The sequence below is a fragment of the Phoenix dactylifera genome, chromosome 1, assembly GCF_051530095.1.
Source record: "Phoenix dactylifera cultivar Ajwa chromosome 1, Ajwa_hap1_PhDact_Kaust_v1.1, whole genome shotgun sequence".
Classification (NCBI taxonomy): domain Eukaryota; kingdom Viridiplantae; phylum Streptophyta; class Magnoliopsida; order Arecales; family Arecaceae; genus Phoenix; species Phoenix dactylifera.
Window position 1 is genome coordinate 61819952 of NC_143190.1, and position 142727 is coordinate 61962678.

Genomic DNA, 142727 nt, shown 5'->3' on the forward strand with positions numbered 1-142727 from the left:
GTCGTTATTTGGTCCTTCCTGCCTCTACCTCCTTTCTTTCCGGCCACCATCGTCGGGGTGTTCGAGCTTCTCCTTGGGTATTTTGGGGAGCTTTCCGTCGACCTTTGCGTCGAGCGTTATTTTCGATCCCCGGCGATCATTCTTCTTTTTCTCGGTCATCTTCTTTGGTGAACTTTCGGGTAGGCGTTTTATCCCCCTCTCAGTCACTCGGAGAGTTTCTTGTCTTCTCCTTTTATAATTCTGTGACCAAGGCAATGAGTTCACCTACGAGGGCCCTGATGCTCTGTGCAGGTTCATCGCGAGCCTAGGCTTCTTCCGATTGGAGGAGGCTAAGCTTAAGGTGGGCCCAGGTCCATATGGGACCGGCTCACTCATGAGTGATGAAGATCTGGGCTCGGATCGAGCTCGGTTCTTCTTTCCTCCTAAGTTTGTCCTCGAGCTCCCAGACCTCGGAGGGCGAGTCACCAACCCGCCTAGAGGTTGGATCGGGGTGTACGTAGAGACGCTCCGAGCAGGGCTGAGGTTCCCTCTACACGGGTTCGTGGACGAGCTTCTGACGGCTTACCGTCTTGTGCCCGCACAGCTCGTCCCAAACTCGTAGAGAATGATAATCGGCTTCCTCGCCCTCTGCCTTACATATGGTATGTCCTCCTTGATGAGTGTCTTTTAGAGTTGCTTTATATTAAAAAACAACCCCGCAGATAAATATGGTGGTATTTCTCCCCATGGAGAGGTCGCAAGCTCTTCGAGGGCATTCCTTCCTCCATTCATAAGTGGAAGGATAAATTTTTCTTTATTTCCTCCGAGCGATCGTGAAGGTTTAATCCGACCTGAAGCTTTTCGCTGGCCTCGGTGAATAACAGGCTCCCACAGTTATCACAGTCCGAGCAGAGCATTATAGACAGTTTGCTCGAACTGGAAGGAACTTCACGGCTTTCCGTCCTGCTCAGCAAGGAGGCCTTAGTAAATGTTGGCCTGAGCCTGGCTTGCCCCGAGGGTGAGGGTAGCATAGTTGCTCCTTTTCTCTTTCCATGTCGAATTTTAATAAGATCTTTTGTCGCCAAAGGGATGATCTTCAGCGCTGAGACATTAATGGACAGGTATAGGAAGAGGGTGGCCGCCTCGGAGGGGGCTCAGTCTGAAAGGAGGCCAAAGAAAGCCAGAGCTACCTCTGGCTTCGGAATTGAGCGGGGTGAGCTTGCCCCAATTGAGGTTGCTGCCCCTGCTCGAGCTAGATCTGATTAGGTTCTTGTAGTGGAGGCCGAGGTGCCCCCATTGGCGGCAGAAGGAAGCCCTTATGACTAAGTGACAGTCGTGTCCGTCGGCCGAGTTCAAGAGGCTAGAGAAGCCGTCCAGTTACCCGAATCGAGTCTTGAGATGGGGAGAAGGCCCGAGCTCCCAACTCCCTCCGTGGCCCTGACTCCTGCTGGGGCTGTGGCTTTCCCTGAGGCTCCGACCTCAACCGGGGTTTTGGCTCCCCCTGAGGCTCTGACCTCAGCTGGGGTCGACTCCATTCCTTCCGATTTCGGGAGGAGGCGATTGCAGCATCAGTATCGCATGTCCGAGGACGACATGGCCCTTGAATCCAGCGAAGTTGCTCACGATCTCGTGCACAGTATTATGCTCCCACGCGATCGAGCTCTAATGGAAGAGGACTTTGACGACTTCGTTCATCATGTTTATTCAACCAGTGTCCATGTGAGTGATGCAGCCCTCCTGTTCCTCATTCATTTTCTTTTGCGAGTGCTCGACCTCCACTGACATTTTATCTTTTGTGCCAGTCCCTCCATATAGTTGACATGCTAGTGTCTGGCATGCTCACCTGCCGGGAGTATATGAGGGCGCTCGGGCCGAGGATGAAGCATGCTGAGCTTCGGAGGCAGAAGGCTGAGGCTCGCGCGATAACTGCCACGCAGTGACAGCAAAAGGCCGAGGAGCGGGCGGCGGTTGTTGAGCAACAGTGGCGCGAGGCCGAGGAGAAGTCCATAGTTGCCGCACAACGGCTTCAAAGGGCCAGGAAGTAGGTACGGACAGCCAAAGTCTTGATTAAAGATAGGCTCGCCCAGATTTAAGATATGCCGAGCACTTTTGGGCTTGCTCGTCCGCCGCAGGCCATATCTTCGAGCTCGAAGCTGCCCTGGTCGGCTTGCGGGGTGAGGCCGAGGCCCTGAGACTAAAGGTCAGGCAACTCGAAAGTTTCATGGAGGAGTCTGCCCGTGAGGCCGTTAGGAGATTCCGCCAGTCGGAGGAGTACCTTGATGAGCTGGCGGAGGGGGCTACCACTTCCATAATTCAGGGCCTCGAGAATTGTCATGGTCAAGCCCAATGATTCTGCCCTGGAGTCGACCTTAGTGGCCTTAAGCCGAATCTGGACAAACCTGTTGAAGTGATCGGGGGTGCCGTAGAGGCCATTACCGAAGCTAGGCCAGAGATCGTCTCCAAAGTCGCCACTGGGATGGAATCAAAAGTTGTTCTCAAGGCTGGTGTCAAAACTAAAGCTGCCCTCGAGGTTAGCATGGAAACCACTCTTGAGGCTGCTATCGAAACAAAAGCTACTCCTGATGTCGGTGTAGAGGTTGTCCAGGTCGACTAGCTTTTGTGTTTATTTCTATAAAGTCGGCCGCCTGGGCTTTTTGTATTCAGCCCAACCTTGAGGTCGGGCTCTCTTGTATTTGGCCCTTGGCTCTTTTTGATATCAATAAAGTATGCATTTCTTTCAGCATATTATACCTTAGACCAAGTATTTGAGCTCGTTTTACCCTGCTTTAGAAACCTGGCTGGGCATTTGAGCTCGTCCTGCTTTGTGTCCAGTTATCAAAATCCAAACTGCATAGCTTAGGTCTGGGCCTATCTTGCATAGCAGGAGCTGCGTTCGGTGTTTGCCGAAGTACTTATGCTCGGAATTTACTTTCAGCTTGGAGATAACCCTGTAGTCGAACAAGCTTGTAGTCTTCATTTCATATCGCAGGTCACTTTGAGCCCGGCTCGAAGGGCGATGCTGGTGAACAAGAGAAACCGATTTGAGACCAGTTCGAGAATAGAAGTCCGCTCGAGGGTTGGCACCAGCTCGTGAATAGAAGACCGCTCGAGGGTTGGCACCAGCTCGAGAATAGAAAGCCGCTCGAGGGTTGGCACCAGCTTGAGATTAGAAGCCCGCTCGAGGGTTGGCACCAGCTCGAGAATAGAAGTGAGTTAAGCTGCCACGTTGGTCGAGCAGAAGCGGCCGTAGGAATTTTTTCGAGAGTTATGTGGGTGCTCTTTTTCAAGGCGTCCCTGAGTGAAAGGCGAAGAGTCAGGCATCAGTGGCCCGTCCCCCGAAGTGGCTCTCATAATTACTCCGGTCTTCAATGTTATGACCTAGGTTCGCCAAGGGAGCCTCTAGGCATGCCACGCGGTGAGATCCAACTATTAGGCATTTAGTTAACCCAATCTGAGCCATTGAAGTAGGCTATATAAGACCTTGAGGGAGGAAGTCTCGGAGCCTTCACTCGATTCCTCTTACTTTTATCTCCTTTCCTGGCTACCATTCTTGCTGTGAGAAATTACAGGGATGGTCTTCAGCAATAAGACCCTGAGGGCCTGACATAATGAGGTGGTTGCATCGGATAGAGCTCGGTCTAAGGAGAGGTCGAAGAACCTCATCACCGGCGTGACGAAGGGCTTCCGCTACAGGATGCGCTTTGTTTATGCCCACGGGCGTCAAGGAGAATGACATCTGGAAGGAGCAGGCTCGCCGAGTCGGGCGAGCTCACGGAGAGGGTGATGGTCTGGGATGCTGCAGAAGCTATTGCTGCGGCCAGGTCGGGAGTTTGTTCAAGCCGATGATTCTTTTCGAGTTCCCTTTTCTCTTTTTGCTTTTTCTAAATAGGCTGAGGATGATAGTGTTATTTTGATGATTAACAAGCAATTATCTAGAGTATGTTATAAGTTAAATCGATACTACATTCTTAAGTCTGTTACTCTCAGTATATTTGTTTAAATTGATATAGATACATTTCATTGTTTATTTGAATGAATCTAACCTTGAGATGCAGCAAAGTGTGGATTGAGTCGACCCAAAGGATGATTGGGTCGACCCCGGCACATCAAGAAATCTTTTGGCACACTTCTGCAAAAATGGCACAGATGAACAGTGTGTTGGGTCGACCCAAGGAAAGCATGAGTCGACCCAAACATCAAGATCCTCAAAACAACTCAGAAAATGGTTCTCTGGATTTACTGAGAGGGTCAACCCAAGATGAAGTTGAGTCGACCCAAGCTTGAGTCGACCCAAACCCTGTGTGGGTCGACCCAAAGGCAAGACAGAACAGAAGACAGAAAAGGTTCTCTGGAAACCCTGTTAGGGTCGACCCAAGAAGAAGTTGAGTCGATCCAACTGAACCTTGAGTCGACCCAAGGAAAGCATGAGTCGACCCAAGTGAAGGAAAGCTGAATTCCAAGTTTCTGTGTTTCTGAAGGTTGGGTCGACCCAAGAAAAAATTTGAGCTGACCCAAGGTTTGGGTCGACCCAAGAAAAGTTTGGGTCGACCCAAGCACGGGCAGAAGCATAACGGCTAGTTGTGCAGAAGTGCTTTTTGGACTCCCAACGGCTATAAACGGCTAGTTTCTTCAATCCAACGGTCAGGAAGGACTATTTGGAGATTGGAGAAGTATTTAAGAGGGAGTATTCATCAGAGGAAGCAAGTTTTGGAAAATACATCAAGTGCATTCAAGAGAGAACCCTAGCAAGGCAAGCTTCATCCAAGTGCTTCATTCAAGAATCAAAAGAAAGTGGTTGAGCAGATTCAAAGAGTCATCAAGAGCTCCATCCACCCTTGAAGAGTGAAGCATCCTTGACAAAGAAGAGAGAAGTCACATCAAGCGATAAATATTCTCTAAACTCTTCTTTGTAGATTATATTGTTATATTTGCTCATCTAGGAGTTTAAATCTTCTTTCTTTGTTTATTAAACTACTTGTAAAGGTTGGTTGGTTAGCCCGCAAAACCAACGGAATAGGTTGATTGGTGAACCCGGAAAACCAATTGTAAAGGTTCGTTGGTGAGCCCGTAAAACCAACATAGGTTGTTGGTAAGCCCGTAAAACCAACGTAGGTTGTTGGTGAACCCGTAAAACCAATTGTATAGGTTCGTTGGTGAGCCCGTAAAACCAACATAGATTTTTGGTGAACCCGAAAAACCAAAGTGTAAAGGTTTTTGGATTGTGAGCCCGGAAAACAATCCAACTGTAATCCGCGGGCTTATAGTGAATTCCCAAGGGGTCGCTTGGGGAGTGGACGTAGGTGCTAAGGAGAGCACCGAACCACTATACTTCTTGTTGTTTGTATTGTGATTTGTTTAAGTTCACTAACTCATCATTTAACACAAGTAAGATAGTTAAAATTAAAAGAAACCAATTCACCCCCCCCCCCTCTTGGCTTGTCACCTTGGGCAACAAGTGGTATCAGAGCAAGGTGCTCCAATAGTAATTATTGATCTCACAATCAAGAGTTAAAGATCATGACAACCCAAGTGGGATGTTCTATGAGTGAGAGACAATTAATTGATAGACCTCTACTATTTAATGGCATAAACTACACACATTGGAAAGCACGCATGCGCATTTTCATTCAAGCACATAACTATGATCTATGGAGTATTATAGTCAATGGGCTATACACAAGCACTAATCATGATAAGGAAATGGCTCAACAAAATTCAAAAGCCATGAAGCTGTTATATTGTGCATTAGATGAGAATGAGTTTAATTGCATATCTTCTTGCATAACTGCTAAAGACATATAGAATATGCTAGAGGCTAAATATGAAAGTACTAACATTTTTAGTGAATCTGAAATTAGCTCTGAAGAAGATGAGAGGCAAGCTGATATTGAGAACCTAAGCCTTGTGGCACACAAGGACGAGGTATGTATTGAAACACAAAGTGTCTCCTCTTCTGAATATGAAGTATATGATAAAATTGAAAATGATTTTACACTTGATAAGTTATATGATGCATTTCTTGATCTAATGAAAGAACATAAGAAACTCATTTGTAAAAATAAGAACCTGACGAATGAAAAGAAAACCCTAGTAAATGAAAAACTGAAATTGTCTAATTATTATGAAACATTAATTAAGAAACATACTAATGAAACTAAAATCTTAATTGAGAAAAATAAAGAACTAAATCAGAAAAACCAACTTCTCACTGAAAGCTATGATAAACTTAAGAAAAATAATGAATTGCTTTCAGAAGATAATAGAAGATTAACTAAAGAAGTTGACAAATTGAAACCAGTTGTTGAAAGATTTACTTTCAGCTCTAAAAAATTAAACCTAATGATAAATAATCAAATAGCTGAATTTGATAAAGTTGGATTGAGATATCAACCTTGGTACACCCAAAAATCTTTCAAGAATATATTTGTTAAAACAGTTTCTAATTATTTTAAAACAGATTCTTATAATGTTGATAAACAGGAACAAAAGCTAAGCAAAATCTCTTCTGTTGTTTCTAAATCTATACATTACAAATTTGATGAACCTAAAAGGCAAAAACAGAAAATTGTAAGTTTATCTACTACTTATGTTAAATCTATGTTTGTTAAATTTAATAAGAGTATGCAGAAATACATTTCTTGTAATCCTAAAACCTGCAAACTAATAAACAAAATAGCTATTAAGAGAATATGGGTTCCAAAAGAAACAATTATAGCTAACCTACAAGGACCCAAAAGAGCTTGGGTTCCTAAGTTGAAAATCTGAATATTTTCTGCAGGTGTGTCTAGCACTCAAGGCTCCAACAAAAAAATGTTAATTTAGACATTGGGTGTTCTAGACATATATTAAAGAATGAGACTTAAAATATAATTAAGAAGAGTGACTAAAATGGAAGAAATAATGAAATTAGTAATCCTTGCATCCTCTCATATTGAAATTGTAGCTAGTATTAATCATTTCTGTGATATAAGTGATACTTTTGGTATGAAAAGAAAATATATCCAAATCACTCCATCTTTCTATATTATGCTTCAGTTATTGATGGATAATTTGCTTAATCAATACTCTTAGAATAACTCTTTGAATTCTCTATATGCTTGATTGAGAGTTCTTATCCATGGCATTATCTTCTATTGATTATAAACATAAGAATGTCTACTTGGTATATTTTTTTTTAAATATATGCATTAAGAATACCAAGATTAAAGAGTCTAGTTTTGGCATATAAAATCAACTCATACTAGTATGGACTTAATCTCAAAAGACCTTGTCATTGGTTCACTTAGATTAATTTTTGCAAGGTCAAAGTTTGCTATGTATGTCATCTAGAAAAATAAACTAGAATCATTTCTAAATCTGAAAATATTATTTTCACCTTTAGCCTTTGAAAATTCTCCATAAGAACTTATTTGGATCTCTAGGATTGTGAACCTAGGAGATAAGCTTTCTAATTTTGTAATTGTGGAAAATTTCTCAAAGCTAATATTGGTTTTGTTCTTGGCACTTAAATTAAAATATTTTCTGCATTGGCACAAACTCACAAAAAGGGTTCAAATGAAAAAGGTTTGCAAACTATGAAAATAAAATTGTATCATGGCATAGTTTTGAAAACCAATTTCTTATTGAGTTGTGCACAGAAAATAATATTGAATACAATTGTTTCTACACCAAGAACACCATAAATAAAATAGAGTTGATAGAATCCTTGAAGAAATGAAAAAGACAATGTTGTATGATAGTCATCTACTTAAATGATTTCTGTTAAAAGCTATCATCATTGCTTGTCATACATATGGTTTCTATTAGAAAACTCCTTTTGATCTTCTGAAAAATAGAAAATGATATATTGTATATTTTTTATATTTTTCAGTCATACATGTCATGCTTGATATGTTCTTATGAAAATAATGTCAAATCTGATAAAACAAATATTTCTTTGGATATTACTCTTCAAGCAATGCATATAGAATATTCAATGAAAAGATACTAGTTGTAGAAATATCAATTCATACTATTCTTATTAAAACTAGATCCTTTATTGAGAATATAGTTTATCATTTTGATTCTATGTAACAATCTGAATTTTGATAGAAATAACTGTTTAAGATAATTTGATTAAAACTTAGCTAACACGTCTTATTGATAGTTATCTTAAGCAAATAGAATCTAAGCTAAATTGATTCTGAAAACAAAAAATTGATTTGACCTTGATGAATCTTCCTATTGCCTCACATGCTTGTTCTTGAACCATCTTGGTTAATGAAACTATCTCTTTAGTTCAAGTGACATGTGCTTGCTTATATTTAGGCAATCTCTTGAGTAAAGTGACTCAACATTCAATTATTGTCATATCTTATGTTGAGTCATCTAGTTAAGAAATATATTGTATGAATGTTTTGTATCTTGAAGCAACTAATGACTTTCTTTCAAGAAAGAAAAGAAGTTTGTTAATAATGCAGGATCCTTGAGCAAGAAAATGAGAGATTTCAACTTGAAGGACACCTCCACATAAGATACAATAAACATTCACATGCAAACAAGAGAGAGGACCTTCTTCAGCCAAACGTTCACACATAAGAAATCTAGTTTGACTTGAAGAATATAGAATGAATCGGCAATTTTAGATACCTCTCTCATAAATTAGCTGAGCAAAGTCTATAACTTAAATCTTATTGTGGCATGGTTAAAATCTTTAATTATTAATTTCTTGATATCATGTCTGTATATGTATTAATTGACTTATGCTTTTAGAAATTGATTCATGGTTTGCTCAAACTAAAATGTTCCTTTGCCTATATCATAACCATCAAATACACAAGTATATGCTTAAAATGCTGATTTGAATTGACTTGTGAGAAGCTATGAATTCTTGAGCATAATGAAAATGTTGTTTGTATGATATACATCTATATGATACATAAGATTATTTTTTTATTCTGCTCTTTCATGTAAATTACTTGAGAATAACAAAAAGAGAGAGAGATAAAGAAAAGAAAATGGATCTTATTCAAGAGAAGTAAAATCTAAGTAAAGGCAAATACTTCAATCTTAAGGAAAAGAAAAACAAGCATAATACATTCGGCACATTTGTGAGACTTGTGAAAGGGATAAAATCCGTAATTAATTACACTTAAACAGGAAGAGTTTGAAGTGAACATTTTAACATTTCTATTTTGCTCATCATAGGGATGGTGCCAATGGGGAGGCTAGTGGTAGTACAGGCACTATTTGACCCAACTATTCGGTGTAGGGTATATTAGGGACGGCACAAGAGGAAGGCTAGTGGTAGTACCTCGTGCCCCTTCCAACTCCACCGGATAGGGAGCAAATAGAGTATAGAGCATAAGAAGGTAAAAATGAAAGACAAAGTAAATGAAAGTATATAAGAAGAATCAAGTCAAATTTTTTAATCACTTGAAAACACACTTTAAGGATGAAATCAGTACAAGATTATATTTAAATAGGAGGAGTTTATTTGAAAAGAATTGATTTTGATCCTTGACATGCTTGTTCTTAATATTTTAATGCATAATATATTTTACATGTCACATGATGTTTTGAATTATATGTTTTCAATATTCAAATAACAAAGATCTTTCCTAAATATAACTTGTAATGCTTCATGCCTATAAAATTTGATTGAAACATGTTATTACCAACAACAACATCATTTTATTTTAATGAATATATTTTGAAAAATAAAAGAAAAGAATAATTTGAATTTGCAAATTAGGCAAAATGAATTGATTCCGATTTATCTTTTATCTTGCCTAACATTAGTACATAATGTCCTCCAATTTGTACCAAAATTCAATATGAATTACAAAGATTCTGGATGTGCTCTAATGTTCTTGAAATATGTGTTTTCAATCTTAATAATTTAAGATAAGCTACAATGTAGAAGATGCATATCTCAAATTATAATCCTGAAAGCCTCCTTGAAAATTTTTATGAAATTCAGAATCTGATTTTGTATAAAAGCTTAAACTTAATTTAAAAATGCTTCTATCATTACATTTTTGTAACTTTCATTATATGCTTCAATGATTGCATCATTTTGGGGAATAACTCAATATGATTTCTAGATGAAAACTACGGTTTAAGAAAAATAGAATTACTTTGGATACCTTGGTTGTTTGCTCCGATACGCATATGAAACATATCATTTTTTATCTTATAAGTGTACTGAAATTAGTCTAAATGATGTGTTTTTCAATGATCTTGATTGCAAATAAATGGTTCTAAACATATGATATTATTTTGATATTAAAAAGATTTATGGTGCTTCATATATACATTGCTGAAAAACTATGACTAAGAAATTAATATTTTGAATATACACTCCTACATAATTAAATGCTTCTATCATTAAAAAGAAAAGCTATTTTTAAGAAGAGAGTTAATGATCCTAAAGCTTAGAATATTTCAACTCACTTCAATAATTCTTATAGGAAAGAAAATGTAATTACTTTTGAAAGAAATTTGAGCTTCAAAAGAATTATTTTCTGATTAATATCTCCATACATATTTAAAAAAAAATAAGAGAAAATATAATTTATTCTTGAAAGATTAAAAAGAGTGATTGCTATAAATTTTGAAAAATTCTAGATCACTCTACATTCTTGATATTATAGAAGAACAAAAAAAAAGGTTTGAAAGAAAATGCATCTTTTGAGGGGGAGCTTTAAATACTCAATCTCTTTATTGAAAATTATCTTCAAACTCTAAACTCTCAAATGGAATGATTAATTAAGGGGGAGAAAGAAAATTTCAGAGTGAAAGATCATATAGAACTTAATCGTATAAATTCGCATCTAAAGATGAGACAAAGAATACTAAATGTAAAGTGGTATTAAATTTTGTGCTTCATTGAATATCTTTTGAAAGTTGGATTTCCATCTGTATTCATCGGTAAATCATTTATTTCTGAAAATTTAATTGAAAAGGATTCCATCTGTCTTAGTTTCGAAAATTTATCTTGGAATCTACTTATGAGTTCTTATTGGCTTGCACTTTAGTGTTTCAATCCTGAGCCAATTCATTTTAATTGATTTTGATGCTAGGATCTTTAAAGGAGTAAAAGAAAGTCTTTAAGAGAGCTTTAAAAGAACTTCCAAAGCCCTGAATTTTATGTATCCTACATTGCATAAATTCATATTTTGGTATCTATGCTCCAATACTTTTATATCATGAAAGAACTTTGAAGTCATTAAGAATTAAAGATTCAACATAATCTTATATTTTTCGAGTATATAAATTTTGATCTTTATCTGCTCTTATACTATACTCTAAAAATTAATTAGATTGCTCTCATGTTGCTATATACTTAATATATTAAAAAAAAAAGGGTATTGGATTTTTATTCGTGCTTTCTTTGAATATTATTCTTGATACTCCTTGAAATAACTTGAAAAGGATTCCATCTACACTTGATTTCAAAACTATCTTTGGAATCTACATTTAGAGATCACTTCTGGCTTACATCCTAAATATCTCATTCCTAAAGCCAAACACATAGAAATAAGATATCATTTTATTAGGGATCATGTGCAAAATAGAAACATATGTATTGAGCATATATGTACTGAAAAACAATTAGCCGACATATTCACAAAATCCTTGAGTGAAGATAGATTCTGCACGCTAAGGAGGGAATTAGGCATATGTGATCCTTTTTATTGAAGAGATATAAAAGGGAGCAAGCAGTCTCATGATACATTCCTCCCATTTCTAAAAACCCATGAAACATGAGTCAAACTTGTAATCTATAGATTCCTTACTCATGTATCATTGTCCCAGAAAGAATTTGTAAGGATTGGAAGCAAAGAAAAATTTTTTTTAGAAGCGAAAAGGAAGAGAAAGAAAAAATTTCTGAACTTGGGTCGACCCAACCCAGAATAGGGTTGACCCAATGTTGAGTCGACCCAAGAAAATTTTTGAGTCGACCCAACGTCGGGACCCCACTGTTAAAAGGGGGACCCGTGAGCTATCTAGGGCACTGTTTACCCTTTGTCCTCTTCCGAAAACCCTATTCCCCACTCTCAAATCTTCTCCAATCATCTCCAAACAGTAGATTACTTCAAGATCTTGGAGAAATGGGACCCAAGAGAGCCGTAGCCAAGCGATCCGGGAGAGTCTCACGATCTTGTTTAGAGCCTAGGATATGTATCTAGTTCTCATATGTATTTTGTGTTGATCATGTATTTTGAACCTTGATTGAGGAACATTGTATTTGCTTTTATTTTTGGCATGATTGTACTAAAATGTTCCTATTTTGATCAATGAAGTTTGAATGTTTGTTATTTATTGTGTCCTTTCCCATGTACCTATTTGATGATAACAAAAAGGGGGAGAAGTAAAGAAAGAGTAATAGGGGAGAAGTAAAGATAGAGTAAATAGAGTAACAAAAAGGGGGAGAAGTAAAGAAAGAGTAATAGGGGAGAAGTAAAGATAGAGTAATAAGAGGAGAAATAAAGAAAGAAAGAGAAATAATTTGTAAAATAAATTGAAAATCATATAGGAAAGCATATACATCCAAGGGGGAGCAATTTGCAACAATGAAAATGATCAAGTCAAAAATTTATATCAAATTTCAGAATTTGGCACATATAATTTCAGAATTTGGCACGTACCTTTCACACCTCGATACATAATCTGAAACTCATATTTTATCTCAAATTTTTGGAGTTTCATCTTTAATGAATTATAAATGAAAGGGGGAGTAATTTAAAAAGTCAAATTGGCAACATTTGAATGATATAGGGGGAGACTTCACTCTTATATATGAAAAGCTGAAATTCAGCAAGTTAAGCCCTTTCAAAAATTGATTTTAAAGACAAGTATCAATAGGCTCATACTCTTTATTTTGTAATCATCAAAAAGAGGGAGATTGAGGATGATAGTATTATTTTGATGATTAACAAGCAATTATCTAGAGTATGTTATAAGTTAAATCGATACTACATTCTTAAGTCTGTTACTCTCAGTATATTTGTTTAAATTGATATAGATACATTTCATTGTTTATTTGAATGAATCTAACCTTGAGATGCAGCAAAGTGTGGATTGAGTCGACCCAAAGGATGATTGGGTCGACCCCGGCACATCAAGAAATCATTTGGCACACTTCTGCAAAAATGGCACAGATGAACAGTGTGTTGGGTCGACCCAAGGAAAGCATGAGTCGACCCAAACATCAAGATCCTCAAAACAACTCAGAAAATGGTTCTCTGGATTTACTGAGAGGGTCGACCCAAGATGAAGTTGAGTCGACCCAAGCTTGAGTCGACCCAAACCCTGTGTGGGTCGACCCAAAGGCAAGACAGAACAGAAGACAGAAAAGGTTCTCTGGAAATCCTGTTAGGGTCGACCCAAGAAGAAGTTGAGTCGACCCAACTGAACCTTGAGTCGACCCAAGGAAAGCATGAGTCGACCCAAGTGAAGGAAAGCTGAATTCCAAGTTTCTGTGTTTCTGAAGGTTGGGTCGACCCAAGAAAAAGTTTGAGCTGACCCAAGGTTTGGGTCGACCCAAGAAAAGTTTGGGTCGACTCAAGCACGGGCAGAAGCATAACGGCTAGTTGTGCAGAAGTACTTTTTGGACTCCTAACGGCTATAAACGGCTAGTTTCTTCAATCCAACGGTCATGAAGGACTATTTGGAGGTTGGAGAAGTATTTAAGAGGGAGTATTCATCAGAGGAAGCAAGCTTTGGAAAATACATCAAGTGCATTCAAGAGAGAACCCTAGCAAGGCAAGCTTCATCCAAGTGCTTCATTCAAGAATCAAAAGAAAGTGGTTGAGCAGATTCAAAGAGTCATCAAGAGCTCCATCCACCCTTGAAGAGTGAAGCATCCTTGACAAAGAAGAGAGAAGTCACATCAATCGATAAATATTCTCTAAACTCTTCTTTGTAGATTATATTGTTATATTTGCTCATCTAGGAGTTTAAATCTTCTTCCTTTGTTTATTAAACTACTTGTAAAGGTTGGTTGGTTAGCCCGCAAAACCAACGGAATAGGTTGATTGGTGAACCTGAAAAACCAATTGTAAAGGTTCGTTGGTGAGCCCGTAAAACCAACATAGGTTGTTGGTAAGCCCGTAAAACCAACGTAGGTTGTTGGTGAACCCGTAAAACCAATTGTATAGGTTCGTTGGTGAGCCCGTAAAACCAACATAGGTTTTTGGTGAACCCGGAAAACCAAAGTGTAAAGGTTTTTGGATTGTGAGCCCGGAAAACAATCCAACTGTAATCCGCGGGATTATAGTGAATTCCCAAGGGGTCGCTTGGGGAGTGGACGTAGGTGCTAAGGAGAGCACCGAACCACTATACTTCTTGTTGTTTGTATTGTGATTTGTTTAAGTTCACTAACTCATCATTTAACACAAGTAAGATAGTTAAAATTAAAAGAAACCAATTCACCCCCCCCCCCCCCCCTCTTGGCTTGTCACCTTGGGCAACATAGGCTATCTAGGCCTTTTTGTATTTAGCCTGGCCTTAGGGTTGGCCATTTTTGTAATCGGGCCCTAGCCTTTCAACGAGAATGAAGTGGATTTTCTTCACCACCTTGGAATCTAGCATAATGTCTTAAACTTGCTTCGCTCGAGGCTTTGTGCCTAACTAGTAAGACCTGCATTGCGTAGCTTAGGGATTAGCTCGATCTCCATGTTGCCATGCAACTCCCACAAAGTTGGCGAAGAGTTTGCCGAGCTTTTCGGGCCGGGCTCGGATGATACGTCCCTCAATGTGGCAACAGCCATGGGAGGTTCTGGGGCTCGCGACTGGTATAACGTTGAGCGCCTCGAACTCAGCTCAAGGGGCGTCGTTGTAGATACTTGCGGAAGCTTTTTGGTTTGCGATCGACACAATGCAGGGCGCCCCGAGCTCAGCTCAAGGGATGTCATTGTAGATACCTGCGGTCGCGGAAGCTTTTTAGCTTGCGATCAACACAATGCAGGGCGCCCCGAGCCCAGCTCAAGGGACGTCACAGTAGATACGCAAGGTGCACGCCACTCGAATCGGGGCATACTTAAATACTGCGGTCGGGGGAGCTCTTCGACGGCTTTCCATTGGCGTCGCACGACGCCCCCCCCCCCACTCAAATCGGAGGCATACTTGTAGAATATTGCGGTCGGGGGAGCTCTTCAACGGCTCCCTGTTAACGCCGCAGGATGCCCCCCACTCAGATTAGAGCGTACTTGTAGAATATTGCGGTCGGAGGAGCTTTTTAGCAGCTCCCCGTTGACACTATAGGGCACCCCCCACTCAGATCGAGGGCGTACTTGTAGAAGACTGTAGTTGGGGGAGCTCTTCAATGGCTCCCCGTTGACGCCGCAGGGCACCCCGAGTCAAGCTCGAGGGACGACTTTGTAGATAGATCCTGCAGTCGCGAGGCCCTTTGGCTCTCAGGTGAAATTGCAGGGCGTCCCGAGCCGAGCTTGAGGGACGATTTTGTAGACAAATCCTGCAGTTGTGAGGCCCTTTGGCTCTCGGGCGAAACTGTAGGACGTCCCGAGCCGAGCTCGAGGGACGACTTTGTATACAGATCCTGCAGCCATGAGGCCCTTTGGCTCTCGGGCAAAACTGCAGGGCATCCTGAGTGGAGCTCGAGAGATGACTTTGTAGACAGATCTTGCAGCCGCGAGGCCCTTTGGCTCTCGGGCGAAACTGCAGAGCATCCCGAGTCGAGCTCGAGAGACAACTTTATAGATAGATCTTGCAGTTGAGAGGCCCTTTAGCTCTCGGGCAAAACTACAGGGCGTCCTAAGCCGAGCTCGAGGGAAGCTTTGTAGATAGATCCTGCAGTCGCGAGGCCCTTGGGCTCTCGAGCGAAACTGCAGGGCGTCCCGAGCCGAGCTTGAGGAATGACTTTGTAGACAGATCCTGCAGTCGCGAGGCCCTTTGGCTCTCGGGCGAAACTGCAGGGCGTCCCGAGCCGAGCTCGAGGGAAGACTTTACAGATTTATCGATACATAACTCATGTTGTGGGAGCGACGGAGTGCGTCGAGCCCATTAGGGTGTTTCAGAGATGCTTTGGAGAAATTCCAATGGGTAACTTTATTAATTGACACATTCTGAAATTTAAAAATCCTGATCTGGAGGGGCTAAAGTCCCATCCGGAGGGTTGTAGCTTACATCTCGGGTTGTCAGACCCGGACTGATGGGGGTGCGGCCTCTTTCCTGCCCCTCGATGTCAAGAAGCTGCTAGCGTGTGGCATGCGCAAGTGCGGTGTTGATGGTGCCCACGCTGGGGTGATTGTCGTCGAGCCCGTTGCACGGCTTCGGGCTCTATCCCTCGAGCTCCATTCTGTCGATTTGACCATAGACAAACCGACTCAGCGGGCTTTGGTGGACAATTGTTTCAATTTTATCACGGAGCTGGTAATAGTCCTCCGTGTCATGACCGTGATCTCTATGGAAGCGGCATTATTTGTCCGAACGCTTCTGCGACCCCGACGGTCGCATCTTCAATGGAGGTCGGAGGTAGCCGCGACCCTCAATTTTCATGAGGATCTCTATCTGGGAGGACGTGAGGGGAGTGTACTTTCCAAAACTATGAAGAGAGGCATATTTACCTGACCTCCGGAGGGATCTGCTCCTTGATCGATGGCACTCCTCGTGGCATTCCGCAACTTGATCCCGGAGCATCTAGACTTGTCGCCCCACTTCCTTGACTTTCCTGTCGAGCTCGGCGATTGATGAGGCTCCTACAAGCTGAAGGCTTTGAACAGCCGCGGTAAGAGCTTGGACTTGCTGAGCGAGCAGGTAAAACTATTTTGGCTGAACTTGAGGAATCTGGTCCGCTGGTGCAGGTGCTGCAGAGGGTGGACTTTGAGGGAGTGGTCGGGTGCTGGTACTCGGCTGCTCGATGCGTTTGGAGCTCCATGACTCCTTACACTCATGATCATGACTCAGACCCTTCCTTTAGCGCTAAAATGTTATGGTTCAAAATTGACCCGAGGGTGACCACGCCGGAGGAGTCGAGGGAGCTGCCGGAGTGTGGAGGAAGATGATGAGAGCCACCTCTCGCGATCGAAGGTGTACCTGCACAAAACTTCACCGGTACTTCCGGTGAGAGCCCTCCGACAATCAAGTTTGTGTGGTGCTCAGTTGGTCCAGCCAAATAGTTCCTTTGGCGTTACCTAATGGGGTTATTTATAGTCCCAGTAAGGGCGCCCAGATGGCGGAGGTATGATCCATTCCCATCATGAGTAGGGATGGCGCGCAACCAGAGCTTGCTTGTGGCACTGGCGCGATCCGTCCTTGTAAGCGGTAAGGCATCGACAGTCATAGCAGGGTATGGCTGGAGTATCCTGGCACTATCCTTGACTATCGTAGGTCAGCAAACAAAGTATGGCGTGATGGTGTCGCAGTGTACGGCCACACAGGAGAGCGTAGACACGCAAGTGGATGCGGCTGTTGGCGAGGCTGGGCTCGGTGAGGTATCGCATCACATATTTGATGAGGTCGGCTTAGCTTCCTTAATAAAGCGCTTCGAGTTTGAGGCTTGAGGCGGGTCGGCGAATACAAGAGGCGCTCCGAGCTTGGTCGGGGCAGGTCGTCGAATACAGGAGGCACCCCGAGCTTGGTCGGGGCTGGTCGGCGAATACAGGAGGCACCCCGAGGTCGAAGAAGCTTCTAGGGTGTCCCGAGCTCAAGCTTGGGACGTCATCATGAGCATCAAAAGGTCGCTGCAGGTCGCGGCAACGGAGAGATTCGGCCAAGGTCAACTGTGCCTTTGGCAGAGTCCGGGCTCGAACTAGCTCTTGGCGGGGCCGATATCCGGCTCAGTCGGTGTTGGAGCCCATTTGGCCAAAATTGAGTGGTCCCATCATTGCGAGCAGGACGATCTATTTTGCCTCCCATCACCTCCCGAGTAATTATATCATAGAGAGGAACTCCAAATATGGATGACCATAAGGACGTAGCCGTTGGGCAGAATGGTTAAAGAACGAGCAGCCCTCGGTGAATCACCATTACAAAAAGATAAATAGCTTTTTTTTGGGCATATTATGATTGGCCTTCCCTAAATGGATGCCTTTTTTTTTTTTTTTTTTTTTTGGTAGAAACGGCATTTCATATAACTCTAACTTGAGTACATCCAGCCAAATCAAAGGAAAGCAAAGAGTAAAGGGTGGGAGGAATATCTCCTGCAGATGTCCATATGACCTCCCCTGAATGCCGGGCAACAAAAGAGGCAACCCAGTCTGCCACACTGTTCGCCTCCCGAAAAACATGTACGGCCTGGAGGTCACTCAGCTCCTGAGCCACTCGCCTAACCTCACGGATGAGGGGATGACCATCACCAAATCTGTCCACTCCTCGTATCCAATCGATCACCACAAAGGAATCTCCCTCAAGACATATATGCTCAGCACGAAGTACCCGCCTCGCATATGCTATGCCCTCCCAGGCTGCCCGCAGCTCTGCCCCAACTGCGGTGAATCCCGGCGTACGGCATCCGCCAGCAGCAATCAGCCTACCCCGATAGTCTCTGATAACAAAGCCAGCTCCTCCTGACACCCCGTCCACCGACATACTACCATCAAAATTCACTTTTAGATAACCAAGGGGTGGGGGTACCCAAGAAACTAGGGCAAACCTGGGCGCTGTGACAGCTGAAAGAGTACCCCAGATGTCCCTGGCTATCCCAGAAGTGAAACTAATGGCAGCTGTAGTAACCTCCCTGGCATAAAGCATGGCTCTGTCCACCACCCGCCGTGGGGGTAAACGCCTACCCTCAAAGATGCCAGCATTCCTGTCCAACCAAATAGAATAAGCCAAATATACCCAGCAAATGCCGGCCTCAACAGTGCTGGGCCTCCTCATGGAAACCCTCAAGCAATGAATCAGATCCTGTGTCGACTCGACTGAGTGGGGTAACACGGATGGTGATAGGCGCCAAATCTCCCTAGCTCTGGGACACTGCAGAAGAGCGTGATCAATCGTCTCCTCGATCTCTGTGCACACCTCACAACACTGAGTAATCCTCATACCTCGCCTAACAAGCAAGCTCCTGGTCGGTAGGCAGCCCCATGCCACCTTCCAGATGAAGAGCGCCACCCGCGGGTGAACCCGCATCCTCCAAATCCATCCTCCCTCTATCTGCCGTGCTGGCTCTCGGCACAGTAACGTGTGAATATCCCTGGCCCGCACCTGAGATCTCCCTGATGGCATCCAAACTAGTCTATCCAACCCCTCTCGGGCAGGGATATGTAGGGCCAGGATCATCTCTACCAACTGCTCCCCAAAGGTCTCTCTGATCAAGTCCATCCTCCAGCGATCACCCTCTGGCTCCATAAGATCTCTGACCCTGAGGCCGGCTAACCTCGACGTATCCACCATAACTGGTAATCTGCTAATCGGCTGCTCTGTCACCCAGCAATCCTCCAACACATCAATGGACCGCCCATCTCCAATGGCCCATCTAATCGCGGGAAGCACCAGCCCTGCCCTGGCACAAATCTCTCTCCACACCGGTGAATGGCGACGTCCAGCATGGGACCCAGGCACTAGGACACCATACTTGGCCCTCATCAGTGAAGACCACATGCCACCTGGCTCCAGCACAAATCTAGCAGCATGCCGTGCCGCTAGGACCTCTCGTCTCGCCACCAAGGACTGCACCCCCAACCCACCATATCTCGTTGGCTGACATACAACCTCCCATGCCATAAGAGGGATACCCCCCCCATCTCTGTTCCTCCCCCAAATAAAGTTCCTATAGATCTGCTCAATTTTCCTCACTGTCGCTACTGGAATAAGAGAGTTGGATAGTAGATAGACAGGGATAGAGGAAAGAACTGACCGTACCAGAGTAATCCTGCCCATCATGGATAGTGAGTGAATCTGCCAGCCCTCCAACCTGCGTCTGATACTGAGCTCGAGGGGAGTACAATCACTGCTACGTAGACGCTGACCGGAGCTCGAGGCAGTCATCGGCGAAGAGCAGATGCGAGATCGGTGTAGCCTCCACCACCGGCCTATAAACCTCCAGCTCCTGGGAGATCACTGCAGAAGAGCGTGATCAATCGTCTCCTCGATCTCTGTGCACACCTCACAACACTGAGTAATCCTCATACCTCGCCTAACAAGCAAGCTCCTGGTCGGTAGGCAGCCCCATGCCACCTTCCAGATGAAGAGCGCCACCCGCGGGTGAACCCGCATCCTCCAAATCCATCCTCCCTCTATCTGCCGTGCTGGCTCTCGGCACAGTAACGTGTGAATATCCCTGGCCCGCACCTGAGATCTCCCTGATGGCATCCAAACTAGTCTATCCAACCCCTCTCGGGCAGGGATATGTAGGGCCAGGATCATCTCTACCAACTGCTCCCCAAAGGTCTCTCTGATCAAGTCCATCCTCCAGCGATCACCCTCTAGCTCCATAAGATCTCTGACCCTGAGGCCGGCTAACCTCGACGTATCCACCATAACTGGTAATCTGCTAATCGGCTGCTCTGTCACCCAGCAATCCTCCAACACATCAATGGACCGCCCATCTCCAATGGCCCATCTAATCGCGGGAAGCACCAGCCCTGCCCTGGCACAAATCTCTCTCCACACCGGTGAATGGCGACGTCCAGCATGGGACCCAGGCACTAGGACACCATACTTGGCCCTCATCAGTGAAGACCACATGCCACCTGGCTCCAGCACAAATCTAGCAGCGTGCCGTGCCGCTAGGACCTCTCGTCTCGCCACCAAGGACTGCACCCCCAACCCACCATATCTCGTTGGCTGACATACAACCTCCCATGCCATAAGAGGGATACCCCCCCCCATCTCTGTTCCTCCCCCAAATAAAGTTCCTATAGATCTGCTCAATTTTCCTCACTGTCGCTACTGGAATAAGAGAGTTGGATAGTAGATAGACAGGGATAGAGGAAAGAACTGACCGTACCAGAGTAATCCTGCCCATCATGGATAGTGAGTGAATCTGCCAGCCCTCCAACCTGCGTCTGATACTGAGCTCGAGGGGAGTACAATCACTGCTACGTAGACGCTGACCGGAGATCGGTACTCCCAAATACCTCAGTGTGCCCTCCTGCTCACCCACTCCCAGAATCTCCAAAATGGAGGTCTTCACAGTCAGTTTGGTCTTCGGGCTGAAAATAATTGCTGACTTAGATAAGTTGACCCGTTGACCAGACATAGAGCAATAATCACGAAGAATCCTCCAAACACTCAGTGCAGCCTGCCTAGTCGCCCGGGCTAACAAGAGGCAGTCATCGGCGAAGAGCAGATGCGAGATCGGTGTAGCCTCCACCACCGGCCTATAAACCTCCAGCTCCTGGGAGATCACTGCATGCCGAAGGCCCCGTGAAAGTGCATCTGCGCATATAATAAACAACAATGGAGAGAGAGGGCATCCCTGACGCAATCCCCCAGAAGACTCAAAATACCGTGAAGGCGATCCGTTTACCAGGATGGCAAAAGAGGGGGCTCTGATACATCCCATAACCCATCTGATCCATGCCTCAGGAAAGCCAAATCCCTGCAAGGACTACTGCACAAAATCCCATCTCATCATATCATATGCTCTCTCCATGTCAAGCTTGATCCCCATCAAACTCCTCCTACTAGAGGCCCTACCAAGATCAAACATGAATTCCTGCGCAATAAGGACATTATCTGTAATGCTCCGCCCTCCCACAAAAGCCCCCTGCTCCGGGCTAATCAGTCTCGGTAGAATATCTCTCAGTCGCAAAGCTAGTAACTTCGCCGTCACCTTGTACAAAGTAGTACATAGACTGATCGGGCGAAAGTGACTCGGCTCAGAAGCATCCTGACGCTTCGGTATCAGGGTGACTAGGGTCCTCTGCCAATCTGAAGACATCACGGCTGTACTAAAATACTGCTGTATGGCCGCCGTCACCGTCTGTCCCACTATCATCCAGTACCTCCGAAAGAAATACTGCCTTTCTTCTTTCATTATCTAAATTTCTTCTTTCTGAGCCTCTACTCTTCTTCTAAAGCTGGATTTTTATGCATCAAACAAACTTCTGCTGCTGCTATGCGAATAGACCTACTCTACAAGGTATAAGTGTGATTTTATTTTTGGCTTAGCCACAGAATATAAACGTGGTCATAGTTAAAGGCTGTTGAATTGAATGTGATTTGTTTTGAATCGGATTTATGAATATATATATATATATACTATTGAAAGATATAGATTCTAATAAATTTGTGTTTTGAAACGAAATTGGTTATGTCTTTATAGTGATTCGTGGTAATTTATATTTTATTATTGTATCTTATGTTATTACATGAATTATTTAGTTAGGATATGCATTATTTACTGGGTTGCCAAGCTTATTATGCTTTCTTTTTTTTTTCAGATACCAGAAACTAAGATGGTACGGGGTTATAATCGAGAGAGTGATTAGTCAAATTGGACATCTTTAATTTAGATTAGAATTAAATATCGTTGGTTCTGCGAGACATTAAAATCTAATTCTAGTTATTTAAATTAAAATTTGAACATTGATTATTTAAATTTATTCTGCTGCTTGTTTATGATATTATATTGAGATGTCTTGCATGCTTGTGAGGAGGGTTTTTATTGAGTACATGGCGATTGCCGTGACTCTTAGCTTGTGATCTCGGATCAGGGCCTGATAGAATAAGCCTACGAGAAAATAGAATGTACATGGTCCAGCCCATGTAGTAATGTCAAGGAAAGGGGTGGGCGTTACCATCCCATAATCTTGGCTTTGGCCCAATGTCTAACATGAACAACGGACGGCATACGCATCAATCTACGGGAAGCGTAGACTGCGCCAAGCTTCAACTGCAATTGCCAGAGAAAATGCAAGATTTAGAGTCACAGACAGTACGCAGCCACGCAAGCCTCTCCATGTGTTCCGCACACTAGAGTCCAGCAAATGGGAAGTGTGGTCTAGATTTAATCTGGATTTTTTTAAGGCAAAAAATGTAGATTGTAATATACATGACTTTTTTTTTTTTTTTTGTGTCGACTCCGGAGAATGGCAAAGTAGCGACATTGCTCCACTATGATCTAGGTTTATGAATCTGAAACAAAACCAGTCTCTCTACATGCAGATAAAATTGTGTACATTTGATCTTTTCTAGATCCGGCATTAGCGGAGATTTTTGGAAGCTGTGTATATCTCAAAATAGAGTATCCAAGCCTTCTCTAAAATATATATAATGGAGATGGCAATTTCTTGATAGGTCATTATTTATCTATTATTTTATTATAATGGTTGCTATATAATAAAAATAGTATCCGTTGTCCACCACTTTGACTATTTACTTAATTTTTTTTGAATCCAAATTTTTATTAACTAAAATTTAATTTTGCTTGATATAAACAATGGCGTGATCGAATATCATAGAGTCTTGATTGTAGTAGCAAATAATGGCTCATATAATAGCTGTTCTTTTATTTTCATATAAACCTAGTTTATAACAAAATTGAATTACTAATGGACTTATTTCAATTGTAGCAGAAGAAAAAGTGGCTTTTCAAAGAAATGATGCCCTTGAATGGGTGAAAACTATACACCGGCCGATCTTATTTCTCATCAAGCAATGGAAGACAGCTGCAGATCATAATAGTTGGGATCCTAATGGCTGCTGGAGTGATAGATTTGTGTCCCCCGTGCAACGAATAGTTAACTGCAATCAAAATGAATTCTGACCTATATTGAACTTGAACCCTCGCTTGTGCTCATAATCAACTCTTAAACATTTCTTAGTTTGCTTACCACCACCGGAAGAGAATCATTCTGCATCGACACATTTGAGAAAGTGATAACATCCGACTATCATGATTGTGTATGCCATAAAAATGTAATGTAATATGTTTAGCTTCTTATATAGTTTGATTATCTCCACTATAATTTATTTTGACGCTATTAATACTTATAGAGAGGCTAACAGAATGGCTGATCGAGTGATTTTTTATATGCCTAATGCTTAGGCTCGGCTGTATGGAACTTAGCCCAATAGATTTCATTTCAATTACAAGATCCGATGCTGCGGAATGCATTTGATTTGGGGCGATCTAAATGTCACGTCTACAAAATAAAATTAAAAAAAAAAGTTACGGTTTGAGAAAGTGATAACCCCAGCTTGGTCGCTCTAGAAGCTCTCCTTTGTCTGTGTCTGTGGGCACAAATGCACAAATCGGCGAACCAAGAATTTGATTCAAAATTGTTTTCGTACTCCTCACTCCATCCTGATAACTGGTATCAGAACCAGCAACGTGGGGACCCCCATTACCCCCAATCCCCCCTCCCCGGCCCCACCAGATTGAGACCGGAAATATCACGCGACTTATCAGAGTCATCCACGTGTTACGAATGCCATCCACGGATCCACCCTCGGACCTCAATATATCTTCTCCCCACGTCACCCCACTTACCCCATGAACCCCATCCCACCGTCCTTTTCCCATCACAAAAAAATAGTCACCGTTGGATCCGAGAGAGCCACGAACTGGAGCTTGTGGTAGTCGTAAGCCGGCCTTGTATATGTAACCCGCCATCACCACCCAATTTCTTTATTAAGAAAATTTCTCAAATAAACAACGGTCTTCTCTTCTTCCAGTTCTTGCACAGCGAGAGAGAGAGAGAGGGAGAGTGAGCTCAATCTTCTAACGTTCAGCTGGTATCAAAATTCGTGCACGGTTTTTTGGCATGGGAGCTGTCACCGTCCCCAGTTCGGCCTCGCAGACTCCGTTCGGCGCTGGTGCCCGCCTCTCCGCCCGCCGATTGCCGGCTCCCCGGCGGCCCTTCCTCTGCCTCGCCTTCAGAGCGGATTGGACTGCCAAGTGCTCGGCCGCGGCCATACCATCTGAGGCCGTAAAGCCGCCTCAGAAGTCATCAAAGCGAGCTCAGGCTGCCTCCGTCGACGCCCCCCCCACCGCCACCCAGGACTTGGACTACAACGAGGTCGCCGCCGCGCTCGAGAACATCTATAAGCTCAGCCCGGCGGAGGTCTCCGATGTGGAGGAGGCTGATCGGCGCGGAAGGAGGCGCCGTGGCCGGTCGAGGAAAAGGGCGAAAGAGGGGGACGGGGAAGAGGGCAATGTGGTGAGGAATAGGAAGAGGAGGGTGAGGAGATTGAGTTTGGAGAAGAGGATAGCTTCGAGGAGGAGGAAGGATGAGGAGGTGGAGGCAGCGGCCGCGCGGGATGAAAGGAGGGATCTTGATGAGGATGGGGAGAAGCTGTTGAGGGAATACTCGGTATCGACAGATTTGGCGAGCTTGGATTGGAAAAAGATGAAGATTCCGCCCGTTCTTAGTTCTGCCGAGCATAATCGGCTGTTCGAGTTGATGCAGCCCATGAAAGTGAGCATTTTGATTCAATTTCCTTATTCTTTGGTTTGTTTTTGTTGATAACTCTTCAGTTAATTGTTCGCTATCATACTATGGGTGTCCTTGTTTACTCTGATCCCGAACTTTAGTATTGCCCTATCATTTTGCAATTGGCTTAAGAGATTTTGCCTTAGTGGAAGGAACCAGAAGGGCGGATCTTTAGTATTTACTTTAATTTGTGCTCGTACTTGCATCCATCATGGGATCATAAGGTAGATATGCTATAATATTCCTTTGCAAGTTCTTAGAGTCAATCATCTTATATGGCGCTGTACCACTCCTACAAATAGAAAACAATAGTGGATTTTTCCTCATATTACTAGAGGAAGAGAAATTTGCATTCATTCATTGTCATTTGCCAGTTGTTTATTTTTGGTATGCTGCTTGCTTAGTTTCCTTTGTTTTGTTAAATTTTAGGCAATCTTTGAGGTGAAAAAGAACTTGGACAAGGATCTAAATAGAGAGCCTACGGATGCTGAGCTGGCCGTTGCAGTCAATATGACTGTGCCTCGATTAAGAAGACATATCGAAGTTGGTCAAGCTGCAAGGAACATGCTAATCAAGGTATCTACAATATCTAGAATATCTGCACTGTAAAAGAACTAACCCATTGGTAATTTAGGTATCTACTCTATTGTATCTTAACCTGAATGCAGGTTGTGTATGCAGATAACTCTAGTATAATAATCTATGGGTTCTATGCCTTATAATTATTTTTCACTGTGGAACTAATGCTGCAGTGGGAAGATGCTTTGACCAAAATATGAAGAGATGAGTGGCTGATGAGATATTAATATAAAGTTGATCATTGATAGGCAGAAAGAAACTGACACCCATAAATAGTACTATAATATGTGAAGATATTATTTTAAGATATATAACATGTTTGCTCTAACATAGTTATACCACAGCTAATGTCATTGAATCTCTTATAGCCATGCCTGATGCTTTAACTCTCATATTATGTTCTCATTGTATTTATAGACCTCATTCTAGTTTCCTTTATTATGAACTTTTCTTAGTAGCATGAATTCAAAAAACTTTAATGACTTCAAACCTGTAGAACTCTTGCACTCTTATCTCTTAAGATGTGGAGATTGTAATGTACATTGTAGATTGTCAATATGGATGATGTAAGAATCCGTGTGGGTTTGTGTTTAGTCTCACATCGGTTATTTGCCCGAAAAATTTTGGGTACTTATACAGGACTAACAAACCTAAAAAATACCTTCCGGCTAGCCTTTTTGGATGAGGTCTGAGGTTGTTACAATGGTATCAGAGCGGACCAGGCCCATAGCCTATGTGGACTAGTAGATACTGCAGCACAAGCTCATTGAGGCTGGCCACGAGCCGATCGGGATGCTTGTGATTAGATTTGAATGGATTTGTTTAGACATTTGAGGACCTATGTAGATGTTTGTTTAGTCCCATATCGGTTATTCGCCGAAGAGATCTTGGGTATTTATATAGGACTAAGAAACCTAAAAAATATCTTCCGACTAGCTTTTTTGGATGAGGTCCTGGGTTATTACAGATGATCCATCATGCCTTGTGGCAAGAGGCATAACTACATCAACCATGCACTTGGAACACACTAGGAGGGAAAAAGAAAAGGACTGGCAGCACTCCCACCAATCTTTTTTGGTTGGTTTGCTTTTGTTTTTTTTTTGGGGGGGGGGGGGGAGGGGGGCGATGCAGAGTAAAAGCGGGGGCATCACCAATCATTTCTTTTCTTTCCTTTTTTAATAGAAATACAATACCACAAATCATTTAAAAAACATGTGAAAATCACCTACGTCGAGCAATTGGGAAACAACTCCCAAATTATGAACCCAGAACATCCTCTAAATGGAGCAGCAATGCAACCGCTGAGCTACAGCCCAGTTTGCAGCGATTATTGCAGTTTTTGGAGGAGTGAACTTCGAGAAGGGTGGAAAAACTTGAAATTTATTACTTTTACATATGGATGATGTTTCATGGATTTTATTGAGGAAGGTATCAGAACACGCTGATTATTGGAACCTTGCTATCTCTATTGAATGAAACAAGTATTCAAGTACCAGTGTGTGTTAGTACCATATCGTACTTGTGAAGTACCAGTGCCTGTATGTCCTACGGTATATATAGTACCATAGGGATGCATGGTACACACCTTGCTTTTATTGTGCCAAAACCAACACACATAGTTTGTATCTACATGATTTGATACCATACTTGTACCCATTTCATATGGTAAGGTACCCGTATTTTTTCAACCCTTGGCATGAAATTTGTCAGGTCTTGCAGAAAATTGTATGGTTGCATGGTACACTATTTGTTTCTTGATATGGTGGTGGTTACAATTTTTATCTCTACACAAAAATTTTGTAACTTGAAGAAGTTACCTCTTGATTAACCTTTTTAGGATTCTAAATGTGCCAAATTAACTGAAAATTTAGTTCATTAGAGAGTTCTTGAAGTTGGTGCTTCAATATCTCCACAAGAATTAAAGACACTTCAACTGACAAGATGCCTTAAAATTCACTGCAGCACAATCTTCGGCTAGTTTTATTTGTAATCAACAAGTATTATCCAGAGATTGCAAGTGGTCAGAAGTTCCAAGACCTCTGCCAAGCTGGAGTGAAGGGTCTCATTACTGCCATTGATCGATTTGAACCAAAGCGTGGTTTCCGTTTATCCACATATGGTCTATTTTGGATCCGGCATTCTATAACACGTTCGATGACTGTTTCAAGCTTTACACGAGTTCCCTTTGGGATTGAATCGGTATGATAAACTTTTGATTTGTTGCAGCATTTTTAAACTTGGTGTTCCTTGCTTTGTACATTTCAGCATCAAAATTTATGGTTACTGTATTTTCAAAAACAATTTTCTTCATGTTTTCAGAACCTTGATGAATCATATGCACTTTAACCATGTTAAAATATTATGAACTTTGGTTGGTAACAACTACTAACTAACAATGCAGGTCAGACAAGAGATCCAGAAAGCCAAATTAGAGTTGCAGTTCGAGCTTGGGAGATTGCCAAAAGATGAAGAGATCATTGACAGAGTAAAAATTTCACCGGAGAGATATCATGATGTCATGAAGGCTGCAAAACCAATCTTTTCCCTTCATGCAAGGCATGCTGTAACACAAGAAGAATTTATCGATGGGATCACTGATATGGATGGTGTGGGTGGTGATAAGCATAGACAACGTGCACTTCTACGACTTGCTCTAGATGATGTGGTAAATGCCTACTCTAGCAGCTTTTTCGAAACTACAGGATACAAATAAACTAACCATTTAAAAAAAATCCAAGGGTCAGAACCCATTGTGACTGCTTGATATAATTTTGAGCTTTTACAATCTGTTTATATTCCATTGTTACCGATAAGTAATATGTCTCTATAAAGAAAGGAAAAGTTTGAGTAATATGTTTCTATAATTTGGTCCTGAAGCTTTTTTCTTGGTATCAGATGTGGGCCCCAAAGCATTTTCCTTTCTATTCATATCCCAAGGAAGAGACTAACTTATGTTTGATTTTCTTACTCAGTATAGCAAACTACATTGCAATCCTTTTCTTAAAGCCATTTTTAAATAGTGATGTCATTAGAAACTTCTCTTGATTCGCATGATTCTTGTAGATTTTTAGTTTGGAAATTTTAAATGAAATAAGCTGAAATGATGTGCATGATGACATATTTTTAGCTTGTCCACTATTTAGTCACATATTCAGATGTTAGATGCATCTCGTAAGTTGTGAAGTTTATTAAGCAAACTTCCTATAGAAAGATACAGCATTTAAGAATGTAAAACTTGGAGAGATTGCATTTGCACTGCTTGAAATTGAAGTCATAAGACTTAAGCCTTTCAGAGTTATGTATGCATTCTCTTTTGTCATCGTATTACTCCGGAAAAAAAAAAAGAAATGCATAGCTTCTCTTCTTAACATTTCCTTTTCCTTTCCAAATTGCATGCATACAATCTTTTGTGATAAGAACTTTTAGATGGCCACATAAAAGAAGTTGTAGGTGTTTTCTTGTAAGATGGATAAATTATTCATCAAAATTTTTGATCTTAGAGGGTAAACGCTGGAGTTACTAAAGCCAGCTTCACTTTTCTATTGTGTATATTGTTATTCTTCAATTTTTTCTGCATTTTTCCCCAAAAAAATCTATCTGCGGTTTAAAAAAGACACGGCACCTACAGAATTATAAGTTGACCATGCGAACTGGAGTGTAATCAGAGATAGAATTTCATAATCTCCTGAATTAGAAACATCTTGAATGTTACATGTTCTGCTGCTGCTTAATTGCATGAATTCCAGTTAACTAAAATATTTTACATGACAGAGTTCTGGGGTGTAATTGTGTTTTTTTTTTTTTTTGGTGTTAAACCTCTGCCTGAATTGTAGATAGAACTTATGATAATTACTACATTCAGTTATTTTAATTAGAAATATGCCATCAGCACCACCATGTATATTGTACAGTATTCCAAGTTCAAGCGCTTTTCGAAATACCTCAAAAAGAATTTTGACTGTAGAAGTCCATCCTTTTCCCTGGTTATAGATGTTTACATCAGAATTGGCAAACACAAATCTTTTTGAAATTGTCAGTGCTCTTTATTATGCCCCATCAACCCACTCCAACAAGCATCGTGCTCATGGTTTCTTGCATACATTTAAATTGAACTTTTTTTTCTGATGATAGATTTAAACTTTGAAGCTAAAATTACTTGTTAAATCTAAGTGGTCCATTCTTCTTCTGCAGCTAGATTCACTGAAGCCAAAGGAGAGCTTGGTGATTAGACAGAGATATGGGCTTGATGGCAAGGGTGATAGGACACTGGGAGAGATTGCTGGAAACCTCAATATTTCAAGGGAGATGGTCCGAAAGCATGAATTGAAGGCATTTATGAAGCTCAAACATCCAGCCCGAGTTGACTATCTTTGCAGATATGTCTGACATGCCATCATGCTGCACCTAGTGTATCTAAAACAGTTTTAGAGCAGCTGTTGTACTGTGAACAACCTCCTCCTCAATATACTTTCTCCTTATACATGAATATTTGTATTATAGCCACACGAGCATATACAATGGATATTGATCGCATACTCATATGAGGCGGACTACGCTGGTGGTCCTCAAGTGTAACTTCATAAACTGTAAATGCAAAAAGAAACAGAGAAAAAGAATGTGACTGCAATGAAGGATCTGCATGTTTATTAATTTCATGACAATATTAAGTTTCTCCACATCTGTAATGCTTGTTCCATCCATTGTCTCTTGAGGCTATTCTTTTTTATTTATGTAATAAATTCCTCTCGCGTCCGAAGCATTTTAATTTCTATTATGCAAGTTAGTACAAAGAAATGCTATGGATTCGAAATGAAAAGAGTGAAATTATCTGTTAGGTTTGCTATACTGGAACATCAGTTTATTTCTTAGGTTTCTTTTCATTTGATATGAATGCAACTATACTACCTCCAAAAACCTAGTTTTATAGTTGGTGCGGGCAGGCTGGTCTTATGCTAGTTGGGTTAATTAAAACAAAAGGCCGGAACCCAAGGCCAACCTAATGATCAGCCTGGGGCCAAATGAACCACTGACCTATCTTGGTCTGTTAAAATGGTTTGGAAGGATTTTGGATTCGTGGACTTGTCCTGCTGCAGGCAAAGCCTTAATTCCATGAAACATGCAGAGAATCTTATGCCAGTCATGATTGCTTGCAAACAAAGGGTTCTTGAATTTGTCGAATGGAACATTATCACCAGCTATTACATAAATCACAGGGACTAGAAGATTATTTCTAAATGATCCAAGCTAGGTAAGCACTCAGCAGCATCTTTCTGCTACAGGGCGATGATATTTTCTTATGGTCAATATTTGTCGCACCCCAAATCTATCACCTAGGTTGAAATGTGACACGACCGTATGTTTCATAGAGTATAGCCCTAGAAAACATGCAATATCAACCGGATAAAAACAACTTTCACAATATAATTTATCAATCTTTAATACGACAAAAAACTCCAATTTATTAAATGACAAGACTGCTCAAATACAATTGATCATCCGGTGGTATCGGTAGGTTTTTTTATTGTGTCGCCTGTCAACCTGAATGATGAGTTTAGGGCATGACAATTTAGGCACCAAGCATGATCATAGCTCCTTTCTTTCTTAATTATTCTGGCTAATAATCTTTTATCAGCATGCTCTCTCTCTCTCTAAGGACCCTACTGGATGCTTCAAAATCCAAATTTCTCCCCAAGAGATAATTTAAATTGATTAGAACTGCATGTTCCATGCCCAGGACTACTACTTTGCCTGACAGCTTTAACTTGAGTAACAAGATACAACTAACTCGATCATTATCTAACTAGTTTGATGTCATGATTCTCAATTTTGTGACCATGTAGCTCGTGAGCTCAAGTGGCTTTTATCCTACACCTTCAACCACTTGAGCTCACGAGCTACATGGTCACAAAATTGAGAATCATGACATCAAACTAGTTAGATAATGATCGAGTTAGTTGTATCTTGTTACTAATGATGTGTTTATGTTCAGGTGGCAATCACCTATTCCTACTTTTCATAATAATTGGTTATCTGGCAAGTATCTTGCATACCCCCGGAGCTTATTTTTGCACATGTAATGGATGGTAACACCATACTTTTAGGAGTAAAATAATTAGAGTAGGCCATACAATTTTGTCTCTAGCAACATGCAAAAACAAGCATGCATATAGTAAATTGTCTTTTTGTGAATACAAGGATGACCTATAACCACTAAAATTTGAGCCTAGGCCACTCACCTAGGGAGGAAGGTATCGGCTGGTTGAACTAGCAGCTGTTGGTAAGAGTAAGTGGAACAAAAATTGTATGGGAGAGGCATCACAGAAAAGAAATATGGAGCAAGATTTCTATTTTACCATATTTCCTCTAGTGCTCATTTTGAAAAAGAAACCCAAAAGTCATAGATTCCTTCTACTAACGGAGTTATTAGTCTCGTGATTAAAAAAACAAAAAAAAAAGAAAATTATGATACATACTAGATGGTCAAGTAATACACATCAAGAAAATTAGTTATTTAGCAAGCCAATATACATATCTAGGTAAATCGGTAAACACTACATGGACAGGTGATACACACTAAGCAAATTAATCATCTCGCAAGCCAATACACATCTCAAAGTAAATTGATACATAGTTTTTAGAATATAGTGCTCATTGGTACCGATACACATTTTTCTAGCTTTGTGTAATATAAGAAATTATATACATATCATTTATGAAATTCCATGAACTCTTAGATGCTAAGATTCTAGAAAAGAGAGAGAAATTTGTAGGAGAAAGGGACTCGGAAGAAGAAGAAAGACCTTACGGATGGGATAGACGACTCAATAAGGATGAAAATGGATGGAGAGGCCGGACGAGGAAGGAAAAAGATACAAACTATCTTTCTCCATGGATGATCTCTCTTGGCACGTGGAATTTCATTTTTTTTAAGTTATTAGATTAACGGACTCCGTTAGTAGGAGGAGTCCTATTCCTATTTGACTTTTGGATTTTTTTTCTTTAAGATGAGTATCGGAGGAAACATAACAAAATAAGAATCCCGCTCCATATGATATTCTATATTGCCCGCCCTACATGATTTTTGTTCGAGCAAGTGGTGACTATTAGATATTGGTAAGCACTTTTACACAAAGAGGTCACCAATATTATGATGTATGGCACTTAATGATTCAATCTATAACAACCCAAGACCTCATCCAAAAGGCTAGTCGGAAGGTATTATTTGGGTGATCTTGTATAAGTACCCAAAATCTACCGAGCGAATAACTGATGTGGGACTAAACGCACGTCCGACGGATCCTTACATACTCCTTCCGTTTAAGTTTTGACGTCCTCGTCAAGCCAAGGATTCAAATCCATTCAAATCTAATTACAAGCACTACGATCAGTCCGTGGTCAGCTCCAATGGATCTGTGATGCAGTGTCCTCTAGTCCACATAGGTTATCGATCAGGTCCGCTCTAATACCATTTATAACAACCTAAGATCTCATTCAAAATAGCTAACCGAAAAGTATTATCTAGATTCTTGATCATGTAGAAGTACCCAAGATCTACCCAACGAATAGCCGATGTGGGACTAAACACACGCCCGCACGGGTCCTCACATACTCCTCCCATTGAAGCATTGATGTCCTCGACAGACTAAAGATTCAAATCAATTCAAATCTAATCACAAACACCACGATCGGTTCATGGTCGGCCCCAATAGATCTGTGCTGCAGTGTTCTCTACTCCACATAGGTTATAGGCCAGGTCTGCTCTGATATCATTTGTAACAACCCAGGACCTCATCCAAAAAGCTAGCCATAAGATATTATTTGGGTTTCTTGATCCTGTATAAGTACCCAAAATCTATCCAGCGAATAACCGATGTGGAACTAAACATACGCCCGCACGGATCCTCACACAATCAGCCCTTGTTAATTGTAGACATGCTTTTTATGCCGCATGGTATGTTAATTGCACCATCCCCAGACAAAGAGAGGAAGCATCCTGTAAACTAGCTCGGTTGTTTCCTCCATTTTTGCCTTCCTCTTTCTTGGCACGCCATCTTCCATCAGCTGAAGCTATGGATAAGTGTAGGTGCCAGAAACAGTCCAGAACTTCTGATTGCGCCACTGAAGGTATCAGGCTTTTCTCTCTTCTCTCTGCTTCTCTGCCTCCTGCTATATTAGCACTACTGACATGGGTCTCATGGGTATTCTTTCTTGTAAATGTTCCAATGAGTGATTCAGTGGTGGCAGAGGTTGGTAGCATCGAGTTGGGGTTCATCAACCTGTCAGAACAAGAAGAAGACCTCGTTTACAAAATGTATAGCCTCGTCGGTGACAGGTATAAAACCCCCCACCTGGTCTTTTTAATCTGCTGCTCTCGGCATGCATGGGTAACGAGTTCCGGATTCTAGAATAGCATAACATAGGGATGAGGGGTTGGTGCATGTTTTTAACCGATGCCTCTAAAATAAGATGGTCGATCTGAAAATGAGGAAGTAGAGAGATCTTTCCTTTCCAATCTCTATGATCAACTGTTCAAGAACGTCCAAGGTCCATTAATATGAAAAGCAAGGGCAAGTTCAGAACATCCAATTTGTAAACCCTCCTACAAGTAGATCATGCCATGTCGCTTTTCTCGTGCTGTTCACAACAAAACTCAGATGAGAAAATCACACAACAGACTTACTGCTCTACCAGGAGTTACACTGACAGCCTCCTTCAAGGTAAAATTATTAGACATGGCATGAAAAAGATGCAATTACCCGGTGCTGGTTTCTATCAAGGGATAGAAACCAAGGAGTTGCCAAGGTAAAATTATTAGACAGCCTCCTTCAAGGAGTTGCCAAGAGGTTCAAACCTTACCCGGTGCTGGTTTCTATCAAGGGATAGAACGTAGAGTATAGCATATAGAGGGTGATTCAAAACTAGACTTGATGACCCTACATGTTTGGCTTCAAATCTTGCATATTGGATTTGATTTCCTATTAGATATCTTAATGCACCAAAAGCTTAATGAATAGTTTAATGATGGGTTTTAAATATATTATGATGATAATTAATTTTTAAGAAATGCCATATAAGCATGTAGGTCAGCAACATTTTAAGAAGTGAAGCCGTATGAGATCTTAATATCAACGCTGTTGATTGGGTAAATCATCGACAACTAAGAAATGATTATGAAACTTCGAATTTATAGGATTCAGCTTCACCCAACACTGCATTCAAACGAGACGGTCACACAAAACATAATGAATTAGTCCATGATAGCAAACATCCCCACTCTACAAAAACACCTTTCATGCCAAGAGAAATGAGAAACACTTCAAAGTTCAAATGCATGAAAAAGGAAATCAAAACTTTTACAATTTCCAGCAAGTGGATTGTACGCAGTCACCAGTGCAATCAATAATTCTAGCTGTTACAGATCTCTTCAGAGCCTGAAATAGTTTTAGCTTTATCAGGTGGCTTTTTTTGGAAGGAGGAAAAAAGCAAGCATTCTTTTCCCAAACAGAAGTCATGAATGTGATATATGCTTTTACAGGTGGAATCTCATAGCAGGTCGGATCCCAGGCAGGAAACCGGAAGAAATAGAGAGGTTTTGGATGATGAGGCATGAGGAAGGGTTTGCTCAGAAGAGATTGAGGAGTGCAAGCTGAGAGTAGAATATTTCTGTCAGAAATGGATGATGCCAACCATGCGGGTTCATCGTTTGGAGGACCCACTTTATGGTCTATGCTCATGGACCATCTGTCCTTTATCATCTACATATTTGTTTTTTTTTTTATGGTGTACTTGTGCTATAAGATCCAACTAGTTCATTATGTTGAGGACCCACTTTGTGACCCGTGATATTTGTCCCTCCCAAACTCTCTCTCTCCCTACCATGATTTTGCCCTACTGAGAAACAAAGTTGGTTGTGCTCTCAACATACATTATATTGTCATTTATCCCCGGCCAGCCGTATGATGGTGAGGAGAGAAAGCTTCCTCATTTGATGCACATCAATCAGCATGGCTTTATCTAAGTCACCAAGTTCAACTCAGCATACAAAGCAAGTAGGCTAAGTGATAAGAATGAAGCTTTTTTTCAACTTTGGCTGCTAGAGCATCCAAAAGTAGACCTTCAGCTACCAATCAGGACATACCACACCAGCATGGAATATATGATCAGACCTTCGAATGGATGTCCGAGGGCCGTCCAGATCTAAGGGTGCGCCTCAAGCCTCCAAGCCCCTTGGCAGGAGTAGTTGACGGCAGAGAATTTTCTGCTTTTTCTAGAGACTTCTTTGCGGAGGTCGGGTATGGAGGGTCCAGGGATCAGGGCTGCCTACCTGACTTACCATAGTTGGTTGGATAGAAATGCCCAGATCTTCGAGGACAGAACAACACACCCGAAGTTGGTAGCATATTGGACTCTTCTTCATATCGTCTTCCCTTGAGATGACTGGGGAAAACTGGGGCTCCCCTCCTGCTTTGGTAACGTCCAGAATTTTTATGGTCTCCTAAGAGCCCTCACTCTCTGATTTTCTCAAGATGAATTTCGACGGTAGCATAGGCGAGGGAGAGATCACTAGAGGCGTGGATTTCGTCATCAAAGACCACGAGACCAGGTTGATAGCAGCTGAGGGCTGGAGGATATGCAATACTTCTATTCTTAGTGCTGAGATCAAAGCAGCATGAGAAGGAGTCACCTACATGAGGCGGATGCGGGGGGTGGACTGCATCCTCCTCGAGGATGACTTGGCCACGATGGTCGAGTGGATCCGGAGTCAGGATCGTGATGCCGGCTTCAGACCATTATTACGCGACATCTGCAGACTCTTAGCTGAGCGTGGGCTCTCGAGGGCCACACATATCTACAAGAAGGCGAACAACGCGGCTGATTGGGTGGCTTCATTCGCAGCTCACCACACTGAAGGCTTCATCTGGGCCGATCACGTGGTAGTGCCTCACGCTTTATGTTATCTTCTTTTCTCTGATTCTGTTGGCTGCTCCTATGCCCGACATGTATGAGTTGCCGTTGTACCCAAAACAAAAATTGGTTGAGAAAATGTAGGCTTAGAAAAGAAGAATTATGGTTGTTAGCTGAAATCTAGGGGTGACAGGTGCAAGCAAGGCAGGAGAGCTGAAATCAGATAAGACTGAAAGAGCCAAAATTGATTTTTCGTTTTATGAATCCACAAGAGTTTTATCATGGCATTTTTAGGTGATCAATGGGATTCTTATCAAAAGAAATCCAAGAGAAAAAAGTTAGATGGTGCCACTCAGCCATGTTTTTTTTTTTTTTATTCAAGTGGCACTGTCTGTGGAAGTCATGTAACAGGTTCCACTCAGTGCAGAACAAAAACAAGCAACGGACTGAAGGCAGCTTGCCAGACTTAAGGAATGGGCGATATCCATAATCTTCCGGCTTGTGGGGTTGTGGTGGGGCTATCTGTGCTTGCTACTTTCTGATGTCTTTAGATACATCAGCTTAGTTCAGCAACAGCGGCTTCCTACAGCCCAAAAAAGGAGAACAACCAAGATGGATCACCTTAAAGAATACACTTACACTGGTAAATGTTAACTAATAAGCTCCAAACATGGATGATAAGGAACACATTTTCTGCTCAAATCTAATGTACGAACAAGTTTTCATATTGTTCCCATTGCTTAGTCACCTGTCCATTACGCAGCCATAATATGGTAGAAAACAACTTCATACAACTGAAGTTATTTTTTGTTAGTGCCATCAGAGTTAGGGCTAATTTAAAAGTGGGAGATCATACTGTGATATAGTTGAAAGGAACTGTTCCTTAATGAAATAAATTTGATGGGTTTGCCCATCTTCATTCTCAAAATAGTTGAAATAACTGTTGGTCCCGTCTTTTATATTAGCAGCAACCCTAGGTCCATGAAAAAAAAATTAAGTGCAGATCGTTCCCCGATCATGTTTCGGAGGATAGTCAGCTATTCTAAACTATATGAAGCACCAATGTCAGGAAATAACAGTACCTGAAATTCCTGCGTTCAGGAGAACAACCTAAAGAGTTTCGCCGATTGTCTTTCTTTTAACTTTCAGAAGGGTTCTGCAGAAGAGGGCAGTCTCATGTATCCCGTTCATCAGAGGTCTACTGAAGTACCTGCTGCTCATATGAATACATGATGATGTCTACCACCATCTATGGCCTAGTGATGATACTGGTATTCTCATTCATTTTCAGAACTGTTGCATTTTTTGTATGATTTTTATCTAATATCTTCACGTAGATAGTCGTTCATGTGTTTCACCCGAGATTGTGTTCACATATCTTCACATAATGGCTATTCAGGTGCCTGTGCTAATAATCAAGTACCTGCATTTTATAGAAAAACAAACAAACAGAAAATACCTAACTAAATCATCCCTAAAAGACTTTAAGCTTGCTTTGACCCAAGCAAGGACTAACTTTTCAAGTTTCAACCCTAAACTTCATTATATCATAATATATGATTAGTAAAATATAGTGATAAGTTAGTGACCTTGGATTCCTTACTTAGGCCATAAACAACCAAACTAGAGACTGTTAGCCTCCCTAAAATTTGCCTAGAAGATAAATCCATAAATCATCAAAGGTTGACTAGTGTAGAATTTTTCTTTCTGCACTAATTTGATATAGGAAAATTGCAGCTTCTATTAAACAAGGAAATGCCATGGAAGCAAATTTTCAAGCTTTATCCAAAGTGAATTTTATTCCTGAAATGGAGCCTTGAGGCGGTACATGGTCACTCATATTGAATCAAAGCATTCAACCAGCATATAACATCCTGAATTAACAAAGAGACATGCTCATGCATTAATGCTCAATATAATGCTGTTTTACAAGATTAAAGATTCAAAACACTACAATCCTTTTCCACTATTTCATATGAAAGTTGGCCATAACTAGAACTTTGTAGAGGTATATTTTTTATGGAAGTTGAACATAACTGAAATTAAAGATCCCAAACCACTTAAAGTTGTAAACAAGTGATAAACACTACAATCGGAATACACTGTTAAAGGTAAACCACTTTAAACCAAGAACAAAGAAAAGGAGAGGCACTGCTATATATATTCCTTAACTGATTCATAGATCAAAGACAAATCCACGCAAAGATGGTAAACATGGGGAATATCAAACTGACTACATGATAAAACATAAACTACTTTATCCCATGAAGGAAAATGGAGAAAAAAGAAAGAATACACTGCTTAGGATTCTTCACCTATCATCATATTATAAAATAGCAGTTCACTCTGAGGAGACTATCTAATGATTGCCAGAAAGTTGAAACCATTCATGAAGGTGAATTATAAAAGGTGAACGCAAGTCAATGGCTTCCTAACTTTTAAAGCAGTACATGATATGCAGCCATCGACAAATGAAATACGGTCTATCATACTGCAATTGCATTTAGACAAAAAAATCTTCTATCTTAAAAGCAGTAGAACTCATGGTAAAACTAGTGAAATCCATATAGTCCAAGGCATGGGTATTGCAAACAAGTAGACTGAAAGAGATTGCTGAGAGATAACATGAAGAAAATAGATAAACATGAATTACAACTCAAGCAAGTCACCATTTTGGTGAACCATCAGAAATTGTAAAAGTTCAAGATGTAGTGATACTTCTGTTCATCAGAAAGCATCATAAGCCAACCAGAAATATACATATAATAGCAACATCAAGAGATCTTCAAAATACAGAAAATGCTGCCAAGAAATTCTATATCTGATTCAAAACATTAAATGCATGATGAGTTAACTTAAGATATTATCCATACTCTAGATTCCAGTGAATGAAATACAACGTAAAAGACCATCAGTGCCATTTTTATTCATAAATAAGGTTTAAAACAAATGCCAAGACACTTTCACCACTGTTCTCTAGGTCTTCCATCTGGAAACTCGGGAACAAGAACTTTATCTTGTGTCAGTTTTGAGATATTATGTGATTGTGATTTGCTTTCCTCAAAACTTAGACTTTCACCATCATCAAAATCTGGCGGCAAATCATCCTCTTCATCACTCCAATCATCATCATCATCATCATCATCATCATCATCATCATCAAATTCACTGCCTAGTTCATCATTCAAGAAACTATCCATATCAGATAATCGCTCATCACTTTCCTCTCCACCTCCTTCCACCACTACATTATCTTTACCAGCCACTTCAGTCTTTCGTGCTGCCCCCCGAGGGAATCGTGGAATAGCAACGAGTGCCCGCATCTTTTCCTTCAGAAGCAACAACCTGTCCTTCTCAATCAATTGAGAATCACGATAAGCTTCACGGAGGAACACTGAATCCCTGTCCCCCTTAAGTGACACATAGAACATATCTGGGTGCCTAATCAGCATCCCCCTCAGCTGTTGCGAGAACCGAAACTCCTCCCTAAAATGCGTGAGGTGATCCACCAATGTCCTCTTCTCAAGGGTGAAGCTCAATATCTCATGAACCACCCCACAAGCATGCTTTTCCTTCTCAGGGGTACCAGCCCTCAACTCTGAGAAATCAGAGTAAGGGGATATATAAGGCATGTCTCTAAACTGACAAATTCTCCTCATTTCTCCCTTCGAAACATTCAAACCCCTTGGAAGCTTAACCCTTTTGAACTTGGGAGGCCTATCAATGATCAAATTTCTCTCTTCAATCTCTCTGATCCTATTCTCTTCCTCAGCCATCTCTGCTGCTGAAACTGCTAGCTCGGGATCCCAATGAGTCAGCTCCAGTGCTGGGCCACAATCCGTTGGCACGACCTTGAAGTACTGTGGGTACCTTTCACAAATCGTATTCCTGAATTCCGCTGGAAGGCCAAGATCAGTTTTTAAATGAGCAATCTTCTCTATAAGAATCCGCTTGTTGAGTGACATCATCAGCAATTTCCTCAACTTCACTACATGCAACTGCTCCATCTCATTCCTCCACCTCAACTCCTCCAAATAAATCCTTTCAGCTTCGGGCGTCATTCTAAACTTCAACGAGTAGACACCTTCCTCCACAATCTCGAAAACACCTGGAAAACGCTTCAAGAGCGCAATGAACCGGCGCTTCCGAGTGAGACCAAGGTCTCTCCTGAATCGGCCGAGGTCTCTAAGGTTCATTATCCTATCAGGCTGCTTGACAAGAATATTCCTGATCTTCAGAGCCAGCTTCAGCTTCTTGTCCCGTTGGATTACAGTATCAAAAGGCATCTCCTTTCTTCTCTTGACAACGGCTCTTACGGGAGTAAAGGACAAAGGTGTCTTCTTCTGCCCTAATCCTAGCTTGTTCTCATGAACGACGAGATTTTTACCCAAAAAGGAGGAATTTTGAGGTGAAAGGAGGGGAAAGGAGAGATGGGCTCTAGGGGTAACGGTGGGCTTGTGGAGATATGACTGAGAAGAGGACGGCTGGGCGAGGAAGAGAAGGAAAGGGCTGGGAGGGGATGTTCTCTGGGAGGAAAGTAGCAGCCTTGGGTCCATGGGTACTGCTGAAATTCAGAAACGATAGATTTGATTGAGAAAAAAAATTCACGCTATGCTACACATCACAAGTGATTTACATGAACCGAATCAGAGAATGGAGGAGAAACTTACCGAGAGGAGAAGGGTTCTTCGGATTAGCCTCTGGGGGATGGCGATGCAGCTGGAGGAGGAGCAGAGGGGGGTTTTGGTTCGCAAAACCCTGCGATATTTTTCCAAGCCCGTTCTATCTCTTCTAATAGGGATAAGGTGGTCTTTGTGGAAAGCTAATGTGGGCATTTCCGTCTTTCTAATAAGAGATTTTGTCGGCCAAAATAGCCCTTAGCCGGAGTCCAAACCGGTTCCGGAGAACAACCCGTTTAACCGGATTCCGCCCGGATTTATTTCATGGGGGATGGAACTGGGGTTCTCATTTTCGGTGAGATTGTGCAGTGTACAATCTATTCACTAGACCTCAAATATCCAGAGATGGACAATTAAGCCACAATGTTATAATGCTAAAGACCGAAAAAAAAAAAAAAAGTCAAAATCTTCTGCGATGCATATTTCGCAGCTACCACATCATCTATAGGACAGCTCTTGCTCATCTCTTGTTTGGCACCATATACGATCATTCGGATTTTCGCAACGAACAACAAAAATTTGATATGGATAACGTGGTGACCATCCAAGACTGTATAATTCTCTGTGATGTATCTATGATGCAAACCATGCACCGTAGAAAATCCGGACTCCATAGGCCCGTTTGGTTCGCGAGAAAAGAAAGAAAAAAAGTGTGGCCAACGGAAAAATAATGAGATGCCTCTTAATTGATCTGAGTTTTCAAAGGAGAGAGACCGAAAAGTTGTATTCCCATGAAAGTATGATTCCCACATTTCATGGAAAAGTTACTTTCCCATGAGCCGAAAATCACTCCATTTTTATTTTTTTCAAAAAGGTCCTTCAACATTAAAAAGGCATTAAAGACCTAATTTTTATTAAGGATATAATAAGAATTATACATAATTTTTTCAGAAAAGTGGATGGTCAACCAAATATAAGCACTCTTGAAATCTGTCACTTTCCCATGGTCAATCAAACATGCCAAAAGTATTTTTCCAGACATTCTCTTTCTAAAAATCTGCTTCGCAGGAATCATATTCATAGAAAAAAAATGCTTCCCGCGAACCAAATGAGCCCTATAACGAACATATTGTGAAAATAAATTTGAAAACTCTCCATTTAGAAGGAAGCTCAATTTGCATACCCAAAATGTACCATCAATCTTGCTGCATGGAAAGGATAATTTTTCTGCTGGAGACAAAGACCCTATTGGCCATAAGTACGAAAACAAAGCTATTTTCTGTAAGAGAATATATATATATGCGCGTACGTGCGTGCGTTTTTAGGATTTAGAAATTTATATAATTTAAATAACTGATTTATCTGTATCAGCAAAAAATTTGCAAAGTTGTACACTTACATAAAGGAGGATTAGAAAGCTTCAGAATGGAACTGAATGCCACAGCAGCCAAGAAAGTACATTGAGACCGACACCATGACCGTTCCCTTGGCAGGTCGAGTGCATTGCATGATAAACTTATCATCCTCACACACATGTTTTTGCAGCACCTATAACTGTGTTAGAAGTCATCATATTGGAAATGCAGCAGATTCAATTAGTAGGGTACCAAATAAGCCCTTGCTGGAAGTGAGGAAACTATAACATCATTGTTTTGGTTGCCATACAGAGTGCAATGAGATCAGAATAAGAACAGACATTGGCCATTAAGGCGTCTAGAACAGCATAAATGTCATCCCTTGGCCGATGGTTTTCATCCTTCAAACAGAACACATGAACTGCGTCCTTCACCTCAATCCAACTACATGCAGCATCTTTCTTTACTTTGAGGCCTCTCTGTCTCTCTCACCTTCATCACCTCCACCCAACTTCCCAATTTAGCCTAAATATTAGAGACAGCCACAAAGGGACATAGAATTGAATCCAAACAACAAATTCTCTCAGCCACTCTCTTTCCCCCACTTCCAAGTCAGTGCAGAACAAGCAGGCGCTAAGCAGAGGTCCCCACACTTTTCACCTTCTAGTGTAGCCTGATCAACCAAGAAGATCAACAAACAAATGCAGATGCTTCGCTGTTGGAACCTACCCATAGCATTCCACCATGGAGTAAAAACAAAAAAATCCCATTCCCTCATCAACCATACCGGCACGACCGGAAGCCAATAAAAGATCTATTTCAGTGTTCTAACATCTTCTTGAACTCTAATATTGCTTCTAGCCCATGATGTACAAGACCATTGATGAGAGCAGTCCATGAGGCCACCTTACCTGGAACAATCAGACTGAAAGCAGTCCTAGCATCGGTGATGTTACCACATTTAGCTTACATAACAAGAAATGTCCCAACATAAGCATTTGACTAAAATGGTGTTCGACACAAATGAGCATGAAGCATTGTCCCTTGCTGGAGATTCCAAATTGTTGCACAGACACGGAACAGAGCAGAAAATGTGGATCGGCCGCATTCAATTGATGAACGGCGCATAACTATGTATAGCTTTAAAGAGTATCTCGAAATCATGGAGTTCCATGTTACTGTTTTCCTTTCCTCTACACATTCAAATAGTTTCAAGCCTTCCTCAAATTGGTGAAACACTGACATGGTGGTGTTCAAAGAGACTATATTCCTCCAAGGCATTTTCTCAAACAAGCTTTAAAGCTTCCGCAGGCTGCTCATTTTGAAAGCATCCTGAAATCATGGAGTTCCATGGTATGGCTATCCTTCCTAAACACTTTCAAGTAGTTTCGGGCGTTCCTCAAACTCATCATTCTGTTGAAACACTAACATCATTGTATTCAAAGAGACTATATTTTTGCAAGGCACTTTCTCAAACAAGCTTTTGGTATCTACAATCCTTCCATCCAAAGAGTAGCCCTTAAGGCTGGGTCCAGGGATGTACAAGCGGTGTATGCGGGTGTCACTCCCTGCTTCGAGATATCTAGATCATGGTTTATACAGAGAGGCTAACAGGCTCCAGACTTGGTGCCTCATATGTGGCCAATCACTCTGGAGGTACTTTGTGGGTCGGAGAAAGAGAGCTGCCTAGAGCACTTCAGGAGGTACTGTATTTTGATCTTTTTGCATGTGTCCCTACTAGATCCGTTCTAGCAAAAAAAAAGAAAAAAAAAAAAGAAGAAGCAGAAGAGCATAGCCCTTAATCATCAACTTATATAAAACTGAGTTTGCTCAACCACCTGATAGAACACGAGCTCAGCATCTGAAATTTTATCCATTGATAAGACTTCCAATCAAAGCATTTGAAGTGGTCAAGCACGGAGAACCCAATTGCTCAAACATCCTCTTGGCATAGTCGGCAGCATCACAACTGCAGCGAAAATGAAGAGCGCCATCAACGGAGCAATCCAATTTCAAACCCAGATCAAATCAAACACCCATGAATCATCATCCCAAAGGTCTCGACTTTGCGAATCTCTCAAAAGACTAAGTGAACTCATTCGGTGCCACCACACCACTCCCTCTCATCCTGAGAAACAGCTCCAAAGCCTACCGACACTATCCAGCGCTGCGGGTGTAGCCCGATATCAGAGCCGTCCACAAAACAACATCACGGTTCGGCATCCTGTCAAACAAATCCATAGCATCATTTGCACCTCACGAAGCCAACCAGCATCAAACTCCACAGCAAAGGATTTCCGGCCATGCAGCGAGTCAAAAAGCTGGCACGCAAGTACAAGTCAAGCAAAGCGCTCCCCACCACCTCAAAGTCCCCAGGACCGGATTTGAAGACCAGACACTGGGTCTTTTTGCTAAAAGGGAGAGAGCCAGAGAGAGAAGGGAGGAGAAGGTGTTCTCGTTGAGCTTCATGCCGCTCCGGTGTATGACGGAGGCCGTGGTGTGAGCTCTTCGGTTCTTCCCCACTTGGCAAAGCCAGAGATCATGGCATTCCAGGAGAGGACGGTTCGTTGGGGCATTGCGTCGAAGAGTTAGTTGGCCGGCGGAGTTAAGTCGCGGTCATTGATGCAGTGGCATCGTTGGATGTTAAGAGAAATGGTTTCTGGGAGAGGGTATATGGCGTTCTGGCGAAAGGTGGTGGACCGGAGTTTAAAACTACGGCATCGTTTGTGCTTCCCAGCGTCGGAAAAGATGGTGTTTGATAAGCATGACATCCTGTACAATCCGACATTGTTATTTTGTAAAGAAATACACCATCCAACACTTCAAAGAGAACCTCTATTTGAAAAGCGAAAGAGACCTAATCAATAGGTGAAATCCCAGTTCAGTATTTTAATATAATAGGGAGATTTGATCTTCTATGGACATCACAATTAGCCATCTCCTTGCCACGATTTGCAAGATACAAGTTAAACCTTGTTGTAGGGGCCTGCAAATTATCGAAATTATTCATAAATAGTTCAGACTTAAGATTGAACTCATTTGATTTAAAAACAGGTCAACAACCTCCCTTTTTCAGCTTAACTATTGACAGGTCCAGCCTAAAATACTTTCAACTTGTGGAAATAATTAGAAGCCCAGGCTTCGCTCGATAAGAGGCTCATTTAGTTAAAAAGTGGCCAAGCTTGTCCATATATGTCAAGCATAGGCTCGCCCATCCATAGTAGTGAAGAAGAGATGGGGAACGGCCTCCATAGCTCAAGAGGGTCAGATGGCCAGTCCTGCAGTGTCTTCTACCTATCATCACTTCAGTACAGAAAAATGATTGGCGAGGGTTGAAACGATGCTAAAGATGATAGGTTGATACCTCCAGCAAGCTCTAGGAACAACTAATCAAAATGCTAGAAAAATATTATAGCAAAAATGATAACTGAATGATTGCATATCATCCCATTGTTAAAAGGCAGGGCCCTGCTTCACTTACAGATGATTTAAACAATTGCGATAATCTCTCATGGATATGAATTCAGCTAGGGCATAAACAGCTCGACCCTTCAGAAAACAGAAAATTAGTACTCCTTTTACATTAGCACATTGCAACTTCCACTGACAAAAACTAATAAAGATAGGATCAGTTGAGGTTAGAGAAGATCAAAAAAGTAATCTAAGCCTTGTCCAATTTCCCAAATTGAAAGGCCAGCTCCCCAGTCTTGAGCTTCATCCAGCCGCACAGAAATCGACATCAACGATGGGTAAAATACAGCATGCCTCACAGTGTTATGTGAATAGATGAAAAAATGCTCAGCGCTTTTGTCATCCCACCGAAGCACAGGTTTGTGCTTCTCCAGCAATGAAATGTACTCCCTTCCAGTGATAGCTCCACCACCTAAACCTACAAGACAAATCACAATGATAAGCACACAGTGCAAGTATGATAGATTCATTTATAATGTGATGGGATGAAAATTTTTCCTTTCACAATGTAAACAAGACAAGATGGTGTCTAAGACATAGCATAAATCCAATGTGGTATTCTATTCCGAACGTCACAATTTCACTCCAGAATTCATAATTAACTTCCACATAAACCTATAGAACAAGTGGCCCTGCATGCTTTAAAACACTGAAGGATCCAGCAGAAAGTATACCTTCTTCAAATATATTTAGGTTCTGTGCATATGTTACTGATATGATGCACGCATTGCCAATTTACTCTCTTGAAATGTCTACAATGAGTAAATAACTATCTTACCTATGCAAAAAATCTCAGCTAAAGCTGGATTAGACATTTGGTCAGGTTATCATTCCGCCTGCTGTAAGACTGGTGAATGATTGATGATGGATTGATGATGGATGGTGCAAGACGCTCAGAATCACAGCTGTGTTCATTGTGTAATCAAAACATTTAGGCTTTCGTCAATTGCAGGGTATACCGGGATGAGGCGGGGGTGGAGGGGGGGGAGGATCAAAGAATTTTTGGGTGATCACCTCGCAGTCTCTCGCATACTAGATAAAAAAATATTCTATTAAAAAAACAGAAGATAATTTCAGCTTAAACCTCCTTTTTCCACCTCAATTCCTCAAATCCCTCTCAATCTGATCACAAATACTGTGACGATTGGGCCCCAGATGGGCTGACCTGGGCCAAAGTCGGCAGCCCATCTGGAGGCCACTATCTATTGCTTTGGGGGGAAGAAAGGGAGGTACGCCTGTCAGGTGTTAATGCGGTTACAACCACCTAAAAGCCCTCTAAACCTCACCATTCTAGAATCCCCTATGCCTTCCTTCCTCCCTGTACACTCCCTCCCAAATTCGGAAGTTGCCGGATATTGGCAACCCGTCGGTGTCACTGGAGAAGGTGCACGCGGACTCCTCTACGGAACTAGGTGAGCCTCCTGACCCTCTTCTTTTTTTTCCGTACCTTTCTTCTTTCCGATTTACTCGGGATAACAGAGGGAGGGAGAGAGAAAAAGAGAGAGAGAGAGAGAGAGAAAGAAAGAACAGAAGGGGGGGCTCACCCATGCGTCTCCTCCGCGGGAAGAAGGCGAGGGCCATATGCCGCAGGTGCTGCCGGTCTCGGCTTGGGCCTCCCGAGCACTCCGGCGAGGGACCGCTCCCTTGTGTTCGCGGGAAAGAAGAGAAGGAGGCCGGACTGCGGACGCCGCCGGTGCCGCCGCCTCGGGTCATTTTTTCTCCCGAGCTCCCTCTCCGTCGTGGGTTCTCCTCCCGAGCTCTCTTTCCACCATGGGGTTCCCCCAAGCTCCGGTTGGGATCTTCCTCCTTTTGTGCTCACGGGAGAAGAGTGGGAAGGTGAGAGGAAGAAGAGAAAGAGAAGGGAAACAGGAAGCTTCGGGAAGAAGAAAAGAGAAAGGAAAGAAAAGGAGAAGAAAAAGAAAAGGAGAAGAAAAGGAAAAGAAGAAAAAGAAAAGAGAAAAAAAAGAGAGAGAGAAGGCCCATCGTGGGCCGAACTGGGCCAAGCTTGGGCTCTGTTCATTACGGGCCTAACTTAGGCCCAGTTCAACCATGTTGGGCCCAGTTGGGGCCGTACCCCTTTGTGGGCCCAACTTGGCCCAGTTCAGCCTTATTGGACCCTATTTAGGCCGTACCCATTGTGGGCCCAACTTAGGCTCAGTTCAACCGTGTGGGATCCTGTTGGGCTGTGTCCAATAGTATTTTAGATTTTGCTTCAATTTGAGATTAACAAAGAAATTTATTATATCTAAACAGGTGCACTTGATCTGTTTGTTTGAAGTAGAATTTAAGCAAGAAAAGTTAAGTAATTTAATACCTCAAAGTGTATTTTTCAAAGTATTTGATAAAATAATTATTAGTAATTGAATCTTGAGATATATTTTGTACCTAGTAAAATGGGTCATGCATGTTAAATATCATTTGAAATTTATGTTATATGTTATGAAATCTGAAAAATGTGATTGGGCAAATAATGAAAAATCTATTTTGTATACATGTATGTATTCTCAGCATGGTAATGATTTTGCCCCGCCAATGGAGATTATTCGTTAACCCTGTCGACTTGTATCTGTGAAAGACCGGTTTCAACACCGTACCACCGGTGATTAGAATAGTGATGTTTGGACACCGTACCACCGGTGTTTAATAATAGTGATGTTTGGACACTGTACCACTGGTGTATAATAATAGTGATGTTTGGCACTTTGTGCAATCCATGCCACTGGGTTATGTGGCCGTAGCCTACATATGTTGGGATTTTAGTATCAGAGTTTTTGTGAAAATGATGATAAATTTTGAAAAGAAGTAAAAATATGCTTATTTGTGATTAAATTTCCAGTCATCATTTTGTGTTTTAATTAAATATTTGATATGTTTGACCCCACTCTGGGGTATTATGTTGCTTACTAGGCTAGTGTAGCTTATCTTATTTTATTTGTTTTTCAGATCCAGAAGCTTGATCGCACGGGATTGGGGAGTGCAATAGATTTTGGAAGTTTTTGCTAAAATTAGAATTTTGGTTAGTCAAACTAAAATATTTGAATTATGTTAACAAATGCAAATTTTGGAAACTTTGTAAGATTGTTTTGTATATATATTAATGTTTAAGTAAAATTTTAGGCATGTGTGATAGCTTTGATATGGTCAGTTGCCTTGCGCGCCCGTGCGGCCCACCGCGCAGGCGTGCGGCGTCTGTCGCGCTCCAGGCTCGGGACGTGACAAATTTGGTGGTATCAGAGCCTAGGTTTTAGGATTCCTAAGATTCGTTGGAAAGGTTGAGAGATGGGTAGGATTTAGACAAGAGGATAATATTATTTACTTTTTGTTATAAATACATTAATTGAAGAAAATATTTTATTAATATTTATTATAAATATATTAATTGAAGAAAATAATTTATGTTAATCTCATATTAAATTCTTGACTGCTCGGTTCCGTAAGCAACATGGAGGATGAAAGAGAAATAAGGGTACCTTCCCCGGACCCTGACAGCCAATCAATTTCACAAACCACTCCACACTCCGTAGCAACCCAAGCAGACCTGGCAAGAGTGTACCAGTTAATGGCACAACTGTTTCAGCAACAGCAACAGATGCAGTTGGCTGCCCAACCTGTACAGCCGATGGATTCCTATTACGAGAGGTTCCGTAGGCTGAATCCACCGATGTTTGATAGTGGATCCGATCCCATGACAGCTGAGATCTGGATCCCAGAAATGGAGATGTATTAGTTACTCCAATCTTCTGAGGAGGTAAAAGTCAGACTAGCTATCTCTATGCTAAGGGGCAATGTTGAGTTTTGGTGGTTTGCTATGGAGACAGCATATGAGGTCAACAGAATGACCTGGAGAGATTTTAAGAGGTTATTTTATGCTCAGTACTTTTTAGACTCAATCAGGCAAATAAAGCAGAATGAGTTTTTATCGTTGACTCAGTCCGAGCATATGACTGTCTTGGATTATGCCAATAGGTTCAATGAGTTGGGTTGATTCTGCCCCCAATTCATGGAGGACGATACGAGTAGAGCCAACCGGTTCGAACAAGGGCTTAGATATGGGATCAGATCCCGGACATCTTCACAGTTAATTACCAGCTATAGGGATATTTTGGACAGAGCCTTGAAAGTGGAGGCTGAATTGAAAAGATCTGATAGAGAAAGGGCTGACCTGATGAGATCTAGACCAGCTAGAAGTCAGAGTGCCAGGCCATGGGATTTCAGGGGCACTCCGATTCAGAAGCTCAGGGCCCGCACTTACTCTGGCAGATCCCATAGTGGGCCCTATCTGAGGAGAGCGGGGGCATGTTATAGTTGTGGGCAGACTGGACACCTGGCATGTAATTGCCCTTACAAGAGGAGGAATGAGCCTAAACCTCCTGTACCTAGTGACCAGAGGCCAAGAAGCAATGCTCGAGTTTTGCACTGACCCACCAAGATGCCAGTACCAATGACCGGGTGGTGATAGATACATTACCAGTCAACTCGGTTGATGCCTCTATTTTGTTCGATTCTTGCTCTACGCATTTCTTTATTTCAGTTAGTTTTTCTAGATAATTACACTGCATACCTGAGAAACTAAAAGAACCATTGCATGTTACTACACCCCTATAGAAAACAGTAATTGTTGACATTAGGTACAAAAATTGCATAATTCAAATAAGGGTAGGAGAGCTAGTAACAAATCTTATACAACTTGACATGCAAGACTTTGACATCATTTTGGGAATGGGCTAGATGTCGTACCACACTCATATTGACTGCTACAATAAAGAGTGATATTCTAGATACCTGATGAACTACGGTTCTTCTTCCAAGGCGATGCACCCCTGCAATGTAATTCATCATTGCATTTTATTTCTATCCTGAAAGTCGTGAAGGCATTAAGAAAGAGGTGTAAGATTTATTTAACCTGTGTAATGGGTACCCGAAAGGAGACCAACTGGAAGATATTCCAATAGTCAGGAAATACACGGATGTTTTTTTTTAAATGGATTACCGGGATTACCCCCTAATCGAGAGGTCGAATTCACCATCGATCTCGCGCCAGGAGGACCTATTTCCAAAGCTCCTTATCGAATGGCCCTGCCGAGCTGAGGGAATTAAAGATCCAGCTACAAGAACTCCTGGACAAGATTTTTATCCAGCCTAGTGTATCTTCGTGGGGAGCCTCTGTCCTGTTTGTGAAAAAGAAAGATGGGAGTATCCGGTTGTGTATCGATTATCGAGATTGGACAAGGTAACAATAAAGAACAAATATCCTCTGCCTCAGATTGATGAATCTTGTAAGGTGTATATGGATCACAGAAGTCTAAAATACCTCTTTACTTAGAAGGAACTCAATATGAGACAGGAAAGATGGTTAGAATTGATAAAAGATTATGACTTGTCTATACATTACCATCCGAAAAAAGCTAATGTTGTGGTAGATGCACTGAGCAGAAAAGCTTCTAGTAATATTGTTGCTCTACTCACCTCCGGAAAAAGCTCATGTTGTGGTAGATGCACTGAGCAAAAAAAAAAAGCTTCTGGTAGTATTGCTGCTCTGCTCACTTTCAGAAAAAGCTAATGTTGTGGTAGATGCACTGAGCAGAAAAGCTTCTGGTAGTATTGCTGCTCTACTCACCTCTCAGAAGGAAATCTTGGAAGATCTGAGGAGAGCAGAAATCGAGATATGTTGGCACAATCTTGATGCATAATTGGCAAATCTACGTGTCCAACCTAACTTGATAGAGAGGATCAGAATTGCTCAAGCAGATAACCTTCAGTTGCAAAAGATTAGAAGTAGTATTGAGACAGGTTCTCAGTCAAAATTCAGACTTCATGAGGATGGATCATTCAGATTCAAAAACAGAATTTGTATCCAAATGACTCTGATTTAAAGAGAGAAATTATGAGAGAAGCTCATAATACTGGATATACAATACATCTTGGGAGTACTAAGATGTTTAAGGATTTGAAAAATATATTCTGATGGAATAACATAAAGAGAGAAATTGTACAGTTTGTAGCTCAGTGTTTGACTTATCAGCAAGTTAAGACAGAGCACCAGAGACCGGCAGGATTGTTATGTCCCCTTTCAATTCTTGAATGGAGGTGAGAATACATCTCAATAGACTTCGTCTCTTATGTTGCCTCGTAAGGATTATGATGCTATATAGGTCATTGTAGCCAGATTGACTAAGTCGGCACACTTTTTGGCACTCAAAGTGGGAATGATACTAGAAAAGTTTGCAGAGCTCTATATTGAGCAAATAGTGAGGTTGCATGGAATACCCATATCCATTGTTTCCGATAGGGACTCGCGGTGTGTATCTCACTTTTGGGATAGTCTGTATAAAGCTTTGGGGACCACTCTCAGCTTTAGCACAGCTTTCCACCCTCAGACCGATGGCCAGTCAGAAAGAACCATTCAGATCTTGGAGAATATGCTGAGGGCTTGTGTGATTGATATAAGAGGCTAGTGGAAACTGGAGGACAAGATGAAAAAATATTCAGACCTTTTGAAAGCTAAGGTATGTTAAATTTCGAGGACGAAATTTTTAAAAGGAGGAGAGAATGTGACGATTGGGCCCCAGATAGGCTAACCTGGGCCAAAGTCGGCAGCCCATCTGGAGGCCACTATCTATTGTTTCAAGGGGAGGTATGCTTGTCAGGTGTTAATGCGGTTACAACCGCCTAAAAGCCCTCTAAACGCCATTCTGGAATCCCCTATGCCTTCCTTCCTCCCTGTACACTCCCTCCCAAATTCGAAAGCTGCCGGATATTGGCACCCGTCGGTGTCACCAGAGAAGGTGCACGCGGACTCCTCCTCGGAACTAGGTGAGCCTCCTGACCCTCTCGTTTCTTTTTTTCGGTACCTTTCTTCTTTCCGATTTACTCAGGATAACAGAGGGAGGGAGAGAGAGAGAGAAAGAAAGAAAGAAAGAACAGAAGGGGGCGCTCACCCGTGCGTCTCCTCCGCGGGAAGAAGGCGAGGGCCAGACGCTGCGGGTGCTGCCGGTCTCGGCCTGGGCCTTCCGAGCACTCCGGCGAGGGACCGCTCCCTTGTGTTCATGGGAAAGAGGAGGCCGGGCTGCGAACGTCGCAGGTGCCGCCGGCCTCAGGTCATTTTTTTTCCCGAGCTCCCTCTCCGCCGTGGGTTCTCCTCCCGAGCTCTCTCTCCGCCATGGGGTTCCCCCTTGGGATCTTCCTCCTTTTGTGCTCATGGGAGAAGAGTGGGAAGGTGAGAGGAAGAAGAGAAAGAGAAGGGAAACAGGAAGCTTTGGAAAGAAGAAAAGAGAAAGGAAAGAGAAAGAGAAGAAAAAGAAAAGGAAAAGAAGAAAAAGAAAAGAGAAAAAAAAGAGAGAGAAGGCCCATCGTGGACCGAACTGGGCCAAGCTTGGGCTCTGTTCATTGCGGGCCTAACTTGGGCCTAGTTCAACCATGTTGGGCCTAGTTGGAGCCGTACCCTTTTGTGGACCCAACTTGAGCCCAATTCAGCCTTGTTGGACCCTATTTGGGCCGTACCCATTGTGGACCCAACTTGGGCTCAGTTCAGCCGTGTGGGGCCCTGTTGGGCCGTGTCCAATAGTATTTTAAGTTTTGCTTCACTCTGAGATTAACAAAGAAATTTATTATATCTAAACAGGTGCACTTGATCTGTTTGTTTGAAGTGGGATTTAAGCAAGAAAAGGTAAGTAATTTAATACCTCAAAGTGTATTTTTCAAAGTATTTGATAAAATAATTATTTGTGATTGAATCTTGAGTTATATTTTGTACCTAGTAAAATGGGTCATGCATGTTAAATATCATTTGAAATTTATGTTATATGTTATGAAATCTGAAAAATGTGACTAGGCAAATGATGAAAAATCTATTTTTTATACATGTATGTATTCTCAGCATGGCTATGATCTAGCCCTGCCAATGGAGATTATTCGTTGGCCCTGTCGACTTGTATCTGTGAGAGACTGGTTTCGACATTGTACCACCGGTGATTAGAATAGTGGCGTTTGGACACCGTACCACCGGTGTTTAATAATAGTGATGTTTGGACACCGTACCACCGGTGTATAATAATAGTGGTGTTTGGCACTTTGTGCAACCCATGCTACTAGGTTATGTGGCCGTAGCCTACATATGTTGGGATTTTAGTATCAAAGTTTTTGTGAAAATGATGATAAGTTTTGAAAAGAAGAAAAAATATGATTTGATTAAATTTCCAGTCATTATTTTGTGTTTTAATTAAATATTTGATATGCTTTGACCCTACTCTGAAGTATTATGTTGCTTGCTAGGCTAGTGTAGCTCATTATCCTATTTTATTTGTTTTTCAAATCCAGAAGCTTGATCGCACGGGATTGGGGAGTGCGATAGATTTTGGAAGTTTTTGCTAAAATTAGAATTTTGGTTAGTCAAACTAAAATATTTGAATTATGTTGACATATGCAATTTTTGGAAACTTTGTAAGATTTTTGTATATATTATAATGTTTAAGTAAAATTTTAGACGTGTGTGATAGCTTTGATATGGTCAGTTGCCTTGCACACCCGTGCAGCCTGCCGCACAGGCGTGCGGTGTCTGTCGCGCTCCGGGCTCGGGGCGTGACAAATACTTCCTAACCAAATGGGTAGGCCTGCAAAGAAGTTGACCAGAGATGAGTAGCAAGCTGCTCTAGCTTGCGTCATAGCATAAAAGGAACAATCAAGCTCAAGCTGAGCTTGACAGCATGTTTTCAAGCTTGGCCCTGCTCTGGCCGTCATGTTAAAAGAAAGGGGTAACCAAGCTTGAACAAACTTCTTATCAAACCGAGTGGAGCTCCCACTCATTTTTGCCAAACTAACATATTCAAGTTTGGCCATTCTGAACCAAGCTTTAAAATAACTGAGTTCAGTTCGTTCCCTAGCCAAACCAGGCTCAGATGAGCCCTTACTGTGCTGTGCCTGAGTTGTTCATGAACAGCTTTGCTCATTTGCAGCCCTACAAATGGGGCCTTAAAATTTATCACAAATAGAACATGCTATGATCTGGCTAAACACACAAAAGCAACACTCTGAAAGACATCCATCACCTACTGTTAGAAATCAATTCTACACTGCACCCATACCTTCTGAGAGAATGAAATCATTCCCATAAAAATTGATGCCTAGGAAGATTTTGCGAGCATGGCCATGAGCGTCAGAGTTAGAATCATCAAGAAGCATATGCAGTGTAGAACGTATCCAGTTTAAGGGAGCATTTGGACCAGGACGATGAGGCCCTGAGAAATCATAAGTCATGAGAGAGAAACCATCTATGGCATCGCTAAGCTGCTGAAGATCTTGTGGCCCAAAATCATATTCACCAAGCTTTTCTGCATGAGGAGGGGAAATGACATAAATCAATTCCAAATGGCGAGCAGCATCTGTCATTGAGCTCACTGAATGCAAAGCTTCTCCCAGCTGCTTGATGAATTGTAGTGCCTAGGTTGCACCAGGGAAAAAGAAATATTGTTTATATGATGCTTAAACTAGAAGTAAAACAAGATAATTGCATGTGGTGTAAAGATGGTCCATGCTACAGTAGCTGATGCTAGTCTAAGTGCAAGCATTTCAAATCTCATAGAAAAATACTAAAAATGTGTAACAACCCAAGACCACACCCAAAAAGGCTAGCCGAAAGATGTTATTTGGATCCTTTGACCGTATATAAGAACACAATATCTACCCAATGAATAGCCAATGCAGAATTAAACGCACCTGCATGGGTCCTCACATACTCTTCCTATTTAAGCCCTAGCATCCTCAGCAGGCTAAAAGTCCAAATCTATTCAAATTCAATTACAAACATCATAATCAGCTTGTGGTCAATCCAAATAGGTCCGCACTGCAATACCCTCGAGTCCACATGAGCTATGGACTAGGTTGGCTCTGATACTATTTGTAACAATTCAGGACCTCATCTAAAAAAAACTAACTAAAAGGTATTATTTGGTTCCTTGACCATATATAAGTACCTAAGATCTACCCAGTGCATAGTCAATATGCGAATAAACATATGCGCTCACTAGTCCTCACAAAATGCATACTAATATTTATCAGCTGGGAGCTTCATATTCTATGAATTATTAGTGCAATTAGCATGAAGATTTTCAAATAGTACATTATTTTTAAAATAGATAACAAAAAAGTTATTTTATTAAAAAAATAGGGAAATTTATAGGTTTAATAACTAAGAGAAGTGCCATAATATATTTTTAGCATTTTACAAATTTAAAACTGCTTAAAAACAAAAAGAGTTAACAACACATTCTAAAGTCGTCATGATATCTTCCCATGATGACAAAGCATCCAGGATAGGATGTGGTCCAACAATGAGAGTCCTTGCAACTCCAGCAGAATGGGCAATTATGGATTTGATGAGGAAAGAGAAAGGGCAATTATAAATTTGATGAGGGATGAGAAATGTATGTCTAGATGTCATTCCTTAATTCTGTAATATTAAGTGGAAAAGCTATTATAGAAGACTATATGTCAATGAAGAAATTAAGAGTCACCAAAGATATGGAATAATCACATTGCAATTATTGTTAGGTACAAAACCAGCAATTCAAATAATCATCTTATCAAGCATAACCAAGTTGGAAATTACCATACTACGCATGTCCAGATCATTCAGTACACCATAAGCTGCCCATCTTGACCAGGATTCTAGCACAATACCGTCATACCCCATTTCCCTATTCACTGACAAGTAGAAGTTAAACTTAACAATTCCATGAATAGTGTTGTAGAAAAAGATGATAACAAGGACGCTTGTTTAAAATGAAGCACTTACTTGCACTCCATTATTATGACATCAATTGCCTTAGTCCACTGCTTCTTCTTCAGGAGCAGCTCTGCAGGAAATGCTTCTAGAACAACTCTAGGTAAAACCTATTAAACAATCATATATACAACCATTACATGAAATTTATTTTGCGTGGTAATTAGTGCTGGTGCAATGTTGGATCCTAATATGTGTCATCTTTAAGTTCTAAAACATAATATTCAGCACAAGTCTGCTAATGCTTTTGATATATAGACATTTGCTTTTCAGATTCAGGTCAGCAATATCAGTAGTGCAAGAAGAAGAGTAGTCCCCTGGTCATCAGTTAGTAGATGAATAATCCCTATTATGAAGAAAACTAAGTGTTAACATCTTTCATACAAAAATCAAATAGTAGAGACCAAGACATGAATCACACATGGTCTGCTAATTGTTTGTTATGGATGAACCAAGAAAATGACATAAATTACTCAAAAGGATAGAAATCTTATGAACATAACTCGTGCATCAATATGTAGATTTTAGACCACAAATCAAAGGACATCTACACCTCTTAACAGCATTTCATATATTTTTAAGCATGATCATGTTTATATATTAGTGATCTATTAGGTTTGGTGTAGCCCGAGAAAAAAGAAGTTGATCCTAGGTAACTTTCTTGGAATCTTTAATGAAGAATTCCGGAAGCTTCTAGAAATATTTATACAGGATGAGTATGGAAACATGTCAACATTAATATGCCGCCATGTCAACCCAGTAAAATAACCAAGGTTGCATAGCTTTCTGTGATTTTTAGAGGAAAGCATAAAATAAATGGATTGATTACTGTGATATCTGAACAAATAGCGACAAGTTATAGGGGAAAAAAGCTAGTTCTACAACATATCTGTATGTTTGTTAGCAATATTATAAGAAACTCTGCTGGCAACTGAAAAGTGTACGAGAACAAGAAAATAATAATTAAAGGTCTCGTAAAAAATTGATAGCAAGCATTGAGCACAAAGCATAAGTTTGGCATGAGAAGCTCAGGTTTATGATGTACCAGAGAATGTCCATTCATTCGAACTTCGGAAATCCATTTGATGTCAGCATTATGCCGTCCTTCAAGAACTAGTTTCTTTCCTTCACTGACAATAGGCATATTGATTGAAGAATTACAAAAAGAAAAAAGAAAAAAGAAAACCTAAACATGACACACAGCTGGTTACTTCACTAGATTAATTATACCTCTTCAGCTCATACCAGACAGGCGATAGATGTGTGAGCTTAGAATTGAACAGCTTTGCCATTTCATAGCCTCCGGAATTCCTGCATTGCACATTTTCCCTCGGAGTAAGCAAAGAAATCAAGCATGATACATGTCTCAAAACAGAGACAACGTTTCTAGGGATATCTTAAAGGAAGGCACACACGGTCTGGAAAGCAAAATTTGAAGGTATCATTATCACAACCCTAGCTTTAGTGCCATCACCAAAAACCAGTAATAACACATATAGAATAAATAAAAAAATAAACTAATGCATTTGGAAGCACTTTTTTATCATTTTATTTGAATATTAGTAAACAATGGATTCAAAGTGATAAAAAAAGAAATGGCAAAAAATGACCTGGTAATTTATAATAGAATTCACAGGAGTCATTATATAAAAGGTGGTTGTGCTCTCCAGGATGAGCTGCACGATAGTAGGGTTGAGGGTGAGGTTGGGCACCAATTGTGATCAAGGTGAAGATCAGACAGGGATTAAGGGTTTTACAGGGCCAGTCAATGTAGGCTGGAAGAAGGGGAGATGTTATGAGTTGCAAGATGAAGGGAATCTAGGTTGGGCAGTAACAAGAGGGTGGCAGTTGAAGGTGTTATATCAGGTTTCTAACTTGGAACTCTTATTATCCGTAACCAAAATCCAATAGATAACTATGAGATTTTCTTGGATCACACTTTAAACATATTATATGTAGGTTCCTTGTTTCTATAGACAAAAACCAAAACATTAAATTAGATTCCAATCAAACAATCAAGTTGTCATCACATGGGTACAAAATCCTAAAAAGCATGAACTAACCCATTTATGTCAAGAAAAATAATTTATCAATATTGTTGAACCCAATGGAAACTTCAGTCACATAGGAATCAGTGTTACACAAGAAGATGAACCAACAAGGATAGCAGAATTAGTAAGAAATGATGATGAAATGGTCATATTAAAACTTTACGAACCAATCAAAAAGTAAAAGGTTAAGCTCAACAAGACTTTAAAGCACAATCATAAACATTTTCATTATGATTTGTATAAGGTAGATGTAAAATAACATTACTGAGTAGTCAAATAGGAACTACGAAAAGATTGCAGCATTATATGAAATTAAGAATAACAAACATTGATCTAACCTTCTATAGCAATCAAGAAGATGATCAACAAACTCGAGGGTAACAGGACCGTAAAATAACATTACTGAATTGTGAAAGAAGAACAACGAAAAGATCGCAGCATTGTACGAAATTAAGAATAACAAACGTTGATCTAACCTTATATAGCAATCAAGAAGATGATAAACAAACTCGAGAGTAACAAGACATTCAATGGTTAACCACTATAAGTGGAAAAAGAGATGAAATATTTACAGATTATTTCTATTTTTGTATTCTAAAATATAACACGGCTTCAAGACGAAAACAACAACAGCAACAATAATAACCGGCAGAGATGGGGGCAAAGCACATGCCAGGGAGTTATGTATGCGAGCACGGGATTCGGGAAGTGGCGGCCAGACTTGTTCTCGGAAACCCTTCCATGCTCCTGAAATAGATCAAACCATTAGCAATAATGGGGAAAGAATGAGGGGAGAGCGATGGCCAAAAGGGGGGAAGGGTTTGCGAGATTACGGTGAGGATTTCTTGGAAGGAGACGTCGCGCTTGACTAGGCCCCGATCGTAGACGGAGAAAGCCGGCGACGCGGCAGCCTCCGGCGAGCGGCGGTTGCCGCGGTACACCGCGAGGGACCCCGCGACCAAGAAGAAGGCGAGGGAGAAGACGAGGAGGGGAGTGGAGGAGGGGAACCGGCGAGTGGAGGCGGCGGGGCTTCCGGTTCGAGAATCTCGTCCCGGGCGGTCGGAACCGGACGCGCGATCTGGAGGCGGGTGATTCCGGCGGTCTCGCCTCCTGGCCGGCATCGCCGAGAGGGGTGTTGACCTGAGAGTGGATGGATGATTGCGGATGCTTCTGCGTCCACGGCCGCGGGGTATGCGAGCTGGGCCAAGTGACGGATGGTATGCTTGATGGGTTGGACCACTTGTCCGTCCGATGCGGACAGTAGTGTCCTAAAGATTTTTCTTTCTTTTTTTTTTTTTTTTTTTTTTACATCGATAGCTCACACTAATCCCACATGAGCACCGGCAGCTAAAGATATAGCTAAGTACAACAGGTATACATGCCATGTCCAAACTAATAGATGTAGACTAATTGGAGAGCCGGTTTGATGCAATGAATAGTTGTAATGGAGTTTGGTCGGTGGCATTGAGGAAGATATGAGCAAGATGGTTTCCAATAAATCTTCCCTTAACATTAGCTCTAGAGGATATTGAAATTTATTATTTTTATTAGATTTGTGCTGTGGGTGATGCAACAATAGATTCATACAAAGAAAGGTGAATCAGTTTTTCGTGCAAAAAATATAACCCAAATCTAGATGAGGGGCTACTCATCAAATATGCGTGGGTCAACAAAGTTGAGAGAAGTGTTATTTGGATTAGATGGTTGGTTAAAATATAATACTATTTATTGTATACACCGGCAAAGTCGTGCAACATTTATTATTTTTAATAAAAGATTGATACTTTAAATTTATCCTCCTAAGTGAGTCTCCATCGGAACCATCTCTCGTCTTCATTTCTCTTTCTCTATTTCTTGCAATTCTTTTAGAAATTTATCTTTTCAAAATCCATTTTTTTGGGAATCATGTCTTTCTTTTCTCTCTGTCTATATTTTTCAACTACGTTTGTTCTAATCTGGTGATCTTCAGTTAGAATACATATATATGATTTTTTCTTTATATTGTGTGATGGAATGATCATGGTTTTGATTGAAATTAATCTCTTGATACACTCCAGTTCAAATTTGATTGAAATTGGATGGTTTTTTTAATATTTTTTAAATTAGAAATGGTTTAGAAAATTGGAGATCTTGAAGCTCAAAGTTCGAACAAATACGAAGCTCAAATTTGGAAAGTAGGCCTGAAAATGAGATCGGGCCGGATACAAATCCAACTTATTACCTTGGGCTTCCCTGCCTCAGCTTGTTGTGATTCATATTATTAACTCTTTCATTTTTCATTTCCACATAAATACTAAATAAATTAATAAATTCATTAATTAGCTTACATTTCATTCTTATAATTCCTTTCGTAAACTATATTAAATTATCCTTCGATGTCTATCCGTTGCGGACCCGTTCGCATCCAAAAGCAAATAAATAGCGTATGCATGATGGTTTGGATGCTCATGCACGACGCCACGTATCGATTCCTTTGCCGCTGTACGCTCCCTCACCCCCGCTTCTCACGCCACCTCATTGCCCACCTCTTTTTCTTTCTCTGTCACCCTCTCTCTCTCTCTGCTATTGCTTCTTCCCATTGACCACCCCAGCCAACTTCTCAATCCTTCTCTCCGGCCTTACCCAGGGAGCCGCCGGCCGCGACCAGTCTCCACGCCATGGTGAAGCTCGCCACGGCTCGAGAGAGCCGGATGTACGGGCCCCACCCGGTGCGCAACCGGTGGGAGTACATCAACGCCGGCCTGTACGTCTTCGCCGCCATCCTCCTCGTCGGCGGGTTCGCGGTCCAGCTCCCGGGGAGTGGTGAAGCTGAGTTCGGTCTCGTGGTTACCCTCGTAGGATTGGTGCTGGTGGCGGCGGTGAACGTTCATGACCTCCTCGCCCACTTGGCCGGCATCGACTACCGCTTCGAGCTCATGGGTTTCGACGTCCAATTGGGGCTCGTCGAGTTTGCGGTGCCACTGGTTCAGATGATCGGATCCATCCTCGTCTTTACCGGGATTCTTTTCCTCTTCATGGAGGTGAATATGTTTTAGCAGAAATAATTATATAATATATTATTTCGCTCCTTAAATGTAGTCGGGGTGGTGGCGCAGTTGGCTAGCGCGTAGGTCTCATAGCTAAGCGAGTGATCCTGAGGTCGAGAGTTCGAGCCTCTCTCACCCCAGTGGAAACTTTTTAAAGTGGTGTTTTTTACATATTTTTTTTTTTAACCTCGATAAAAAAAAGTTATTATTAAGAAGATGAAGGAATTTAATTTGAAAATAGAAAATTAGTGACCCTTGAATGGCATGTCATGCTAATATTAGACCTCATGGGGTTGGCTGATTTTGAGAATGAGATTGGCATTGTAAAAGAATTTTTTCGCCTCCTTTCCCAGCTATCTCTCAACTATTTATTAGTTCTAAAATAAATAATCATTAAATTTGTTTTCACATAACTATATATTTTATAAGAAATAGGTCTCTTGTTTTTCAGAAACCTCATTTTACGAGTTTTATAAATAGCGATCAAACAAGCATTTTAATTCTAGATTATCTGCATAGCAATTTTGGTAAATCTTGACGTTCGAACAATTTCTAAAATAAACTAAAAAGCCCTTGTTGTTCATGAATTCATATCTGCTCTCTTATTCGATCTCTAGAACAATATGATGTTTGGGAAGTTTAGAGAGTAGAAGAAATGTGATCTTGAGTTAAATATGTTAGCCATTGTTAAACTGCCTTGTCACCTTAGCTTTCTGGATTTGGCTTCCATGGGTTTGCAATGGACAAATAGGTTCGCCAGAGAAATGTGATCTTGAGTTAAATATGCAAGTGATCTTGAGAGGCAATTCTTCATCAATCATTAGTATTTGCGTGCACATACAAAAGTTTTGCAAAAAAAGTTGCATCATTCTTGATATCTATTTAAATAACCAAAAAGAATTTCTTTATATATCATCCATATGATGGAATGCAGGAAGTTAGAGGATACAATTATCGTTTAGAAAAGCATGCTCTGAACTTGCTGATGGCCGGGCCACTGCTATGGCTTCTCGGTTCGATCCACAATGCCTGCCAGGTCTACGAACGGTCTGATAGCCACACCCAGATTCTGCAATCTAGCGTACAGATGCCATTCCTCTTGGGAAGCTTCTTATTCTTGGTGGGTGGCATCTTCAATCGCCATGACATCTTTGGCTCGATACATCACAGCATTAAGTTAATGGTAAGATTTTGTTGCAACAAGAATTGACATGTATTGAATCATGTAGGTAAAGATTTCCACGGACATGCAATTACCATGAATCAAGCCGTGTAGGTGAAGACTAATGTATCAAGTATCAGTCCCTGTTGAGCATTTGTTATGCCTCCTAGTGGTTTAGAAAGCTTATGTGAAGCTTTGTTTTTGTCATGGCTCTTGGTTAGCAGGGGGGGAACCTTACTTTAACATTACTTTTGCTTCAATTTATGCAGGCAAAGAGCTGGATTTGGTTGAGCGTATTTGGGAGCTTGCTATTCCTGATTGGAGGAATACTGAATGTGGTGAAGGTGTTCAAGATGCAGCAAGCAGATGGGCTGAGGCTGGAGAAGCTCCGAGGGGGGGCGCAAGAGAGACTAATTAGAGACAGAGAAGGTAGGGCCCCCCTGATGTTGGAGGACGATAGCTAGCTGCGGCAGCCAGCGGCGGAGGTGGTGAGATCGACCATGCCGATTCCCAGACCCTGAGCTTTCATAACTTTGGTATATATAGTTTCTCATATGCTGGCCAACTCTTTGCTTCCCTACCACTAAGCTCTCACAGCTTAAGCCTAGGGATGACGAGGTGGTGGAATTTCATACGTTCCTAATGCAAAGTTTGAGAATTGTGTCTTTCTTGATTCGTATGTGTGAATGCTACAAATTATTTGAGCACCTTGCTTTGATTTGTATAAAGCCTATTAGAGGTTATATTAGATTGCTTTGGATTGTAAGAATATGCTTCTAATTTAGTTTGTATGAAATAACTTTGTTGTTATGTTCAAGAGAAAGCGATGCTTGCTATGGACTGAAAGAAAGAAATGCAAAGGAATAAATAACTGAACAGAAGAAATGGCAAAGCAAGGAATACAAGCAGCTTATGAATGAGGGAAGCCCTTGGGAATTAAAGCAGGACGCCCATGGTCCACTCTTCCCCAAGAGCTTCTAGGCCTTGCCTGGGAGAAGGCAGCAGGGAAGCCCTTGAGGGAGAGTGAGCCATGGATGCCCTGGCTTGGACTCCAGTAGTCCTCCATGGACGAACTTTCTTGGCGGTGCTTTAGAAGATCTTTGAAGAGGGTCTCTCCATAGGCAAGGGAAAGAAACTTTTCTTTCAATCGAAGCTTCATCTCTTCCTAATAGGTGATAGGAGGCTGACGAAGGCGATGAAGCTTCTCCTCTACCTTGTGCCACCAAACACGTCCCTCAGCTATGTTATCCGCACCTTGGAGGAGTGACGCATGAGCTCCTTCTTATAGGCCGAGGTGGGACCTTCATATCTTTGACATTCCAACGTTCTTCCTGCTCATGGAGATCATGATATCTTGTCAACGAGGCATTTGCCAACTTGAGGATCATGAGCCTGACGTCCTTCAGCATCCTTCAGGGGTTAGCCTTCTTATGTTTTCTTTACAAGGAGCAGTGGGTTTTCTTTTCAACATTTTTTTTCTTTTGTTCAATTTTGCCGTTTGGACAAATCGAACATATACCGTATACCAATTAATTTTGGGAGGTTGAAAAGGATAGAACATGTTGCAAGTGATTCCTATGTATTGAAGTGACCTGTCTACTACTGGAAATACCACTTCTCATTTGACTTGCATGTATTATTAAGCATGCTGACGGCGTTCATCTTAAGCCAACATTGAGCCAAAGTTGGAGCTCTCCCTGAAATTTATGGTTGCATTACTTCCATGAGATATTAGAAGAGTTCATATTATATAATTAGAATAGACGCTCTTATACAATCAATAGATGCAGCTCATGCATTCATGTCATTCTTATAAGTGGAACCTAGGATTGCAAACAAGCTGAGCACACTCAGGACGCTTGAAGTGTTAATTTACTAACGAGATCGATGATTACGGGTTATAGCAAATTCCCAGAACAAACTTAATTTTTTTCTGCCATAACTCGGTGTCTTTATGTATTTGTTAAAATTACCTCGCAATGAAATGCTTTTATCTTCAGCAATATTTGAGGTGATTGTGTGACAAAAAGGTCTAACCTTCTTATTAACATCTCCAGAGACTGGGAAGCCCGAGCTTACAGTGTTGCTTAGGCTTAACTTTCGGTAACTTTAAATGAGGTTGAAATATTCATTTACTTGTGGAACTAGACCCAACATTTTTCCCGGGAATGAGTTGTTCTCACATAGCCTGATCCATTGCAACCTTATCAGTACCTATAACATGCAAGTTCCAACATGATCACCTTGTGGACTATGAAACAGAATCCATGTTTACATAGGATAAGGCTCCATGAATTATAGGACATTCGGTCATACAAAGCTCCATGGCCTGCATGAGGTAAAGGCGTCTGCTCTGTTCTACATGGCCATGTTGATGTTGTGGCCAATATCTCACTTTAACATCAATTTAATAAAATGATTCAGCTGACATGGTTCATTTGGCTGAGAATAATAAAGCTTAATACAACTGTCTCCACTGCTACTTGCGAACTGAAATAATAAATATGAATAAAATTCCATATCTACAATTTTTTTATAAAACAAATTGGTAGAAAGCTTGCTTGAATCATCATGTGCGATCAGCACTGTCCTAGGAACATGATTCTCTCCCTACGTGTGTGTCTGCTGCGGTCTCATCCCCAAAGTACAATTGGTTCAGCCGATCGTTCTCTAACAAGCACGATCGTTGGAGAAGCTTGACCCGACTGACTCCTTCAGAGAGGCTTGATCCGACTGACTCTTTTAAATGGCTAAAAGAAAAAAAAAAAAAGAAAAAAGAAAAATTTTCTCTCTCTTAGAAAGTAGGAAATAAAGTAGCAGTGATGCTAGTGAAAGCATATTCGATGCAATATTTCATCCCAAACAAAAACCAACGTTTGCTTCCGAAAAATTATTGAGCAAAACAAAATGCATCCCTAACAGAAACCAACATTTGGTTGTGTAAAACGATACGTCGTATGCAGCACGGCATAGTCGGCTGAGCCATGTGTGCGTGGTCACCAGCCCAATCTCATGATGCTCGAAAGAAGGTCAATTTAAGCAAGAAGACTTGCTTCCACATGTTCGATGCAGGACTAAAAAAGAAAGAATTTTGAAAACTTTGAAATACTTAAGATACAAGGGATAAGATTGGTTTTGATTTTTCAAAATTTAAATCTTTTTATAAGTTAAAAAACTCCAACAACCACCTTATAAATATCAATCATAGAAGATCTATAGGCATGCTGATGCTTGAGCAGTTGGTTGAAGATAACAAAGAAGAATAGGAGAGCGGTATGAAAAGGGGAAGCTCGGCAACACATGCCTACTTTGCCTTCTTGAATTGCACCCTCATGCACACTAACAACAACCAATTACTAACAATATGGTCTAGCTTTTCCACTTCTTGAAGATTATGCATGAATATTTCCACTGAGATCAGCTTCAATGCCGAGTAAACGATAAAAAATTACTAGAAATATTATGCATGAATTGCACTCTCATGCACATGCACGATGCACCCCAAGTGTCATGCACTTCTCATAGACATAACGTACCCAGTGGACATGATGTAATTACACATCCATCCCTTGCCGCTCCTTCTCTTTTTTTCCGTTGGACTTGTGGTTCAATATCGGGCCTGTGGTTCAATGACGGGTCTACCAAGCCGTCCGGTTGGTTTGAACCGGAAACAACTCCACCCCCCTTGGGTTCAATTCCAGGTTCACTGGACCGCTCCGCCAAGCGGGTAAAAATGGCCACATCATCGTTGCTGCCATACTTAAGCTTTATTTGGAATTATCATTGATAGTAGAGCTTTTAGAAATAGAGCTTTTGAAAAGTAGAATTTTTGTTAAAAGTTATTTGTTGCCCAGTAAACTATATTTCTAAAATACTATAAAACTTTAATATATATTATATAACCAAAATGAGAAAGTATTTTTAGTATTGTAAACTGACAATAAAGAATATTACATAATATTATATGGTGAAGTGTAATATAATATAATACTATATATTATTATTATATATAAAAATATTATTATTTCGTATAATATTATTATAATATAGTGTAATATAATATTGAATACTATAGCATAATAATATAATGAGACGATATAATAAAGTAATGTATTATTAATAGGACAATATTATTACAATATAATATAATATTATTATAATTATAACATATAATATAATATAACGGATTAGAATCTAATTTATTAATAAATTATATTGTAATATAGTATAATAATATTATATTATTATTAAATATTATTATATAATTTTTTATATTATTAATCATATATTATAATATTATTGTTATACTAATATCTTATATTATTATAATATAACTATTATTATAATAATAATATAAAATTACGATTGTAATAATATGTAATATTATGCTTATAATAAAATATAAAAATATATTATGTTATAATTATGTATTACTACAATAATATAATATATTATACTATTATAATAGTATAATATAATATAATGTAATATAACAAAATATATTATTAATTTACTATTATCTTATATTATATTTATAGTACAATAATATATCATGATATGATATGATATAAGATGTAATAATAAAATTTGTTGGTGGGCATTTTGGTCATCAATTTTTTTTGTTAAAATTAAAATAATTTTTCGATATTGGTTAAAAAGTATTTTTGAAAAGAAGCTTTATTTTTTTTTTTTAAATAGATCTTCTCGGCTCTCCGCAAAAATAAAATAATTTTTTGATTTTTTTATCAAACACTGTTATAACATTCAAGTATTTTTAGATGGCCGCATAATACTTTCTAAAAGCTTGGCCAAGCCACCAAGGTGATAGCCTGGTGGTAAGAGGGCTTGGACTTTACCCGAGTTGTCCGGATTCGAAACGCGCGGGCGTCGATTAAATTAGGAGACTGCATGCCCTTACTCCCGGATGGCTTTGTGTGGATATGCTTTCTTTCCATCAGTATTGAGGTGGCGCTGGAGTGACATACTCATACGTGGATGGCCCAGTGGGGTTTTCCATGAGTTGGGGAGGGCACACGAAAATTTACATCTATATCGAACATTTTCTGGTGGAAAGGAGCCCAGTGGAGGCTGCTATAGAAAGGGAGACCCCTCCCCTCCTATCTTTTACCAAAATAAAAAAATAAAAAAATAAAAAAAATAAAAAAAACAGCAGCTCGGCCAAACGGGCGTCGTACGGCCATCGTTATCAACCCTCTAAAAAATTAAAATAGCAAACCCTAACCCGAAGCCCTTCGGGAAACCACAGCAAGAACGAAAGGGGATTCAAGATTCCCTCGACTTACCCTTCCGTCGTTCTCCCGATCTCTCCCTCTCTCTTGAAGCCCGCTATAGATCCGCTTCAGGTGGCGCTCATTCCTTATCTTTTAACATAATTTGTCTTATTTCTTGTTTTTTCTTCGGAGTCTTCGTGTTATGCTTCCGGTTTGATCTTGCAACCGGTGGGAGAATTTTGTTTTTCCGTTTTGACGCCTTCTTTATGAATTTGATTTCTCTTTTGTATATTTCTGGTGGCACCATGGGTTTTGTAATAGAATTTTTGTTTTGTGAAATTATTTATGCACATCGTTCTTCTTGGGACCCCAAGTGTCGCCGTATCGACAAGATTGGATTTTCCCCCCTTTTTTGTTTTTTTTTTCTTTTTTTAGTTTTTCAGTTGCTGCTGCTGTATACGAGATAATCAGCGTCAAAATGTTTAATCCAGAGATCGAGCGGGGAGAGGAAAAGAGGACAAGCTTTTTGTAGAATATGCCGATAACTTGTTAATCTATTTTTGTTGAAGAATTAGTTTAGGAATAAGGTGTAAAGTATAAGCTATTTCTTGGTACTTAGGAACCAGGAAAGAATGCCTGGCTTCTCTCTTGACAGAGTTTTTCATCATAAATAAGGCATATGTTCAGTAATTTATTTGCCTTTGTTGATCAAAAAGGGGAAGTCTCGATTATGTTACATTGCATCAAATTAACCCTTCCCACTACGTAATCTGGAACAATTTATGCCCTGATTTGATAGGATCAACTCATTGAAGTTCAATTTTTTGAGGAAGTTATATGAGAATTTAGTTGACAACTTGGCTAATGTGCATGCACTAAATATAAAAGGATAAATATTTAATATTTGTGAAATTTCATCAAACCTTTTGCCGGTGTTGGAGGAATAATGATGGTCACGCCTGTCGTCAATTGTTCAATTGTTCTTTGAAAGTATATTAGTATAGTAACCTATTAGTATATGCATCTTTTTGGCATATTAATGCATTTATCTGTTAATTGGCACATTAGTCTCTCCAGGTAAAGAGAAGAGATATTGGGAGTTAGAGAAATGAGACCAAGGAATAAATGCTTTCTTGGGAAATGAATAGTGGGGGCTATGATATCTAAGAAAGGTAAGTTAAAATGGTCAGATGGACTTTCTTTTTGATTTGGGGCAGATAAATTTTATTCATTGACATCTATATCAAGATCTTAAAGTTTAAAAATCTGAAACATTATGCCTCAATTGGTATTATCATAGTTGAGAAAATGGAAAATTGTGGATCATCACTGGACAAATGGCAAGCTAGATACTTACATAGCCCATATCTGGAAGGTGATACTTACATAGGCCATATTTGGAAGGTTTATAATAGCTATGACAATGGCTCATTACTAGCCTCAACCTTACCTGTGTAAACAATATGAAAGGATTATTATTTTCTAATTCCTTGTTAAAGATCCAGATTAGCGATGTTGAAAAGATAATCTTCGTATTGCCTTCCATGACCTTACTGTTTTATCTTTTTAGATTACTGTTTTTTGCTGATTGTTTTCTTCATCTCCTTACATAGGAAACTTTCTGCACATATATATCTACCTACGACATCACACAGAAATATCATACCAAAAATTAGATTGCGATGTCTTTAATAATGTCCAAATTCAGCATAGGTATTTCAACTCTGAGTGGTGATTGGGAATGCATCCATAAATTGTTAGCTTAATCAATGCTTCCTCGGGAGAGATACTTTTCCGGCTTCATCCATTTTAATCTTTTTGGGGTTGCTTTTGATTTGCCTCTTTGGGTTATTTGTGCCTTTGAGATGAACACAACTTCCTACGTAAAAAGTTGTCTCCCTCCCCTCTTTGTCTGGACTCCTTCAAAGATTATGAGGACTTTGGATGGTTGCTCCTTGTTTGGTACAAGCTTGGACTGCAACTGATAAAGTAGATTTCCCCAACTGTGAAGTAGACATGTAAGTTTCATGACAAGCCCCTCTCTTGCCTAGATTTGCGTTGGCTAAGACTTTGACATCAATTTTTAGAGGGTTGATTTTTAGAGGGTTGATGTCAAGTTCACAGCAGTCATAAAATCCGGTCAGTCTGGCTAGACTTTTCAACTTTGAGTGCTCTATAGCTGATCCCATAATTGAGGGGAAAAGGCTTGGTTGGTGGTGGTCGCGGTAGCGGTGGCAGCATTGGCGATTCATTGCTAATGGAAACACCACTAAAATGGATCTTTTTTGTTCTCAAATAATGCTCCATACACAACATAATTGATAAATATGAATTGGAATTGTGATTCTATTTTATTCTAGTTGTCTATCTTATTACAAAATAGATGCTCGACAAATCCTTATTGACGTTAACATGTATACATACTGAAATAAATACTGGTGGCAATCAATTTTATCTAGTAATGTGTCATATGACAGCTTGCAAATGAGCAATATTGCCATCGTCCTTATGTGTTTGAGGTCCTTATGTTTTTTTTTTTGAGTGAAATATTAGGCATAGCTTAATCATTTTCATTAAGTAAATAAGGGAGGAATACAAAGGTGACCCCAAGTGGTACCAAAAGACACATAGAAAAGATATGGAAAAAAACGGAGGAGCAAAGGAAGAGATTGTTTGTAAAGCTTAAAGCGAGGAAGAGGCAAAGGAAGCCTTCTGTGCAGAAGGAGCAAAAGTAGTCAAGTCACTAAGGCCTTGTTTAGGAGAGCTTTTGGAGGGCCCAAAAGCAGTTTTTGGCCCTCCAAAAGCACTTTTGGATGAAAAAAAGGTGTTTGGTAAAAATTTTGGAAAGTTGTTTTAGCTTTTCTAGAAAGCTAAAAACAGCTTTTTGGGAGAAGCTCCATTTTGGAACTTTTCAAAAAAGCTGTTTTGAGTTTTGTTGGGAAGCTGTTTTGAGCTTTGTTTGGAAGCTAGTTTTTGGACTAAAATATCCATAATGAAATATAACAATTACATCCTTTGTCCCTTTATAAACCTAAAAATTTGTTGGAGCCCTAACAGAAAGCCCTAACCGTGGATCAGACTCTCTTCCGTGCAAGAAAAGATATTTTTGTTTTTTATTATTGTATTATACTATAAATATAATATTATATTACATTATAACATAATACATTAATTTGTTATGTTAAATAATTTAATATTATGTTATATTATGAAAAATTAATGTATGCTAATAATTATAATATTTTGTACCTTTATTATTGTATTATACTATAAATATAATATTATACTACATTATATCATAATACATTGATATGTTATGTTAAATAATTTAATATTATATTAAATTATTATGCTATAGTATACAATGTTATATTACTATATTATAATAATATTATATTACATTATAGTAATATTATACTATATCATATATTTATGTATTAATATATGTTATATTTTATTATGCTCTGTTGTATAATACTATGCATGGTCTTTTATGATAATTTTATCATACAAAAGTACTTTCTCAGTTTGTTTACCAAACACATGTTAAAGTGCTACAGCACTTTAGAAATATAGTTACCAAACAACAAACAAGTTTTTATAAAAGCTCTACTTTAGAAAGCTTTACTTCCAACAGCTCTACTTCCAAAAGCTCTACTGCCAACAGCTCCCCCAAATGGGGCCTAAATAAGAAAAGCAAATCCTTCAACATCTCGAAGGTCGGTTTTGCTTCTTTCCTAAGAAAGCCTATTGTTGAATCCAAATGGTCCAATTTGCCACACTGCAAGTGTAAATCAGGCCAACCTCTAATCTTTCTTGATACCAACCCAAGGCCAAAGAAGCTAAAATGAGTAGCTGTCAGTTGGTATCTGAGATTAATCTCAGTTAAGACAGAAAGATAATCTCAGTTTGGACAGAAACCAAGATTGCCCAGCTTACGATGTTATTGTTTTTAAAACATTCTATTTTCTTTTCTCTTTTTTGATGAAAAGTCAGTTTTATGTATTATCAAGTTAGAGATATCTTTGAAGGAAAGGACATGCATAGAAGCACTAATATGGTTTCATTTTGTTGAATGTTAACATGTAAACTACAGTTGCCTCATTTGCAGAAGAGACGTGATGGCTTCTGTCTCTAGTCAGCCCCAGTTCCGCAATGCCCAACCACCATCTAAAGTAATTCATCTGAGAAATCTGCCATGGGAGTGTACTGAGGAAGAGCTAATTGAATTAGGAAAGCCATTTGGCAAGATTGTCAATACAAAGTGCAATGTAGGAGCTAACCGGAATCAGGCATTTATTGAATTTGTGAGTATGGGGCAGTTATCACCATTCTCTAATGTCCTTGTTTGGTTCAGGCTGACTGACTTTCCCTTCTGTGCTCATGTTTTCTTCTTGCAGGCAGATTTAAATCAAGCAATTGCAATGATTTCATATTTTGCTTCATCTGCGGAACCAGCAGAGGTACGTGGGAAAACTGTCTACCTCCAATATTCCAACAGGCAAGAAATCGTCAATAACAAAACTACGGCAGATGTTCCAAGCAACATATTGCTAGTGACAGTTGAGGGTGTTGAAGCGGGTGATGTCAGCATTGATGTTCTGCACCTGGTAAGAATATCTCGAGCTTTCTTGTTATGAGTGGCACGAGGCTTAATTGTTTATAATTGCTCATTTTCATTTATAGGATGATAATGGTATGATAGACTTCTCAATGAGCAGCTTATGGTTGTTCTTTCACTTGAATTTAAATAGATCAGCAGGCCCATATCAGGGAAACATCCTCAGTTGTAGCCTACTGCATCGGGGGAAAACACGTGTGTTTGTCTCTTCTCCCTTTGCTTAAGTTGGCCCTTCACCCTTTTCCTCCTATCCTTTTGGACTTTTAGGGCTGTTTTCTTTCTTCTCTTCTCTCTATCTCTCATCCTTTGCGCAAGAATCCAACCACCCCCCCCCCCCCCCCCCCCAAGGGTAATCTAGTTTGGTTGATAATTATCTACAGCAAATCTAAGGGCCTGTTTGGCTAAATACAGTAGGATAGAACAGAATTGGGGAGCCACATGGGGGGTGAGAGGGGCGAGCATGGGGGTTGCACAGTTCGCTCCCACTGGGAAGAATCCTGCATGGAGCAGCATGCTAATCCCCCGCATTCTCTTTCCTTCCTCTCATGCCCCTTCCCTCCTTCCTTGTGGCTCCCCAATTCTGTTCTATCCTACTGTATTTAGCCAAACAGGCCCTTAGATTTGCTGTAGATAATTATCAACTAAACTAAATTACCCATATATAATGTGTTTAAATTGTGCCAATATAAACAACTCCAAATTTCAAGTCAGTATAAAATGTTTTACAGTTAGTTTTGATTTTGAAGCTCTTTAGTGCATGAAAACTAAATCAAATTTGAATTGCCAAGAATATGAAGTGTTGCTGGTGGTCCAAACCGAGAACGATTGGCACAGCGGTGTGAACGGGATTCCGTCTGAGCTGCCTTGGTCGATGTTGATTGTGCTCCACCTTCCACCGGGAAACCTGCAAGCAAGCCTCGCACCACCACTGGGGTAGCGGGAGCCCTCCGACGATCAAGTCAGAGGAGATTGGAGGAGGAGGAGAAATGATAATAGCAAGCAAGAGAGTGCTCTGGAAGATATTGCTTACCCCCCCTTCTCCCCCCAGCCGCATATATACCTGGCTGGGGGGTCTCTCAGGGGGGTTTGTCATCGTGGGGCGCGATGGAGTGGCCACTGACATGGCCGTTGCAGGGCGTCGTGGAGCAGCGCTGGGTACGGCCATGACAGGGCGTAGTGGAGTTCCGCTTTGTACGGCTGATACAGGAGATCGTGGAACAGCATCGGATACAGCCGTTGCAGGGAGTAGTGGAGCAGGAGGCCTCGGCGTGCCTCTGGGAAGCAGCCTGTCGTTATCAAGAGATCTCCGACTCGGGGTCGGAGTGCTGGATCAGGGGGCAGCCGACTCGGGGTCGGGCTGCGGTGCTGAGGATATCCGACTTGGGGTCGGATTGCTAGATTAAGGGGCAGCCGACTCGGGGTCGGGCTGCGAAGCCGAAGATGTCCGACTCGGGGCCGGACTGCTGGATCGAAGGGCAGCCGACTCGAGGTCGGGCTGTGGAGCCGAAGATGTCCGACTCGGGGTCGGATTGCTGGATCAAAGGGCAACCGACTCGAGGTCGGGCTGTGGAGCCGAAGATGTCCGACTCGGGGTCGGATTGCTGGATCAAAGGACAGCCGTAGTCTTCATGGGCGCGCGTGCCGGTCACGTGGAGCATGGCGGCTTAGTTCCCCCGTAACATGAAGCAAGCTCTGAGATCTCTTTCTATTCCTTTTTAGCAGGTTTCTATATGTTAAGTCTATCAATTGCACAAGATAACATGACAAAATATCAAATCATGAAAATATTCTATTGTTACGGGGGAACTAAGCCGCCATGCTCCACGTGACCGGCTCGCGCGCCCATGAAGACTACGGCTGTCCTTTGATCCAGCAATCCGACCCCGAGTCGGACATCTTCGGCTCCACAGCCCGACCTCGAGTCGGTTGCCCTTTGATCCAGCAATCCGACCCCGAGTCGGACATCTTCGGCTCCACAGCCCGACCTTGAGTCGGCTGCCCTTCGATCCAGCAGTCTGGCCCCGAGTCGGACATCTTCGGCTTCGCAGCCCGACCCCGAGTCGGCTGCCCCTTAATCTAGCAATCCGACCCCAAGTCGGATATCCTCAGCACCGCAGCCCGACCCCGAGTCGGCTGCCCCCTGATCCAGCACTCCGACCCCGAGTCGGAGATCTCTTGATAACGACAGGCTGCTTCCCAGAGGCACGCCGAGGCCTCCTGCTCCACTACTCCCTGCAACGGCTGTATCCGATGCTGTTCCACGATCTCCTGTATCAGCCGTACAAAGCGGAACTCCACTACGCCCTGTCATGGCCGTACCCAGCGCTGCTCCACGACGCCCTGTAACGGCCATGTCAGTGGCCACTCCATCGCGCCCCACGATGACAAACCCCCCTGAGAGACCCCCCAGCCAGGTATATATGCGGCTGGGGGGAGAAGGGGGGGTAAGCAATATCTTCCAGAGCACTCTCTTGCTTGCTATTATCATTTCTCCTCCTCCTCCAATCTCCTCTGACTTGATCGTCGGAGGGCCCCCGCTACCCCAGTGGTGGTGCGAGGCTTGCTTGCAGGTTTCCCGGTGGAAGGTGGAGCACAATCAACATCGACCAAGGCAGCTCAGACGGAATCCCGTTCACACCGCTGTGCCAATCGTTCTCGGTTTGGACCACCAGCAACAGTTGGCGCTAGAAGGAGGGCCTGATCTCAGAGCGATCGTAATGGCACGGCGAGGTGGTCGTGGAGCTTCCAATGCCTCCGGTCGCGGGGCCTCTCGCGCCTCCGGCCGGGAGGCCGCTGCGTCTCCAACACATTCTCAGCAACACTCCACCATTCCACCCCCCATTCAGATGGTCGAAGCCGCTCAGTTCGACCAGTTAGCCCAGCAGGTTCGCACCCTCGCGGAGGCAGTGCAGAACCTGCAGGGTGTGATGTCTCGAGCGCCACAGCGGGCCCAGGAGCCGCTGCCCCCCGAGCGCTCACCTGTCTTCCTCAACCCGCGCTCCTTCCTCTCCCATGGGGAGGAGCGCCGGCGCGAGGAAGGTTCTCGAGCACGGTCCATTCTGCCAGGACCTTCTCATCGAAGCTGCGCGGGGTACGAGAGGCGGACCCGGGCGCGTTCTCCGACCCCCCAGTCCTCGAGGGGCCCGCACTCCAGTCGGTCCCCCTCGCGCCGCTCCTTGTCTCCCACCCACCGGTCGCGCTCCCTGGACCGGCGGGTGGACGATCTCCACAGACAACTCCAGGTCCTGAAGGGCCACTCCAAAGATCTCTTCGCCGACTTGGAGATCACCTCCCAACCGGCGCTTGCCTCGAGGATCCTGCGGACCCCAAATCCGCCGGGATTCAAAATGCCGGCGATCGAGCCCTATGACGGGGCGGCGGACCCGCGGGATCACGTGGAGAGTTTCAGGACTCTTATGCTCCTCCATGGAGCATCAGATCCCCTCCTCTGCAAGGCTTTCCCGGCGACCCTCCGTGGCCCAGCCAGGGCGTGGTTCGCCGGCCTGGAGGCTGACTCTATCCAGTCCTTTGACCAGTTCACTCGCCTCTTCATCAGCCATTTCGCCGTCAGTAGCCGGCGGCGATTGGTTTCCGACTCCCTCTTTGATGTCCGGCAAAACGAGGGAGAAAGCCTGCGGGATTACCTTACCCGCTTCAACAAGGCTACATTGGAGGTCCGGAACCTGAGCCAGGAGGTGGCTCTCTCAGCCCTGAAGCGTGGCTTCCGGAAGGGCAGACTCACCTTCTCCCTGGACAAACGCCTGCCGCGGAGCTTCCCGGAGCTGTTGTCTCGGGCGAACCAGTATGCAGACGCCGAGGAGGCAGCCGCCCACCGGAACAAGGAGGCCGCCGAGGCCCCTCTAAAGCTCGGGAAGAAAAGGCGAAAAGAGGCACCCCAGAGGAGGAGCCCGACGCCTCAACATCGGCGCAGAAGCCCGTCACCGGCGAGGAACCACGGCGTCCCACGCCCTCGTTCTCCGCATCGACGCTTCAACCGGTACACCCCACTCCTGGCCCCCCGGGCCCAGATCCTTATGGAGGTCAAGGGGCGGGAGAACCTCCCGGTCCCGAGGCAGATGAAGAAAATCCCTGGGAGGAGGCCCTCTCGGGCGTACTGTGAGTACCACCGAGACCACGGCCACGACACCGAAGACTGCTTCCAGCTTCGGGACGAGATCGAGGCTCTCATCCGCCGAGGGCGTCTCGGTCGATATGTAAACGACCGACGTCCCCCCGCAGACCCGCGTCCGGCCGACCCGGCCCCTCAGGAGCCTCGGGAGCAGAATCGACCCGTCGCGGGCGTAATCCACACCATCACTGGGGGCCGTTCTCGGTCCGTGAGGAACGCAGGGGGCTCGGTGGAAGCATCAGGGGTGGCCGTCGCGAAGAGGCAGCGGGTCGGAAATGTAATCACTTTTTGTGATGAGGATGTAAAGGGGGTTCAGACCCCCCATGATGATGCCATGGTGATCTCCCTCACTATGGCGAACTATGATGTAAGGCGTGTTCTTGTGGATAGTGGAAGCTCAGCTGATATTTTGTTTTACGAGGCCTTCCAAAAGATGAGCTTGTCCCGACAAGTGTTGCACAAAACATCCACCCCCCTCATAGGATTCACTGGAGACGCTATCTCGGCCGAAGGTGTCATTGAGCTGCCTGTGACTGCGGGCGTTGCACCCGCAGAAGCCACGGTGCGGCTCGGGTTCTTGGTCGTCCGTGTTCCCTCGGCCTACAACGCTATCCTCGGACGACCCGGACTGAACGCCCTTCGCGCGGTAGTCTCTACATACCATTTGCTAATGCGGTTCCCCACGGCGGCCGGGATTGGAGAGGTCCGAGGTGACCAACCGACCGCACGGCAATGTTTCCTAGCAACTCTCAAAGGGAAGAAGCCCGTGGAGGCCCTAAGCGTCGAGTCCCTTGACGCCAGAGACGAGGTGGCTTTGCGGCACGGGGAGCCGGCCGAGGGTGTGATCGAAGTTCCCCTTGAAAAGGGTCGCCCGGACCGTACGGTCCGGGTCGGTGCCAACCTCGACTCGGAAGCTCGGCTCAGGTTAGTGGAATTCCTCCGAGCCAATGCTGATGTATTTGCCTGGTCGGCGGCCGATGTACCTGGGATCGACCCGGAGGTCATTTCTCACGCCCTCAACGTCGACCCGACCCACCGACCAGTGAAGCAGAAGAAGAGACACTGTGCCCCGGATCGGATCCGGGTGGTCGACCAGGAGGTAGACAAACTCTTGGATGCAGGCTTTATAAGGGAGGTGAGCTACCCTGAGTGGCTGGCAAACGTCGTACTTGTCCGGAAGGCGAGCGGGAAGTGGAGGATGTGCGTCGACTACACCGACCTGAACAAGGCGTGCCCCAAGGATAGCTTTCCGCTTCCACGGATAGACCAACTGGTCGACGCGACTTCCGGATATCAGCTGCTGTCTTTCATGGACGCCTTCTCCGGCTACAACCAAATAATGATGGCTCCACAGGACGAGGAGAAAACTGCCTTTATAACAGACCGGGGGCTGTACTGTTACAAGGTAATGCCTTTTGGTCTGAAGAATGCTGGCGCCACTTACCAGCGCCTCGTCAATAAAATCTTCAAGGAGCAGATTGGCCGGAACATGGAGGTGTACGTGGACGATATGCTGGTGAAGAGTCGCCATGCGGACCAGCACATTGCGGATCTGGAGGAGACTTTCGCCACCTTGCGGAAGTTTCGCGTGAAGCTGAACCCAGCGAAGTGCGCCTTTGGTGCTTCGGCCGGGAGGTTCCTCGGTTTCATTGTCAACCAGCGGGGGATCGAGGCCAACCCGGACAAAATCAAGGCCATCCAAGATATGTCCCCTCCGACCAAAGTGAAGGAGGTTCAGGAGCTCGCTGGGAGGGTCGCCGCGCTCGGACGATTTGTGGCAAAATCGGCCGAACGCTGCCAACCGTTCTTCAAGGTGTTGAAGCGCCCGAAAGACTTCCTTTGGACGGCCGAATGTCAAGTGGCATTCGACCAACTCAAGGAGTACTTGGCGTCTCCTCCCCTGCTGTCCAAGCCGCAAGAGGGGGAGATGCTCTACCTCTATCTGGCGGTCTCCCCAACCGCAGTCAGCGCAGTACTGGTTCGGGAAGAGGCAAAGCTCCAGAAGCCTGTGTACTACATCAGCCGGGTCCTACGGGATGCCGAGACGCGGTATACGAAGGCGGAAAAGATCGCCTTCGCGCTGCTCACCGCGGCCAGGAGGCTTCGCCCCTATTTCCAGGCTCATCCTGTCACCCTCTTGACCGATCAACCACTGCGGCAGATCCTCAGCAATCCTGAGAATGCGGGACGGCCGGTGAAGTGGGCAGTAGAACTTGGTGAGTTCGACATCCGCTACCAGCCCCGACCCGCCATCAAGGCCCAGGTGCTCGCGGACTTCCTCGCTGAGTGCACTGTGCAGGAGGCGGAACCTAGGCCGCCGGAAACACCCAGCCTCGACCTCCCAATCTGGACGCTTCACATTGATGGGTCGTCGAACCCCGAAGGTGGAGGGGCCGGGCTGGTCCTTACCAGTCCCGATGGAGTGATAGCCGAGTATGCCTTGAGGTTCGGATTTCCAGTGACCAACAACGAGGCGGAATACGAGGCCCTAGTCACAGGACTCAAACTCACCAAGGAGCTCGGCATCCGGCGTTTGAAGGTCTTCACCGACTCCCAGCTGGTGGTCGGGCAGGTCCGAGGGGAGTTCGAGGCTCGGAGCCCGACCATGCAGAGCTATGTCTGGAAGGTGCAAGCACTCATTCCCGACCTCGGCAGTGTTGACATTCAGCAGGTCCCAAGAAGCGAAAATGCCAGGGCCGACAGGCTGTCCCGCTTGGTGGGCGCAGACGCGCACAACTTGTCGAGGGCGATCTACCTGGAGACCCTGGATGCCCCGAGCATCGGCGAGGCCGGAGCGGTGATGGCGATTGATCCGGAGCCATCTTGGATGGACCCGCTCGTCGCCTACCTCGCCGAAGGAATCCTCCCAGAGGACGAAGATCAAGCTCGGCGACTCGTCATGAAGTCCGCCCACTACGTACTCTATGAAGGGAGGCTGTATCGGACCTCGTTCACCGCCCCCCTCTTAAGGTGCCTCCGCCCCTCGGAAGCGGCTTACGCCCTCAGCGAAGTCCACGAAGGCATCTGCGGATCGCACCTGGGGGCTAGGTCCTTGGCGCATAAGATCATGAGGCAAGGCTATTATTGGCCTACCTTGTTGGAGGACTCAAAGGATCATGTGCGGAAATGCGACGCCTGCCAGCGCCACGCCAACGTTCAGAGAGTCCCTTCTGTCCCCTTGGCGCCGATCACTGCACCCTGGCCCTTCGCCCAGTGGGGAATGGATATCCTCGGACCATTCTCCGTCGCTTCAGCTCAGCGGAAATTTTTGATTGTTGCAATCGACTACTTCACCAAGTGGGTGGAGGCAGAGCCGCTGGCCACTATCACGGAGGTGCAAGTCCGGAAGTTCGTGAAGAAGAACATCATTGTCCGATTTGGGGTACCTCGGGTCCTCATCTCGGATAATAGGCGACAGTTCGACAACAAGCATTTCCGTGACTTCTGCGAGGAGTTCGGGATCGAGCATCGGTTCACATCTGTGTCGCATCCCCAAACCAACGGCGAGGCCGAGGTCACAAATCGGACAATCCTCCAAGGAATCAAAGCGCGAATCGGTCGGACGGGGCAAGCTTGGGTCGAAGAACTCGAGAATGTCCTTTGGGCGTATCGGACCACGCATCGGACCCCTACCGGGGAGACGCCTTTCAGCCTAACCTATGGCACGGAAGCCGTTGTCCCCGTGGAGCTCGGACTCCCCTCACCTCGGGTGGCCGCGCACCGACCCGAGGCCAATTCGGAACAACTCCGAGGGAACCTGGATCTCTTGGAAGAAGCGAGGGAAATGGCGCAGGTTCGGATGGCGATGTATCAGCGGAGGGTGGCCCGATATTACAACTCCAAGGTCCGACCGAAGCTTTTCAGAATCGGAGATCTGGTGCTAAGGCGAGCTAAAGCATCTCGACCTGCGGAAGGTGGGAAGCTAGCGCCAAATTGGGAAGGCCCATATAAGGTTCGCTGGGTAAACCGACCTGGCTCCTACCAGTTGGAGGCCCTAGATGGTCGAGAAATTCTAAGGAGCTGGAATTCCGCTAACCTGCGGATGTATTACCAGTAGAACGACGATGCCAGAAAGACAGTTCAAAAATGTATAACGTTTTGCATTTCAATAATTTCTGGTTACAACGGCGTGCTCGTGTGATTACAAGGAATTCCCAGAGGGGAATTAGGGTGTAAAGAAAGTAAAGAAGAGGTGGAGACTCCGAGGAGCTGAAGATCTGGGATCCCGAAACCTCCATCTGAAGCGGCTGCAACCCCGCCGGAAGTGGGTGCTTCTAACCGGAGGCACCAGCGACGCCTCACGAAGAAGACGAGGAACCACCGCTGGAGAAGCCGCCGCTGCCCCCAGGGGAACGCCGCCTCCAAAGGATATTCCGATCCTCCCCAGTGTCAGAGGAGAGAAGGAAGACGTGGGAGAAGAGCATATGGAGGCGCGGTCCCGGATCGAGCGTCTGGTGCAGAGCTCAATCGGGAGGCTGAACTTCAAGGAGGGGAGACGTGATCCCGGATGAAACGCCTAGAGCGGAGTTCCGCCGGGGAGAACCTCCTTGTTGATCCCAGATGAAACGGCTAGTTGGCTGAAGTCGCGAGGGGCGCGCCTCCCGTTCCTTCGGCAGGAGTCTCTCAGCCATGCGCCAGAGAGAAGGTCCACGATCCATGGCAACTTGAACAGCTCCGGCTTGGCAAACTCCATCGCACCTGCACCTGTATTTATAGCCAAACTGCAGCCCCCCGGTCGTTCCGATGCGGGTGGCCCCCATAAATGCGGACGCATTGAATCCGGAGCCGTTCTGGCTCTCGAGGCGTATCTTCCCGCGATTTCCTAAGCGTCATTCTCCTTAATCGCATTCTTTGTGCAGGACACTCCGGGTGGCACGTACCCCTAGGTCCACATATCTCCGCTCGCGCCCAGGTCGCGTCCGCCTCGAAGAACGCGCGCATCGCGGCCGCTTAACTGACACTCCTCGCAAGCAGCAACTGGCGATCCGATTTTCCAGGTAACGCATCAATTAGCGTTTAATGCCCTTCTGGTGTTCCCCAGGCAACGCTTGGAGAAGAGGAGAAACACGATCGCAGCTGGCCACGGAGAAACCCCGTCGGGCTGCAAGCGACAGGCGCATGGCCAACGAGCGGAATTTCCCGAGGCACGGCCCTCGGATGCCAGGCTAACCCGATGACCATCCCGGGAGCAGACTAGCCTGAAGCCCCGACCGGTCGCCTTGGCTTGCGCCAGCCTTGGCCGACCAACGAGCGGAATCTCCCGAGGCTCGGCCCTCGGATGCCAGGCTAACCCGATGATCATCCCGGGAGCAGACTAGCCTGAAGCCCCGACCGGTCGCCTTGGCTTGCGCCAGCCTTGGCCGACCAACGAGCGGAATTTCCCGAGGCACGGCCCTCGGATGCCAGGCTAACCCGATGACCATCCCGGGAGCAGACAAGCCTGAAGCCCCGACCGGTCGCCTTGGCTTGCGCCAGCCTTGGCCGACCAACGAGCGGAATCTCCCGAGGCTCGGCCCTCGGATGCCAGGCTAACCCGATGATCATCCCGGGAGCAGACTAGCCTGAAGCCCCGACCGGTCGCCTTGGCTTGCGCCAGCCTTGGCCGACCAACGAGCGAAATCTCCCGAGGCTCGGCCCTCGGATGCCAGGCTAACCCGATGATCATCCCGGGACCAGACTAGCCTGAAGCCCCGACCGGTCGCCTTGGCTTGCGCCAGCCCTGGCCGACCAACGAGCGGAATCTCCCGAGGCTCGGCCCTCGGATGCCAGGCTAACCCGATGACCATCCCGGGACCAGACTAGCCTGAAGCCCCGACCGGTCGCCTCGGCTTGCGCCAGCCTTGGCCGACCGACGAGCGGAATTTCCTGAGGCCTAACCCTCGGATGCCTGGCTTAGTGCCGGAAGAATTTCCTGAGGCCTAACCCTCGGATGCCTGGCTTAGCGCCGGAAGAATTTCCTGAGGCCTAACCCTCGGATGCCTGGCTTAGCGCCGGAAGAATTTCCTGAGGCCTAACCCTCGGATGCCTGGCTTAGCGCCGGAAGAATTTCCTGAGTTAGGAGTCGGCAAGACGCTGCCAAGAGTTAAAAAGAAAAAAAGAGGAGGACGAAAGCGAGATGAAGAAACATTCGACTTGTATTAATTTTCATTGTTTCAGGGCCAAGGCCCGTACAATTTGGTAAAACGCCGACATACAAAAAAAAAGAGGACAACGAAAGGTACAAGAGGTCAGCTTGGAGGAACCCCCGGGTCGGGAGCGTCGGGCTCGTCCGCAGGGGGTAGGGAGGCGGTAGGAGAATCAGCAGGCGATGGCGCCGGAGAGGAGTCGAGAAGGGAAATCCCATTCAGGTCAACTTCGGGGTACTTAGCCGACACCCTTGCCAGGCCCTCCTCGAAGCCTAAGATGAAGGATTCGGACCCCGCGTCCGACGCGTCACGGACGAACTCGTCAGACTGACGATAGGCCCGTACCGCCTCCGACATATCACGGGTGAACTCGGCGGACTGACGATAAGCCTGTACCGCCTGGCGCCCGATCTCCGCACTCTTCTCGGCCAGCGCCGCCTCTGCTCGCTCCGTAATCTGAGCCTTAGCCTCCAAGACCTTCGCCACAATCCGGTCTTCAGCCTCGGAGGAGACCCTCAGCAGATTAGCCTGAGCCTCCTTATGCTTTGCCTCGGCAGCAGTGCGAGCGGCCTCAGCTTCCTCCAGGCGCGAACGGAGCTCTTGGTCGTTCGCGCGGGACCTCTCCAAGGCTGACTCCAATTCGCCCAGTTTGGCTTCAAGAGACCGGGTTCGGTTGCGGGCGCTGTCGGCAGACCACTGAGCCTTCTCCCACCTCTCTCGATAGTCCGCGACCTTCCGGGACTGCTTTTCAGCTCGTTCCTCCGCCTTCTTAACCCTGCTTTCGAGGCCCGAGGCGACTTTGAGTTGCTCCCGAGCTTCCAACAGTTGCTTCTCGAGGGCGGCGAAGCCGAGTGCCCGCTCTTCGGCCTCCCGGAGCCTCGCCTCGAGGTCCCCGGTCGTCCTGCCCGCCACAGCCTGGCCTCCCTCTTCCACTGCTTTCAGTCGGTCCTCGGCCTTCGCCTGAAGCCCCGCCTGTTCCTTGTAGCACTCCTCTAGACGGATCATGTACTGGGCGAGCTAAGAGATAGGAAAAGTGAGGGCGTCAGGCGGAGAACAACAGAGCTAATAAATGGTGAAAAGCGGCCAGAAGAACACTCACCGACATGAGACAGACGCAGCTGGCAGCCCCGACGTCAGAGACCCCCAACTCCCGGACCCGCCGACGGTCCTTCTCCAGCAGCACTGTTTCGATGAGGTTTCGGGCGCCATCGGTAGTGAAGGCCGACTCCGATTTCTCCCCGGAGCCGGATGGTGGTTCTGCAGCCTTACCCTTATCCATCGCCTGGGGAAGAGTCCTGCTGATTGTGCTCGAGGCGGGGGTCACTCCAGGAATTGATAGGGCCTCGCTCGGCCGGGGCCTCGGCGCGTCCCTCCTCGAATCATCAGGAGCCGGCTGAGTCGAAGGCCGGGCCGGGGACCGATCACGTCCGACCCGTCCGTCTCGAGCGGGCTCGGATGATACCTCCGGAATAGCGGCAGTCTCACCACCGGAGGGCTGATACAGCGTCAGCTGCCGGTCCGTGCCCACGGCGTCTCCCTGATCGGTGGGCCCGGACTCGTCGGTCGGCGTCGGAGGCACCTCCTTGCGGGACTTCTTCGCTGGCGGGGCCCCGCTCGGAGGAGCTCGTTTCCTCCTCCGGACCGCTTCCAGTAGGGACGACCTACCAACGGCCGGTCCCTTGTCCGACCGCATGACGTCGTCAATCTCTGCAACAAGAACGAGATGGTCGGGCTGAGAAACCGAAGGAAAGAACGAGACGAAAGAGGAGAAAAGAGTCAAAAAAGAAATGGTGGCGGGCTCACGGTCGGTGGGGACCGAGCTCAGACCGACATTCACCAAGGTATCCTCGGAAATAAGGCGGGCCACCGGTGGGAGCTGGCCCTCGGCAACCAACCCCTTCAAGGCGGCCAAGCCATCGGATTCCTCCCTCGACAGTCTCGATAGGCCGATCGGGGACTTCATCGGCGTCTCCCAGGTCGCCCTGATTTCCCAAGAGGGATCTACATCGATGAAGAAGAAACGCTCCTTCCAGCTGTGAATGGAGGAAGGAGCCTCTTTGACGAGGCCGCACCCTCGCCGCGCCGCAAAGCACCACCACCCTTTGTCCTGGGGGTGGCCACTCAGGCTGTAGAACTCCCAAAAAACATTCAGAGTGGCGGGAATCTCGTGCATGCGGCAGAGAACCTGGAAGACCGTCAGGGCACGCCACGAGTTCGGCACCAGCTGCGTCGGCGCAACTCTTAAACCCCGGAGTACCTGCACGACTAAGTCCGAAGGGGGAAAGCGGAACCCGGCCTGGAGAATGCCCTCATTGATGGCGATCTTCCCTGGAGGAGGATGGGACATCCTCTCCTCAGGCCCCGGGAGCGTAACGTTGCAGGCCTCGGGAAGGTGGTACCGAGCCACGAGTTTGTCTAAGTCTTCGGCGACCAGCTCCGACTTAATGTGGTCTGCTCTCACTTCGCCCATTCCTAATGGCCAATAAACCTACGGTCAGGACGGGGACAAGAAGGGGGGAAAGGCCAGGACGACTGGGGTACACTACTACAAAAGGAGAAAGTATGGAGAGCCCTAAGTAGAAGAATGGGGTAACTCACCGGAAGAGAAGGAAGAACGGCTCCGAGAGCGTCAAAGGAGAAGCAAGCGAACAGTCCGACGGCAACAACGGCAGCGCAAAGGGGAAACTCGAAAATGTCTGTAAAGAGGAAGACGGACAGGGGAGGGCCCCCGGTTAAATAGGCGGAAAGGCGGGTGATGCCTCGATGACGCCAGAGGACGCCTGGCCGCCGAAGGGTCGCTCGCGCCCCAAAGGCGAATCGACACCATTGAGGAAGGATGTCCGCCGAAATCCTCAGACTGCCAGGTCAGCAACAACCGCCATACGCCATAAAGAAGGCGGGGAGCTCGAAGCGCGCGCGCCTCTCCGAGGGATGGCGGCAATCTCGAAGCATCACTCCCTTCACCCGTTCCCCTTCTGGTTCCAGGCTCGGAAGTGGGGGGCTACTGTTACGGGGGAACTAAGCCGCCATGCTCCACGTGACCGGCACGCGCGCCCATGAAGACTACGGCTGTCCTTTGATCCAGCAATCCGACCCCGAGTCGGACATCTTCGGCTCCACAGCCCGACCTCGAGTCGGTTGCCCTTTGATCCAGCAATCCGACCCCGAGTCGGACATCTTCGGCTCCACAGCCCGACCTTGAGTCGGCTGCCCTTCGATCCAGCAGTCCGGCCCCGAGTCGGACATCTTCGGCTTCGCAGCCCGACCCCGAGTCGGCTGCCCCTTAATCTAGCAATCCGACCCCAAGTCGGATATCCTCAGCACCGCAGCCCGACCCCGAGTCGGCTGCCCCCTGATCCAGCACTCCGACCCCGAGTCGGAGATCTCTTGATAACGACAGGCTGCTTCCCAGAGGCACGCCGAGGCCTCCTGCTCCACTACTCCCTGCAACGGCTGTATCCGATGCTGTTCCACGATCTCCTGTATCAGCCGTACAAAGCGGAACTCCACTACGCCCTGTCATGGCCGTACCCAGCGCTGCTCCACGACGCCCTGTAACGGCCATGTCAGTGGCCACTCCATCGCGCCCCACGATGACAAACCCCCCTGAGAGACCCCCCAGCCAGGTATATATGCGGCTGGGGGGAGAAGGGAGGGGGGTAAGCAATATCTTCCAGAGCACTCTCTTGCTTGCTATTATCATTTCTCCTCCTCCTCCAATCTCCTCTGACTTGATCGTCGGAGGGCCCCCGCTACCCCAGTGGTGGTGCGAGGCTTGCTTGCAGGTTTCCCGGTGGAAGGTGGAGCACAATCAACATCGACCAAGGCAGCTCAGACGGAATCCCGTTCACACCGCTGTGCCAATCGTTCTCGGTTTGGACCACCAGCAACATCTATCATTAGTGGCGTGAGTGGGAAGGCAAGAAAATCTGAAGATTAGTTGGTTCCAAGGCACATGCAGGACTGAATTATTTCATTTGGTCAACTGAATTTCGACATTGAAAAATGGCAAGTGTATCACCTAACATGTTGATATGCGTGGGCATAACGCCCCTAGGGTACACCTGATGTGAAGTAAGGAATAAGTTTAATGTTTTGGTTGTTCTGCCGTCTATGGTCAGAGATATGTTGGTTATATGTGGATATTTCTACTGAGTTAAGCAAGCACCATGAAGAACTGGATGAAGAACAAAGAGTTATAAAATTGTTCAGCAGATGTTTGTTGGAAACTATGACCAAATAACACTAGGATGGAAATTGATATAACAAGAGTATCTTATTTCTCCAAAAGCAAAAGGAAAAAAAAGCAACAATATATTCTGTGCTGGGATCTGATCTGTATATTGGTGTGTATTGAAATGTCTGACTTGAGGAATTGACTCTCAGTTAAAGGAAAACCTCGTACCACTGAAGGAGCTTGATCTGGCTTCTTGAAGTTCCGATATCCTTATTATGTGCGTTTCAAAGGTTTTCTTACATCTCCATTCCACATAAAAACTATGCTCGTAAACTTTTCTAGTATCTTTTCTCCACTTCTTAAAAGAAGTTGGTTGTATTTATTTGATTATTGTATGCGGCTTGTTGCTGCCAGGCCATCCACAATCAAAAAGATCTATGACATCAGGAACAAACAACAAGATCAGTTATGAGTCTCCAACCACAAGTTGTGAAGAAACATGCCAGATCCTCTTTTTTTTTTTGGCATCAGCTGGTCAGGGCATTCTTTTTTTTTTGTGTGCGCATGTTCTATACTCATCAATCCTTTAAGGCATTCTTATGCTTATTTTTTTATCTTCTCTCTTCCATTGATGTGCTGCTTTGGTTTGCACTTCCATGCTAATATCTATATATATTAAGTTTTGCACTTTGCACAACCCATTTTTTCTGCAAATATGTGCTGACCCTTTTTGTGAAGTTAAGGAAAGAAACATCTTTTTTTAACCTTTTACAAGGTTGTATACTGAATCCTTTTGATAATTTAAAAATATGGCATTGTAGGTCTTCTCAGCTTTTGGATTTGTTCATAAGATTGCTACTTTTGAGAAAACCGCTGGTTTCCAGGTATTATATCTGGTCTATCCAAATCCATGAGTATATTAGACCATTTCGTTTATGTTGTAATATATGTATTTTCTTGTCTATAGGCACTAGTTCAATTTTCTGATTCTGAAACTGCATCTACAGCAAAAAATGCCCTGGATGGTAGGAGTATTCCTAGGTATAATAGGCAATTATATATGCCTCTTTGTAAGATTGCCTGGATAAAAAAGCAAAATGAATTTGTGCTTATGCTTGTGTGTGCAGATACTTGCTTCAAGAACATGTTGGGCCTTGTACCCTGAGGATAACTTTTTCTGCACATACAGATTTGAATGTCAAGTTTCAGAGCCACAGGAGCAGGTAACCAAAATTAACACCTTACTGATTCTTTTTTTTTGTTTGGATGAAAACACCTTATTGATTCTTTGAGAGAACTTTTAAGAAAATTTTGCACAAACTTGTTCGAGCAAGGCTTTGAAGTACCTCTATGAGCCAGATTGGCTAGATTTTGTGTTAGGATTCCAATTTTTTTTTTTTTTTGCCTTGTGTCAACATGCGAGAAGATTTCAACTTGAGGTTGATTTTGAAGCATCTCCAATTCAGAAATCAATAAATCAGATATTTATTCAGTTCCTTAAAATATATCAAATTCTCTTTTCTCTCCATGGTATGTTAATGCTGAGATGACTTAATTTGTAGCTTAAGTCCTGCATGCGTTTTGGTATATGAAATATCATATCTCATTTTGTATTTGCCTGTTGCACATATTTGAGGTTCAGATTTATATTGGCAACTTTAGCCAGTATGTGCCGATATTGAGACATCATTGGAGTAGTGGTATTTTGAATTTCTAGTGCTGATTTTAAAACATTTTTTTGTCATATCTTTTTTGAACATGGACATACAAAAATACATGTACTTCTAATCACCATTCCTATATTGAACTATTCAGGTAGCTATGTAGAGATAAGCGTGCTTCATATTAGTGCTATATAAGGTTGTGTGACACATATTTTCAGTTCGGTATCTTCCTATAATTTCACTATTAAAAAGCTGGTTTATACAACAAGTGTCATTCTGAAACCATAATTTTGGTTATGCGATTCCATTACCATTGTATTTTTTTCCTTTTTTTGACCAGTCAAGCTCTAGGTTTCATGCAAAATTATTCAATCAACATTTTATACCATAAATTCTGCATGCGTTTGGAAATATTAGATTTCTTTTCCTATATTTCTCCTTCTTTCCTAGGAATCAGCAAATAAATGCACACATAGTCACAGAGCGATCTCCCTCTCCCTCCTTTAAACTCTTGTACTATATGGATTTTAGTATGTTTCCCTTTTTACTCTTGTACCATGTGAATGAGTCTCTGGTTACTGATACCATTTTCATCAGGGACTACACAAATCCTTATCTTCCAGTTGCTCCATCAGCTATTGATGGTAGTGGACAGGCAAGTCAACTGACAGTAGGTGATTTATTTATCATTTATTGACCCCATGATTGATACCATATATTGTTCTTGTAATTTCTCCATCATTTGTGCAGCTTGGTATTGATCAGGATGGTAAGAAGCAAGAACCAGAGAGCAATGTTCTTCTTGCATCGGTTGAAAATATGCAGTATGCTATTACCATTGATGTTCTTCACATGGTAACATGCCCTTCCATCAGTTAATCAAATTAAGAATGTTGAAATGCAACTCCCACTAATTTTTGTTTTTCTTTTCTTTGACAGGTCTTTTCTGCATTTGGTACTGTTCAAAAGATTGCTGTTTTTGAGAAGAATGCTGGATTGCAGGCCCTAATTCAGTACCCTGGTAAATATCAAAAAGCAACTCTGACATAACCTCTGATGTTTTGTGTTCTGTAGGATATCATTGAGAATGTATTTTAGAGTCACTACATAGACTAGTGTTCTTTGCTGTGTAGATAATCTTTTAAACCATGACCTTCAATGTGTTCCTTATAGAGTTATTCTTGCCAGCTTTCCATGAGGGCCTTCTTTCTATTCTCTTGCAAGCATGCAAGGAAAGTTGCATTTCAGTACATTATATTCTGTTTGCATGTTGATTAATTAATGACAATTTTATGTAAATAATATCTCCCCACAATGTGGCTATAATAGGATCATCATTGGTTACACAGTTAATTCTGCAATATCAGGAAATCTCCCCTAGTTGAACTAAAATGCTATCTCCTTGATTTTCTAGAGTATCATCAGGAAGTGAAAATAACATATGCTTGGTTGATAACATTAGAAGTGACCTGGCTGTCTACGGTGAATAACATCCCAATATTTGGCAACTAGATTTATTAGCCGGAACATTTCAGTATCAATTATTGGCATGACTCATTTAATTTGCTGGCTGAGACCTCAAATCAATGCACAAGTATGAATGGCTTTAGTTATTCTCAAATGGCTTTTTTTTCAGTTGTTTTAAATGCTCCTAATCTATCATATGCGGCAAAGTTCATTTGGGCCTGAAGAACTGTGCGATTAATAACATTTTCCTTCTTTCATTATGTTTCGCAACAAAAGAATGTTATTGTTTAATAAGTTATTCATGCTTCTCGAGAGGTTGCTAATCTGTTGGTACAACATCTAGGCTTCGCAAGAGCTCCCAGCATTTGAGCTTATCCAGAAGCTGAAAACTCTGCAGTCTTTGAATGGTGGTTTTTCATCCCATCTGTTTTTTGGTTTCATCTTATCTTATAAATTAAGGTGCATCCTGAATAACTAGACCCTTTTGCTTCAGAATAATTTTACTTTTTTTCCTGTTAATCTTGCTTCTTAGCTGTTCGCAATCACTTATTTTGCTTCAAATATATGATAACTTCTTTTTTTTCCAAATACTGACCACATTACTGTTTCTTGTTGCCAAACTAACAGGTTTTGTGATTAGAGGGATTGCCTTTTAGTTTTGTGTTGTTATAATTATTCCTTTCCCTCTTTTATTTATATATGGAATTTAAGTGTTACTTGAAAATATTTTGTTAATATGTGTGCATGATGATCAATGTGAGCGGTTCTTTTGATGTCATTTATTAGTTTTTATGCTTTCACTGCAGACATTCAAACTGCTAGGATTGCCAGGGAAGCCCTCGAAGGACACTGTATCTATGAGGGAGGTTTTTGCAAGCTTCATCTGACATATTCACGCCATACCGATCTAAATGTAAAGGTAAAATTGAATCAGTATGCAATTGTAGCTCTAAGATTGTTGAATTGTCTTTATAGCTTCTAGCAGTATGGTGGAGTACAGAAGCAGTTACTCGCAACCCTAATCCTATTGGCATGAGAAACCATCCCAATATTCTTTCCACTGCATAAAATTTACCAGTGTTACATTGGACATAAGTTGAAATTACAGGAGCAATAACCTGTCAGCATTTATGAACTGACAGGTTAGACATTAGGGAAATTGTTGCATCTCTGGCTGGTATGTGGGGTTAGCATAGTGTCTTCCAGTCTCCAATATTATGTATAGGGTAATGTATCGGTGCACAAAGTAGTTTGGTTGCTGTGCTTCATTGTACTTTTGAGGAATATTTAGGTACTTGACATGTTTACATATATGTGTGTACATGCAAGCATGCATGCATACATGTTTGTGCGTGTACAAAACTGTGCATGTAGTCATGCATGAAGTATGAACCCAAAAGCAGATACGTGCATGTTGAGACTGTTATACAGGCCCATGGTTCATGTTTGCTATCGTGCCAAAGGTATTCCTAGTGTCCTCCCCCTATAAGGTTTGATATTAACTGACATTCAGTTCCCTTGAAGATTACTTGGAGTTGCATTTAAATCTAAGAGCATATCTAGGTAATTTTGCAGTAGACTATTAATTACTGGTGGACCATCTTAGATTGTGGTTGCCAAATATATGGTTGCGTTCTTTAATAAATCTTCCCTGCTTACTCTGTATCTTTATATATATCCATCTGCTAATGTTGCAGAGTAGTGTTTATATTGAGGTTATTGTGCAGTAAACCTATGAAATGCATGGTGAGGATTTATTGCATGTCTAGCATTATTTCATGAAACTCATGATTTGATATTTTTCGCAATCGCACCAAGTATTAAGCTGGTGATGATATCCTTAACATATTTTTTTAATGCTTGACTTTAGAGTCAAGATAAATTTCAACCTCTTTAAAATGTCAATTAGAGATTTCTGTGGCATGTAAAATGGCTCTTGCTGAAAGGAAAACATATTAATACATAGGATGGACTTATCTTGATTCAGATTAACAATGATCGAGGCAGAGACTACACTGGAGGGAACACTGCCTTGTTGAACCAGCAGCCCTCGATTCTTGGTCCTCAGCCAGTTCAAATGCTTGGCGGGACACCTCCATACAACAGTGGTCCATATCTACCTTCAAATGCAATAATGGAACCTCAGCCTGCAGCAAGCTGGGATACAGGAACTGGCAAAGTATCTCCTTTACCTGTCCAACCGCAGAATCAAATGTATGTGCATCATGGGGCTGTCCCTTCAGGTGTAGGTCCTCAGATGGTGCCCTTGCCAGGTCGAGGAAGCCAGCTGGGCCTGCCGCCGCCAGGCATGAGTCATCAGATGGTGCCACTGCTTGGCCAAGGCAGCCAACAAGGGGCCATGCCGCCAGGCATGAGTCCTGAGATGATGCAATTGCCATTGCCTGGTCAAGGAAGCCACCAGAGGGCCATGCCTTTAGGTACGGGTACACAGATGATGCAGTACCATGGTCAAGTAAGTCGACAGTTCCCCATGCCGTTCTCGCTGCCTTACGGCCGTTGAGTTGAGCAACCTTCGCAATGTTACAGTCTTCTACACCTGCTAACTACCATTGCCCGGTCTTCATGCACCAAGATCTTGTTTGTTGTTCTCCTGTTACTCTTGTAATTCTTCGTTCTTAATGTTGTTGCGCATCCCATGTGTCTCGAAATGGATGCATTGAACAGTGATGCGAGTTGCATGCACAAGACTCATGATGTAACCGATACAAGCTTAAATTGAAAGTTAAAAACTGATCTCTCATCAAGATGTATATCAATGGGCATATTTTCAGGTCGTGTGATGTGTTTGCTGCTCATATTTCAGAGAACTTCGTAATTTTTTTGTGTGAAGATTTATCTAGAATATGTGTATCATTTTGGACAACTTTGAGCAGATAGAAAACACGTGCCGTATCATGCTTCGCTTGGGGAGAAACTTTTGAGTGAAATCTTGCTTCAGGCAGTCATTTGATGTTTTCTGTTTCTTGTTATAGAAACTTCCATAATAAAATCCCTGTTGCCGGATTATGCTGGTTCCAGATTTAGAAGTCATCTTGTGCCTATGATAAGAATTAGTGAGGTTCCTATGGTAATGGCGGTAACTTGCCTACCATCCTGTTTGTGTTTCTATGCTGGCTCGTTTGGTGGTAACTTGTCATCTTATGCTGGCTCATTTGGTGGTAACTTGTCATCTTATGCTGGCTCATTTGGTGACTGCATATAAATTTCTTTGCAACCGTATGTCTTCAAACAACGATTTGATACATGGGTCGAGCATGACTACTCGCCGGGATGGGATCTTGTAAAATTAGACAATCCCGATCGCACTTGAGCATCATCAATTTCACTGATAAAGAAGCTAGAGTCCAGGAATTTCGTCAAAAAACTCTGACCGCCATCCTTGATGATGGGCTCTGTTCTGGGGATCATAAACTCAAAGGTCAAATCCAAATTGGATTGAATTGTTGTCGAGCTAAACCATGATCGTAATGTTTTTAAATGATTCGTATGGTTCCAAAATTTCTAATTAGATTTTTTAGATTTTCATGTGTCATTTAATGTTGTTTTCCAGTAATTCGGCATAATTTCTAGCATCTAAAAATTTTGCTGGTATTAGCGTCGTCATACAAGTGATGGTGCGGTATAACAGAGTGATCATATTTTTAGCCAAATGAAATAAGTAATTTATATGAGAAAAGTCATGGAAAAGTGGAGTGGAGTACTTGGAAGCTCTGGAATTTTTTGGATTGAGTACTTGCACGGAATAATTCAAATTATCCGACGCAAATGACCTCTTATTAGCTTTTTTTTTTTTGTAAAAGACCTTTTATTAGCTTTTCTGGAGCGGTACGAATCCATAGATTCTGCAGACTATAGCTGGAACCCAGTAGTGCTACAGTGAGATTCTTGTGTTCCGGCGGCAGTGCTGAATTCCAGCTATATTCCAGATAGAGGAGAGGTAAGGTCCAACTAGGGAAGGAGGCTAGTGAGAGCCACCGAAGACAGTACCAGCGCCAACATTGCCTCAGGCGCCGCCGCCTCGGCCGGGGCTTGTGGGCGGCGTACAGAGAGCAAGAGGAGCCACGAGCCAAGCACCCCCAGGGTGTAGACCGCGAAGAGGTGCACCTTGGAGACGGAGGGATCGTTGAGGTATCGGACGGTTCGCGCCGCGGAGGCCACCATCATCATGAACCCCACTCGGCTCAGGAGCACTGCTTTAGGCGCCGCCGCCTCGGCCAGGGCTCGGAGGCGGCCCATAGAGAGCAAGAGGAGCCCCAAGCCGAGCACCCCCAGGGTGTAGACCGCGAAGATGTGCACCTTGGAGACGGAAGGATCGTTGGAGTCTCGGACGGTGTGCGGCACGGAGGCCACCATCATCATGAACCCCACTCGGCTCAGGAACACTAGCTCAGACGCCGCCGCCTCGGTCGGGGCTCGGAGGCGGCCCATAGAAAGCAAGAGGAGCCCCAAGCCGAGCAACCCCAGGGTGTAGACCGCGAAGATGCGCACCTTGGAGACGGAGGGATCGGTGGAGTCTCGGACGGTGTGCGCCGCGGAGGCCACCATCATCATGAACCCCACTCGGCTCAGGACCCTTCGGACGCCGTTCGGCTCGGGCACGTCGAGTAGTGGGGCTTCCATTGAAGGTTTCTTTAGAGACGAATGGTAAAGAAGCTAAATTCCAATTCCAGAATATCTCGGCAGTTATATTGCAGTTAGCTCTGCTCGATCTTCTCCCATTTTTTATAGTGGCAAAGAAGAAGATGGGCGTGGCTTGGAAAGATAACTCGGGTGTTGTTTCGAGGAAGCTTCGTCAACCTCACCGTCTGATTGGTGCACGTAAGGCCGCAAAGTTTGACGAACATTTGTGTATGTTACCATCGCATCATCCAGGGTTGGAAAATGTTGCCACCAACGTCCACCAACGTCCAGGGTTGGAAAATTTCTTCATAACTCTCGTAATTAACTCCTCATACTGTCGTAGTTCGAAATCATACTTTATTCTCTTTCCTACCACCAAGTCGGAAAAATCTGTGATACTAGAAAGAGATAAGTTCAAGTACAGTACAATACTTCGTCTTGGTTGATTAGGCATTAGACATCACCCGGTGGACCAAAGTCGACAAGTCATGCCATAATATAGCTTTCTTTCCGGCGGAAGGACTAGTCCCTTTTTTTGGCTGTACTAGTAGCTCTCTATGCCTTTACTTTGCAGCATCTCTATATTTAAAAAATAGAAAAAAAATGATGCAGAGAAATTTTTTTCTCATTAAACCTTTTTATTATTATTTTTTTTTTGTCAAGCCATCTCTTTCATCCATGAAAAGGTCACAAAGTTTGATGAAGATTTGTGTGATGTCATCGAGGGTTGGAAAACTAGAAAGAAGAAGGATCATGTGACTTTTTATTATTATTATTGTTGCTGGTGGTCCAAACCGAGAACGATTGGCACAGCGGTGTGAACGGGATTCCGTCTGAGTTGCCTTGGTTGGTGTTGATTGTGCTCCACCTTCCACCGGGAAACCTACAAGCAAGCCTCGCACCACCACTGGGGTAGTGGGGGCCCTCCGACGATCAAGTCAGAGGAGATTGGAGGAGAAGGAGAGATAATAGTAGCAAGTAGGAGAATGCTCTGGAAGTTCTTGCTTACCCCCCCTTCTCCCCCCAGCCGCATATATACCAGGCTGGGGGGTCCTTCTGGGGGGTTGGTCATCGTGTGGCACGATGGAGTTGCCACTGACATGGCCGTTACAGGGCGTCGTGGGGTAGCGCTGGGTACGGCCATGACAGGGCGTAGTGGAGCTCCGCTTTGTACGGCTGTTACAGGAGATCGTGGAGCAGCGCCGGATACGACCGTTGTAGGGAGTAGTGGAGCAGAGGGTCGCGGCGTGCTTCAGAGGAACAGCCTGTTGTTGTCGAGAGATTGCCGACTCGGGGTCGGATTGCTGGATCAAGGGGCAGCCGACTCGGGGTCGGGCTGCGAAGCCGAAGATATCCGACTCGGGGTCGGACTGCTGGATCAAGGGGCAGCCGACTCGGGGTCGGGCTGCGAGGCCGAAGATATCCGACTCGGGGTCGGGTTACTGGATCAAGGGACAGCTGTAGTCTTCTAGGGCGCGCGTGCCGGTCACGTGGGGCATGGTGGCTGAGTTCCCCCGTAACAGTAGCCCCCCACTTCCGAGCCTGGAGCCAGAAGGGGAACGGGTGAAGGAAGTGATGCTTCGAGATTGTCGCCATCCCTCGGAGAGGCGCGCGCGCTTCGAGCTCCCCGTCTTCTTTATGGCGTATGGCGGTTGTTGCTGACCTGGCAGTCTGAGGATTTTGGCGGACATCCTTCCTTAATGGCGTCGATTCGCCTTTGGGGCGCGAGCGACCCTTCGGCAGCCAGGCGTCCTCTGGCGTCACCGAGGCGTCACCCACCTTTCCGCCTATTTAACCGGGGGTCCTCCTCCGTCCGCCTTTCTCTTTACAGACATCTTCGAGTTTCTCCTTTGCGCTGCCGTCATCGCCGTCGGACTGTTCGCTTGCTCCTCCTTTGACGCTCTCGGAGCCGTTCTTCCTTCTCTTCCGGTGAGTTGCTCCATTCTTTAATTTAGGGCTCTCCATACTCTCCTTTTGTATTAGTGTACTCCAGTCGTTCCGGTCCTTTCCCCCTTCTCGACCCTGTCCTGACCGTAGATTCACTGGCCATTAGGGATGGGCGAAGTGAGAGCAGACCGCATTAAGTCGGAGTTGGCCGCCGAAGACCTAGATAGGTTCGTGGCTCGATACCACCTTCCCGAGGCCTGCAATGTTACGCTCCCGGGGCCTGAGGAGAGGATGTCCCACCCTCCTCCAGGGAAGGTTGCCATCAATGAGGGCATTCTTCAGGCCGGGTTCCGCTTTCCCCCCTCGGACTTAGTCGTTCAGGTGCTTCGGGGTTTAAGAGTGGCGCCGACGCAGCTGGTGCCGAACTCATGGCGCGCCCTGACGGCCTTTCAGGTTCTCTGCCGCATGCACGAGGTTCCCGCCACCCTGAATGTCTTTTGGGAATGCTACGGCCTGAGTGGCCACCCCCAGGATAAAGGGTGGTGGTGCTTTGCGGCGCGACGAGGGTGCGGCCTCGTCAAGGAGGCTCCCACCTCCATTCACGGCTGGAAGGGGCGCTTCTTTTTCGTTGACGCAGATCCCTCTTGGGGAATCAGGGCAACCTGGGAGACGCCGATGAAGTCCCCGATTGGCCTATCGAGGTTGTCGAGGGAGGAATCCGACGGCGTCGCCGTCTTGAAGGAGTTGGTTGCCGAGGGTCGGCTCCCCCCGGTGGCTCGCCTTATTTCCGAGGATACCTTGGTGAACGTCGGTCTGAGCTCGGTCCCCACTGACCGTGAGCCCGCCACCATTTCTTTTTAGCTCTTTTCTCCTCTTTCGTTTCGTTCTTTCCTTCAGTTTCTCAACCTCCGACCACCTCGTCCTTTTTGCAGAGATCGACGACGTCATGCGGTCGGACAAGGCAACGGCTGTTGGTAGGACGTCCCTACTGGAAGCAGTCCGGAGGAAGAAACGAGCTCCTCCGAGCGGGGCTCCACCGGCGAAGAAGTCCCGCCGGCAGGCGACTCCGACGCCGACAGACGGGTCCGGACCCACCGATCAGGGGGACGCCGCGGGCGCGGACCGGGAGTTGACGCTGTATCAGCCCTCCGATGCCGAGACTACCGTTTCTCCGGAGGCATCACCCGGGCGCGCCCAAGATGGACGGGTCGGACGTGATCGGTCCCCAGCCCAGCCTTCGACTCGGTCGGCTCCGGATGATACGAGGAGGGACGCGCCGAGGCCCCGGCCGAGCGGGACCCTGTCAATTCCAGGGGCGGTCCCCGCCCCGAGCGTGGTCAGCATGACTCTTCCCCAAGCGATGGGTAAGGGTAAGGCTGCGGAACCACTGTCCGACTCCGGGGAGAAGTCGGGGTCGGCCTTCACTTTCGCCGGCGCCCGAAACCTCATCGAGACGGTACTGCTGGAGAAGGACCGCAGGCAGGTCCGGGAGATGAGGGTCCCTGACGTTGGGGCTACCAGCTGCGTCTGTCTCATGTCGGTGAGTGTTCTTTCGGTCGCTTTCATCATTAATAGGCTCTGTTGATCCCCGCCTGACGCCCTCGTTTTTCCTATCTCTTAGCTCGCCCAGTACATGATCCGCCTGGAGGAGTGCTACGAGGAACAGGCGAGGCTTCTGGCGAGGGCCGAGAGCCAACTGAAGGCAATAGAGGAGGGAGGTCAGGCTGCGGCGGGGAGGACGACCGGGGACCTCGAGACGAGGCTCCAGGTGGCCGAAGAGCGGGCACTCGGCTTCGCCACCCTCGAGAAGCAACTGTTGGAGGCTCGGGAGCAACTCAAGGTTGCCTCAGGTCTCGAGGGCGAGATCAAGAAGGCGGAGGAGCGGGCCGAGAAGCAGTCCCGGAAGGCTGCCGACTACCGGAAGAGGTGGGAGAAGGCCCAGCGGTCAGCCGACAACGCCCGCAACCGGACCCGGTCTCTTGAAGCCAAGCTGGGCGAATTGGAGTCGGCCTTGGAGAAGTCCCGCGCGAGCGACCAGGAGCTTCATTCGCGCCTGGAGGAGGCTGAGGCTGCTCGCATCGCTGCCGAGGCGAAGCACAAGGAGGCCCAGGCTGATCTGCTGAGGGTCTCCTCCGAGGCGGATGACCGGATTGTGGCGAAGGTCTTGGAGGCAAAAGCTCAGATTATGGAGCGAGCAGAGGCGGCGCTGGCCGAGAAGAGTGCGGAGATCGGGCGTCAGGCGGTACAGGCTTATCGTCAGTCCGCCGAGTTCACCCGTGACATGTCGGGGGCGGTACAGGCCTATCGTCAGTCTGACGAGTTCGTCCGTGACATGTTGGACGCGGGGTCCGACTCCTTTGTCTTAGGCTTCGAGGAAGGCCTGGCAAGGGTGTCGGCTAAGTACCCCGAAATTGACCTGAGTGGGATCTCCCTTCTCGACTCCCCTCCGGCGCCATTGCCTGCTGATTCTCCAACCGTCTCCCTACCCCTTGCAGACGTGCCGGGCGTTCCCGACCCGGGGGTTCCTCCAAGCTGACCCTCTGTACTTTTCTTTGTGTGTTGGCGTTTTGCCAAGTTGTATGAGTCTCGGCCCTGAAACAATGAAAGTTAATGCAAATAGAGTTTCTTCATTTCACTTTCGTCCTTCTTTTTAACTCTTGGTAGCGTCTCGCTGACTCCCGACTCTTGAAATTTTTCTGGCGCTAGGCCGGGTATCTGAGGGTTAGGCCTCAGGAAATTCTTCCGGCACTAAGCCAGGCGTCCGAGGGTTAGGCCTCAGGAAATCCTTCCGGCGCTAAGCCAGGCATCCGAGGGTTAGGCCTCAGGAAATTCTTCCGGCGCTAAGCCAGGCATCCGAGGGTTAGGCCTCAGAAAATTCTTCCGGCACTAAGCCAGGCATCCGAGGGTTAGGCCTCAGGAAATTCTTCCGGCACTAAGCCAGGCATCCGAGGGTTAGGCCTCAGGAAATTCTTCCGGCACTAAGCCAGGCATCCGAGGGTTAGGCCTCAGGAAATCCTTCCGGCGCTAAGCCAGGCATCCGAGGGTTAGGCCTCAGGAAATTCTTCCGGCGCTAAGCCAGGCATCCGAGGGTTAGGCCTCAGGAAATTCCGCTCGTTGGTCGGCCAAGGCTGGCGCAAGCCGAGGCGACCGGTCGGGGCTTCAGGCTAGTCTGCTCCCGGGATGATCATCGGGTTAGCCTGGCATCCGAGGGCCGAGCCTCGAGAGATTCCGCTCGTTGGTCGGCCAAGGCTGGCGCAAGCCGAGGCGACCGGTCGGGGCTTCAGGCTAGTCTGCTCCCGGGATGATCATCGGGTTAGCCTGGCATCCGAGGGCCGAGCCTCGGGAGATTCCGCTCGTTGGTCGGCCAAGGCTGGCGCAAGCCGAGGCGACCGGTCGGGGCTTCAGGCTAGTCTGCTCCCGGGATGATCATCGGGTTAGCCTGGCATCCGAGGGCCGAGCCTCGGAAAATTCCGCTCGTTGGTCGGCCAAGGCTGGCGCAAGCCGAGGCGACCGGTCGGGGCTTCAGGCTAGTCTGCTCCCGGGATGATCATCGGGTTAGCCTGGCATCCGAGGGCCGAGCCTCGAGAAATTCCGCTCGTTGGTCGGCCAAGGCTGGCACAAGCCGAGGCGACCGGTCGGGGCTTTAGGCTAGTCTGCTCCCGGGATGATCATCGGGTTAGCCTGGCATCCGAGGGCCGAGCCTCGGGAAATTCCGCTCGCTGGTCGTGCGCCTGTCGCTTGCCGCCCGACGGGATCTCTCCGTGGCCAGCTGCGACCGTGTTTCTCCTCCTCTTCAAGCGTCGCCTGGGGAACACCAGATGGGCATTAAATGCTAATTAAGGGGTTACCTGGGAAATCGGATCGCCAGTTGCTGCTTGCGAGGAGTGTCAGTTAAGCGGCCGCGATACGCGCGTTCTTCGAGGCGGATGCGGCCTGGGGCGCGAGCGGAGATACGTGGACATAAGGGTACAGGCCACCCGGAGTGTCCTGCACAAAGAATGCGATTAAGGAGAATGACGCTTAGGAAATCGCGGGAAGATACGCCTCGAGAGCCGGATCAGCTCTGGATTCAATGCGCCCGCATTTATTGGAGCCACCCGCATCGGAACGACCGGGGGGCCGCAGTTTGGCTATAAATATAGGTGCAGGTGCGATGGAGTCTGCCAAGCCGGAGCTGTTCAGGTTGCCATGGATCGTGGGCCTCCTCTCCGGCGCATGGTTGAGAGACCCCTACCGAAGGAACGGGAGGCGCGCCCTTCGCGACTTCCGCCAACTAGCCGTTTCATCTGGGATCAACAAGGAGGTTCTCCCCGGCGGAACTCCGCTCTAGGCGTTTCATCCGGGATCACGTCTCCCCTCCTTGAAGTTCGGCCTCCCGATTGAGCTCCGCACCAGGCGCCTGATCCGGGACCGCGCCTCCATATGCTCTTCTCCCTTGTATTCCTTCTCTCCCCTAGCACTGGGGAGGACCGGAATATCCCTTGGAGGTGGCATTCCCCTGGAGGCAGCGGGAGCTTCGTCTGCGGCGGCTCCTCGTCCTTTTTGTGGGGCGTGGATGGCGCCTCCGGTGGGAGGCAGTGTGGACTTCTCCTTCGTCCACTTCTTCTTCATCCGCGCCGGCTCTTCGTCTCTTTCGTGAGACGCCGATGGCGCCTCCGGTTGGAAGCACCCACTTCCGGCGGGATTGCAACCGCTTCAGATGGAGGTTTCGGGATCCCAGATCTTCAGCTCCTCGGAGTCTCCACCTCTTCTTTACTTTCTTTACACCCTAATTCCCCTCTGGGAATTCCTTGTAATCACACGAGCACGCCGTTGTAACCAGAAATTATTGAAATGAAAAGTGTTATACATTTTTGAACTGTCTTTCTGGCATTGTCGTTCTACTGGTAATACATCCGCAGGTTAGCGGAATTCCAGCTCCTTAGAATTTCTCGACCATCTAGGGCCTCCAACTGGTAGGAGCCAGGTCGGTTTACCCAGCGAACCCTATATGGGCCTTCCCAATTTGGCGCTAGCTTCCCACCTTCCGCAGGTTGAGATGCTTTAGCTCGCCTTAGCACCAGATCTCCGATTCTGAAAAGCTTCGGTTGGACCTTGGAGTTGTAATATCGGGCCACCCTCCGCTGATACATCGCCATCCGAACCTGCGCCATTTCCCTCGCTTCTTCCAAGAGATCCAGGTTCCCTCGGAGTTGCTCCGAATTGGCCTCGGGTCGGTGCGCGGCCACCCGAGGTGAGGGGAGTCCGAGCTCCACGGGGACAACGGCTTCCGTGCCATAGGTTAGGCTGAAAGGCGTCTCCCCGGTAGGGGTCCGATGCGTGGTCCGATACGCCCAAAGGACATTCTCGAGTTCTTCGACCCAAGCTTGCCCCGTCCGACCGATTCGCGCTTTGATTCCTTGGAGGATTGTCCGATTTGTGACCTCGGCCTCGCCGTTGGTTTGGGGATGCGACACAGATGTGAACCGATGCTCGATCCCGAACTCCTCGCAGAAGTCACGGAAATGCTTGTTGTCGAACTGTCGGCCATTATCCGAGATGAGGACCCGAGGTACCCCAAATCGGACAATGATGTTCTTCTTCACGAACTTCCGGACTTGCGCCTCCGTGATAGTGGCCAGCGGCTCTGCCTCCACCCACTTGGTGAAGTAGTCGATTGCAACAATCAAAAATTTCCGCTGAGCTGAAGCGACGGGGAATGGTCCGAGGATATCCATTCGCCACTGGGCGAAGGGCCAGGGTGCAGTGATTGGTGCCAAGGGGACAGAAGGGACTCTCTGGACGTTGGCGTGGCGCTGGCAGGCGTCGCATTTCCGTACATGATCCTTTGAGTCCTCCAACAAGGTAGGCCAATAATAGCCTTGCCTCATGATCTTGTGCGCCAAGGACCTAGCCCCCAAGTGTGATCCGCAAACGCCTTCGTGGACTTCGCCGAGGACGTAGGCCGCTTCCGAGGGGCGGAGGCACTTTAAGAGGGGGGCGGTGAACGAGGTCCGATACAGCCTCCCTTCATGGAGTACGTAGTGGGCGGACTTCATAACAAGTCGCCGGGCTTGATCTTCGTCTTCAGGGAGGATCCCTTCGGCGAGGTAGGCGACAAGCGGGTCCATCCAAGACGGCTCCGGATCAATCGCCATCACCGCTCCAGCCTCGCCGATGCTCGGGGCATCCAGGGTCTCCAGGTAGATCGCCCTCGACAAGTTGTGCGCATCTGCGCTCACTAAGCGGGACAACCTGTCGGCCCTGGCATTTTCACTTCTTGGGACCTGCTGGATGTCGACACTGCCGAGGTCGGGAATGAGTGCTCGCACCTTCCGGACGTGAGGATGATAGTGTTATTTTGATGATTAACAAGCAATTCTCTAGAGTATGCTATAAGTTAAAATTGATACTTCATTTATAAGTTCATTGCTCTCAGTACATTTGCTTAATTGGAAATATATATATGGTCTTGTTCATTTGGATGGATCTAATCTTGAGAATGCAGCAAAGTGTGAATTGAGTCGACCCATAGGTTGATTGGGTCGACCCCGGGACTTAAAGGAATCATCTGGCACACTCCTGCAAAAACAGCACAAATGAACAGTGAGTTGGGTCGACCCAAGGTAGGCATGAGTCGACCCAACCTCCAAAGAACCTCAAAATGCAAAGGAAAAATGCTCTCTGGATTTACTGAGAGGGTCGACCCACACAGTGGTTGAGTCGACCCAAGCTTGAGTCGACCCAAAGCCTGAGAGGGTCGACCCAAAGGCAAGACAGAAAGACAGACAGAAAATGGTTCTCTGGAATTACTGAGAGGGTCGACCCAAGAAGAAGTTGAGTCGACCCAAGTGAACTTTGAGTCGACCCAAACCCTGAGAGGGTCGACCCAAATGGAAGACAGAAAGACAGACAGAAAATGGCTCTCTGGAATTACTGAGAGGGTCGACCCAAGAAGAAGTTGAGTCGACCCAAGTGAACTTTGAGTCGACCCAAAGAATGGTTGGGTCGACCCAGGTGAAGGAAGGTTGAAATTCATGTTTCTGTGTTCTCTGAGAGGGTCGACCCAAGGAATGTTTGAGTCGACCCAAGGAATGTTTGAGTCGACCCAAGGACAGGTTGAGCTGACCCAAACACGGGCTGAACATAACGGCTAGTTGTGCAGAAATGCTTTTTGGACTCCCAACGGCTATAAACGGCTAGTTTCTTCAATCCAACGGTCAGAAAGGACTATTTGGAGGTTGGAGAAGTATTTAAGAGGGAGTATTCATCAGAGGAAGCAAGCTTTTGGGAAAATACATCAAGTGCATTCAAGAGAGAACCCTAGCAAGGCAAGCTTCATCCAAGGGCTTCATTCAAGAATCAAAGAAAGGGATTGAGCAGATTCAAAGAGGCATCAAGAGCTCCATCCTCCCTTGAAGAGTGAAGCATCCTTGACAAAGAATAGCAAAGCCACTTCAAAGCGATAAATACTTTCTAACTCTTCTTTGTAGTTTATATTGTTTCATATGCTCATTTAGGAGTTTAAATCTTTTCTTTTCATTTGTTTGAATACTTTGTAAATGTTCGTTGGTGAGCCCGCAAAACCAACAAAGGTTTTTGGTAAACCCGGAAAACCAAAGTTGTAAAGGTTCGTTGGTGAGCCCGCAAAACCAACAAGGTTTTTGGTGAACCCGGAAAACCAAAGTTGTATAGGTTCGTTGGTGATCCCGTAAAACCAACAAGATTTTTGGATTGTGAGCCCGGAAAACAATCCAACTGTAATCCGCGAGATTATAGTGAATTTCCAAGGGTACGCTTGGGGAGTGGACGTAGGTGCTAAGGAGAGCACCGAACCACTATATATTGTTGTGTTTGGATTGTGTTTGTGCTTTCATTTTCTCTTGCTTTACTTTCTATTCTTGCATTAGTTTAACTCACTCAAATAACCTAAGAAAGCATCCATCGCATTTAACTAAGAAAGTTTTAAAAGCACTAAAATTTAGAAGAAACCAATTCACCCCCCCCTCTTGGATTGTCACCTTGGGCAACAAGTGGTATCAGAGCAAGGTGCTCTAATAGTATTCATTGATCTCACAATCAAGAGTTAAAGATCATGACAACCCAAGTGGGATATTCTATGAGTGAGGGACAATTAATTGATAGACCTCCACTATTTGATGGTATAAACTACACATATTGGAAAGCACGCATGCGCATTTTCATTCAAGCACATGACTACGATTTATGGAGTATCATAGTCAATGGGCTACACACAAACACTAATCATGATAAAGAAAGGGCTCAGCAAAATGCAAAAGCCATGAATATTCTATATTGTGCATTAGATGATAGTGAACTTAATAGCATATCTTTTTGCATAACTGCTAAGGAAATATGGAATATGCTTGAAGTTAAATATGAATGCACTAACGTTTCTAGTAAATTTGAAACTAGTTCCGAAGAAGAAGAGCATCAAACTGAAACTGAAAATCTATGCTTTGGAGCACCTGAAGATGAGGTATGTACTCGAACACAAAGTGATTTCTCATTCAAAAATCAAGTACATACTGAAGCTCAATCTGATTTTACATTTGATGAACTTCATGATGCTCTTCATGATCTATACTTTGAATATAAGAAGCTTAGGTTAAAGAATAAAAAGCTAAATCAGAAAAATCTATCTCTTGCTGAAAGCTATGATATAACTCAGAAAAATAATAAATTACTTTCAGAAGACAATGAAAGGCTAACTAAAGAAGTTAACAAATTTAAGTCTATAGTTGAAAAATCTACTATCAGCTCTGAAAAACTGAACTTAATGATAAATAATCAAAGAGCTGAATTTGAAAAGGCTGGATTAGGATATCAATCTTGGTACACACAAAAATCCCTTAATGACATGTGTGTTAAATCCTCTACTATCTGTCCTAAAACAGATTCTAATTTATCTGATGAACCTAATAGGCAAAAACAGAAAATTGTAAGTTTATCTACTACTCATGTTAAATCTATGTTTGTCAAATTTAACAAGATGATGCAGAAATTCACTCCTTGTAATCCTAAAATTTGCAAGTCTATGGACAAAATAGCTATTAAGAAAATATGGGTTCCAAAAGGAACAATAATAGCTAACCTACAAGGACCCAAAAGAGCTTGGGTTCCTAAGTTGAAAATCTGAATATTTTCTGTAAGTATATCTAGCACTCAAGGCTCCAACCAAAAGATGTTAATTTAGACATTGGGTGCTCTAGACATATATTAAAGAATGAAACTTAAAATATACTTAAGAAAAGTAATTGAAATGAAAAGTGTTACGGGGGAAATAAGCCGCCATGCCCCACGTGACCGGCACGCGCGCCCAGGAAGACTACGGCTGCCCTTTGATCCAGCAATCCGACCCCGAGTCGGATATCCTCGGCTCCGCAGCCCGACCCCGAGTCGGCTGCCCTTTGATCCAGCAATCCGACCCCGAGTCGGATATCCTCGGCTCCGCAGCCCGACCCCGAGTCGGCTGCCCCTTGATCCAGCGCTCCGACCCCGAGTCGGAGATCTCTTGATAACGACAGGCTATTCCCCAGAGGCACGCCGCGGCCTCCTGCTCCACTACTCCCTGCAACGGCTGTATCTGATGCTGCTCCACGATCTCCTGCATCAGCCGTACAAAGCGGAGCCCCACTATGCCCTGACGTGGCCGTACCCGGTGCTGCTCCACGACGCCCTGTAACGGCCATGTCAGTGGCCACACCATCGTGCCCCACGATAACGAACCCCCCTGAGAGACCCCCCAGCCAGGTATATATGCGGCTGGGGGGAGAAAGGGGGGAGGTGAGCAATATCTCCCAGAGCATTCTCTTACTTGCGATTATCACCCCTCCTCCTCCTCCAATCTCCTCTGACTTGACCGTCGGAGGGCCATCACCACCCTGGTGGTGGTGCAAGGCTTGTTTGCAGGTTTCTTGGCGGAAGGTGGAGCGCAACCAACACCAACCAAGACAACTCAGACGGAACCCCGTTCACACCGCAGTGCCAATCGTTCTCGGTTTGGACCACCAGCAACAGTTGGCGCTAGAGGAAGGGACCGAATCTTAGAACGATCGTAATGGCACGGCGACGTGGTCGTGGAGCTTCCAATGCTTCCGGTCGCGGAGCCTCTCGCGCCTCCGGCCGAGAGGCTGCTGCGTCCCCAACGCACTCTCAGCAGCACTCCACCGCCCCTTCTCCCATTCAGACGGTCGAAGCTGCTCAGTTCGACCAGCTAGCCCAGCAGGTTCGCACCCTCGTGGAGGCAGTGCAGAATCTGCAGGGTGTGATCTCTCGGGTGCCGCAACGGGCTCAGGAGCCGCTGCCCCCCGAGCACTCGCCTCTTCCTCACAACCCGCGCTCCTTCCTCTCCCACGGAGAGGAGCGCCGGCGCGAGGAGGATTCTCGAGTGCGGTCCATTCTGCCAGGACCTTCTCATCGGAGCTGTGCGGGGTACGAGAGGCGGACCCGGGCGCGTTCTCATACACCCCAGTCCTCGAGGGGCCCGCACTCCAGTCGGTCCCCCTCGCGCCGCTCCTTGTCCCCCACCCACCGGTCGCGCTCCCTGGACCGGCGGGTGGACGATCTCCACAGACAACTCCAGGTCCTGAAGGGCCACTCCAAAGATCCCTTCGCTGACTTGGAGATCTCCTCCCAGCCGGCGCTTGCCTCGAGGATCCTGCGGACCCCGAACCCGCCGGGGTTCAAAATGCCGGCGATCGAACCCTACGACGGGGCGGCGGACCCGCGGGACCACGTGGAGAGTTTCAGGACTCTTATGCTCCTCCATGGAGCATCGGATCCGCTCCTCTGCAAGGCCTTCCCGGCGACCCTCCGTGGCCCGGCAAGGGCATGGTTCGCCGGCCTGGAGGCTAACTCCATCCAGTCCTTCGACCAGTTCACCCGCTTCTTCATCAGCCATTTCGCCGTCAGTAGCAGGCGGCGACTGGTCTCCGACTCCCTCTTTGATGTCCGGCAAAACGAGGGAGAAAGCCTGCGGGATTATCTCACCCGCTTCAACAAGGCTACACTGGAGGTCCGGAACCTGAGCCAGGAAGTGGCTCTCTCAGCCCTGAAGCGTGGCTTCCGGAAGGGCAGACTCACCTTCTCCCTGGACAAACGCCTGCCGCGGAGCTTCCCGGAGCTGTTATCTCGGGCAAACCAGTATGCAGACGCCGAGGAGGCAGCATCCCACCGGAACAAGGAGGCCGCCGAGGCCCCTCTAAAGCCCGGGAAGAAAAGGCGAAAAGAGGCACCCCAGAGGAGGAGCCCAACGCCTCAACGCCGGCGCAGAAGCCCGTCACCAGCAAGGAACCACGGCGCCACACGCCCTCGTTCTCCGCACCGACGCTTCAACCGGTACACCCCACTCCTGGCCCCCCGGGCCCAGATCCTCATGGAGGTCAAGGGGCGGGAGGACCTCCCGGTCCCGAGGCAGATGAAGAAGATCCCTGGGAGGAGGCCTTCTCGGGCGTACTGTGAGTACCACCGAGACCACGGCCACGATACCGAAGACTGCTTCCAGCTTCGGGACGAGATCGAGGCTCTCATTCGCCGAGGGCGTCTCGGTCGATATGTAAACGACCGACGTCCCCCGGCAGGCCCGCGTCCGGTCGACCCAGCCCCTCAGGAGCCTCGGGAGCAGAATCGACCCGTTGCGGGAGTGATCCACACCATCACTGGGGGCTGCTCTCGGCCCGTGAGGAACGCAGGGGGCTCGGCGGAAGCATCAGGAGTGGCCGTCGCGAAGAGGCAGCGGGTCGGAAATGTAATCACTTTTTGTGATGAAGATGTAAAGGGGGTTCAGACTCCCCACGATGACGCCATGGTGATCTCTCTCACTATGGCGAACTATGATGTAAGGCGTGTTCTTGTGGATAGTGGAAGCTCAGCTGATATTTTGTATTACGAGGCCTTCCAAAAGATGAGCTTGTCCCGACAATTGTTGCACAAAACATCCACCCCCCTCATAGGATTCACTGGAGACGCTATCTCGGCCGAAGGTGTCATTGAGCTGCCTGTGACTGCGGGCGTTGCACCCGCAGAAGCCACGGTGCGACTCGGGTTCTTGGTCGTCCGTGTCCCCTCGGCCTACAACGCTATCCTCGGACGACCCGGACTGAACGCCCTTCGCGCGGTGGTTTCTACCTACCATTTGCTCATGCGGTTCCCCACGGCGGCCGGGATTGGAGAGGTCCGAGGTGACCAACCAACCGCACGGCAGTGTTTCCTAGCAACTCTCAAAGGGAAGAAGCCCATGGAGGCCCTAAGCGTCGAGTCCCTTGACGCCAGAGACGAAGTGGCCTTGCGGCACGGGGAGCCGGCCGAGGGCGTAATCGAAGTTCCCCTCGAAGAAGGCCGCCCGGACCGCACGGTCCGGGTCGGTGCCAACCTCGACTTGGAAGCTCGGCTCCGGTTAGTGGAATTCCTCCGAGCCAATGCTGATGTGTTTGCCTGGTCGGCGGCCGATGTACCTGGGATCGACCCGGAGGTCATTTCTCACGCCCTCAACGTCGACCCGACCCACCGACCAGTAAAGCAAAAGAAGAGACACTGTGCCCCGGATCGGATCCGGGTGGTCGACCAGGAGGTAGACAAACTCTTGGAGGCAGGTTTCATAAGGAAAGTGAGCTACCCCGAGTGGCTGGCAAACGTCGTACTTGTCCGGAAGGCGAGCGGGAAGTGGAGGATGTGCGTCGACTACACCGACCTGAACAAGGCGTGCCCCAAGGATAGCTTTCCGCTCCCGCGAATAGACCAACTGGTCGACGCGACTTTCGGATATCAGCTGCTGTCTTTCATGGACGCCTTCTCCGGCTACAACCAAATAATGATGGCTCCACAGGACGAGGAGAAAACGGCCTTCATAACAGACAGGGGGCTGTACTGTTACAAGGTAATGCCCTTTGGTCTGAAGAACGCTGGCGCTACTTACCAGCGCCTCGTCAATAAAATCTTCAAGGAGCAGATCGGCCGGAACATGGAGGTGTACGTGGACGATATGCTGGTAAAGAGCCGCCATGCGGATCAGCACATTGCGGATCTGGAGGAGACCTTCGCCACCTTGCGGAAGTTTCGTATGAAGCTAAACCCAGCGAAGTGCGCCTTTGGTGCTTCGGCCGGGAGGTTCCTCGGCTTCATTGTCAACCAGCGGGGGATCGAGGCCAACCCGGACAAAATCAAGGCCATCCAAGATATGTCCCCTCCGACCAAAGTGAAGGAGGTTCAGGAGCTCGCTGGGAGGGTCGCCGCGCTCGGACGATTTGTGGCAAAATCGGCCGAACGCTGCCAACCGTTCTTCAAGGTGTTGAAGCGCCCGAAAGACTTCCTCTGGACGGCTGAATGTCAAGTGGCGTTCGACCAGCTCAAGGAGTACATGGCGTCTCCTCCCCTGCTGTCCAAGCCGCAAGAGGGGGAGATGCTCTACCTTTACCTGGCGGTCTCCCCAACCGCAGTCAGCGCAGTACTGGTTCGGGAAGAGGCAAAACTTCAGAAGCCCGTGTACTACACCAGCCGAGTCCTCCGGGATGCCGAGACGCGGTACACGAAGGCTGAAAAGATCGCCTTCGCGCTGCTGACTGCGACCAGGAGGCTTCGCCCCTATTTCCAGGCTCATTCTGTCACCCTTTTGACCGATCAACCACTGCGGCAGATCCTCAGCAATCCTGAGAATGCGGGACGGCTGGTGAAGTGGGCAGTAGAACTTGGTGAGTTCGACATCCGCTACCAGCCCCGGCCCGCCATCAAGGCCCAGGTGCTCGCGGACTTTCTCGCTGAGTGCACTGTGCAGGAGACGGAACCTAGGCCGCCGGAAACACCCAGCCTCGATCTCCCGATCTAGACGCTCCACATTGACGGGTCGTCGAACCCTGAAGGTGGAGGGGCTGGGCTGGTCCTTACCAATCCCGATGGAGTGATAGCCGAGTATGCCTTGAGGTTCGGATTTCCAGTGACCAACAATGAGGCGGAGTACGAGGCCCTAGTCACGGGACTCAAACTCGCCAAGGAGCTCGGCATCCGGCGTCTGAAGGTCTTCACCGACTCCCAGCTGGTGGTCGGGCAGGTTCGAGGGGAGTTCGAGGCACGGAGCCCGACCATGCAGAGCTACGTCCGGAAGGTGCAAGCACTCATTCCCGACCTCGGCAGTATTGACATTCAGCAGGTCCCAAGGAGCGAAAATGCTAGGGCCGACAGGTTGTCCCGCTTGGTGGGCGCTGAGGCACACAACTTGTCAAGGGCGATATACCTGAAGACCCTAGATGCCCCGAGCATCGGCGAGGCTGAAGCGGTAATGGCAATTGATCCGGAACCATCTTGGATGGACCCGCTTGTAGCTTACCTCGCCGAAGGGATCCTCCCCGAAGATGAAGATCAAGCTCGGCGACTTGTTATGAAGTCCGCCCACTACGTACTCTACGAAGGGAGGCTGTATCGGACCTCGTTCACCGCCCCCCTCTTAAGGTGCCTCCGCCCTTCGGAAGCGGCTTACGCCCTCAGCGAAGTCCACGAAGGCATCTGCGGATCGCACCTGGGGGCTAGGTCCCTGGCACATAAGATCATGAGGCAAGGCTACTATTGGCCGACCTTATTGGAAGACTCAAAGGATCACGTACGGAAATGCGACGCCTGCCAGCGCCACGCCAACATCCAGAGAGTCCCCTCTGTTCCCTTGGCGCCAATCACCGCCCCCTGGCCCTTTGCACAGTGGGGAATGGATATCCTCGGACCATTCCCCATCGCTTCGGCCCAGCGGAAATTTTTGATTGTCGCCATCGACTACTTCACCAAGTGGGTGGAGGCAGAGCCACTGGCCACCATCACGGAGGCGCAAGTCTGGAAGTTCGTAAAGAAGAACATCATTGTCCGATTTGGGGTACCTCGGGTCCTCATCTCGGATAACGGTCGACAGTTTGATAACAAGCATTTCCGAGACTTCTGCGAGGAGTTCGGGATCGAACATCGGTTCACGTCCGTGTCGCATCCCCAAACCAACGGCGAGGCCGAGGTCACAAATCGGACAATCCTCCAAGGTATCAAAGCGCGGATCGGATGGACGGGGCAAGCTTGGGTCGAGGAACTCGAGAATGTCCTTTGGGCGTATCGGACCACGCATCGGACTCCTACCGGGGAGACGCCTTTCAGCCTAACCTATGGCACGGAAGCCGTTGTCCCCGTAGAGCTCGGACTTCCCTCACCTCGGGTAGCCGCACACCGACCCGAGGCCAACTCGGAGCAACTCCGAGGGAACCTGGATCTCTTGGAAGAAGCAAGGGAAATGGCGCAGGTTCGGATGGCAATGTATCAGCGGAGGGTGGCCCGATATTACAACTCCAAAGTCCGACCGAAGCTTTTCAGAATTGGAGATCTGGTGCTGAGGCGAGCTAAGGCATCTCAACCTACGGAAGGTGGGAAGCTAGCGCCGAATTGGGAAGGCCCGTATAAAGTTCGTTGGGTAAACCGACCTGGCTCCTACCAGTTGGAAGCCCTAGATGGCCGAGAAATTCCAAGGGGCTGGAATTCCGCTAACCTGCGGATGTATTACCAGTAGAACAACAAGGCCAGAAAGACAATTTGAAAAGGTGCAACACTTTTCATTTCAATAATTTCTGGTTACAATGGCGTGCTCGTGTGATTACAAGGAATTCCCAGAGGGGAATTAGGGAGTAAAGAAAGCAAAGAAGAGGTGGAGAATCTGTGGAGCTGAGGACCGAGGATCCCAAACCCTCAATCCAAAGCAGCTGCAATCCCACCGGAAGTGGGTGCTTCTAACCGGAGGCGCCATCCAGCACCTCACCAAAAAGACGAGGAGCCGCCGCAGAAGAAGCTCCCGCTGCCCCCAGGGGAACGCCGCCTCCAAAGGATATTCCCATCCTCCCCAGTGGTAGGAAAGAGAAGGAATACGAGGGGGAAGAGCATATGGAGGCGCGGTCCCGGACTGAGCGTCTGGTGCAGAGCTCAATCGGGAGGCTGAACTTCAAGGAGGGGAGATCTGATCCCGGATGAAACGCCTAGAGCGGAGCTCCGCCGGGAAGACCCTCCTTGTTGATCCCAGATGAAACGGCTAGTTGGCTGAAGTCGCAAGGGGAGCGTCTCCCCTTTCCTTCAACAGGAGTCTCTCAGTCATATGCCAAGGAGGAGGTCCGCGATCCATGGCAACCTGAACAGCTCCGGCTTGGCAAACTCCATCGTACCTGCACCTGTATTTATAGCCGAACTGCGGCCCCCTGGTCGTTCCGATACGGGTGGCTCCAATAAATGCAGGCGCATTGAAACCGGAGCCGTTCCGGCTCCCGAGGCGTATCTCCCCGCGATTTCCTAAGCGTCATTCTCCTTAAACCGCATTCTTTGTGCAGGACAATCCAGGTGTCATGTACCCCTAGGTCCACATATCTCCGCTCGCGCCCAGGCCGTATCCTCCTCGAAGAACCCGCGTATCGCGGCCGCTCAACTAACACTCCTCGCAAGCAGCAGCTGGTGATCCGATTTCCCAGGTAACGCATTAATTAGCGTTTAATGCCCTTCTCGTGTTCCCCCAGGCAATGCTTAGAGAAAAGGAGAAACATGATCGCGGCTGGCCACGGAGAAACCCCGTCGGGCAGCGAGCGACAAGCGCACGACCAGCGAGCGGAATTTTCCGAGGCTCGGCCCTCGGATGCCTGGCTAACCCGATGATCATCCCGGGAGCAGACTAGCCGGAAGCCCCGACCGGTCGCCTCGGCTTGCGCCAGCCTTGGCCGACCAACGAGCGGAATTTCTTGAGGCTCGGCCCTCGGATGCCAGGCTAACCCGACGATCATCCCGGGAGCAGACTAGCCTGAAGCCCCGACCGGTCGCCTCGGCTTGCGCCAGCCTTGGCCGACCAACGAGCGGAATTTCCTGAGGCTTGACAACCCTCGGATGCCAGGCTAACCCGACGATCATCCCGGGAGCAGACTAGCCTGAAGCCCCGACCGGTCGCCTCGGCTTGCGCCAGCCTTGGCCGACCAACGAGCGGAATGTCCTGAGGCTTGACAACCCTCGGATGCCAGGCTAACCCGACGATCATCCTGGGAGCAGACTAGCCTGAAGCCCCGACCGGTCACCTCGGCTTGCGCCAGCCTTGGCCGACCAACGAGCGGAATTTCCTGAGGCTTGACAACCCTCGGATGCCAGGCTAACCCGACGATCATCCCGGGAGCAGACTAGCCTGAAGCCCCGACCGGTCGCCTCGGCTTGCGCCAGCCTTGGCCGACCAACGAGCGGAATTTCCTGAGGCTTGACAACCCTCGGATGCCAGGCTAACCCGACGATCATCCCGGGAGCAGACTAGCCTGAAGCCCCGACCGGTCGCCTCGGCTTGCGCCAGCCTTGGCCGACCAACGAGCGGAAGAATTTCCTGAGGCTTGACGGCCCTCGGATGCCTGGCTAGCCCGATGATCATCCCGGGAGCAGACTAGCCGGAAGCCCCGATCGGTCGCCTCGGCTTGCGCCAGCCTTGGCCGACCAACGAGTGGAAGGTCCCGAGGCTCGGCCCTCGGATGCCAGGCTAACCCGATGACCATCCCGGGAGCAGACTAGCCTGAAGCCCCGACCAGTTGCCTCGGCATGCGCCAGCCTTGGTCGACCAACGAGTGGAATTTCCTGAGGCCTAACCCTCGGATGCCTGGCTTGGCGCCGGAAGAATTTCCTGAGGCCTAACCCTCGGATGCCTGGCTTAGCGCCGGAAGAATTTTCCGAGGCCTAACCCTCGGATGCCTGGCTTAGCGCCGGAAGAATTTCCCAAGGCCTAACCCTCGGATGCCTGGCTTAGCGCCGGAAGAATTTCCTGAGGCCCAACCCTCGGATGCCTGGCTTAGCGCCGGAAGAGTTTCCTGAGGCCTAACCCTCGGATGCCTGGCTTGGCGCCGGAAGAATTTCCTGAGGCCTAACCCTCGGATGCCTGGCTTAGCGCCGGAAGAGTTTCCTGAGGCCTAACCCTCGGATGCCTGGCTTAGCGCCGGAAGAATTTCCCGAGGCCTAACCCTCGGATGCCTGGCTTAGCGCCGGAAGAATTTCCCGAGGCCCAACCCTCGGATGCCTGGCTTAGCGCCGGAAGAGTTTCCTGAGGCCTAACCCTCGGATGCCTGGCCTAGCGCCGGAAGAATTTCGGGAGCCAGGAGTCAGCAAGACGCTACCGAGAGTTAAAAGAAAAAGAAGGACGAAGGCGAGATGAAGAAACATTCAACTTGCATTAATTTTCATTGTTTCAGGGCCGAGGCCCATACAATTTGGCAAAACCCCGGTATACAAAAAAAAAAGAGAAGACAACGAAAGGTACAAGAGGTCAGCTTGGAGGAACTCCCGGGTCGGGAACGTCGGGCTCGTCCGCAGGAGGTAGGGAAGCAGCAGGAGAACCAGCAGGCAATGGCGCCGGAGAGGAGTCGAGAAGGGAAACCTCGCTCAGGTCAACTTCGGGGTACTTAGCCGACACCCTTGCCAGGCCCTCCTCGAAGCCTAAGATAAAGGCTTCGGCCCCCGCGTCCGACGCGTCACGGACAAACTCGTCGGACTGACGATAGGTCTGTACTGCCTCCGACATATCATGAGCGAACTCGGCGGACTGGCGATAAGCCTCTACCGCCTGACGCCCGATTTCCGCACTCCTCTCGGCCAGCGCCGCCTCTGCCCGCTCCATAATCTGGGCTTTCGCCTCCAAGACCTTCGCCACAATCCGGCCTTCCGCCTCGGTGGAGACCCTCAGCAGCTCAGCCCGAGCCTCCTTGTGCTTCGCTTCGGCAGCAATGCGAGCAGCCTCAGCCTCCGTCAGGCGCGAATGAAGCTCCTGATCGCTCGCACGGGACTTCTCCAAGGCCGACTCCAATTCGCCCAGCTTAGCTTCAAGAGACCGGATTCGGTTGCGGGCGTTGTCGGCTGACCGCTGGGCCTTCTCCCACCTCTCCCGGTAGTCGGCAGCCTTCCGGGACTGCTTCTCGGCCCGCTCATCCGCCTTCTTGACCTCGCCCTCGAGACCCGAGGCAAGCTCCTGAGCCTCCAACAGTTGCCTCTCGAGGGCAGCAAAGCCGAGTGCCCGCTCTTCGGCCTCCCGGAGCCTCGCCTCGAAGTCCCCGGTTGTCCTGCCTGCCACAGCCTGGCCTCCCTTTTCCACTGCTTTCAGCCGGTCCTCGGCCTTCGCCAGAAGCCCCGCCTGTTCCTTGTAGCACTCCTCCAGACGGATCATGTACTGGGCGAGCTAAGAAATAGGAAAAATAAGGGAGTCAGGCGGAGAACAACAGAGCCAATAAATGGTGAAAAGCGGCCAGAAGAACACTCACCGACATGAGACAGACACAGCTGGCAGCCCCAACGTCAGAGACCTCCAACTCCCGGACCCGCCGACGGTCCTTCTCCAGCAGCACTGTTTTGATGAGATTTCGGGCGCCATCGGTAGTGAAGGCAGACCCCGATTTCTCCCCAGAGCCGGACGGTGGTTCTGCAGCCTTACCCCTATCCATCGCCTGGGGAAGAGTCCGGCCGATTGCGCTCGGGGCGGGGGTCACCCCAGGAATTGATAGGGTCCCGCTCGGTCGGGGCCTCGGCGCGTCCCTCCTCGAGTCATCAGGAGCCGACCGAGTCGAAGGCCGGGTCGGGGACCGATCACGTCCGACCCGTCCGTCTCGGGCAGGCTCGGATGATACCTCCGGAGTAGCGGCAATCTTACCACCGGAGGGCTGATACAGCGTCAGCTGCCGGTCCGTGCCCACGACGTCTCCCTGATCGGTGGGCCCGGACTCGTCGGTCGGCGTCGGAGGCACCTCCTTACGGGACTTCTTCGCCGGTGGGGCCCCGCTCGGAAGAGCTCGTTTCCTCCTCTGGGCTGCTTCCAGCAGGGACGCCCTACCAACAGCCTTTGTCTTCACCGACCGCATGACGTCGTCGATCTCTGCAAAAAGGACGGGATAGTCGGAGACGGAGAAACCAAAGGAAAGAACGGGACGAAAGAAGGGAAAAAGTCAAGAAAGAATCGGTGGCGGACTCACGGTCGGTGGGGACCGAGCTCAGACCGACATTCACCAAAGTATCCTCGGAAATAAGGCGGGCCACCGGGGGGAGCTGGCCCTCGGCAACCAACCCCTTCAAGGCGGCCAAGCCATCGGACTCCTCCCTTGACAGTCTCGATAGGCCGATCGGAGACTTCATCGGGGTCTCCCAGGTCGCCCTGATTTCCCAAGAGGGATCTGCATCAACAAAAAAGAAGCGCTCCTTCCATTTGTGAATGGAGGTAGGAGCCTCCTTGACAAGGCCGCATCCTCGCCGCGCTGCGAAGCACCACCACCCTTTGTCCTGGGGGTGGCCGCTCAGGCTGTAGAACTCCCAAAAAACATTCAGGGTGGCGGGGATCTCGTGCATACGGCAGAGAACCTGGAAGACCGTCAGGGCCCGCCACGAGTTCGGCACCAGTTGCGTCGGTGCCACTCTTAAACCCCGTAGCACCTGCATGACCAAGTCCGAAGGGGGAAAGCGGAACCCGGCCTGGAGAATGCCCTCATTGATGGCGATCTTCCCTGGAGGAGGATGGGACATCCTCTCCTCAGGCCCCGGGAGCGTGGCGTTGCAGGCCTCGGGAAGGTGGTACCGAGCCACGAGTCTGTCTAAGTCTGTAGCGACCAGCTCCGACTTAATTTGGTCTGCCCTCACTTCGCCCATTCCTAATGGCCAATAAACCTACGGTCAGGACGGGGACAGGAAGGGGGGAAAGACCGGAGCGACTGGAGTACACTAGTATAAGAGGGGAAAGTATGGAGAGCCCTAAGCAGAAGAATGGGGAAAACTCACCGGAAAAGAGGTAAGAGCGGCTCCGAGAGCGCCAAAGGAGAAACGAGCGAACAGTCCGACGGCAGCAACAGCAGCGCAAAGGGGAAACTTGAAAATATCTGTAAAGAAGAAGACGGACGGGGAAAGGCCCCCGATTAAATAGGCGGAAAGGCAAGTGACGCCTCAATGACGCCAGAGGACGCCTGGCTGCCGAAGGGTCGCTCGCGCCCCAAAGGCGAATCGACACCATTAAGGAAGGATGTCCGCCGAAATCCTCAGACTGCCGGGTCAGCAATAACCGCCATACGCCATAAAAAGGGCGGGGAGCTCGAAGCGCGCGCGCCTCTCCGAGGAACGGCGGCAATCCCGAAACATCACTCCCTTCACCTGTTCCCCTTCTGGTTCCAGGCTCGGAAGTGGGGGGCTACTGTTACGGGGGAAATAAGCCGCCATGCCCCACGTGACCGGCACGCGCGCCCAGGAAGACTACGGCTGCCCTTTGATCCAGCAATCCGACCCCGAGTCGGATATCCTCGGCTCCGCAGCCCGACCCCGAGTCGGCTGCCCTTTGATCCAGCAATCCGACCCCGAGTCGGATATCCTCGGCTCCGCAGCCCGACCCCGAGTCGGCTGCCCTTTGATCCAGCAATCCGACCCCGAGTCGGATATCCTCGGCTCCGCAGCCCGACCCCGAGTCGGCTGCCCTTTGATCCAGCAATCCGACCCCGAGTCGGATATCCTCGGCTCCGCAGCCCGACCCCGAGTCGGATATCCTCGGCTCCGCAGCCCGACCCCGAGTCGGCTGCCCCTTGATCCAGCGCTCCGACCCCGAGTCGGAGATCTCTTGATAACGACAGGCTATTCCCCAGAGGCACGCCGCGGCCTCCTGCTCCACTACTCCCTGCAACGGCTGTATCTGATGCTGCTCCACGATCTCCTGCATCAGCCGTACAAAGCGGAGCCCCACTATGCCCTGACGTGGCCGTACCCAGTGCTGCTCCACGACGCCCTGTAACGGCCATGTCAGTGGCCACACCATCGTGCCCCACGATAACGAACCCCCCTGAGAGACCCCCCAGCCAGGTATATATGCGGCTGGGGGGAGAAAGGGGGGAGGTGAGCAATATCTCCCAGAGCATTCTCTTACTTGCGATTATCACCCCTCCTCCTCCTCCAATCTCCTCTGACTTGACCGTCGGAGGGCCATCACCACCCTGGTGGTGGTGCAAGGCTTGTTTGCAGGTTTCTTGGCGGAAGGTGGAGCGCAACCAACACCAACCAAGACAACTCAGACGGAACCCCGTTCACACCGCAGTGCCAATCGTTCTCGGTTTGGACCACCAGCAACAAAAAGAATAATGAAATTAGTAATCCTTGCATATATCATCATTCTCTTTGCCTTAGTATCTAATTAAAACATAAATTGCAGGTATTAATCATTTCTGTGATATAAGTGATACTTTTGGCATGAAAAGAAAATCCAAATCACTCCATCTTTCTATATTATGCTTCAATTATTGATGGATAACTTGCTTAATCAATACTCTTAGAATAACTCTTTAAATTCTCTATATGCTTGATTGAGAGGTCTTATCCATGACATTATCTTCTATTGATCACAAACATAAGAATGTCTACTTGGTATAATTTTTTTTTTATGCATTAAGAATACCAAGATTAAAGAGTCTAATTTTGGCATATAAAATCAACTCATACTAGTATGGACTTGATCTCAAAAGACCTTGTCATTGGTTCACTTAGATTATTCTTTGCAAGGTCAAAGTTTGCTATGTATGTCATCTAGAAAAACAAACTAGAATCATTTCTAAATCTGAAAATATTGTTTTCACCTTTTAGCCTTTGAAAACTCTTCATAAGAACTTATTTGGATCTCTAGGATTGTGAACCTAGGAGATAAGCTCTCTAATTTTGTAATTATGGATGATTTCTCAAAGCTAATGTTGGTTTTATTCTTGACACTTAAATTGAAATATTTTCTGCATTGGCACAAACTCACAAAAAGGGTTCAAATGAAAAAGGTTTGCAAACTATGAAAATAAAATTGTATCATGGCATAGTTTTGAAAACCAATTTCTTATTGAGTTGTGCACAGAAAATAATATTGAATACAATTGTTTCTACACCAAGAACACCATAAATAAAATAGAGTTGATAGAATCCTTGAAGAAATGAAAAAGACAATGTTGTATGATAGTCATCTACTTAAATGATTTCTGTTAAAAGCTATCATCATTGCTTGTCATACATATGGTTTCTATTAGAAAACTCCTTTTGATCTTCTGAAAAATAGAAAATGATATATTGTATATCTTTTATATTTTTCAGTCATACATGTCATGCTTGATATATTCTTATGAAAATAATGTCAAATCTGGTAAAACAAATATTCCTTTGGATATTACTCTTCAAGCAATGCATATAGAATATTCAATGAAAAGATACTAATTGTAGAGATATCAATTCATACTATTCTTATTAAAACTAGATCCTTTATTGAGAATATAGTTTATCATTTTGATTCTATGTAACAATCAGAATTTTGATAGACACAACTATTTAAGATAATTTGATTAAAACTTAACTGGTATATCTTATTAATAATTATCTTAAGCAAATAGAATCTAAGCTAAATTGCTTCTGACAATAAGAAATTGATTTGATCTTGATGAATCTTTCTATTGCCTCACATGCTTGTCCTTGAACCATTTTACTTAATGAAGTTATCTCTTTAGTTCAAGTGACTTGTGCTTGCTTATATTTAGACAATCTCTTGAGTAAAGTGACTTAATATTCAATTATTGTCATATCTTATGTTGAGTCATCTAGCTAAAGAAATATATTGTATGAATGTTTTGTATCTTGAAGAAACTAATGACTTTCCTTCAAGAAAGAAAAAGAGTTTATTAATGATACAGGATTTATGAGCAAGAAATTTCAACTTGAAGGACACCTTGATGAAAGATACAATAAACATTCCTTTGCAAACAAAAAAGGAGAGAGATTTTCTTCAGCCAAGGGTGTAAAGAATCTAAAAGGTATTTGGCTTGAAGAATGCTAAATACACTGGTAATCTAAACTCTTCTCTTGTGAGTTAGTTGAGCAAAATCAATAATCTGAAATTATATGGTAGCATGATTAAACCTTTAATTGCTGATCATCTTGATATCATGCTTCATTCTCATGCTAGTGATGATTGTTTCATGGTGTGATTAAATTGAAGTTTACTTTTTCCTATATAATGCATAACCATGAAATACATAAGTTTATGCCTCAAATCTCTAATTCAAAATAACTTGTGATAAGCTATGAATCATTGGGCATAATGAAAATGCTGTTTGCATGATATATATTTATATGCAACATATTAGATTAATTCTTTATTCTGCTCTTTCATGTAACTACTTGAAAATAACAAAAAGAGAGAGAGGTAAAGAAAAGAAAATGGATATTATTCAAGAGAAGTAAAATCTAAGTAAAGGCAAATACTTCAATCTTAAGGAAAAGCAAAACAAGCATAATACATTCGGCACATTTGTGAGACTAATATGAACATTCCTTTGGAAGAGATAAAATCCGTAATTAATTACAGGAAAAGGTTGAAGTGAACATTTTAAACCTTCTATATTGCTCATCATAGGGATGGTGCCAATGGGGAGGCTAGTGGTAGTACCCGGCACTATTTGACCCAACTATTCGGTGCAGGGCATATTAGGGACGGCACAAGAGGGAGGCTAGTGGTAGTACCTCGTGCCCCTTCCAACTCCACCGGATAGGGAGCAAATAGAATATAGAGCATAGAAAAGTAAAACCGAAAAATAAATGAAGATAATCAAAATGTTCATTGAATGGTTAAAGAAAGAAATTAAAAATTTGGGGAATGAATGATAAATAAATAAAAATATATAAGAAGGTTGTGAAAAATCAAATGAAGTTTGAATCACTTGAAAACACACCTTAAGGATAAAATCAGTGCTAAATTGTATTTAAATAAAGGAAATTTTATTTGAAAAGAATTGATTTTGATCCATGACATGCTTGTTATGTTTTGCATATTTTGAATTATGTGTTTTCAATATTCAAATAGCAAAGATCTTTCCTAGATATAACTTGTAATGCTTCATGCCTATAAATTTTGATTGAAACATGTTATTACCAACAACAACATCATTTTGTTTTAACGAATATATTTTGAAAAATAAAAAAAAATTCATTTGAATTTGCAAATTAGGCAAAATGAATTGATTCTGACATATCTTTTATCTTGCCTAACATTAGTACATAATATCCTCCAATTTGTACCAAAATTCAATATGAATTACAAAGATTCTGGATGTGCTCTAATGTTCTTGAAATATGTGTCTTCAATCTTAATAATTTAAGATGAGCTACAATGTAGAAGATGCATATCTCAAATTATAATCCTGAAAGGCTCCTTGAAAATTTTTATGAAATTCAGAATCTGATGTTGTATAAAAGCTTAAACTTAATTTAAAAATGCCTCTATCATTGTATTTTTGTAACCTTCATTATATGCTTCAATGATTGCATCATTTTGGGGAATAACTCAATATGAATTTCTAGATAAAATTACAGCTTAAGAAAAATAGAATAATTCTGATGCCTTGATTGCTTGCCCTGATACGCATCTGAAACATATCATTTCTTATCTTCAAAGTGTACTAATATTGGTCTGAATGATGTGTCTTTTGATGATCTTGATTGCAAACAAATATTTTTTAATATATGATTTTATTTTGATATTGAAAAGATTTATTGTGCTTCATATATACATTGTTGAAAAACCTTGATTAAGAAATTGAGTTCTATAAATACATATACTTCAATGGTCATCTATATATTTTTTTTCCTCTCCTACATTGTTAAAGACTTTCATCAAAATATATATGTATATATATTATTAAAAGAGTGAATGATCTCAAGTCTAGAAATATTTCAGCTCACTCAAATGATTCTTAAAAGAAAGAAAATGTAAATGCTTTTGAAAGAATTTGAGCTTCAAATGAATCATTTTCTGATTAATATTTCAGTACATTTTCTCAAAGATTAAGAGGAAGCATAACTTGTTCTTAAAAGATTAAAAAAGAGTGATTGCTATAAATTTTGAATAACTCTAGATCACTCTACATTCTTGATATCATAAAGTTTCAGTTTTATTCACGTTTATCATTAAAATCTGAAATTCAACAAAAGAAAAGAAAGTTTAAAAGAAAATGCATCTTTTGAGGGGGAGCTTTAAATACTCAATCTCTTTATTGAAAATTATCTTCAAACTCTAAACTCTCAAATGGAATGATTAATTGAGGGGGAGAAAGAAAATTTCAGAGGGAGAGATCATATAGAACTTAATCATGTAAATTCACAACTAAAGATGAGAGAAAGAATACCAAATGTAAAGTGGTATTAAACTCTGTGCTTCATTGAATATCTTTTGAAAGTTGGATTTTCATCTGTACTTAATTGGTAAATCACTTGTTTTGAAAACTAAGTGAAAAGGATTCCATTTGTCTTAGTATTGGAAATTTACTTTGGAATCTACTAATGAGCTCTTATTGGCTTGCACTTTAGCGTTTCAATCATGAGCCAATTCATTTTAATTGATTTTGATGTTATGATCTTTAAAGGAGTAAAAGAAAGTCCTTAAGAGAGCTCTAAAAGAATTTTCAAAGCCTTGAATTTTATGTATCCTACACTACATAAATTCATGTTTTGGTATCTATGCCCCAATACTTTTATTTGGATTTTCATCCGTGCCTTTCTTTGAATATTATTCTTGATACTCCTTGAAATAACTTGAAAAAGATTCCATCTACACTTGATTTCAAAACTATCTTTGGAATCTACATTTAGAGATCACTTCTGGCTTACATTCTAAATATCTCATTCCTAAAGCCAAACACATAGAAATAAGATATCATTTTATTAGGGATCATGTGCAAAATGGAAACATATGAGCATACATGTACTGAAAAATAATTAGCTCACATATTCACAAAACTCTTGAGTGAAGATAGAGTCTGCACGCTAAGGAGGAAATTAGGTATATGTGATCCTTTTTATTGAAGAGATATAAAAGGGAGCAAGCAATCTCATGATACATTCCTCCCATTTCTAAAAACCCATGAAACATGAGTCAAACTTGTTATCTATAGATTCCTTACTCATGTATCATTGTCCCATAAAGAGTTTATAAGGATTGGAAGCAAGGAAAACATTTTAGAAGCAAAACGGAAGAGAAAAGAAAAATTCTGCACTTGGGTCAACCCAACCCAGAATAGGGTCGACCCAACGTTGAGTCGACCCAAGAAATTTCTTGAGTCGACCCAACGTCGGGACCCCACTGTTAAAAGGGGGACCCGTGAGCTATCTAGGGCACTGTTTACCCTTTGTCCTCTTCCGAAAACCCTATTTCCCACTCTCAATTAGAGTCTCCCTAGGCTGATCTTAGCATCTATATTTAGAGCCTAGGCTAGAAATCTAGTTCTCGTATGTATCTTGCCTTTTCTCATATGTATCTTGCTTTTTCCCTTATGAATCTTGTCTTTCCCTTATATCTTTAAATCTTGATTGTGGAACATTGTACTTTTCATCATTTTGAGCATTAATATATGAAAATGTTCCTATTTTGATCAATGAAGTCTGAAGTTTGTTCTTTATTGCATCTTTTCCCATATATATGTTTTTGATGATAACAAAAAGGGGGAGAAGAGAAGGAAAGAGTATATAAAAGAGAAGAGAAGGAAAGAGTATATAAAAGAGAAGAGAAGGAAAGAGTATATAAAGGGAGAAGAAAGAGTATTACTTTTGTGAGAAAGAGTGAGTAAAGAAGTTATGAAAAGAAAAGAGAAATAAATGGGCAAACAAATTGAAAATCATATAAGAAAGCTTACATATCTAAGGGGGAGCAATTTGTAACAATGAAAATCATCAAATCAAAAATTTCTATCATAATTCAGAATTTGGCACATATAAATTCAGAATTTGGCACGCTCCTTTCTCACCCCGATACATAAGCTGAAACTCTTATTTTATCTCAAATTTTTGAAGTTTCATTGCTAATGAATTATAAATGAAAGGGGGAGCCATTCAAAAAATCAAATTGGCAAATTTTGAATGATATAGGGGGAGATTTCACTTATATATATGAAAAGCTGAAATTCTGAAATTCAATCCCTTTTATAAACTGATTTTAAAGACAAGTATCAATAGGCTTATACTCTTTATTTTGTAATCATCAAAAAGGGGGAGATTGAGGATGATAGTGTTATTTTGATGATTAACAAGCAATTCTCTAGAGTATGCTATAAGTTAAAATTGATACTTCATTTATAAGTTCATTGCTCTCAGTACATTTGCTTAATTGGAAATATATATATGGTCTTGTTCATTTGGATGGATCTAATCTTGAGAATGCAGCAAAGTGTGAATTGAGTCGACCCATAGGTTGATTGGGTCGACTCCGGGACTTAAAGGAATCATCTGGCATACTCCTGCAAAAACAGCACAAATGAACAGTGAGTTGGGTCGACCCAAGGTAGGCATGAGTCGACCCAACCTCCAAAGAACCTCAAAATGCAAAGGAAAAATGCTCTCTGGATTTACTGAGAGGGTCGACCCACACAGTGGTTGAGTCGACCCAAGCTTGAGTCGACCCAAAGCCTGAGAGGGTCGACCCAAAGGCAAGACAGAAAGACAGACAGAAAATGGTTCTCTGGAATTACTGAGAGGGTCGACCCAAGAAGAAGTTGAGTCGACCCAAGTGAACTTTGAGTCGACCCAAACCCTGAGAGGGTCGACCCAAATGGAAGACAGAAAGACAGACAGAAAATGGCTCTCTGGAATTACTGAGAGGGTCGACCCAAGAAGAAGTTGAGTCGACCCAAGTGAACTTTGAGTCGACCCAAAGAATGGTTGGGTCGACCCAGGTGAAGGAAGGTTGAAATTTATGTTTCTGTGTTCTCTGAGAGGGTCGACCCAAGGAATGTTTGAGTCGACCCAAGGCCAAGTTGGGTCGACCCAAGGACAGGTTGAGCCGACCCAAACACGGGCTGAACATAACGGCTAGTTGTGCAGAAATGCTTTTTGGACTCCCAACGGCTATAAACGGCTAGTTTCTTCAATCCAACGGTCAGAAAGGACTATTTGGAGGTTGGAGAAGTATTTAAGAGGGAGTATTCATCAGAGGAAGCAAGCTTTTGGGAAAATACATCAAGTGCATTCAAGAGAGAACCCTAGCAAGGCAAGCTTCATCCAAGGGCTTCATTCAAGAATCAAAGAAAGGGATTGAGCAGATTCAAAGAGGCATCAAGAGCTCCATCCTCCCTTGAAGAGTGAAGCATCCTTGACAAAGAAGAGCAAAGCCACTTCAAAGCGATAAATACTTTCTAACTCTTCTTTGTAGTTTATATTGTTTCATATGCTCATTTAGGAGTTTAAATCTTTTCTTTTCATTTGTTTGAATACTTTGTAAAGGTTCGTTGGTGAGCCCGCAAAACCAACAAAGGTTTTTGGTAAATCCGGAAAACCAAAGTTGTAAAGGTTCGTTGGTGAGCCCGCAAAACCAACAAGGTTTTTGGTGAACCCGGAAAACCAAAGTTGTATAGGTTCGTTGGTGATCCCGTAAAACCAACAAGGTTTTTGGATTGTGAGCCCGGAAAACAATCCAACTGTAATCCGCGAGATTATAGTGAATTCCCAAGGGTACGCTTGGGGAGTGGACGTAGGTGCTAAGGAGAGCACCGAACCACTATATATTGTTGTATTTGGATTGTGTTTGTGCTTTCATTTTCTCTTGCTTTACTTTCTATTCTTGCATTAGTTTAACTCACTCAAATAACCTAAGAAAGCATCCATCGCATTTAACTAAGAAAGTTTTAAAAGCACTAAAATTTAGAAGAAACCAATTCACCCCCCCCTCTTGGATTGTCACCTTGGGCAACAGGACGTAATTCTGCATGGTCGGGTTCCGGGCTTCGAACTCCCCACGGACCTGCCCGACCACCAGCTGGAAGTCGGTGAAGACCTTCAGGCGCCGGATGCCGAGCTCCTTGGTGAGTTTGAGTCCCGTGACTAGGGCCTCGTACTCCGCCTCGTTGTTGGTCACTGGAAATCCGAACCTCAAGGCATACTCGGCTATCACTCCATCAGGGCTGGTGAGGACCAGCCCGGCCCCTCCACCTTCGGGGTTCGACGACCCATCGATGTGAAGCGTCCAAATCGGGAGGTCGAGGCTGGGTGTTTCCGGCGACCTAGGTTCCGCCTCCTGCACCGTGCACTCAGCGAGGAAATCCGCGAGCGCCTGGGCCTTGATGGCGGGTCGGGGCTGGTAGCGGATGTCGAACTCACCAAGTTCTACTGCCCACTTCACCAGCCGTCCCGCATTCTCAGGATTGCTGAGGATCTGCCGCAGCGGTTGATCGGTCAAGAGGGTGACAGAATGGGCCTGGAAATAGGGGCGAAGCCTCCTGGTCGCGGTCAGCAGCGCGAAGGCGATCTTTTCAGCCTTCGTATACCGCGTCTCGGCATCCCGTAAGACCCGGCTGATGTAGTACACAGGCTTCTGGAACTTTGCCTCTTCCCGAACCAGTACCGCACTGACTGCGGTTGGGGAGACCGCCAGATAAAGGTAGAGCATCTCCCCTTCTTGCGGCTTGGACAGCAGGGGAGGAGACGCCAAGTATTCCTTGAGCTGGTCGAATGCTGCTTGACATTCGGCCGTCCAGAGGAAGTCTTTCGGGCGTTTCAACACCTTGAAGAAAGGTTGGCAGCGTTCGGCCGACTTTGCCACAAATCGTCCGAGCGCGGCGACCCTCCCAGCGAGCTCCTGAACCTCCTTCACTTTGGTCGGAGGGGACATATCTTGGATGGCCTTGATTTTGTCTGGGTTGGCTTCGATCCCCCGCTGGTTGACAATGAAACCGAGGAACCTCCCGGCCGAAGCGCCAAAGGCGCACTTCGCTGGGTTCAGCTTCATGCGAAACTTCCGCAGGGTGGCGAAAGTCTCCTCCAGATCCGCGATGTGCTGGTCTGCATGGCGGCTCTTCACCAGCATATCGTCCACGTACACCTCCATGTTCCGGCCGATTTGCTCTTTGAAGATTTTGTTGACGAGGCGTTGGTAAGTGGCGCCAGCATTCTTCAGACCGAAGGGCATTACCTTGTAACAGTACAGCCCCCGGTCTGTTATAAAGGCAGTTTTCTCCTCGTCCTGTGGAGCCATCATTATCTGGTTGTAGCCGGAGAAGGCGTCCATGAAAGACAGCAGCTGATATCCGGAAGTCGCGTCGACCAGTTGGTCTATCCGCGGAAGCGGAAAGCTATCCTTGGGGCATGCCTTGTTCAGGTCGGTGTAGTCGACGCACATCCTCCACTTTCCGCTCGCCTTCCGGACAAGTACGACATTTGCCAGCCATTCGGGGTAGCTGACCTCCCTTATGAATCCTGCCTCCAAGAGCTTGTCTACCTCCTGGTCGACCACTCGGATCCGATCCGGGGCACAGTGTCTCTTCTTCTGCTTTACTGGTCGGTGGGTTGGGTCGACGTTGAGGGCGTGAGAAATGACCTCCGGGTCGATCCCAGGTACATCGGCCGCCGACCAGGCAAATACATCGGCGTTGGCTCGGAGGAATTCCACCAACCGAGCCCGAGCTCCCGGGTCGAGATTGGTGCCGACCCGGACCGTCCGGTCCGGGCGACCTTCCTCGAGGGGAACTTCGATCACACCTTCGGCCGGCTCCCCGTGCCGCAAGGCCACCTCGTCTCTGGCGTCGAGGGACTCGACGCTTAAGGCTTCTACGGGCTCCTTCCCTTTGAGAGTTGCTAGGAAACTGTTGGAAATTGTGTCCCAAAGCCAATTTTTATTATAAGAATAATGTATATGTTTTATTTAATGAATAATAAAATCTATTCTGGCATTCTTTTCATCACAAGTGTTGCATCTTCAAATAGGAACTCCTGTGTATTGTGATGAAGTCCTTAGGACTAATTTAGTGGATAAAGGAGGTTTTATCATTTAGTCCTTAAATTGGTTCGCGACCGATTGACAAGCTATTAATTGGACAATAGCTATGTCAAGTATAGGTCGTTGTATGCCATTTAGTTGGTTGTCCTCTTAACCAAGGAGTGTGGAGACACTGGTATGGCATATAGGTGAGATGTAGGAGTATATCGTCGCTGAACAGTGACTCACCTGTTGAGCACTCCACTGTCAGGAGTTAGCTCACAAAGCATATGGGCATAAGTATCCCTTAGACCTGAGACTATCACGGTGACTTGCAAGCAACTCACTGTACTTTGGCACTGAACGATCTGAATTTCTAATTCAGATATTGAAAAGTTGCTGGGTGTAGTCAAGTACTCGCGAAGTCTGTGTATGAGTCAAGAAGGGATTGACCGCTCCAGATTATAGGAGTTGATGTTTCGTTGTATTTCAATTTAGTAAAACCTTGGCCAGGGTAAACCAAGTGATTGGTCACTTGAATTTAATTAATTGAAATACAATATGGATGACCGGACCAAAGTGTGACAGTTCACTTTAGGTCATCTTGAGCATCGTTGGTCAAAAGGATGAATTATGCGGTAACCATATGAATGGGTTCTTGAATGTTGCTTTGCATATTCGACCTATCCGGACGTCGGGTATCATTGCTAGATGGTCACCTCGATTAGTGCATGAAGTGGTTCATGTACTACCGGCTTAGTGTTCGAACCTATCGGAGTCACGCACATAAGTCAAGTTAAGTAGGAAGGACTTGATCCAATTTAATTGAGAATTAAATTGTGGGTCATGTGAGATTTGGTTTTGTCTATGTTCAGCTAGCACTGAACATGAGGTACATACTGAATTTCATGGATGTGTATTTGATTATGTCTGTATTCTGGCTTAATCAAGTTTCAATTAATGTAATTGAAATTGATTTGGGCTCATTTGTTGAGTATGGTTTTGAATTGGATTCAAATAAATGTAATTGGGCTTTATGATGATTTATTCTATATTTATTCTAGTCCAAGTGTGACTCCGATTGATCTGAAAATTGAACTAATTGGAGTTCACATGAATCAGATTCATGTGGAATTTTTTCGGATCCAAAATCTTTCAAATTGGTCTTCAATTTGGTTTAGAACCAATAATGGACCCAAGCCCATTTTAATTCAGCCCATTTGAATTAACCCATTTAAGAAAAGTCAATTTGAATTGGGAATTTACTTAGATGCCCTCCTGAATTAATTGACTCGTTTTCTGTGTTTCTTCTTCGGTCCACATAAGCCTGTGAACCACTTTTTCTGCTGAAACGTTCTCCCGTGAACCACGTTTTTTCCCTTCTTCCGAACACATAAATTGACCGCTTGATCTTCCTCATCCTGCAACCATTTGAAGATCCGAAGAGACGTGTCTCTTCGGTTTTCAAAACTCTTTTATGTAGTGCTGATTTAAATGAAATCAAACGGTTCAAAAATTTAATTAAATCATGAATCGTTTGGCGTTTTCTCTTCCCTGGTTCAGCCTTTTCTTTGCCTATAAATAGGCTGGGGTTCTCTTCATTTGATAGCTAGAGATTTTATTTGGGGAGAGGGGAGATTCATGATCTTTTGAGTAGCCTGTAAAAGAGAGAAAAGGAAACGGGAAGAAAGAGGAAAAGAAAGAAAAAGAAAAAAAAGGGGAAGAAAGAATTTTTGAAATTCTTTTCTTCCAAGGGTTTATTTGCAAAAGGGTTTTTGCACTATACAGACATCATCCTACCTTCCTGCATTTCTTGGCGTGCGTGTGAAGTAGAGGGTCCGTACATCCGGGCCTCGCATAGCACCAGATCCACCAGTACCAGATCCGGCACCAGATCCAGTTCCAGATCCAGTTCCCGATCCAGTACCAGATCTAGCATCCGATCCAGTATCTGATCCAGCACTTGGCCCTGTACCAGATTCTGTTCCAGAGTACCTCGACCATCTTCCGCTGCGGGATCGAGGTATGGTAAACATAATATAGTTATGTTATTTATTTATACCTGTTATAAATAAATAGATAAAATTTAAAACTGATTTTCTGACCTGGCATCCGTTTTTATCGGATTTTGCGGGATATTTTTCCTTCAATTGGTATCAGAGCCAGGTTGGCCGATGGAATTGGCCTATAATATCTAGAATTATGCATGATTTAATTTTTAAATTTAGATTAGATCTAGATTTATTGATAAAATATCAATCTTGTGCTGAATTATAAGGTTGTCCTGCTATAAGGTTAACCCCTTATAGTGAAAAGGTTGTCGTAGCACAAAATTGAGATTAATTTGTATCATAAAATAAATAGTTTATTTTTGTGAAATTATGCATAATTGATGTTTATGAAATTTCAGTTTTAAATTTATTATGACCACAAAGTTTAAATATAAATTGTTTATATTTGGAATAAATTGACACCTTGAATCCATGATCATAATACATTTAATAAAGAATTAAATGTTGAATTTAAAATTTAAAATTTGAATTTCAAATAAAGATTTAAAATTCAAAATTTGAAATTCGAATTAAAATTTAAATTTGAACATGGGTTTTGGGGCATGGGTTAGCACAATCAGATTAGTTGATTAGGTTAGACCTAATGTTAGAATTGAATTGGAATCAATAGTTGTATTAGACTAAATTCATTTTTCTAATTTGATCAAACTCAATAGTTTAGTTGATTATGTCCAAACACTTCAATTGGATCTGATTGTGGCTCAGTGGTCGAGCCTGAGTTCTCAATGACTATCTAAATCAACTTGACATACCATTTGGTGTCTAAGGCAAGTTGGATCTACGGTTATTAATTGGGGCTACCTCTTTCCTGGCCAACTCTGTTGGTGTCTAGGAAAGACGGTTAATGGCGGAACCCTCCCGTGATCTCTCTTACCTGGCCAATGTGGTCGTTCAAGCTTTGATTTAGATATCTTGGGACTTGGTACTCACCCATGTCAATAAGGAAATCAGTATGACTGATTTAGATGTCCATAGACCAATGAAATTCTATGTCCTCTATATGACTCAGTGCAGTCAGTGGGAGGATATAGAATTATCGGTCTCTCTAAAATTCTCTAAATTATTAGGTCCTTAAAATGATATAGTTATATAGATAACTAGGTCATAGCCTCCCATTAAAATGGATGATAATTGGTCCAGTATTTCAGTTGGACATGCAGGACGCTTCCGTCTGGTGTTCATCTGAATATTGGAATTATCCTTCATTATATGATAGCTCTTTGAGCTATCTGATTGTGATTAGGTTGGCCGAGCTTTCCTCGGGCCTGATCATACATTAGGTAGTGTCATCGAGTTAGTTCATTAATGGTTGGATCTGACCAGGATTTTCAGTGGAGGCCTCCGCCTACTGATTACCACCTGGGGCAAAATAAAATACTAGAAATTATTTAGAGAAATAATTGGTAATGTACCTACCCTTAGATGCATATGGGTTGGCCGAGCTTTCCTCGGGCCTGTATACAGTCCATGTGGATTCTAGTACCCGCTAAGGAATTAAAGTAATTCCTCGAATTAAAGGTAGAGGCTAAAAATTTGACTAAAATAGTGGGAGAAATCTTTAGACTGAAGTCCAAGTCTTTAGAATTAAAATAAATCATATACTAATTAGCTCTGGTTTTTCCTTTCAGATATGGCTAACTCTTTGTCCCTCCGAACACTCTTAGACAATGATAAACTTAATGGACCTAACTTCGATAGCTGGTATCGGAAGTTGAAAATTGTATTAGAGCACGAGCGGATCCTATATGTGATATTGGATCCAGCACCTGAGGAACCTGCAGCAAATGCACCACGTGCAATCAGAGACGCTTATCAGAAGTGGCTTAATGATCGCACTACCGTACGCTGCATCATGAGGGCTTCGATGAATGACGAATTTAGTCGTAAATTCGAAGAAGCACAGCCTGTGGAAATATTTCAAATGTTGAAAGAGTCTTTCGGGACACCTGATGATGTCGAACGACATAAGACCTCCTGTGCGATTTTCAATGCCCGCATGAGGGAAGGGGAATCAATCACAGAACATGTATTGTACATGGTCGAGAAAATTGATCTCCTGAGTAAACTTGGTTTTCCTTTGCACGAGCAATTGGGCAAGGATGCTATTTTGAACTCACTTCCCAAATCCTACCTGACCTTCCTTAGTCATTATAGAATGACTAAACCTGCAGTATCCTATCATGGATTGCTAGGTTTACTGCAGACCTATGAGAAGGATCACCAACTCTTTAAGGGGTCGGTGAATGTGGTGGGTGGAACTTCTGCAGGTCGTTCTTCCTTTAAGAAAGGAAAGAAAAAGAAGGTAAATAAAGTTCGTGCTGGGGCTTCTAAGCCCAAACAGACTATGAAGCAGAAATCTGATCAGAGTAAGGCAGAATGCTTCTTCTGCAAGAAGCAGGGTCACTGAAAGCGGAACTGTCCGGCTTATTTAGCGTCCCTTGATCCAAACAGGCCAAAGAAGAAAATGCAGCAAACAGTTGCTGCACAAGGTAATTATATGATAACACCTTGTAATTTTTCTGTTTATGATTCTACTACCTGGGTATTGGATACCGGAAGTCCAATTAATATTTGCAATTCTTTGCAGGGACTTCAAGTAAGTAGAAGATTCAAGAACGGCGATCGATTCCTAAATGTTGGTGATGGAAGATCTGTTCCAGTCCTAGCTTTAGGAGTCATTGAGTTGTTTTTTGAGTCTGGAGTAGTTATGTTAGATGATTGTCACTTTTGTCCAGCATTCTTGATGAATGTCATCTCTGTAGGCTTTTTGGCCAAGAATGGTTATACCTTTTATATAAATGAAAGATTTTGTGATATCATTTTGAATGATACTAAAATTTTCAGTGGACAAATGAAATATGGCATTTATACTCTATCATTGCCTGTGAATGTAATGTACACATCTAATAAACACCCTAAATTAGATAAAGTCAATGAAACCTATTTATGGCATTGCCGGCTTGGTCATATAAACAAAAACAGGATAAACATGCTAGCCCAATAAGGCATTTTAGAAATCAATGATTGTGAATCATTGCCAACTTGTGAATCCTGTCTACTGGGAAAAATGACCAAGTCACCTTTTTCTGGAAAGGGTGAACGAGCCAGCGATGTTCTTGGCCTCATACATACTGATGTATGTGGACCTATGAACGTAAGTGCCAAAGGTGGTTATGCCTACTTCATAACCTTCACAGATGACCTATCCAGGTATGGGTATGTCTATCTGATGAAGCATAAGTTGGAATCATTTGAAATGTTCAAACGATTTCGTAATGAAGTAGAAAAACAGACTGGAAAGAGTATTAAGATCCTTCGGTCAGACCGAGGAGGAGAATACCTTTCCGGTGATTTCTTGACTTATCTAGAGGAGAATGGAATTCTCTCACAATGGACCCCTCCAGGAACACCTCAGCACAATGGTGTATCCAAAAGGAGGAATCGAACTCTGTTAGACATGGTTCGATCCATGATGGGGTTTACTAGTCTGCCTCTATCTTTTGGGGTTATGCTTTAGAGTCTGCGTGTATAATACTAAATAAGGTTCCAAGTAAGTCTGTTGAGAAGACTCCATATGAGATATGGACTGGGCGTAAGCCGACACTTTCATACCTTAGGGTTTGGGGATGTCCGGCTTATGTTAAACGTTCTCAAACTGACAAACTGGGTCCTTGGTCCGATAAGTGTTATTTTGTAGGGTACCCCAAGCAAACTAGGGGTTATTACTTTTACCTTCCTAATGAACAAAAGGTGTTCGTAGGACTTAAGGCAACATTTTTGGAAAAAGAATTCCTTGGTGAAGGAATTGTTGCCTCTAAGGTTGAACTTAGTGAAGTTCAGCAGGTGGAAGATTTAACACAATCTACTGAACCCACAGAATCGGTTTTGATTAGATCAAACTCGGAGCCCAATGTAGAAGCACCATTAAGGCGATCCGGTAGAGTACCGCGTCAAGTGGATAGATACTACGGTTTCTTGGTCCATGACGCGGATCCTATTGAGCTCGATGAGAACAATGAGGATCCGATCACCTATATGGATGCTATGCAGAGGTCCGACTCTGAGTTATGGCTTAATGCCATGAAATCCGAAATAGAGTCCATGAAAATCAATAGTGTATGGACACTAGTTGATCCACCCGAAGGGATAAAACCCATAGGGTGCAAATGGATCTTCAAAAGAAAGAGAGGCGCAGACGGAAAGGTGGAGACCTATAAAGCCCGTTTGGTTGCCAAGGGATATCGTCAACGTTATGGTATCGATTATGACGAAACTTTTTCCCTTGTGGCAATGCTAAAATCTATTCGGATCATGCTAGCTATAGCAGCATATATGGATTATGAAATCTGGCAAATGGATGTGAAAACAGCTTTTCTAAATGGAGAGCTGGAAGAAGAGGTGTATATGATACAACCTGAGGGTTTCACATCCATAGACGAGTCCAAAGTATGCAAGCTACAAAAGTCCATTTATGGACTTAAGCAAGCTTCTCGAAGTTGGAACATACGTTTCGATAAAACTATCAAAACATATGGCTTCGTTAAGAACGAAGAAGAACCTTGTGTCTACAAGTGGGTTAACGGTTCAGTGATCACATTTCTTGTGTTGTATGTGGATGACATTCTCTTAATTGGGAATGACATTCCTGCATTACAAAATGTGAAACTCTGGCTGTCATCACAGTTCTCCATGAAGGATCTGGGAGAAGCATCCTACATCCTAGGGATGAAAATCTATAGAGATAGATCTAAGAGGTTGCTTGGATTGTCCCAATCCACGTACATCGACACTATGTTGAAGCGGTTCAACATGGAGAATTCCAAGAAGGGCTATCTTCCGATAGGCCAAGGAATTTCTCTCTCTAAGAAAGATTGTCCGACAACTTCCGAAGAAAGAGAGCGTATGAGTAGAATCCCATATGCTTCTGCAGTAGGTTCTATTATGTACGCCATGACATGTACAAGACCGGATGTTGCTTACTCACTAGCAGTAGCGAGTAGGTATCAGTCTGATCCGGGTGAGAACCATTGGAAGGTGGTGAAAACCATCCTTAAGTATTTAAGAAATACTAAGGACCAATGGTTAATCTATGGAGAATCTGACTTAAAACTTGTGGGGTTTACAGACTCTAGTTTTCAGTCAGACCATGATGACAGTAAGAGTATGTCAGGATTTGTGTTTACCCTGAATGGAGGAGCAGTCTGCTGGAAAAGTTCCAAGCAGCATTCAGTAGCCGATTCTGTATGCGAAGCAGAGTATGTTGCTGCATCAGATGCGGCAAAGGAAGCTGTTTGGATCAAGAAGTTTGTAAATCAACTTGGTGTTGCTCTCTCAATCAACGGTCCAGTTCTTTTGTATTGTGACAATACTGGAGCCATTGCACAAGCAAAGGAGCCAAAGTCCCACCATAGAACCAAGCACATTCTGCGTCGCTACCACCTTGTACGAGAGATCGTGGAACGAGGTGACGTCAATCTTCAAAAGATCGATGGAAAGGAGAACCTAGCTGACCCATTCACTAAAGCCCTTTCTGTAAAGGAGTTCGATTATCACAAATCGAAGATGGGTATTAGATACTGTACAAATTGGCTTTAGTTCAAGTGGGAGTTGTTGGAAATTGTGTCCCAAAGCCAATTTTTATTGTAAGAATAATGTATATGTTTTATTTAATGAATAATAAAATCTATTCTGGCATTCTTTTCATCACAAGTGTTGCATCTTCAAATAGGAACTCCTGTGTATTGTGATGAAGTCCTTAGGACTAATTTAGTGGATAAAGGAGGTTTTATCATTTAGTCCTTAAATTGGTTCGCGACCGATTGACAAGCTATTAATTGGACAATAGCTATGTCAAGTATAGGTCGTTGTATGCCATTTAGTTGGTTGTCCTCTTAACCAAGGAGTGTGGAGACACTGGTATGGCATATAGGTGAGATGTAGGAGTATATCGTCGCTGAACAGTGACTCACCTGTTGAGCACTCCACTGTCAGGAGTTAGCTCACAAAGCATATGGGCATAAGTATCCCTTAGACCTGAGACTATCACGGTGACTTGCAAGCAACTCACTGTACTTTGGCACTGAACGATCTGAATTTCTAATTCAGATATTGAAAAGTTGCTGGGTGCAGTCAAGTACTCGCGAAGTCTGTGTATGAGTCAAGAAGGGATTGACCGCTCCAGATTATAGGAGTTGATGTTTCGTTGTATTTCAATTTAGTAAAACCTTGGCCAGGGTAAACCAAGTGATTGGTCACTTGAATTTAATTAATTGAAATACAATATGGATGACCGGACCAAAGTGTGACAGTTCACTTTAGGTCATCTTGAGCATCGTTGGTCAAAAGGATGAATTATGCGGTAACCATATGAATGGGTTCTTGAATGTTGCTTTGCATATTCGACCTATCCGGACGTCGGGTATCATTGCTAGATGGTCACCTCGATTAGTGCATGAAGTGGTTCATGTACTACCGGCTTAGTGTTCGAACCTATCGGAGTCACGCACATAAGTCAAGTTAAGTAGGAAGGACTTGATCCAATTTAATTGAGAATTAAATTGTGGGTCATGTGAGATTTGGTTTTGTCTATGTTCAGCTAGCACTGAACATGAGGTACATACTGAATTTCATGGATGTGTATTTGATTATGTCTGTATTCTGGCTTAATCAAGTTTCAATTAATGTAATTGAAATTGATTTGGGCTCATTTGTTGAGTATGGTTTTGAATTGGATTCAAATAAATGTAATTGGGCTTTATGATGATTTATTCCATATTTATTCTAGTCCAAGTGTGACTCGGATTGATCTGAAAATTGAACTAATTGGAGTTCACATGAATCAGATTCATGTGGAATTTTTTCGGATCCAAAATCTTTCAAATTGGTCTTCAATTTGGTTTAGAACCAATAATGGACCCAAGCCCATTTTAATTCAGCCCATTTGAATTAACCCATTTAAGAAAAGTCAATTTGAATTGGGAATTTACTTAGATGCCCTCCTGAATTAATTGACTCGTTTTCTGTGTTTCTTCTTCGGTCCACATAAGCCTGTGAACCACTTTTTCTGCTGAAACGTTCTCCCGTGAACCACATTTTTTCCCTTCTTCCGAACACATAAATTGACCGCTTGATCTTCCTCATCCTGCAACCATTTGAAGATCCGAAGAGACGTGTCTCTTCGGTTTTCAAAACTCTTTTATGTAGTGCTGATTTAAATGAAATCAAACGGTTCAAAAATTTAATTAAATCATGAATCGTTTGGCATTTTCTCTTCCCTGGTTCAGCCTTTTTTTTGCCTATAAATAGGCTGGGGTTCTCTTCATTTGATAGCTAGAGATTTTATTTGGGGAGAGGGGAGATTCATGATCTTTTGAGTAGCCTGTAAAAGAGAGAAAAGGAAACGGGAAGAAAGAGGAAAAGAAAGAAAAAGAAAAAAAAGGGGAAGAAAGAATTTTTGAAATTCTTTTCTTCCAGGGGTTTATTTGCAAAAGGGTTTTTGCACTATACAGACATCATCCTACCTTCCTGCATTTCTTGGCGTGCGTGTGAAGTAGAGGGTCCGTACATCCGGGCCTCGCATAGCACCAGATCCACCAGTACCAGATCCGGCACCAGATCCAGTTCCAGATCCAGTTCCCGATCCAGTACCAGATCTAGCATCCGATCCAGTATCTGATCCAGCACTTGGCCCTGTACCAGATTCTGTTCCAGAGTACCTCGACCATCTTCCGCTGCGGGATCGAGGTATGGTAAACATAATATAGTTATGTTATTTATTTATACCTGTTATAAATAAATAGATAAAATTTAAAACTGATTTTCTGACCTGGCATCCGTTTTTATCGGATTTTGCGGGATATTTTTCCTTCAGAAACATTGCCTTGCGGTCGGTTGGTCACCTCGGACCTCTCCAATCCCGGCCGCCGTGGGGAACCGCATGAGCAAGTGGTACGTAGAGACCACCGCGCGAAGGGCGTTCAGTCCGGGTCGTCCGAGGATAGCGTTGTAGGCCGAGGGAACACGGACGACCAAGAACCCGAGCCGCACCGTGGCTTCTGCGGGTGCAACGCCCGCAGTCACAGGCAGCTCAACGACACCTTCGGCCGAGATAGCGTCACCAGTGAATCCTATGAGGGGGGTGGATGTTTTGTGCAACAATTGTCTGGACAAGCTCATCTTTTGGAAGGCCTCGTAAAACAAAATATCAGCTGAGCTTCCACTATCCACAAGAACACGCCTTACATCATAGTTTGCCATAGTGAGGGAGATCACCATGGCGTCATCGTGGGGGGTCTGAACCCCCTTTACATCTTCATCACAAAAAGTGATTACATTACCGACCTTCTGCCTCTTTGCGACGGCTGCCCCTGATGCTTCAGTCGAGCCCCCCGCGTTCCTCTCGGGCCGGGGGCAGCCCCCAGTGATAGTATGGATCACGCCCGCGACGGGTCGATTCTGCTCCCGAGGCTCCGGAGGGGCCGGGTCGGCCGGACGCGAGTCTGCGGGGGGACGTCGGTCGTTCACATATCGACCGAGACGCCCTCGGCGGATGAGAGCCTCGATCTCGTCCCGAAGCTGGAAGCAGTCTTCGGTGTCGTGGCCGTGGTCCCGGTGGTACTCACAGTACGCCCGAGAGGGCCTCCTCCCAGGGATCTTCTTCATCTGTCTCAGGACCGGAAGGTCCTCCCGCCCCTTGATTTCCATGAGGATCTGGGCCCGGGGAGTCAGGAGAGGAGTGTACCGGTTGAAACGTCGGGACGGAGAACGAGGGCGTAGGGCGCCGTGGTTCCTCGCCGGCGACAGGCTTCTGCGCCGACGTTGAGGCGTCGGGCTCCTCCCCTGGCGTGCCTCTTTTCGCCTTTTCTTCCCGAGCTTTGGAGGGATCTCGGCGGCCTCCTTGCTCCGGTGGGCGGCCGCCTCCTCGGCGTACGCATACTGGTTCGCCCGGGTCAACAGCTCTGGGAAGCTCCGCGGCAGGCGTTTGTCCAGGGAGAAGGTGAGTCTGCCCTTTCGGAAGCCACGCTTCAGGGCTGAAAGAGCCACCTCCTGGCTCAGGTTCCGGACTTCCAGCGTAGCCTTGTTGAAGCGGGTAAGATAATCCCGCAAGCTTTCTCCCTCGTTTTGCCGGACATCAAAGAGGGAGTCGGAGACCAGTCGCCGCCGGCTACTGACGGCGAAATGGGTGATGAAGAGGCGAGTAAACTGGTCGAAGGACTGGATCGAGTTAGCCTCCAAGCCGGCGAACCACGCCCTTGCCGGGCCACGGAGGGTCGCCGGGAAAGCCTTGCAGAGGAGAGGATCTGATGCTCCGTGGAGGAGCATAAGGGTCCTGAAACTCTCGACGTGATCCCGCGGGTCCGCCGCCCCGTCATAGGGCTCGATCGCCGGCATTTTAAACCCCGGCGGATTCGGGGTCCGCAGGATCCTCGAGGCAAGCGCCGGTTGGGAGGAGATCTCCAAGTCGGCGAAGGGATCTTTAGAGTGGCCCTTCAGGACCTGGAGTTGTCGGTGGAGATCGTCCACCCGCCGGTCCAGGGAGCGCGACCGATGGGTGGGAGACAAGGAGCACCGAGAGGGGGACCGACTGGAGCGCGGGTTCCTTGAGGACTGGGGGGTCTGGGAACGCGCCCGGGCCCGCCTCTCGTACCCCGCGCAGCTCCGATTGGAAGGTCCCGGCAGAATGGACCGTGCTCGAGAATCTTCCTCGCGCCGGCGCTCCTCCCCATGGGAGAGGAAGGAGCGCGGGTTGAGGAGGACAGGTGAGCGCTCAGGGAGCAGCGGCTCCTGGGCCCGCTGCGGCGCCCGAGACATCACACCCTGCAGGTTCTGCACTGCCTCCGCGAGGGTGCGAACCTGCTGGGCTAACTGGTCGAACTGAGCGGCTTCGACCATCTGAATAGGGGGTGGAACGGTGGAGTGTTGCTGAGAATGTGTTGGAGACGCAGCGGCCTCCCGGCCGGAGGCGCGAGAAGCCCCGCGACCGGAGGCATTGGAAGCTCCATGACCACCTCGCCGTGCCATTACGATCGCTCTGAGATTCGGCCCTCCCTCTAGCGCCAACTGTTGCTGGTGGTCCAAACCGAGAACGATTGGCACAGCGGTGTGAACGGGATTCCGTCTGAGTTGCCTTGGTTGGTGTTGATTGTGCTCCACCTTCCACCGGAAAACCTGCAAGCAAGCCTCGCACCACCACTGGGGTAGTGGGGGCCCTCCGACGATCAAGTCAGAGGAGATTGGAGGAGAAGGAGAGATAATAGTAGCAAGTAGGAGAATGCTCTGGAAGTTCTTGCTTACCCCCCCTTCTCCCCCCAGCCGCATATATACCAGGCTGGGGGGTCCTTCTGGGGGGTTGGTCATCGTGTGGCACGATGGAGTTGCCACCGACATGGCCGTTACAGGGCATCGTGGGGTAGCGCTGGGTACGGCCATGACAGGGCGTAGTGGAGCTCCGCTTTGTACGGCTGTTACAGGAGATCGTGGAGCAGCGCCGGATACGACCGTTGTAGGGAGTAGTGGAGGAGAGGGTCGCGGCGTGCTTCAGAGGAACAGCCTGTCGTTGTCGAGAGATTGCCGACTCGGGGTCGGATTGCTGGATCAAGGGGCAGCCGACTCGGGGTCGGGCTGCGAAGCCGAAAATATCCGACTCGGGGTCGGACTGCTGGATCAAGGGGCAGCCGACTCGGGGTCGGGCTGCGAGGCCGAAGATATCCGACTCGGGGTCGGGTTACTGGATCAAGGGACAGCTGTAGTCTTCTAGGGCGCGCGTGCCGGTCACGTGGGGCATGGTGGCTGAGTTCCCCCGTAACAATTATTATTTTTAATCAACTAATACAATGTTGGTGGAAAGAGTTTCTGATTTAGATTTTTTCTTTAAGATGAGTGTTACGGGGGAATTTAGCCACCATGCCCCACGTGACCGGCACGCGCGCCCAGGAAGACTACGGCAGTCCCTTGATCCAGCAATCCGATCCCGAGTCGGATATCTTCGGCTCCGCAGCCCGACCCCGAGTCGGCTGCCCCTTGATCCAGCAATCCGACCCCGAGTCGGATATCTTCGGCTCCGCAGCCCGACCCCGAGTCGACTGCCCCTTGATCCAGCAATCCGACCCCGAGTCGGATATCTTCGGCTCCGCAGCCCGACCTCGAGTCGGCTGCCCCCTGATCCAGTCATCCGACCCCGAGCCGGCAATCTCTCGACAACAACAGACTGTTCCTCTGAGGCACGCCGCGGCCCCCTGCTCCATTACTCCCTGCAACGGCCGTATCCGGCGCTGCCCCACGATCTCCTGTAACAGCCGTACAAAGCGGAGCTCCACTATGCCCTGCCAGGGCCGTACCCAGCGCTGCCCCACGACGCCCCGTAACGGCCATGTCAGTGGCAGCCCCATCGTGCCACACGATGACGAATCCCCGGAAAAACCCCCCAGCCTGATATATATGGGGCTGGGGGGGAAGGGGGAGGGTAAGCAAAGGTTTTCCAGAGTATTCTTTTATCCGCTACTACTATCTCTCCTTCTCCTTCAATCTCCTCTGACTTGATCGTCGGAGGGCCCCCACTACCCCAGTGGTGGTGCGAGGCTTGCCTGCAGGTTTTTCGGTGGAAGGTGGAGCGCAATCAACCCAACTCCAAGGGAACTCCGTTCACACCGCTGTGCCAATCGTTCTCGGTTTGGACCACCAGCAACAATTGGCGCTAGAGGAAGGGCCGGATCTCAGAACGATCGTAATGGCAC

General features: G+C 45.4%; 6 protein-coding genes, 1 non-coding gene and 1 pseudogene across 22 annotated transcripts; 5 read left to right on the forward strand and 3 right to left on the reverse strand.

The window, feature by feature from the left end:
- Window positions 1-24503: 24503 nt before the first annotated feature.
- SIGE (sigma factor E) lies at window positions 24504-30547 on the forward strand. The gene is made up of 5 exons (XM_008812600.5): window positions 24504-25292; window positions 25737-25883; window positions 27849-28085; window positions 28288-28551; window positions 30078-30547. The coding sequence occupies exons 1-5, from the start codon at window positions 24639-24641 to the stop codon at window positions 30270-30272; spliced, it is 1497 nt and encodes a 498-aa protein (XP_008810822.3). The 5' UTR covers window positions 24504-24638; the 3' UTR covers window positions 30273-30547.
- Window positions 30548-33827: 3280 nt separating this feature from the next.
- On the forward strand, window positions 33828-35808 carry LOC103722154 (transcription factor TRY-like). Its single transcript, XM_008812601.6, has 3 exons — window positions 33828-34010; window positions 34122-34218; window positions 35422-35808. Exons 1-3 carry the CDS (start codon window positions 33956-33958, stop codon window positions 35534-35536), a joined length of 267 nt encoding a protein of 88 aa, XP_008810823.3. The 5' UTR covers window positions 33828-33955; the 3' UTR covers window positions 35537-35808.
- Window positions 35809-39591: 3783 nt separating this feature from the next.
- On the reverse strand, window positions 39592-41613 carry WTF1 (Ubiquitin carboxyl-terminal hydrolase family protein). 2 transcript variants are annotated; one of them, XM_088708838.2, is made up of 2 exons: window positions 41462-41613; window positions 39592-41355 (listed from the first exon to the last, which is right to left on the reverse strand). In XM_088708838.2, exon 2 carries the CDS (start codon window positions 41345-41347, stop codon window positions 39755-39757), a length of 1593 nt encoding a protein of 530 aa, XP_088564964.2. In that variant the 5' UTR covers window positions 41348-41355; window positions 41462-41613; the 3' UTR covers window positions 39592-39754. The 2 variants fall into 2 exon arrangements, with proteins under 2 accessions (XP_088564964.2, XP_026666221.4); XM_026810420.4 differs by having other exon boundaries at window positions 39592-41352; window positions 41462-41572.
- A 2833-nt stretch (window positions 41614-44446) lies between these two features.
- On the reverse strand, window positions 44447-45353 carry LOC148715465 (pentatricopeptide repeat-containing protein At2g27610-like; annotated as a pseudogene).
- An 821-nt stretch (window positions 45354-46174) lies between these two features.
- Window positions 46175-60389, reverse strand: LOC103722157 (Glycosyl hydrolase superfamily protein). 2 transcript variants are annotated; one of them, XM_008812605.6, is made up of 8 exons: window positions 59898-60286; window positions 59738-59811; window positions 58244-58324; window positions 58059-58143; window positions 57026-57123; window positions 56840-56927; window positions 55317-55671; window positions 46175-46654 (listed from the first exon to the last, which is right to left on the reverse strand). In XM_008812605.6, the coding sequence occupies exons 1-8, from the start codon at window positions 60183-60185 to the stop codon at window positions 46404-46406; spliced, it is 1320 nt and encodes a 439-aa protein (XP_008810827.4). In that variant the 5' UTR covers window positions 60186-60286; the 3' UTR covers window positions 46175-46403. The 2 variants fall into 2 exon arrangements, with proteins under 2 accessions (XP_008810827.4, XP_088564973.2); XM_088708847.2 differs by lacking the exon at window positions 55317-55671 and having other exon boundaries at window positions 59898-60389.
- Window positions 60390-61612: 1223 nt separating this feature from the next.
- On the forward strand, window positions 61613-64075 carry LOC108511846 (polypyrimidine tract-binding-like protein). The gene is made up of 3 exons (XM_017846425.4): window positions 61613-62084; window positions 63025-63273; window positions 63522-64075. The coding sequence occupies exons 1-3, from the start codon at window positions 61722-61724 to the stop codon at window positions 63714-63716; spliced, it is 807 nt and encodes a 268-aa protein (XP_017701914.4). The 5' UTR covers window positions 61613-61721; the 3' UTR covers window positions 63717-64075.
- Window positions 62145-62230, forward strand: TRNAM-CAU (transfer RNA methionine (anticodon CAU)). Its single transcript is given in 2 exon segments — window positions 62145-62182; window positions 62195-62230. It is a non-coding gene; the product is annotated as a tRNA-Met (tRNA).
- A 4344-nt stretch (window positions 64076-68419) lies between the features above and the next one.
- LOC103722164 (polypyrimidine tract-binding protein homolog 2) lies at window positions 68420-93437 on the forward strand. 14 transcript variants are annotated; one of them, XR_015972124.1, is made up of 12 exons: window positions 68437-68615; window positions 72580-72790; window positions 72884-73093; window positions 88357-88419; window positions 88503-88576; window positions 88663-88758; window positions 89797-89854; window positions 89950-90054; window positions 90139-90220; window positions 91010-91125; window positions 91473-91585; window positions 92654-93437. XR_015972124.1 is itself a non-coding variant. In XM_026810423.3 (12 exons), the coding sequence occupies exons 3-12, from the start codon at window positions 72605-72607 to the stop codon at window positions 93185-93187; spliced, it is 1536 nt and encodes a 511-aa protein (XP_026666224.3). In that variant the 5' UTR covers window positions 68484-68615; window positions 69552-69655; window positions 72580-72604; the 3' UTR covers window positions 93188-93437. The 14 variants fall into 14 exon arrangements, 11 of the variants coding, with proteins under 11 accessions (XP_017701918.3, XP_017701916.3, XP_088564987.1 ...); XR_015972123.1 differs by having other exon boundaries at window positions 68477-68615; window positions 89797-89869; XR_015972127.1 differs by having other exon boundaries at window positions 68481-68615; window positions 72595-72790.
- The last annotated feature ends 49290 nt before the right edge of the window (window positions 93438-142727 follow it).

Bases quoted from the DNA above. Each gene is read 5' to 3' on its own strand.
- SIGE (XM_008812600.5), top strand. From the start codon at position 24,639: ATGGGAGCTGTCACCGTCCCCAGTTCGGCCTCGCAGACTCCGTTCGGC. The intron at 25,293-25,736 runs GTGAGCATTTTG...GTTAAATTTTAG, and splicing joins AGTTGATGCAGCCCATGAAA to GCAATCTTTGAGGTGAAAAA. The intron at 28,552-30,077 runs GTAAATGCCTAC...CTTCTTCTGCAG, and splicing joins GACTTGCTCTAGATGATGTG to CTAGATTCACTGAAGCCAAA.
- LOC103722154 (XM_008812601.6), top strand. From the start codon at position 33,956: ATGGATAAGTGTAGGTGCCAGAAACAGTCCAGAACTTCTGATTGCGCC. The intron at 34,011-34,121 runs GTATCAGGCTTT...TGAGTGATTCAG, and splicing joins TTCTGATTGCGCCACTGAAG to TGGTGGCAGAGGTTGGTAGC. The intron at 34,219-35,421 runs GTATAAAACCCC...ATGCTTTTACAG, and splicing joins TATAGCCTCGTCGGTGACAG to GTGGAATCTCATAGCAGGTC.
- WTF1 (XM_088708838.2), bottom strand. From the start codon at position 41,347: ATGGACCCAAGGCTGCTACTTTCCTCCCAGAGAACATCCCCTCCCAGC.
- LOC103722157 (XM_008812605.6), bottom strand. From the start codon at position 60,185: ATGCCGGCCAGGAGGCGAGACCGCCGGAATCACCCGCCTCCAGATCGC. The intron at 59,812-59,897 runs GTAATCTCGCAA...GATCTATTTCAG, and splicing joins CCTTCCAAGAAATCCTCACC to GAGCATGGAAGGGTTTCCGA. The intron at 58,144-58,243 runs GTATAATTAATC...GCCTATTGTCAG, and splicing joins GTCTGGTATGAGCTGAAGAG to TGAAGGAAAGAAACTAGTTC.
- LOC108511846 (XM_017846425.4), top strand. From the start codon at position 61,722: ATGGTGAAGCTCGCCACGGCTCGAGAGAGCCGGATGTACGGGCCCCAC. The intron at 62,085-63,024 runs GTGAATATGTTT...GATGGAATGCAG, and splicing joins TTCTTTTCCTCTTCATGGAG to GAAGTTAGAGGATACAATTA. The intron at 63,274-63,521 runs GTAAGATTTTGT...CAATTTATGCAG, and splicing joins ATCACAGCATTAAGTTAATG to GCAAAGAGCTGGATTTGGTT.
- LOC103722164 (XM_017846427.4), top strand. From the start codon at position 72,605: ATGGCTTCTGTCTCTAGTCAGCCCCAGTTCCGCAATGCCCAACCACCA. The intron at 88,577-88,662 runs GTATAATAGGCA...TTGTGTGTGCAG, and splicing joins GATGGTAGGAGTATTCCTAG to ATACTTGCTTCAAGAACATG. The intron at 88,759-89,796 runs GTAACCAAAATT...CATTTTCATCAG, and splicing joins TTTCAGAGCCACAGGAGCAG to GGACTACACAAATCCTTATC.